Source organism: Coffea eugenioides, chromosome 2, assembly GCF_003713205.1.
Source record: "Coffea eugenioides isolate CCC68of chromosome 2, Ceug_1.0, whole genome shotgun sequence".
Classification (NCBI taxonomy): domain Eukaryota; kingdom Viridiplantae; phylum Streptophyta; class Magnoliopsida; order Gentianales; family Rubiaceae; genus Coffea; species Coffea eugenioides.
This window is the reverse complement of record NC_040036.1, coordinates 11,835,550-11,976,659: the sequence shown is the minus strand read 5'-3', so window position 1 is coordinate 11,976,659 and position 141,110 is coordinate 11,835,550. Positions and strand designations below refer to the sequence as shown.

General features: G+C 35.6%; 12 protein-coding genes across 33 annotated transcripts in view; 6 read left to right on the top strand and 6 right to left on the bottom strand.

Moving 5' to 3' along the window:
- Positions 1 to 1,420, top strand: part of LOC113760767 (sugar carrier protein C) — a 3,291-nt gene extending 1,871 nt beyond the window's left edge. Inside the window, exons 3-4 of the mRNA XM_027303484.1 lie at positions 1 to 611; positions 731 to 1,420. The exon at positions 1 to 611 is cut by the window's left edge and continues 19 nt beyond it. Coding sequence (XP_027159285.1) covers positions 1 to 611; positions 731 to 1,207 — 1,088 coding nt within the window. The 3' untranslated portion in view covers positions 1,208 to 1,420. The remainder of the gene's footprint in view (positions 612 to 730) is intronic.
- Positions 1,421 to 9,470: 8,050 nt separating this feature from the next.
- Positions 9,471 to 15,474, bottom strand: LOC113761720 (vesicle-associated protein 4-2). Of its 2 annotated transcripts, XM_027304826.1 has the most exons (8): positions 15,370 to 15,474; positions 12,719 to 13,080; positions 11,257 to 11,327; positions 10,976 to 11,057; positions 10,740 to 10,858; positions 10,158 to 10,235; positions 9,952 to 10,071; positions 9,471 to 9,818 (listed from the first exon to the last, which is right to left on the bottom strand). In XM_027304826.1, the coding sequence occupies exons 2-8, from the start codon at positions 12,969 to 12,971 to the stop codon at positions 9,759 to 9,761; spliced, it is 783 nt and encodes a 260-aa protein (XP_027160627.1). In that variant the 5' UTR covers positions 12,972 to 13,080; positions 15,370 to 15,474; the 3' UTR covers positions 9,471 to 9,758. The 2 variants fall into 2 exon arrangements, with proteins under 2 accessions (XP_027160627.1, XP_027160626.1); XM_027304825.1 differs by lacking the exon at positions 15,370 to 15,474 and having other exon boundaries at positions 12,719 to 13,197.
- Positions 15,475 to 16,052: 578 nt separating this feature from the next.
- On the bottom strand, positions 16,053 to 17,256 carry LOC113761930. Of its 2 annotated transcripts, XM_027305121.1 has the most exons (3): positions 16,841 to 17,256; positions 16,494 to 16,693; positions 16,053 to 16,381 (listed from the first exon to the last, which is right to left on the bottom strand). In XM_027305121.1, the coding sequence occupies exons 1-2, from the start codon at positions 17,141 to 17,143 to the stop codon at positions 16,517 to 16,519; spliced, it is 480 nt and encodes a 159-aa protein (XP_027160922.1). In that variant the 5' UTR covers positions 17,144 to 17,256; the 3' UTR covers positions 16,053 to 16,381; positions 16,494 to 16,516. The 2 variants fall into 2 exon arrangements, with proteins under 2 accessions (XP_027160922.1, XP_027160921.1); XM_027305120.1 differs by having other exon boundaries at positions 16,053 to 16,693; positions 16,841 to 17,255.
- Positions 17,257 to 37,269: 20,013 nt separating this feature from the next.
- Positions 37,270 to 43,036, top strand: LOC113763862 (putative PAP-specific phosphatase, mitochondrial). 2 transcript variants are annotated; one of them, XM_027307837.1, is made up of 9 exons: positions 37,270 to 37,519; positions 37,630 to 37,732; positions 38,443 to 38,545; positions 39,407 to 39,576; positions 40,080 to 40,139; positions 40,411 to 40,799; positions 41,691 to 41,769; positions 41,845 to 41,895; positions 42,487 to 43,036. In XM_027307837.1, the coding sequence occupies exons 1-9, from the start codon at positions 37,425 to 37,427 to the stop codon at positions 42,637 to 42,639; spliced, it is 1,203 nt and encodes a 400-aa protein (XP_027163638.1). In that variant the 5' UTR covers positions 37,270 to 37,424; the 3' UTR covers positions 42,640 to 43,036. The 2 variants fall into 2 exon arrangements, with proteins under 2 accessions (XP_027163638.1, XP_027163637.1); XM_027307836.1 differs by having other exon boundaries at positions 39,368 to 39,576.
- A 6,733-nt stretch (positions 43,037 to 49,769) lies between these two features.
- Positions 49,770 to 51,344, top strand: LOC113762610 (transcription factor MYB102). The gene is made up of 3 exons (XM_027306141.1): positions 49,770 to 49,985; positions 50,135 to 50,264; positions 50,354 to 51,344. The coding sequence occupies exons 1-3, from the start codon at positions 49,853 to 49,855 to the stop codon at positions 51,252 to 51,254; spliced, it is 1,164 nt and encodes a 387-aa protein (XP_027161942.1). The 5' UTR covers positions 49,770 to 49,852; the 3' UTR covers positions 51,255 to 51,344.
- Positions 51,345 to 61,415: 10,071 nt separating this feature from the next.
- Positions 61,416 to 62,781, top strand: LOC113763153 (protein MOTHER of FT and TFL1 homolog 1-like). The gene is made up of 4 exons (XM_027306884.1): positions 61,416 to 61,727; positions 61,969 to 62,030; positions 62,150 to 62,190; positions 62,325 to 62,781. Exons 1-4 carry the CDS (start codon positions 61,524 to 61,526, stop codon positions 62,549 to 62,551), a joined length of 534 nt encoding a protein of 177 aa, XP_027162685.1. The 5' UTR covers positions 61,416 to 61,523; the 3' UTR covers positions 62,552 to 62,781.
- Positions 62,782 to 66,803: 4,022 nt separating this feature from the next.
- LOC113761825 (probable serine/threonine-protein kinase abkC) lies at positions 66,804 to 71,804 on the top strand. 2 transcript variants are annotated; one of them, XM_027304974.1, is made up of 5 exons: positions 66,804 to 67,198; positions 67,699 to 69,037; positions 69,426 to 69,695; positions 70,214 to 70,369; positions 71,382 to 71,804. In XM_027304974.1, exons 1-5 carry the CDS (start codon positions 67,161 to 67,163, stop codon positions 71,499 to 71,501), a joined length of 1,923 nt encoding a protein of 640 aa, XP_027160775.1. In that variant the 5' UTR covers positions 66,804 to 67,160; the 3' UTR covers positions 71,502 to 71,804. The 2 variants fall into 2 exon arrangements, with proteins under 2 accessions (XP_027160775.1, XP_027160776.1); XM_027304975.1 differs by lacking the exons at positions 70,214 to 70,369; positions 71,382 to 71,804 and adding an exon at positions 69,832 to 70,183.
- A 262-nt stretch (positions 71,805 to 72,066) lies between these two features.
- Positions 72,067 to 81,408, bottom strand: LOC113754533 (lysine-specific demethylase JMJ25). 5 transcript variants are annotated; one of them, XM_027298999.1, is made up of 14 exons: positions 80,567 to 81,408; positions 80,289 to 80,419; positions 79,293 to 79,395; positions 79,068 to 79,200; positions 78,928 to 78,991; positions 78,091 to 78,829; positions 77,050 to 77,379; positions 74,727 to 75,308; positions 74,572 to 74,644; positions 74,345 to 74,430; positions 73,802 to 73,921; positions 73,641 to 73,708; positions 72,660 to 72,870; positions 72,067 to 72,541 (listed from the first exon to the last, which is right to left on the bottom strand). In XM_027298999.1, the coding sequence occupies exons 1-13, from the start codon at positions 81,209 to 81,211 to the stop codon at positions 72,843 to 72,845; spliced, it is 3,102 nt and encodes a 1,033-aa protein (XP_027154800.1). In that variant the 5' UTR covers positions 81,212 to 81,408; the 3' UTR covers positions 72,067 to 72,541; positions 72,660 to 72,842. The 5 variants fall into 5 exon arrangements, with proteins under 5 accessions (XP_027154800.1, XP_027154784.1, XP_027154801.1 ...); XM_027298983.1 differs by having other exon boundaries at positions 80,289 to 81,408; XM_027299000.1 differs by having other exon boundaries at positions 77,050 to 77,214; positions 80,289 to 81,408.
- A 6,394-nt stretch (positions 81,409 to 87,802) lies between these two features.
- Positions 87,803 to 96,194, top strand: LOC113761767 (pre-mRNA-splicing factor SYF1-like). 7 transcript variants are annotated; one of them, XM_027304889.1, is made up of 6 exons: positions 87,803 to 89,560; positions 90,710 to 90,894; positions 91,044 to 91,214; positions 91,953 to 92,405; positions 92,855 to 94,038; positions 94,369 to 96,194. In XM_027304889.1, exons 1-5 carry the CDS (start codon positions 88,036 to 88,038, stop codon positions 93,305 to 93,307), a joined length of 2,787 nt encoding a protein of 928 aa, XP_027160690.1. In that variant the 5' UTR covers positions 87,803 to 88,035; the 3' UTR covers positions 93,308 to 94,038; positions 94,369 to 96,194. The 7 variants fall into 7 exon arrangements, with proteins under 7 accessions (XP_027160690.1, XP_027160691.1, XP_027160693.1 ...); XM_027304890.1 differs by having other exon boundaries at positions 92,855 to 94,496; positions 95,026 to 96,194; XM_027304892.1 differs by having other exon boundaries at positions 92,855 to 95,090; positions 95,585 to 96,194.
- A 3,472-nt stretch (positions 96,195 to 99,666) lies between these two features.
- On the bottom strand, positions 99,667 to 103,275 carry LOC113761877 (equilibrative nucleotide transporter 3-like). 7 transcript variants are annotated; one of them, XM_027305043.1, is made up of 11 exons: positions 103,184 to 103,275; positions 102,928 to 103,004; positions 102,632 to 102,730; positions 102,441 to 102,545; positions 101,721 to 101,876; positions 101,496 to 101,639; positions 101,269 to 101,374; positions 100,998 to 101,173; positions 100,753 to 100,928; positions 100,085 to 100,343; positions 99,667 to 99,959 (listed from the first exon to the last, which is right to left on the bottom strand). In XM_027305043.1, the coding sequence occupies exons 3-11, from the start codon at positions 102,677 to 102,679 to the stop codon at positions 99,849 to 99,851; spliced, it is 1,281 nt and encodes a 426-aa protein (XP_027160844.1). In that variant the 5' UTR covers positions 102,680 to 102,730; positions 102,928 to 103,004; positions 103,184 to 103,275; the 3' UTR covers positions 99,667 to 99,848. The 7 variants fall into 7 exon arrangements, with proteins under 7 accessions (XP_027160844.1, XP_027160845.1, XP_027160841.1 ...); XM_027305044.1 differs by having other exon boundaries at positions 100,753 to 100,910; XM_027305040.1 differs by having other exon boundaries at positions 100,753 to 101,173; positions 102,885 to 103,004.
- Positions 103,276 to 105,685: 2,410 nt separating this feature from the next.
- On the bottom strand, positions 105,686 to 109,660 carry LOC113761880 (equilibrative nucleotide transporter 3-like). The gene is made up of 10 exons (XM_027305047.1): positions 109,515 to 109,660; positions 109,190 to 109,281; positions 108,976 to 109,080; positions 108,420 to 108,575; positions 108,175 to 108,318; positions 107,974 to 108,079; positions 107,175 to 107,338; positions 106,921 to 107,081; positions 106,146 to 106,404; positions 105,686 to 106,052 (listed from the first exon to the last, which is right to left on the bottom strand). Exons 2-10 carry the CDS (start codon positions 109,229 to 109,231, stop codon positions 105,942 to 105,944), a joined length of 1,248 nt encoding a protein of 415 aa, XP_027160848.1. The 5' UTR covers positions 109,232 to 109,281; positions 109,515 to 109,660; the 3' UTR covers positions 105,686 to 105,941.
- Positions 109,661 to 123,871: 14,211 nt separating this feature from the next.
- Positions 123,872 to 127,609, bottom strand: LOC113761879 (equilibrative nucleotide transporter 3-like). Of its 2 annotated transcripts, none has more exons than XM_027305045.1 (11): positions 127,523 to 127,609; positions 127,266 to 127,342; positions 126,962 to 127,054; positions 126,771 to 126,875; positions 126,051 to 126,206; positions 125,826 to 125,969; positions 125,599 to 125,704; positions 125,328 to 125,503; positions 125,083 to 125,258; positions 124,419 to 124,677; positions 123,872 to 124,282 (listed from the first exon to the last, which is right to left on the bottom strand). In XM_027305045.1, the coding sequence occupies exons 3-11, from the start codon at positions 127,007 to 127,009 to the stop codon at positions 124,172 to 124,174; spliced, it is 1,281 nt and encodes a 426-aa protein (XP_027160846.1). In that variant the 5' UTR covers positions 127,010 to 127,054; positions 127,266 to 127,342; positions 127,523 to 127,609; the 3' UTR covers positions 123,872 to 124,171. The 2 variants fall into 2 exon arrangements, with proteins under 2 accessions (XP_027160846.1, XP_027160847.1); XM_027305046.1 differs by having other exon boundaries at positions 125,083 to 125,240.
- Between the last annotated feature and the right edge of the window lie 13,501 nt (positions 127,610 to 141,110).

The following is a 141,110-nucleotide window of genomic DNA, read 5'->3' as shown; positions in this document are numbered from 1 at the left end:
CTGAAATGGCTCCCTACAAGTACAGAGGCGCATTGAACATTGGGTTTCAATTGTCCATCACGATTGGTATTCTGGTGGCAAATGTGTTGAATTACTTCTTTGCAAAAATTAAAGGCGGATGGGGTTGGCGACTGAGTTTGGGAGGTGCAATGGTGCCGGCCCTGATCATAACAGTTGGATCACTAATCCTTCCGGAGACACCTAACTCAATGATCGAACGCGGACAAACAAATGAAGCCAAAGCCAGGCTGATAAGAATCAGGGGTATTGACAACGTTGATGAAGAGTTCAATGACTTGGTTGCAGCCAGTGAGGCCTCCAAGATGGTGGAACACCCCTGGAGGAACATCTTGCAGAGGAAGTACAGGCCACAACTTACGATGGCCATCGCCATTCCATTCTTTCAACAGTTTACTGGGATTAACGTGATTATGTTCTATGCTCCTGTCCTTTTCCAAACAATTGGATTTAAAAGCAACGCTTCTCTTATGTCTGCTGTAATTACTGGAATTGTGAATGTTGTTGCAACTATGGTTTCGATTTACGGTGTGGATAAATGGGGTAGGAGAGCGCTTTTCCTTGAAGGTGGCGTACAAATGCTCATCTGCCAGGTACCCCCCGCCCCCCACCGAAAAAAAATCACCCAATTAATGCCTAATTCTCTTTTGGAATCGAAGAAAACGGTTCTGGTTCTGGTTTTAACACTTGAATAACTTTGCTTGATTCGCAGATCATCGTGTCAATTTGCATTGGTGTGAAGTTTGGTGTCAATGGAGTTCCTGGCGATTTACCAAAGTGGTATGCAGTTGTGGTGGTGCTGTTCATATGCATATACGTCGCTGGATTTGCTTGGTCTTGGGGACCCCTTGGATGGCTGGTGCCTAGTGAGATTTTCCCACTTGAGATCAGGTCTGCTGCTCAGAGTGTTAACGTTTCAGTGAACATGCTCTTCACTTTTCTGGTGGCCCAAGTGTTCTTGAATATGCTCTGTCACATGAAGTTTGGGCTGTTCCTCTTCTTTGGGGGATTTGTCCTGGTAATGACCATCTTCATATACTTCTTCTTGCCTGAGACTAAGAACATACCAATTGAAGAGATGCATATGGTCTGGAAGCAGCACTGGTTTTGGTCCAGGTACGTGACAGAAGGTGATTATCCCAATGGAGGTATCAAGGACGTTGAGCTGGGGCCGACCAAGCGAGTATAAAAAAGGGCCAGATGAATCATAAATTACTCAGTGAAGAGGACGCAGAAGCTGCATTGTTTTTATTCAGTTAGGAAGTATAAATTTGTCCCTTCTGCTGTTATAATTGATTGACAGTGATATATAGAAGTGTTTTCAAATTTAAATATGTTAGCATTAGACACTGTTGAATTCCAACATCAAAATGTTATATGTAAATTGTGTTATGTTTTACCAGCCCTCTTTGCTAGCTTTTTTATTTTATCGATTTTAATCCTCCATAGTGACTGTAATAATATGTTCTTGTCTATTGTATCCTCTCTGGAGAAAAAACACCAATCAACAAAAAGGAAGCAAGAAACCGTCCACATCTTTCATCGATCCACAAAATTCTGTTGCAATGCAAGCAATTATGCTTTCAAAAAATGAGCTCCAAACCAAACTATCAAAGATCGAACGGTAGGTTCCCCTTAGAGATAGAATTTAGCCAAATCAATTCGGTGCTAAAACCTTGCTTAAGCAAGGAAAGTGTTTCGAGGTGCAGAATGCATGTTTCCCGGTTTCAATCCTGTTGTATTTGCTTTTCTTGCGGGACATTCAAACAGCACTTTGCTAGGCTTTTCCCAACGGTTAGCTTAGCCCACTATTGAGGTCATATACTCAAATTGCCCCTTTTGTACCAACCAAAAACCCACCTTTTTTTCTTGGTTTTTTTTTTTTGGGGTGAAGAAGATAATTGTATTTATGGAGATAGAGGTGTCAAATAGCTACAAAACGTGGGGAAAATCCCACATTTTTCTATTGTTTGCATTTATGTTTCTACCAGAATACTGTAACACAGGAAAAGCGAGTACTTCCGCTCCTTACAAATGCAGGCCATGGGAAGGCATTATGGCACCGAAACTCACCACCATATTGAACTGGTCATGGCAGGGATAACATGACTGTTTTATTTTATCTTCCCCTCCGGGGAAAAAAAAAGGTCAAAAACTAGGCAGAAATAAGTACTTGGGTACACGAGTATGGCACTATTATAGTAAAGAAGATAGAAAATACAAGGCATCAGGCATTGAAGTTGCAGGCTTCCATGTCCCACTGCCCAACTGCTAGAAATTTTGATAGGTATTTGCAAAATTTAGGACACTTTCCAAAAAAGAAGAGAGAGAGAGAGAGAGAGAGATTATTTTTATTAGGAGATTGGAGTTAAGACTGTCAATGGGTCGGGTTTGGACCCGGATTCGATCCAGATCCGATAAGTTTTTTTGGGTTTGAGTTGAAAAATAATTCTGATACTCGAACCCGAATCTGAATCCATTTACTCTAACAAAAACGAATCGGATACGGAATATAAGATTTCGACCCGTATTCGATCCGGATCCGAACAATATATTAATAATTATAAAATATAAATATTTCTAAATACATTGTTTTACCAAATTAACAATTTAGTAATGACTTTGTAGAATGATTTGTGGTTAGTTTTAGATTAACTATTGCGAGTTATTTGTGATTTAGTTTTGTAATTTGATTTGTTTAAGTTTGGAGATTAGATTTGTGATTGGTTTTTTATTTAATTTTGAAATATTTATATTTGGACCTTTTAGACCCGGATGCAACCCGAACTCGTCGGACCCAGTTTCGAACTCTAAAGTCAAGGCCCGTCGAGTATATGGGTCGGGTTCAGATCTACTACATAAAAATGGGTCCGGATCCGAAACTATAAATTTTGATCCAAACTTGACCCGTTGACACCCTTAATTGGAGTCCACTAAAACAGTTTGATCAATTCTAATCAACTCGAGACACTTTAAAAAGTGGAAAGATGAGTTAGGTGGTACGAGAGACAAAGCATAGGCGAGAGGTTCCAAATTCGAGAATCAAGACCTCCCATTGATATTTAATTTTTTTTTTAAAAGCAAAGTAATGACATACAATTTGAATTCAAATTATTAACTGCTCAAGGTAGGAGGGAATATCTTTCTTCTTGTCAAAAACAAAATTACAAAAATCCAAGACTAAAGAATAGAAAAAGAAGGAAAAGTTGAAGAGGTCAACCTCCTCCATTTTGTTCCGTGCCGGCCCTCAGAATCTCGATAAATTACACTAGTCTTATTGATTTGCCATTGGCCGTTTGGTTTTCATTTCATCTGTTTTTGGTTACCACTAATTTTTCAATGGCTACTAATTTTGTTGTATACAAAAGGAATCATTAAAATACTTCTCCTAATGGCATCAAATATTTTTAGTGAACACTATATGGATGAGTGCTACGTCTTATACTAAACTAAAACTCTGCTCAATTCGATTGTCCGTTTTCTGTGAAAGTTCTTTTTGTTGCATTCTAAATACATTCTTCAATCATCATCTTATTTTTAATCAAATCTTTATTTCAAATACACCATATTACCCGAAAATAGAAAAGCTACGGTGCAGTATTCTATAGAATTTTTCTAAAAACTTTTTATCCAAACATTATCCATTAGAAACCGAACTTAAGGAAACTGCATTGTCAGGTAATGGACGACAGAGAACAGAAATTCCGAAAGTTGCTCTTTCTGATCATGATTCATGGAGGCCCTAAGGCCATGATATCCATTTCCGAACAATTTCACAATCTACAAGTGGAAACAAAAAGGGAAAGAAAAAAAAAACTCACGTTTCAGATTAGACTAACCGAGTCACCATCTTCTACTTTTTCCATGTAACAATAATTAGGCTAAAGTGCCCTTTTCGTGACAAAGAACAATAATGTTGATCTTCATTGCATTGGTGTTATATCTGGGAATCAAAGGACGGATGGCTAAATTAATTTGGTCACGATATTGTTCACATAACCACCCTTGCTGGTTTAAATGCCATTGGATAAAGAACGTAGGAAGTTGGAAACTCAGCCAAGTCACGGTTCTGCAAATACGGATTGAAAAGATGAATCACATGATTCCACGAACAGCTTTCCAATTGGACAACACCTTTGCATCTTGCAACCAAACTTTTGCAATTGATACTAATTTTTGGATAAGGATGATTTTTGAGAGGAGGCAGTTGTGTGGTTTGTTCTTGTTCGCCATTAATCAGCAAATATAGCATATTCTCACGACTGCAAGGAAGCAAGTAGGGATACATTAATGGCTCCTTTTCCTTTGGATCTTTTCTTCACTATATATGGTGAATTCTGATACAAACATGAATGAATACACGGTCTCTTTTCTTCTTGAAACGTACATACCAAGCTTCAATATAGCTTCTTCTTTTTTTTATCTTTTAGGCAAAATAACAAAATGACGAGCCTTTGATTTAGTGTTAAAAAAATACTAATAGATATGATTGAGATTGAGAATTTGAATATAGTTAAAGATGCATATAAATTGTATATATATATATATGCGGGCGGGGGGGTTTATTCCCGTGAAAAAGCATTGAAAGGCTAGACGAAAAGGAGACGCAAAGACGTAGTGCTTGGCCTTGGAAGCTGCTTTTCGTACGTAGTTATCTTCCAAGATTAAACTTTTTTCATAGAGGGAAGCATTCGGAACCACAATGTTGCTAGAATCTTGTTTCCCACTTTCGAGCCAAAGAAAAAAAAAAAAAGGTTAAGAAAAGGGAAAAAAAAGTCTCGTTATCGACTTTGTGCCTTTGTCCAAAGGAGATGTGGTTCAATGAGGAATTGATTCGTTATCTCATAATTGGTTGGGTTGATAATAACACACAGTTTCTATGAATGGTCTGCCCAGAAAATTCATAATGGAATTGTCTCTCTCTCATATATATATATATATATGATGATGATGCTGCATTATTATCGAATCATAATGGAATTGTCTCTCACATGATGGATTATTTAGCAAATAATCATAAGGGATGATTAGCATACTTTAGCTGGGGGCATGTGGATCATCATAAAGTAACAAGGCGTTCGATCGATGCAACGACGGATGAGGAGACTAGTGTAAAACTGCCATTTCTTTCTCCCCTTTTATTATTATTTTTTTTTTGTTTTGTTTTGTTTTGGAGAAAAGACTTATGTTATTGTACCCGTTAATTCATTCCAAATTTTAACCAAATTATAAGTATTGCTGTGATTAATTTTGAAACTCATTCCTTAGCATGAAACCCCCTCTGATTTCCTAAAACAATTAATGGATGCATATCTCCCACAAAACAAAAAAAAAAATTTAAATCTTTTTTCAATTGTAGGTGGTTGTAGCTACTGCTTTACTCCTGGACATGGGTCAATTTTGACGTCTTCGCTTGGACATAGGCTACAGCAGATCTGTTCGTAGCCCGTTAGAAAACGTTTCTCCTCGAAGGAAATGCATGAACCTCATGAAAGGCCCAGTTAGCCTATTTGATAACCGATTAAGGGCTTCCGGCATCTGCAGAAGTAGGAATTTATCTCAAGTAGGCCACATGTATTGGGCTCAATCTGAACGTCCATTAACGCCGGGCCACTGGCCTATAAAGAGTCTAGAACAATTGAGATTGGGGTTCTCTCGTTTTCTTTTTTTCTTTTTCGTCAACACTATAGATTCTATGTTACAATTACTTCTACTTTACATTAGGGGAAGGGGACCTAAATAGATCGAGGGGAACTTGGCGAACCACACCATTGGTCCAGAAGGGTTCCTATGTACACTGACAAAATATTTTCAAGAAAGTCTGGATATTAAAATGTAGACCAAAGGATTTGATCTCTTAACCTCCACTCAAATAGAGTTTTAAATTTGTCTTCATGGCTAACTATTGTAGGAGTAGTTGAGATTGGGATTCATTGCACCAAAGAATGCGATAGAGATAATGTGGAAATTCTGGGACACGGTGAAACAAACAAGTATCTCCACTTTTCACACCCATCGCTTGATCGCATTTTGGACTTGATTGTGCACTAACACTTCATTTCAACAGCAGAACGAACGATATAAAGAAAGTCTTGTCATATGAAATTCAAATCTGAAAATGTTAACAAGTGATTGGATATTTTTGCATCATTATGATGATCATTAGGGGACGGAAATACTGAAGGAGAAAACCACTAGGGATCGTGGATGGATTGTATATATGCCAAGACTTACCATGAATGGTCCTGTCCATCCAAATCCAATATCAGCCGACGTGATAATGAAAAGAAGCCAGATAAAAGCAGCCATGTTCACAAATTCGGTGGCTTTGGCCATCTTATACATCCACCTCCTTGATACAAAATTTCAAATTTTTTTCTACTTGCGCCATAAACACAATTTTTAACTACCTTTTTATCTCATATACATCACATCATAAAAAGTGCTATAATAATTATCTCAAATAAATATTTCAAATAACCTCCTATCCAAACAAACTCGTTGATATTTTCACTACAAGTTTATAGTACTACAAGTTTCATGAGCAGAGCCAACGCATGCCAAATTGCATTATTGTTATCTTGAATGAACCAGAAAACAAGGAAAAAAAAAATTGCATTGTTATCTAATCATTGGAGCCGGTGACAACAAAGAAACCATGTCAAGGTGGAGACAGGAGAAGTACAAGGAGGGATTTGAGAAATACTGTTGTCTGACATTATAACTGCAGAATCTAACTAATAGTAGTAATCTCTCATGATTTTCACCGCATGAGGAAATTTGGCCTCTATTGACTAGAATAGAAAAGGCCGCTGAGCGAATACTACTCTTATCACAGCAAATTTGGCCACATCATTTGTGGGCTTCACGTATAGACTATAGAGGAGATCAAACAGGGCGTGTCGCAAACTTGAGATGGCTCTGAAAACATGAGCTTTTTAAGGTATTTTGCAGCTATTATGTACTAGTTTAGAGTGGAATTGGTTGCCAAACATCTAAATAAATAATAATGCAGCAAAACATCAATGGTAATGAAATTGTCTTGAATCTCATTGCTGTAGTCACATTTATTCCTTTCGACACAATTGTAGTTGCTCGAATATTAAGTCTAAAAATGCTAGCTCTGTGACCAGCAATTCAAAAACATGACCTTCTGAAAAGACTCATCCACCAGCTTTTTCCTATCTTCTTCTTCTCCCTGACCACCTGCTCTCGAAATTCTTGCATCTTCTTGCACAATACTGCTGGCACGAGAGGCCCTTTTGCTACGCCAACTTGGAGGAAGACCGAAAAAGCTAGAGCTGCTGTATTTGGAGCATTGGTCCTCTTGGCCCTGGACAACTGTACCAGTTTCCCCCCTAGAAACTCTGCTTACATAACTCATTTATTTGATCAATTCAATCAACAATTCCCTTACAAATTCTTGTCCTTCATTCAATACTTAAGATCGAGTGACCAATTGTTGATATATAGGACTTCTAGGAAGATAATCAGTTGGCCAGGGACAGTGGTTTTAGAAATATCTAGTGGCTTGAAAACTGACCTATTTTGTCTGACTGTTGATTGTTGGATATCTACCTCACTTTTCGTAGTTGTACGGCGACATATCACCAATTTTGTCTCTGCTAGTTCTGTTTTTTAGTTGTACAGCGACATTCATATTTGTAGTTTAGATCATAATAATTACATATTGTTTTCCACTTCAATGGGATACACCCCGTCTATAAAATAGATGGATAGAATTTAGATAGGGTATCTAAATGAATTAGATTCTATTTCTTCATCTTCTTTTTTTTTCCTCTTGTTTGGTTAAAAAAGAATGTTAATGTTTAATTTAGTCAGTTGAGGTCGAATCTAGAGAAGTTGAAATATGCGAGAGATACAAATAAATAGAATTCAACATCTTTTAATTTTTTAGGGGGGCATAAATTGACATAAATAGGAACCTGAAGAATAAATAGAAATTATCAAAACAACCTATCTGCAAGCAAAAAAGCGATGGAAAATGTGACAAAAGTGCCGAAAATTTGGTGTTTCCATAAGATCCATTTATTTTCTAGCAGATATGTCACGAAATCTATTTAATTTTGCCTTATCAACACAAGTTGACTTAATGCCCCTCGGGGTCAGCTCGGCTGGTGAGCCTCGGGGGTAATCTTCGGGGTGGCACAGGTTCGAGTCTGACCTCACATACCGCCTGGGTGCTCTTGGGGGGCGGGGTACTTCAGGCGCAGGGGATTAGTCGGGCCGCCTTCGGGTCTTGACCCGGACACCCCTGTGTTGACAAAAAAAAAAAAAAAAAAAAAACACAAGTTGACTTAATTGATAAGAATATGTCACTTCCTTATAAAAGATAGTATGTTCAATTTCACTGCAAATGTGAAAATTGTGTTGGTGGCTATCTATAATTTGGAAGCATGTGTTGTAGGTGTGAGAATTGTACTATCCATGATTCGGAATCATGTCTTGTCCCATGGTGGTTACTAGAGCCAAATCCATCCTTTTTTTCACAAAAAATAAAAATCTAATGAGCCTAGCTTGCCGGTTCAACTCCACGATGAAGTTTTGCTTTCCCCTTAAAACAATTATCATGACTATTGAAACTATGAGGTGCCTTCCGTTCTTTCATTTTACGCCATTGCTTTTTTTTCCCTTTATTTTTTCCAATTCAGATGTCCTTTTACATCTTAAAATTATGATTTTTTATTTTCCCAAAAAAAAAAAAAACTGGGCTCACAAGCCACAGTTAGGTAGTCCATTTTTCTTTTTTTTTTTTACCCGAATTTTCTCTCATTGCATTAAAAAAGTAATTCAAAAGGACCACAAACCTGCAAAAATTCACTCCCGAGTCATCATGGGGCCTCTAGCTCTCTGTTAACACAGGTTGTCGACAGCCCACCCAATGCCCAAACTTAGTTAAATGGTCCAAATATGTTTCTGTGTGCTTGGACCGTCCCCCAATGCCTTTTTCGGCTACTACGTCGCAGTTCTTACTGAGGCTGAATTATTGCATTTTCCAGTGTGATTTCTATTTTCTAGGACATATGTATACAAATGTATAAAATTGAAGCAAAATTTTAAGACCCAAAGCATAACATTGCCATAATGGATTGATTTCGTAACAATGCATCACAAGTACATTGCTTATCGGGTTGATCAGGCTTTTCCCCTTGTAACTCTCTTGCATTTTTCTTTTTTCAAACACATGCACCTTGCACTGTCTCCTATTTTCTGATGATACAAAGAACCACAATTAGATGGAGCGATACATACTCATAAAAATAAGCTGTACCAGTTCAGAGTGACACCTAAGGACATCAAGGTGCACTCTTTCGATGCAGGCTCAACAATGAAACTTACAATTTCGGTCATAAGATTTGCAACTTATCCTTTTAGTTTCAAATAGGAAATAGCTTTTCACGAGAAAGGAAAAGCTAAGGAGGTCAAGGTCATAGTCTCAATAATTGAAAACCATAAATTCATTCATAAAATTTGCAACTCATGCCTTAACCCAAGAGAATTTGATTCTCTGAGGTTTGGATTACATTCGGCTGGATAGGCATTTTCGGCCTTCTACAAAACAAACCACGCTATCCACAAGAACCAAATGTTGTAGCGCCTCAAGTTACAGGACTGCACACTAGCATTTTTTACATTTGACTGTCCACTGATATCTTCAAACCAGTCACGGCAAATACAGGATGCTTTAACATAGTAAAACCAGATACACACTTCATAATTTACAAAGAGTCTACCCCTTCAACTTGCTGTCGAGCAAGGTATCTTTCTCTTCGCTCTTTCTGAAAGTAAATGCAAGCAAGAAAGCAAAAGTGAGTATTTATTTCACTAAAAACACAGTTGGCAGTAAATATTATAGAAGATGCGCAAACAAAGGGTCATATGATTATAGAAGAATGTTAGAAGATTGCTCACCCATTCATCAATAACCAGTCCTTCACCTATAATCTTTGGACCTGTGTCTTCTGGAGGCTTCTTGCGAGCCTCAAGCGCAGCCTCTGCCTCTGCCAACTGGCGTTTCAGTTTTTCTAGTGCCTAGCAAAATTAACAGATTTATTAAGTACTTATTATCGTCTATGTCATTAGAGTTGTTAATAAGGTCGGAATTAATATTGGCTTACAGGACTTGGACGTTCTACATCTAGAAAAACGACCCGCAGTATCTGCTCCACAGCCACTTGATCCTTCTGCTCATCAAACTGAGCCCACAAACACGAAAAATGACAAGAATGTATAGGAAAAATCCCAAAATGAGGCTTTTTTCTGTTTCATAAAAACCAAGGAAAACATACCGGTTACCACATCTTGCTGGTTACTAATATAAATGTGAACGAGATATTGCATACATGCATGCGTAAAAAGCTGGGTAGTGATCCACAAGTCACTTTTATAGTGAATGAAGTAAGCTGACTGCCAATTTCTTTTTTTTTTTTCCTCAAAATATCAGAACCTAATTATGGCTAAGGCCTAGCATATTAAAGTTACCATTAGTGATTATGGATTTAGAAGTCGACACTCAAAAATAATCTAAAGTAGATAGTGGCTTCAAAGAACGTTTTTCAGTTCGCCCACCAAGATAACATATCTCAATTGAAATAAACAAAAGCGTGGTTAACTGAAAGTCGCTCCATTTTTTTCACTTATAGCCAAACAGCAAAGCAAAGATAAAGGATAAAAGGCATAGAAAGAACGAATGTCGATACCAGCTCAGGTACGTAATCCATGGGTTCCTTCACCTTTAGGCTCATGATTTTAAACTTCACCCTGTTCCTCTGATCAGTAGGTTTTTCATTGTTTTCAGGTTGCTCTACGAACTTGAATACTGGAAACACCCAAAATAAGAAAGACAAATTTGTCAGATTCACAAGCACACTTATCAAAAAGGAAAAAAGCAATGTAGATAGCAAGCACAAATTGGTTAACATAATGATCAGGTTACCTGTTGCTATAATGCTCTCACCAGGAGCTAAAATAGCTCCAGGAGGTCGCATGAAACAGCTTTTTGGTGCAGTTGTTTGGAACTACAGGAAAATAGACAAATTCCACTAATCAGATAAAAGAAGCAACAAAAACAAATGGTTATAGAGCTCTGATCTAGATAGTTCGAACCAAACAAAAAGGAAGAGGCTGTTAAGCAATGCATTTGTCTACCATTTATCAGCAGTCTTTAAGCATTTACATATTCTGAAAGATTGCATCAGAAGTACTCATGGTACATACCTTGAAGGCAACATGAGATTTGCTGGTGTTTTTAATCCTAATAGCACTTCGTACTTGTTTACCAGGTTCATCTGGGAAAAGGCAGAAACAAATAAAAGACGCCTATCACTCAATACACAAAGATCAATCAAGAAAGGTAAATATTCCAAGTTACCAAATACTACATAAAAATGTAGGCAAAGCAAAAATGAACCTCCAAAACAATCTAAAGAGATTATTCAATATCAGTATTGGGAAAAAGGACTGGAGAACTATTTGCAGCCAGGAGGTCAATGTTTATTTGACACCAAAATGAACATGTGGTATCACAATGTTTATTTACAAAATTGTTTGATCATTAACATGATTAGTTGTTGTATACAACAATTTACATGTAAGGCACAAAAAGCAGAATGCTAACTAGTTAAAAACTTGTGCTGAACTAATAATTAAAGACCGATTCTTGACATTTGTAACCCTGTCCCAACTGAAGACACGATGTCACGACTCTTCACCCAAATGCGCCAGTTCCAAACAGAAGGCACATTGTCACGAATCTTCGCCTTCTTGCTATTTTTAGCTAGCGACAAAATACGACACAATTAATAATTGCTGCCAAAACAATCAGTGGAACAAATTCTGTCCTTTTGCTAGAATATCAGCAAACACCATGAAGCGGGCGCAGAAATAAAGTAATGATTAGCAAAAGGTAAAAAATTTATTTCCATTAGATTAGTTAAGCAATAGTAACACAGGCAAGGCATTCAATAAAAATTTATAATTCTGCGCATTCTCTAATTTGACTGCATTTTAAGAGAGAGATCGGTTGACCCAGTGAAGTTTTCTTCCTAGGGAATCAAGAGGCTTATACACACCCCACCCCAACCTTACCAGAGCATAAACTCCATTCCATCATAGCCATCCAAAGAAAAGGAATAACGGCACACTGCACACACATGAAACACCAGAGACAACAGTAACAGGAAATCTCACAATCATATACTTGACATTGGCTTTTTAACAATAACTAAGCCGAAGCCTACCTTAAAAGGCTACAATTATTCTCAAGAGAATCATACTACTTCTTTAGAACCATATACTTCCTCATTTCTCCTCAAAAGCTAAATCTACGTGAAAAACTTACTTAAGCTTTTACCATCTCTAAACCTTTGTTTAATTCCTGTTTTGACGAAATCTACAACAATCATTAATTAGTGAACCAATTTAGCACTTCATATCGAATACAATTAACTGAAAATTCATATTCAGGGGGAAAAATTCCAACAGCAACAGCTAAAGCAAGCACTTAGACATATGGACATTTATATGCGAAAATTACCAAAAAAAAAAAATTACAGCTAATAACTTTCTTACCTATTTGCACTGATAAACAGTACAACTTAAACTTTTACCAAATAGGCAAAGTAGGAAAACGTAAAAGAAATAGTTGACTTGAAGTAGTACGAAAAGGCGAGTAATTTACATGGAAAATAGAGCTTATTGGAAGGATCGAGTTTCAGACGACGTCGTGTACGGAGAAGAGATCTGGCGACAGAGGAGACGGAGCTGGAACTGTTACTCGCATTTGCATTCGATCCATCGGCGCGTGTGTTGTACTGCTGCTGCTGACTTGCATATTGCGAAGACGAAGCAGAAGAATTGGAACTTCGAAAGGGAAGTTTAAACAGGCCCCAGACTTTTCCATCAGAAGCCGACTTGTTGTCGGCGATTGCCATAACTCGCCGGAGGTATAAGCAACAATTTAGCTTGTTTACCGGTGAGTATGAAGTGGAGGCGACGGCGCTTTGGCAATCAGTTCTCTAACGGGAAAGTTTTCGGGAGAATCTGTAGGTAATATAACAGGTTGGATTTGAAGCAGATAAGAAAGAAGAATAAAGATAGAATCTTAATGGACGGATGAGTCTACGTACGAGCTGCCTAAGTAGGTTAAATACTTAACATTTCTCATGGGGATACCAACACAAGCGCAGTAATTTATTGCTTAACAAGGAAATTGATAGCAACGCGAAATGGGAAGAAAAAAGAGATTTTCTCGTGGAAAATTGGACATTGCTGAATAAAGAAAATCGGATATTGCTGAGTCAAGATATATTCTTTAAAATTTTGAGTAAATTTTATATACACTGACAATCTATTTATAGGAGGAAATTTTGACATTGTTGAATCAAGAAAATTGTATATTTTTTAGTCAAGAAATTTTTTAAGATGTTTGAATAAACTTATATACACTAATAATTTATACACTATCACCTTCTATAATATATATATATAAATTAAATTTTAAATTTTAAATTTAAATTTTACATAATTGTTATCTATTCAATGCTGATAATGTACATATTGTTTGAACGATTCTTAAAGTTTTTTGAAAAGTGCAAATAAAACATTTTCCTTTTCTTAGGGAAGAATTTTTTTTTCTTCTTTACGGATGCAACTGCAATTAAGCATCATATGTACCCAATAAAAAAAAAAAAGAAAAGAGAGAGAGAGAGAGAGAGGAAGATGAAATAGAATTAGGTATTAGTGGGGCTAAGAATGAAAATTTCACGCGGTTTTATCAATCTCACTTGGACTTTCTCCCCTTTTTTGTCTAAAATTTATGCGATCAATGGGTACCAGTTTTCAAATTTTAATATTTTATAGCACTGGAATTTCGGTATAATGGAGAGAGTGGGTCACCAAATAAAATGACTCCGCGTATTGACTTGAGAATTTTGACCGAATCCTATTAAATTTTTGGGAAATTTGCCAAATTGGTCCCTAACATTTACCAAAAACACTTTTTTAGTCCTTAACATAAAAAATCAGCCAAAATGATCATTCACATTTAAATTATGAGCCAATTTGATCCTATTGCTCGTTTTTACTCATTTCTCCGGCTAAAAATAGCACCCCCCCTCACGTGGTCATATTTTTAGGGGCAAAACCGGAAAACACATTTCATTACCGGTCAAAAGAAGCCATCTTTCCTTCATCTAATCACCGCCGGAGTTTGAATTAGGTACATAGGAGGAGGCTCGGTTCCCCCAACCCCAACTCCAACTCCAACTCCAACCCCAGCTGGAAAAGGCCCTTGTCTTTCCTGCCAATACGGCGCCGGAGTTGTCACCGGCGCAACCTGCTCCGCCTGAGGAGCCTGGGGTGGAGGTTTTTGCTGGTAAAACTCATCGACTTTCCTCCTGTACATATCTTGATCATGGCCTGAAATTTGCATCTTCTGCAACTCATGCATCTGCCGTTGAATCTCCGCCGCCGGAGGAACCACGGGCTCGCCTATCACCTGCCGAACCATAACCGTAGGGGCCACCGGCGGAGGATCCTGCAACTTCGCCGGCGTGGGATGACCCTTTTCCAAACCAAACAAAAAATCAGGGCTCCTCGCCGGCTCCTCCACCCCAGAAACCGCCACAGACTGCGGAGAAGAGCCCTCCAAATTCTGATTAATCTGCGCAGCATTCAACGCGTCAACAAACCACTGCCTCTCAGCCTTGGAATCATCCGACTCAAAACTACTCACGGACGGCGGTGGGTTGGCATTCAACAGAAATATAAACAGCCTCAGCCTCGTCGGCTTAGCTGAAGACCGATGAAGACGGTCATATTCAATGAAATGTGTTTTCCGGTTTTGCCCCTAAAAATATGACCACGTGAGGGGGGGTGCTATTTTTAGCCGGAGAAATGAGCAAAAACGAGCAATAGGACCAAATTGGCTCATAATTTAAATGTGAAGGATCATTTTGGCTGATTTTTTATGTTAAGGACTAAAAAAGTGTTTTTGGTAAATGTTAGGGACCAATTTGGCAAATTTCCCTAAATTTTTTTTATGTGGTCAGTGGAATCTACTATTCAAATAATAATGTCGATTTAGACATATGATTCTATAAAGGGAGGATTAGAGTTTGGTTTGCAAAAGATGATTTTACAAACAAGATCTAATTGAGATGAGGTAAATTTACACGTCGTAATAGTAATATTAACCCATTTGCAATTTCAGTTCAAATTCGAGATGTTTGAATGAATCCCACGGGTATAATTATCCTTAATTTAATTAATTTCTTCATGCATATAAAATTTGGTTACCTATTTAAAAATTTTTAAAAAAAACTTCCATACCTCGCAAGTTGCATTATTCTATTAGCTTGTTGGACTGCATTTGTTGGGAGCATCTGCTCCATCGTCTTCAAATCCTGCGGCCGCCTCCTTCCCTTCTGGCTCTATGGCGACTTCAAACTTTGATTCATTGATCCTGAATATTGATCCAGTCTAAAACCTCAAATTTTCAGTCTCAAATACTGGTTAACATGCACCATTTATCATACGGATGGACAAACCCATGTCTAGTAACTTCTCTTCTTGTTTTTAGTCATTTTTTTCGAGTTAATTATGATTAAAAAACAACAACCGTACAAACTATTAAAGTACTGAGAATAATTTTAACTTGGAACTAAAACACGAAACCAGTAAATTGAAACTATTTGAAAATTCAAAGGACTACAACTGTAATTCTCTTGTTGCTGTTGAACCAGTCTTCTATTTTAACACAAAAAATGTCCTCTGGGCTCTGGCTGCTGAAGGTAGACTTCAATACTTCTCTTGTTATTCTCGTGTGAGAATTGGAGATTTTTCTTTATTGTGGTTTGGTTTGGGATGTTGTTCTTAGTGGACATAGAACTGCATTGGTTTAATTATCACCTCTCGGAGCAAGTGACTTTGATGAAAATTACATGCTCTTTGGTGCAATACTTCTCACAAACATTTTTGGGGGGAAAATTAAAAATAAAATAAAATAAAAAATGGCAATCCAAGAAAGAATCCCATACCGAAGCTGTCCAGTGGACCAAAAACTACAAAAGCTATCAGTTGTGCAAGAAAATAAATGAATCTGCCAACTTAAACAGGTACTACCATTGATAATTAATATAACCAGATAGACGAATATCATCCCTTACCCCATTACACTTTTACGTGGACATGCAATTGGAGAACAAACAAAAAGCGACTCATGTATAGGATTAGGATTAAAACAGATCGTTGAGTACTTTTGAGCTGTCAGAATAGGAGCCTCCCCTAATTAATTGTCATCAACAGCTCAACGCATTAATATCCTCCTTTAGTCAATAATCACCTGCAGAAGTTGTTCAAGATTTATTTATGTCATTTCTTGGAGGAGCAATCAGTGAATATCAACTCAAATCATGAGAAAATTTTGGAATGACACATCTGTTTTTGGCAGGAACCTAGGAGTAGACGTGAATAAGGCTTAAAATTGGAAATCTGGACCATCATCATCATCCCATTGCAGGACCGCAGACTCCAAATTCTGCTCCCTCTTTAGCTTATCTTTTAAAAACCAATCACAAACTCTCCCCGCATTCAGCTCCTCAATCGCACACCCTTCCTGCTCTGCTATCACTTTTAGCAGATTCAGTGACGATACCTGCACCATTTCATTTGTAAACTAAATAAATTACTGCTAAAACTTAAACACTTAGAGCTCAGATTAAATCGCATGGGCACCCCTTTTTTTTTTTTTTTTTTTTGCTTTTTAACTTTTTGCGTAATTGTACCAAGAGAAGAAGCATACCGTTAATCGACATAGAAAACGCTCATGAGGGCTGAGGCCGGATACTTCCACTAAACCCGCTTCTTCTAGAGACAAGAAGCTACGCCTTGCAGTCTTTTTCTCTCCGCCGCTACTACTAGGACTGCATGCTTTTACTAATAGTTCTCTTCTCGAATAAGCAGCAGTGTTATAAGCGTAATTCGCTTGCCCTTTTTTGATGCTAGCTTTTGGAAGCTTGAAATGATTGGAAATACATGGTCTTTTACAAGGATATTTGAGTGCAGAATTCATTTTGGAGATGTTTGGACGAAGAGATATATGCATATGGGTTGAATGTAATTTTCCTGGCGCCCGGCTAAAGAATGGCAGAGGGGTCGAAGCTCAAAACTGAAGGGGTTTATCGAAGTGCTTTTATCGAGTTTGTGTTTGTGTGGCTGAAATGGAATCGAACATTTGCATCATTTCATGTTTATCATCATCTTTTTATTTATTTATTAGTTTTATTGGTACGAATGTTCATCATCTCTAGTCATTACACAAGTACGGCATTTTCATTTCTATCCTGAACAAAAGACCAAAGTATCACATTTATTTTAGATTAATTTTCTGTATATACTGACTATATATATATATTATTATTACTATTGGATGTATTATATTAATTAATTTTAATTTTAATTAGATATATATCATACATTTATATTATATATATATTGATAGCATATACCAAATTAGTGTTTTTTTTTTAGAAATTTAGGAGAAAAGTTGCAACATGGCCATGAAATTATGACATGTCCGATTTGCACAAACCATAGCAGGAAAACATTGGGGGACGGTCCAAGCACACAGAAACTGACTCCAACTTTATTACAAGTTTTGGTTATATGTTGGTTATGTACAGGAGCAAGCAACAATTTTAACGTTACTTGCTGTTTCATATTACGCTCTACTCCAGCAAAACAAAAACATGAAAAAAAAAGAAAAAAAAAACAAATAAATTCTAGAAGAAGAGAAATATGGTTAATTAGGACCCCAACAGCTTAAGAACATGACCGTCCGAAGAGATTCTTCAGCTTGTTTCAGCTTGTCAGTCTTGGCAGCAACCTTGTTAATAGTTGAAGAATCAAGAGCACTTGCAGAGACCTTGCTTGAGTAGTGCCTTGATGATGAACCACAAGTGGAATCCTTCAAAGTCTTGACAGCAGAATCGTACTTTGATGCCTGCTCTTTCATCCCCTGCACCGCCCTCATTCCTGCCTGGTACACCACCCTACTCAAAATATGAGCAAAACTCACCAAACTTCTCACAATTAATGGTTGTGCATGGAAGGGAATTTGACGACTCCTTTTGTTTCAGCCGTATTGAAGGGTTTATATATTGAGATGAGATGAATTCATATGGGATATGTGAAAGGCTGATTTATGTGATTTGATGGATTCTTGGAAACTGGTGTCCACTGAAGGAGGTTTATAGTCAAGCAACCGGCTCTGTGAGATGGGCAAACCGGGGGCTGCTGAGTCAGGCTTGAGCCTTGTATTTATCTTGGGCGGAGTTTCCTAGAGTAATCTGCACGCCCCAGCTGGTTGTTAATGTTTAGAAATATCTTTAATAGCAAGATAAATGATCTAGTCGTTTAATGAAAGTAGCATGATACCTATTTCGGTTTTAGTTTTTACTTTGTCAATACACCTTGCGGAATAGATCTTTTGGGGCGTAAGCGTAACATGAAGGTTATGGAGAACATATTCCAGCAACAGAAAACTCGACAAGCAAACACCGGGGTCTTGATGGGAAACAACCTCTTATTTTTAATAGTAACGAGATGTTAATAGAAAGCGTATTTGACATTTCCATGTCACACACACTTGGAAGGAGATTTGTTTCGAAACTTATCCACATGGATGGCAATTAATCAATGATTTGTCCAGGAAGTGGGCTCCTCAAGCATATCCGGATTTGATTTGATTGGTTCAAAGGATATCCATGTCGACACAAGATTGCTGGAAAAAGTTCAGCACCCGCTACCGGATATACCCCGCCCCGTGTAATAATCTGTCAATCACAAAGCACAAAGAGAGGTCAAGTAATTTGATTTTCATTTCTTACCAAAAGGGAACGGAGCATTTGCAAATTGATGATTTTTTTCCCGATATTGTAATTTTGATGCCAAATATTTGGAGCATGAGCACTCTTAGTTCTTAAAGTTTGAAAGAATGTAAATGAAGTTCCAAATGTTTTAATATCTAAATACATTTAGTATTATTGACTTATTTTTATCAATTGCTATCGAAATCTAATTACATGTTGTTATCGCACTAACTACTTTTCTTAAAATAATTAGGAAAGTTGAAAAAAAATTGTTGACCTTAATTTATAGTAAAAGAGGACTAATTACTCGCATAATAATGATGTGAATAATAAATCTTTAGCCCAAAAATGTAAAAATTCAGTCGATGAAAAACAAATTAGGTTAAAACTAGTCACTTACATGACTAGCATATGAGTAATTAGTCAATTTTTATTACAGATCATGACCAGCATTTTTTTATATTGATTTTTTAAAAATTTAGTTGCTGGCACATGATTAGATTCTTGTAGTAATTGATAAAAATCAATCATTAGGACTAAATGTGCCTAAAAATCGAAACATTTTGAATTACATTTGCTTTTATCCAAACTTTAGAAATTAAAAATGATCATATGCCAAATATTTGGTATCAAAACTGTAATTTCCTTTTTCACAACTAAGGCTAAATCTGTTGTAATGGATCTAGCCCACTTTGATGGTGTGTTTTTTTTTTAAGAGTTTGTATTAAATTTTATTGTAATTTATTATAGAAATTATAGATAAACTTCTATGTATTTAAGGATTTGGAGAAAACGTTTCTTTTTTTCCTTTTTCCCTTTTATTTTTTCTTTCTTTTTTTCTCCTTTATTTCCTCTCTTCTTATTCCTCCTTGCACCACCATTTCTCTTCCTCCTCACTCCTCTTTTTTTTTTTTACTTTCTCACCTCTCAACCTCCTCCTCCTCTCTCTTCCCTTCTCCTCATCTCCTCCTTTCCCTTTTTTCCCTCTCCTTTCCCTTTCCTCCTGTCCCCCTCCCCTGTCCCTTCTGAAAAAAAAAAGAGAAGAAGAGATGAGAGGAGAGGAAAAGAGAGGGACGAAGAATGAGAGGGAGGAAAAAAACAACGGGGAAAAGGTGGCGATGACGGCAACAATGGTTGTTCGTTAAGGGGAGTACAGAGGTGGGTTGAAGTGGAAATTATTAGAGAAGTTGGTGGTAGAAAAGGGAAATGAGTGTGTTTTTATATGACTTGAATGGTGTTTTTATAAGTTTTTCTCTTTTTTAACCTTCCACCTCTTTCCATGCTAGTCTCACCCCTAATTACAAGAGCTAAAATTAGAATCTTGAACTTAATAGTAGAGAGAACCTTAAAAGTCCTCCCTTGACCATTGGACCAAGCCAATAATTTGTTTTTACAAGATATTGTAGCAAAAATTGGAGAAAAACTTTGGTTGGATTGCACTTTTGTTTTTTCAAAAACTACTTTTGTTTGTAAAATTTACAGTAACAACTCAAAAAACACACACAATCTAAAATACAACTACAAAAATTAAAAAATAAAAATAAAAAACCTATCACATTTTTTCTTCCACTCACTACCACCCCTCGCCTCCTCTTTTCTTCGCGAACACCTCCGCCACCGCTTCTCCTCCCTCTCTTTCCTCAATCCTTCTCCTCTTTCTTCCTCTTCCTCCTCTTCCCTTAATTCCCTTTCCCCCAACAAATTTGAGATGGAGGGGGAGGGAGCGACTCTAGGGAGAGGGAGAAGGAGATGGGGTATGACTAGAGGAGAGGGGGAAGGGAAGGAGAGGAAGAAGAAAAAGGAAGGGAAGAGAGTAAGAGGAAAATGGAGGAGGAAAAAAGAAGGGAGAGAAAAAGGGGAGGGAAGAAGGAGAATGGTGGTGGTGATCATTGATAGTAGTGGTGGGTGATGTTATTTTTATTTTTTAAAAAATATTCCAAAAATTTTAATTTTAAAAGTATCATAATATACATTTCTAAAAAAACATCAAAAATATCTAATCATCTACTGTAAAAGTTTTTTACATACATAAATGCAAATTTTTTTAGAAATGCACTCAAAAACACCTAAGCAATACGGATCTTTTGTCTAAAATGGAAAAAACAAGGGTACAAAACACACCCCTGGTTTAAACTGTACACCGATCCAAACCATTGAATTACTCGAATGCAAAAGCCAAAAAAAGCTTTAGGTGGCGTTTGGTTCGCACATCGGTATTGGATTCGGATTCGGAATCGGATATCTTGGGTTTGGAATGAGGTCATTCATTCCAATACATTTGTTTGGTTCAAGTACCTGGAATGTGTATCATTATTATAGTTGATGTTTGGTTCGTCAACTCTTTCGGAATGGAATATAATAAATATATTATAAACCCCAACGTAAATGATAGTTATTGGCTCTTTGTAAATGGGATATAAGAAATCTTCACTAATTAAATATATTAGTATAAATGTATTAGTAAATTTAGTCTAAGTAATTAATAATTTCTATTAGTAAACATGTATAATTATTAGTATAATGGATAATATTAATTATATTACATAAATTAATATACATTATATAAACATATAAATAATAATATTATTATTATAAGTTTGTAACTAATTAAATTAAATATTATATATATAATTAAATATAAATATACAAATGTTATAATATAATTATATAATTATATAATATACACAAATATTAATTATAATAATATTTTATATAAATATAATATATATTACATATTAAATATAGTTATTATTATATATTATTATATTTAAAATAATAATTATTATAATTAAACAACTATAATATAAAAAGTCTTGTAAAAAAGGTTTAATATATTTCCAGTTTCTAATTGATAATTGTTCTAGTTTTCTTACCGATTCTATCTGTAGAACATCTGATTAACATTTAATTAATCACGTAAAAGACTTTAATTAGAGCCGTAAAAGTCCAACATAGTCCAACATAGTGTAGTCCAACATAGGTCTTTAATTGGAGCCGTAAAAGTCCAACCACTAGTGTGTTTTGGTATCAGAGCTTGCCTTCCCGGTGAGCCTGATTCCTTAAAGTCAAAGATAGATAAAAGATTAGAATACTTAGATCTAGAAATAAAAAATAGATCTAGAAACATAATAACTTTGGATAACCATAAGCATATTTGTTATTTTCAAAACACCTATAAACATATTTTACACAGCAAAGAAGATAAAAATTATAATAGCCTTATTGATCTAGTAATATCTTTAGGGGAGTCTTTAGAGAAACATAAAGAAAATAATTCTCGGATAGTAGAAAATTTATTAGAATCAATAAAGAATAAAAATAAAGTAATAAAGACGCTAGTAGAAAATCAGGATTACTTAAAGGAACAAAATAATAAAATAATAAAAAGAATAAAATATTTAGAAGAACTAAAACAATTAAAAATAGAACATAAAATTAATACAGAAAAAATAACTAAAGAAGTATTAGAAGAGATAAGACAAAAATCTATAGAATTAAAACAATCTTACAATCAAGTAGAAGTACTATTACATAAAATAGAAAAAATCATTTTAAGTTGATATATGAGTAGTAATAGTAATAAGCCACTTCCCTCACATTATGTCTTTTATCCAGATTATCTGAAAACATTAGAAGAATTAAAATATTATCATCAAGACTCGTTGGGATTAACAGATTATTCAGGAGCTAGTGCATCAGATAAAATATATCCTAAACAAAATAACTCTATAATAGCATTATTAATATCCTTACATAAAAAAGTAGATACAATAACAGAAAAGGTCAGAGTCTTACAAATAGATAAGTTTGAAAAAGATTTGGAAGAAATAACGGACCAGTTTAAAAAATTACCTGTAACAAAGAAAGAAAGTAAACCACATCTTAGTAATATATTTTCAGTAAATCCTAAACCACAAAAATTTTAAGATGGCTAGTAGAACATCATTTTCAGGACCTAGTAGAACAATCAACGAAAACACACAAGTAGGAACTAGTGTATTAAATATAGGGAGACAATTAAGAAGGAGTAGGAGCATGCATTTAGAAGAAGCAATAGACGTAGATAGAGACTTGGAGATATATAGGAATAATGAAATAAGTTTATTAAACCCAAGAACCTTGTACTCAGTAGGATTTCTTAGAAGTAATACAGGATTATTTAGACAAAGCAGAGAAGAACCAGTGAGCGCATTAAGTAACCCCGTAAATCTTAGAATGATAACACAACAAAGCATAAACCAAATTAGAAGACAGTATACATATATGCATATAGGATTAATAGTTATAGGAATTAAAGGACTAACAAGAAAAGGATTGGGGAAAAAAGTATTATTAGCAGTATTAGACAAGAGACATAAAAAAGTAGAAGATGCATTAATAGCCAGTATAGAAGTAGATATGAATCAGAATGGAGGAATATTTTATTGTAGCCCAGATTTTATGATAACCTTAGAAGATATAAAAAATTTAGAAATAGGAATACAAACTAAAGGATATGAAAATTTTCAAGGAGATAATTTAACAATAAGTATCGGATTTATAGGAAGATTAACAAATAGTAGTAAAACCAGATATAAGGTAGAAATAAAGCCAATAGTAGAAGCTATGGCAAGTAAAGGAATAAGATTAATAAAACCAATAGAAGTAAGTTCAGAAAATTTGGCAGGAGAAGAATGGGAGATTAGTAAATTTGTAGAAGAAAATAATCCAATAATACCAAAGGATAGTATAATATATAAAAATAGTCAAGGAAGAACAAGCCTTAGATTTTTTAATTATGAACCAACAACTTTAGGAACAGATAATGAAGAGATAGACAAATCTGACATAGAATCAGACCTTATCGAAATAAATTTATTAGAAGAAGAATTAATAGAAATAAATCATAGGATCCTTTATCCAAAAGAATTAAAAATGGACTTAACAGAGAAAGAACTATTTGATTTAGAAAGAAAATTAGAAGCAAATGGACAAATAGCATTAAACGAAGTATTATACTGTGATAACGTAGGAAATATTAGAGTTAAAGAAGAAGAAGAAAATTCTGAAGAAGAAAATTTAGAAGTAGCCAGCATAATGTCATATAGAGAATTAATGGACCAACAACAACAAAGTGGTGAAAGTAGTAATAGGTCAACAGATATGCAGACTGATCCTAGTCAAACAGGAAATGTTAGAACATATGAACCAGGACAACCACCCAGAATAGTCTATAATGAATATAGAGAGCCAGAGGAAAAATATAGTTCTAGGGGAAAAAGAAGACCATTAGAATTAGAAATAAAAGAGCATTCAGTAGATGAAGGAAAAACTTTAATGTTAACATCTTACGATCCACAAATGATAGAAGATGTAATAGGAAGCTGGAAAGCTAGAGTAGTAAGAAATTATATACAAAAAGGATTCGATCATAACGTAATAGAGATGTATACATATTTAGAAACATTTTTAGGAGGAGTAGCAAGAGCAGCATGGGAAGCATTTAAACAAAAATTTCCAGATAGGTTACAACAAGATCAGGCACATGGGGTCAATCCAATGAATTTTGTTAATCGAGTAGAAGAAATTCTATTAGCAACAAGTCCAAATAGAGGAGGAGTAATGACACAGATAGAATCGGTAAGAAAACTAGAACAATTATCAATTAGAAACTGGAAATATATTAAACCTTTTTTACAAGACTTTTTATATTATAGTTGTTTAGCAGGATGTTTTTATGATGAAGGAATTATAGAAAAATTATTTGCAAAATTACCAGACGACTTAGGAAAGAAAATATATACTTTATATAAAGCAACGCCCATGGAACCAACATTAAAAAATGTAAGTACGGCAGTAAGATTTATAATCAATAGACTAGTAGAAGAATGTACTTTTATAAAAATACAAAGACAATTAAAAGGAGAATATAGCTTTTGCTCAGAAATATACACACCACAAAAATATGGAGAAAAAGATAAAGATAAAAGAAAATATAGAAAGCCTTATAAAAATTATAAAAGATACCCTAGAAAACAATATTATCTTAGGAAAAGCAAAGCTAGAAAACCATTTCTCAAAAAAGAACACCATGTTAGAAGATATAGACCAGAAAGAACTTATGGAAATAGATTATCTTGTTTTATTTGTAAACAACCAAATCATTTAGCAACAAATTGTCCACAAAAACATAACTCTTTTAATAGAGAAGCTCACTTAATAGAATTATTTTCGGAAGATTTAATAGAAATAGATGATAATATACTAGAGACAGAAAGTATTTATAGTATAGTATCTGAAGACTTAAATTTAACAGATTTTATAGAACAAGAAGACACAAGTTTTATAGATGAAATTTTAGAAAAATCAGAAAACAAAACTATCATGGATAATATATATTTAGAAGAAATGAAAGAAGATTTTAAAATGTTAGAAGACTTAGAACTAGTTGAAGTAGAGTGTATCCATAAATGGGAACATAGAAAAGGAAATTATAGTAAACCATGTTATAACTGTAATAAATATCCGTCAATAGAATTAAGGTTTCAATGTCAGCTATGTTATATAGAAGGATGCAAATACTGTTTAGAAAAGTCTGCACAGGAATATGTTTTAATAGAAAATATTAAAAAAGAAAAAACTGAAGAAAATCTGCCTTTAGAACATTATTTAGAAAGAAGGATAAGAATTTTAGAAAATAAAGTTGAACATTTAGAGCAAAAAATAGAAAAATTAAATAAGGGAAAAATAATAGAAAGCGAAGTATCTATTGAAAACATAGATCTAGAAATCTTTCCAGAAATAGAAGAAATAAAACATAATTATGATTTAGAATTATTACAAGCAGGAACATCAAATATAACATCAATAGAAGTAAAAACTCGAATAAAAATAGGAGATTTTGAAACACAATTATTAGCAGTAATAGACACAGGAGCTAGTAATATAGTAATCCAACAAGAATTAATTCCAGAAAAATATTATGAAAAAGCATACCATATTAGAACGGCTAGACAAATGGATGGAAGTACATATACATATGACACAGCATTACATAATTCTTTATTATTTTTTGAAATAGATAGCATGCACTGTACACAACCATATCCGGTAACAGAAATATATATTAGGAGTTTTCCTTATCAAATGATATTAGGACTATCATTTATTTTACAGGCATACCATGGCATGATTCTTACTAGAACAGGATTAACATTCCTTAGAGAACATTTTTTACCATATAATACCTTTTTAACAAACAATAAATTTAAAGATAAATTTACAAATAAACAAATAAGACTTTTAGGATTAGAAGAAAAAGATAATTGTAAATGTGATATAAAAGGTAGCTGTAAGAATGATTCAACCCAGGAATATAGGGGGAAGAATCAGAAAATAAATTCTTTTGACAATATGGAGATGACTGGAGAAAGGCCTTTATATTCGTCACAAAGAATTCAAAACTGTTTAGAAGACAAAGAATTTGAAGAATATTTAGAGATAGAAAATTATGACATAATAGAAACTATTTTAAATAATGAAAAATTATATGATCTGTTAGAAACGGGACATAGAGATATAGACCAACTAATAAGTGAATTAGAAAAATTAGAAATTTTTGGAGAAAATCCAACTATTCATTGGGATAAGGACAAAACAGAATGTAAGTTAGATATTTTAAATCCAAATTTAAAAATTAGCACAGCAAAAATAGAAGCTAGTAATGATGATATAAAAGAATTCGAAATGCATATAGCTGACCTAAATAAGTTAAAAATAATTAGAAGAAGTACTAGTCCACACAGAAGTGCAGCATTTATAGTTAAAAAACATAGTGAAATAGTTCGAGGAAAAAGTAGAATGGTAATAAATTATAAAAGATTAAATGACAATACTAAAGAAGATAGCTATGATATACCAGATAAAAATGAGTTAATAAATAGAATCCAATATAGATATATTTTCAGTAAATTTGATTGTAAGTCAGGATTTTGGCAGGTAAAAATGCATAAAGAAAGTATAGAATGGACAGCTTTTACATGTCCTTTAGGACACTATGAGTGGTTAGTAATGCCTTTTGGGTTAAAAAATGCACCAGCCATATTTCAAAGAAAAATGGATTATATTTTTAATAAATATAAAGATTTTGTCATAGTATACATAGATGATATATTAGTATTTTCAAAAAACAAAGAAGAACATGTAAGCCATCTAAAATTAGTTTTCTCAGAATTTATTAAACACGGAATAATAATCAGTAATAAAAAAGCACAATTTTTTAGAAAAAATATAGAATTTTGAGGAACAGAAATAGGACAAGGAAAAATAAAATTACAACCACATATTTGTAAAAAGGTTTTAGAATTTCCAGATAAGATAGAAGAAACAAAGAAACTTCAACAATTCTTAGGATTATTAAATTATGCAAGACCTTTTATTAAAAATTTAAATAATCTAGTAGCACCATTGTATAATAAAACCTCTTTAAAAGGGCAAAAATTCTTTAATAAAGAAGATGTCAAACTAATACAAGAAATTAAACAAACAATAGGCAATTTACATGATCTAAAATTACCATTAGACACAGATTACTTGATAATAGAATGTGATGGCAGTAGTACCGGATGGGGAGCAGTTCTTTTTGCAAAACCAAACAAATATAGTAATAAAAACAATGAACAAATCTGTAGATACGCTAGTGGTAAATATAAGGAAAAAGGCAATAGAAGTAGCATAGATAATGAATTATTAGCAGTAAAATATAGTTTGGATAATTTTAGACTCTTTATAATCAACAAATCTGAAATAACTATTAGAACAGACTGTGAAGCAATAAAAAAGTTTTTTGATAAACATAATGAAAAAAGAAGTTCTACTAGAAGATGGTTAAATTTTGTAGATAGTATTATTGGTAATGGATATAAAGTAGTTTTCGAACACATTAAAGGTAAAGATAATAATTTAGCAGATTTTTTATCACGACTTTTTAACAATTCTTCTGATCTCTTAGCAGATGGCATATAACTTCCAGAAAGTCAAAATTGGCCAGTGGGAACTTACAAAGTACCCTAAAGGTACAAGTCTACATTTCCATAGCCAAGAGGAAGGTAATTTAGAAGACATCCAGCAGGATATCTTAAATAACCTCTGGAATAGCAGAAATAGCACTGATAAAGTTAGAAATCTTAATATCTTAGCATTTTATTTTAGTAATCTTCCAAAACAAAGTTTTTCATATTATGTAGTGGTAAAAGGAAAAATACCTGGAATCTATTCTAAATGGATTTCCGTTATAGAACAAATAAATCATTTTCATAATCCTTTATGGAAAGCATTTCATAGCATACATGAAGCATTAGAATTTGCTAGGCATAATATAGGAACAACATTTTATGTAGATCCTAAGGCTAGCATGGACAGCATGAGGGCTCCAGTATATCAAAATACAGATGCCCCTAGTAGCAGTAGAAATTATCAATATGCATTAGAAAAAGATAACACAAATAGAATAGAATTTTGTAGACATTGTAAGAGCATGGAGCAAGCTATTAGAAGTTTAAATTTAAAGTGTAGAAATTTTGAAGAAGAAGATCTTTCTCAAAAAGAAAAGATAAAATCTTTAACTGAACAACTGAAAGAAATGTATAAGATCTCAGGCTCACAAGGAGATACTATTCTCTCACAAATTTCTGAAATTGGGGAGCTCAAAGGAAGGCTGTCTCATACAGCATCTCAAATGGCCAGTTCTTCATCCGGCCCAATAAAACAGACAATTTTTATAAAAGAAAAGCCCATTTCAGAAAGACCATTTGAATTTCTTAAGCCCAGAATATCCTTTAAACCATATCACCTACTTAATTTCCTCCCTTTACATATCCAAGAAATTATTAGCCAAAAAGCCCAAGCCCAATATTATTCAAAATTAATGGCAGTCCAACAATACTTTTATGAAATAGCAAAAGACCCAATTAGAAATACAGCAGCCATTAGACTACATCCATCTTTCTTCATTAACCCAGAAAAACATTGCCCAAACAATCCAGAAGCCTGTGACCACCAGAAAATAAATAGCCATTGTATACATACACTCAGTCATTTTTTCCTCAGAGCAACTATTATCTTATCAAAATATTCATCCCCAAAGATACTAAGAGTGAATGGGGAACGAGTTATTTTAACACCACAATTTCTTATGGATGCCGGATTCCTGGAAAAAATTATTGTTACAAATCCAGAAGATACTCATTGTCTTGGAACTCATCTCGGATACTTCATCAGAAAAATGTTAGACTATGGACAGTGGGCAACTGTACATATCAAATCCGCGCCAGCAGAATGGATAGGACTTTTTGATATAGAACCAGCAATACATAGAATGATGATTACAGTTAGCAATATACCACCAGCAAGGAGAACGACAGAAGAACTAGAAAAAATCAGCAGCAGTCTAGTGGAATGTCCATTAGAATTAAAAGAACAATTGATAAATGCTAAAATGATCCAATTAGCTTACAGACATTTCATAGATCAATGGGAAAATGGGATTAGATTAGTATATGAAAATAAGATACAAAAGATATATGTCCCATATAGGTTTAAGTTAGAAAAATATTTCACTATAAGCACCAATTATCCAGAAGTTTTTGAAAAATATTTAGAAGGATATTATATGAGCTCAGGAGCAAGGCATTTGGATATCGAAGCAGATGAAGAATATAATGATGATCATTATTGGGAAACAATGGGACCAGAAGAAATGAGCAACATCGAGAATATGATGGAAGGATAATTCTTCGGCCATCTTGTCCAAAGCTATAATAGATCGGTCATAAAAGCTTTTATTGTATAGTTTGGCCAAATTACTTTTTGTATAGGACGGCCATAGAGCTTTTAGCTTTTATTCGCTGACAGCCACATTGTATAGATAGGCAATATTGATTTGATGTTTTTACGGATTTCAGTAGGTTTTAAGTCCGTAAAAGTTAACATGTCATATCCACGGACTTTTAGTCAAAAATTTTAAGTCCGCACAGTTTACACAAGAAGTCTATAAAGGCATACGTCCCAAACCAATGTTGGGTACGATGCACTTACATCCTGTAAATTAAAGCATCCAATAAAAACTCCAATTTCATACGTTCTTTAGCAGTTTTTTACAAGTCTTTAGCTCTCTCATATTTCTAAGCATAAGACGAAAGAGAAATAAGAAAGTAGAGATTTAGGCAGCCAACCCTAGATTAGATCCAAACAACCGGAAACTCTGAAAAAGATACCTTGTTTTTAGGATCCTAAAAGACCAAAAGACGGTGTAGTACCCATTAAAGCCTTTCAGTTGCAAAGCAGGCATCAGGGGAAGATCCGGTGAGGCACAACTTCTAAGCACAAGATTCCCATTTTCACAGCATCAGAAGGAAAATTTGGATTTAAAGCAAGGAAGGTAAAATCTCAGTTATCTTTCTTAAAGTATCTAGTAGTCATCAATTTCTTAAATTCCAGTTAATCATCCTGATATTTTATATGAATTTTGAACCGCCTTTTCAATTTACATCCACTCCAGAAAACGCATACAGATTAGCATTACAAAGCCTCAGACAACCAGATACCTATTATTATTTTGACAAAATTTTAGAGGAAATTGAAACAACAGACCAGTGTTTAGCACATATACAAATAGAAGAAGCTAGATTATCTAAAGTAGCACACCACCATCCCGCATCATTTCTAAAAAATTTAAGACAAGCAAAAGTAGATTTACTTTGGCATAAATACTCTGAATTAAAATCAATAGAAAGACAAAAATTAGAAAAACAAGAAAAATAAAAGGAATTTTTGTAATAAAGTTTGTAGAACATCTGATTAACATTTAATTAATCACGTAAAAGACTTTAATTAGAGCCGTAAAAGTCCAACATAGTCCAACATAGTGTAGTCCAACATAGGTCTTTAATTGGAGCCGTAAAAGTCCAAAAACACACTAGTGGTTGGACTTTTACGGCTCCAATTAAAGACCTATGTTGGACTACACTATGTTGGACTATGTTGGACTTTTACGGCTCTAATTAAAGTCTTTTACGTGATTAATTAAATGTTAATCAGATGTTCTACAAACTTTATTACAAAAATTCCTTTTATTTTTCTTGTTTTTCTAATTTTTGTCTTTCTATTGATTTTAATTCAGAGTATTTATGCCAAAGTAAATCTACTTTTGCTTGTCTTAAATTTTTTAGAAATGATGCGGGATGGTGGTGTGCTACTTTAGATAATCTAGCTTCTTCTATTTGTATATGTGCTAAACACTGGTCTGTTGTTTCAATTTCCTCTAAAATTTTGTCAAAATAATAATAGGTATCTGGTTGTCTGAGGCTTTGTAATGCTAATCTGTATGCGTTTTCTGGAGTGGATGTAAATTGAAAAGGCGGTTCAAAATTCATATAAAATATCAGGATGATTAACTGGAATTTAAGAAATTGATGACTACTAGATACTTTAAGAAAGATAACTGAGATTTTACCTTCCTTGCTTTAAATCCAAATTTTCCTTCTGATGCTGTGAAAATGGGAATCTTGTGCTTAGAAGTTGTGCCTCACCGGATCTTCCCCTGATGCCTGCTTTGCAACTGAAAGGCTTTAATGGGTACTACACCGTCTTTTGGTCTTTTAGGATCCTAAAAACAAGGTATCTTTTTCAGAGTTTCCGGTTGTTTGGATCTAATCTAGGGTTGGCTGCCTAAATCTCTACTTTCTTATTTCTCTTTCGTCTTATGCTTAGAAATATGAGAGAGCTAAAGACTTGTAAAAAACTGCTAAAGAACGTATGAAATTGGAGTTTTTATTGGATGCTTTAATTTACAGGATGTAAGTGCATCGTACCCAACATTGGTTTGGGACGTATGCCTTTATAGACTTCTTGTGTAAACTGTGCGGACTTAAAATTTTTGACTAAAAGTCCGTGGATATGACATGTTAACTTTTACGGACTTAAAACCTACTGAAATCCGTAAAAACATCAAATCAATATTGCCTATCTATACAATGTGGCTGTCAGCGAATAAAAGCTAAAAGCTCTATGGCCGTCCTATACAAAAAGTAATTTGGCCAAACTATACAATAAAAGCTTTTATGACCGATCTATTATAGCTTTGGACAAGATGGCCGAAGAATTATCCTTCCATCATATTCTCGATGTTGCTCATTTCTTCTGGTCCCATTGTTTCCCAATAATGATCATCATTATATTCTTCATCTGCTTCGATATCCAAATGCCTTGCTCCTGAGCTCATATAATATCCTTCTAAATATTTTTCAAAAACTTCTGGATAATTGGTGCTTATAGTGAAATATTTTTCTAACTTAAACCTATATGGGACATATATCTTTTGTATCTTATTTTCATATACTAATCTAATCCCATTTTCCCATTGATCTATGAAATGTCTGTAAGCTAATTGGATCATTTTAGCATTTATCAATTGTTCTTTTAATTCTAATGGACATTCCACTAGACTGCTGCTGATTTTTTCTAGTTCTTCTGTCGTTCTCCTTGCTGGTGGTATATTGCTAACTGTAATCATCATTCTATGTATTGCTGGTTCTATATCAAAAAGTCCTATCCATTCTGCTGGCGCGGATTTGATATGTACAGTTGCCCACTGTCCATAGTCTAACATTTTTCTGATGAAGTATCCGAGATGAGTTCCAAGACAATGAGTATCTTCTGGATTTGTAACAATAATTTTTTCCAGGAATCCGGCATCCATAAGAAATTGTGGTGTTAAAATAACTCGTTCCCCATTCACTCTTAGTATCTTTGGGGATGAATATTTTGATAAGATAATAGTTGCTCTGAGGAAAAAATGACTGAGTGTATGTATACAATGGCTATTTATTTTCTGGTGGTCACAGGCTTCTGGATTGTTTGGGCAATGTTTTTCTGGGTTATGAAGAAAGATGGATGTAGTCTAATGGCTGCTGTATTTCTAATTGGGTCTTTTGCTATTTCATAAAAGTATTGTTGGACTGCCATTAATTTTGAATAATATTGGGCTTGGGCTTTTTGGCTAATAATTTCTTGGATATGTAAAGGGAGGAAATTAAGTAGGTGATATGGTTTAAAGGATATTCTGGGCTTAAGAAATTCAAATGGTCTTTCTGAAATGGGCTTTTCTTTTATAAAAATTGTCTGTTTTATTGGGCCGGATGAAGAACTGGCCATTTGAGATGCTGTATGAGACAGCCTTCCTTTGAGCTCCCCAATTTCAGAAATTTGTGAGAGAATAGTATCTCCTTGTGAGCCTGAGATCTTATACATTTCTTTCAGTTGTTCAGTTAAAGATTTTATCTTTTCTTTTTGAGAAAGATCTTCTTCTTCAAAATTTCTACACTTTAAATTTAAACTTCTAATAGCTTGCTCCATGCTCTTACAATGTCTACAAAATTCTATTCTATTTGTGTTATCTTTTTCTAATGCATATTGATAATTTCTACTGCTACTAGGGGCATCTGTATTTTGATATACTGGAGCCCTCATGCTGTCCATGCTAGCCTTAGGATCTACATAAAATGTTGTTCCTATATTATGCCTAGCAAATTCTAATGCTTCATGTATGCTATGAAATGCTTTCCATAAAGGATTATGAAAATGATTTATTTGTTCTATAACGGAAATCCATTTAGAATAGATTCCAGGTATTTTTCCTTTTACCACTACATAATATGAAAAACTTTGTTTTGGAAGATTACTAAAATAAAATGCTAAGATATTAAGATTTCTAACTTTATCAGTGCTATTTCTGCTATTCCAGAGGTTATTTAAGATATCCTGCTGGATGTCTTCTAAATTACCTTCCTCTTGGCTATGGAAATGTAGACTTGTACCTTTAGGGTACTTTGTAAGTTCCCACTGGCCAATTTTGACTTTCTGGAAGTTATATGCCATCTGCTAAGAGATCAGAAGAATTGTTAAAAAGTCGTGATAAAAAATCTGCTAAATTATTATCTTTACCTTTAATGTGTTCGAAAACTACTTTATATCCATTACCAATAATACTATCTACAAAATTTAACCATCTTCTAGTAGAACTTCTTTTTTCATTATGTTTATCAAAAAACTTTTTTATTGCTTCACAGTCTGTTCTAATAGTTATTTCAGATTTGTTGATTATAAAGAGTCTAAAATTATCCAAACTATATTTTACTGCTAATAATTCATTATCTATGCTACTTCTATTGCCTTTTTCCTTATATTTACCACTAGCGTATCTACAGATTTGTTCATTGTTTTTATTACTATATTTGTTTGGTTTTGCAAAAAGAACTGCTCCCCATCCGGTACTACTGCCATCACATTCTATTATCAAGTAATCTGTGTCTAATGGTAATTTTAGATCATGTAAATTGCCTATTGTTTGTTTAATTTCTTGTATTAGTTTGACATCTTCTTTATTAAAGAATTTTTGCCCTTTTAAAGAGGTTTTATTATACAATGGTGCTACTAGATTATTTAAATTTTTAATAAAAGGTCTTGCATAATTTAATAATCCTAAGAATTGTTGAAGTTTCTTTGTTTCTTCTATCTTATATGGAAATTCTAAAACCTTTTTACAAATATGTGGTTGTAATTTTATTTTTCCTTGTCCTATTTCTGTTCCTAAAAATTCTATATTTTTTCTAAAAAATTGTGCTTTTTTATTACTGATTATTATTCCGTGTTTAATAAATTCTGAGAAAACTAATTTTAGATGGCTTACATGTTCTTCTTTGTTTTTTGAAAATACTAATATATCATCTATGTATACTATGACAAAATCTTTATATTTATTAAAAATATAATCCATTTTTCTTTGAAATATGGCTGGTGCATTTTTTAACCCAAAAGGCATTACTAACCACTCATAGTGTCCTAAAGGACATGTAAAAGCTGTCCATTCTATACTTTCTTTATGCATTTTTACCTGCCAAAATCCTGACTTACAATCAAATTTACTGAAAATATATCTATATTGGATTCTATTTATTAACTCATTTTTATCTGGTATATCATAGCTATCTTCTTTAGTATTGTCATTTAATCTTTTATAATTTATTACCATTCTACTTTTTCCTCGAACTATTTCACTATGTTTTTTAACTATAAATGCTGCACTTCTGTGTGGACTAGTACTTCTTCTAATTATTTTTAACTTATTTAGGTCAGCTATATGCATTTCGAATTCTTTTATATCATCATTACTAGCTTCTATTTTTGCTGTGCTAATTTTTAAATTTGGATTTAAAATATCTAACTTACATTCTGTTTTGTCCTTATCCCAATGAATAGTTGGATTTTCTCCAAAAATTTCTAATTTTTCTAATTCACTTATTAGTTGGTCTATATCTCTATGTCCCGTTTCTAACAGATCATATAATTTTTCATTATTTAAAATAGTTTCTATTATGTCATAATTTTCTATCTCTAAATATTCTTCAAATTCTTTGTCTTCTAAACAGTTTTGAATTCTTTGTGACGAATATAAAGGCCTTTCTCCAGTCATCTCCATATTTTTGTGGTGTGTATATTTCTGAGCAAAAGCTATATTCTCCTTTTAATTGTCTTTGTATTTTTATAAAAGTACATTCTTCTACTAGTCTATTGATTATAAATCTTACTGCCGTACTTACATTTTTTAATGTTGGTTCCATGGGCGTTGCTTTATATAAAGTATATATTTTCTTTCCTAAGTCGTCTGGTAATTTTGCAAATAATTTTTCTATAATTCCTTCATCATAAAAACATCCTGCTAAACAACTATAATATAAAAAGTCTTGTAAAAAAGGTTTAATATATTTCCAGTTTCTAATTGATAATTGTTCTAGTTTTCTTACCGATTCTATCTGTGTCATTACTCCTCCTCTATTTGGACTTGTTGCTAATAGAATTTCTTCTACTCGATTAACAAAATTCATTGGATTGACCCCATGTGTATCATTATTATAGTTGATGTTTGGTTCGTCAACTCTTTCGGAATGGAATATAATAAATATATTATAAACCCCAACGTAAATGATAGTTATTGGCTCTTTGTAAATGGGATATAAGAAATCTTCACTAATTAAATATATTAGTATAAATGTATTAGTAAATTTAGTCTAAGTAATTAATAATTTCTATTAGTAAACATGTATAATTATTAGTATAATGGATAATATTAATTATATTACATAAATTAATATACATTATATAAACATATAAATAATAATATTATTATTATAAGTTTGTAACTAATTAAATTAAATATTATATATATAATTAAATATAAATATACAAATGTTATAATATAATTATATAATTATATAATTATATAATATACACAAATATTAATTATAATAATATTTTATATAAATATAATATATATTACATATTAAATATAGTTATTATTATATATTATTATATTTAAAATAATAATTATTATAATTATATAACTTATTAATATTACATACATGTATATATTATAATTATATGCACATATAATATACATTTATAAATATACATATATATTATAAATATAATATTATATAATATTAATAAATTTATAATATATATTATATAATTATAATTATATTTAACTAAATAATTATAATATATAATTATATAATACAATAACATCATTATTATAAGTTTGTAACTAATTAAATTAAATATTATATATATAATTAATTATAATTATACAAACGCTATAAAATAAATACATAATTATAATTATATAATATATAAATATTAATTGTACTCATATTTTATATAAGTATAATGCATATTAATATTAGATATAGTAATTATTATATATTATTGTATTTAAAATAATAAATATAAATATAATTATAATTATATAATTTATTAATATTATATACATGTGTATATTATAATCATATGCACATATAATATGCATTTATAAATATACATATATATTATAAATATATTATTATATAATATTAATAAATTTATAATATATATTATATGAATATAATTATATTTAACTAAATAATTATAATATATATTTATATAATGTACTAATATTATAATTATAATATATTATATATATGTATATATTATAATATATAATATATATAATATATATAAATATTAATTATATCATTGTATAATTATAATATGTAATTGGATTTGTTTCTTGGAATCAAACTTGGGAATCGGACAAAACCCACCAAAATACTTGGGAATGGAGAAACACCAAATTTTTAGAAATCATTCCAAGATTTCAATTCTCATTCCAGTGAACCAAACACCATTTATGGGGTTCATTCCATTCCCCGAATCCGATACCCTCTAACCAAACGCCCTCTTAGATTTATTGAAGTCTGAAAAAGTCCGGACACCAACCAACACACACAAACTGGCCGTCCTCGCCCGCGCTGCGACTCCTATCCTGAGTAAACCTCCGCCAATAATTCAAGTAATGCGGGCACCAGGTGTTGTACATCACCGGCGGGGCACCAATTAAAGGCAAAATAAAATCCAAATCCATCTTTCTTGTAATCGAGGCACCTCATGGATCTCCTCGGCTACTCAATCTCCCGATTACCTACGGCTAATCCTCACCTTAACTTCCCTGCACCTCTTCGTCGACGCTCTTTCACAGTCAGGTTTAATATCACCACTCTCCTTTTCTCATTTCTGAAATTTGGCACATTTTCTAGATTTTCAGAGTTAATTCTGTGAATTAAATTACATATTGGAATTTTACCTTCATCAGGTCGAGCTTGAGTCTACCTTTCTCGGAGGAGAAAGCAGTGTACTACAAGCATCTTGAAGCTGCAGTCGACGTCGTCGAGAGAGCTTGTCGTCTCTGCGTCCATGTAATCTCTGCAACTCTTTTTTTTTTTTTTTTCAATTTTAATAACTATGGTCTTTATTTTATGGTAATATGACCTTTACTTTCCCTACCTTTCTTTAATTTTCGGATGCTTGTATATGATTACTGTTTTTCATTTTGCTAGCTGAGATATTCATATTCAATTTGTGAACCTATTTTTTCCAGGTATTTAATTTATTGAGACAAAATTAAGACTTCATTTTTGCTTTCGTAGCTTCATTGTTATTTATACTATGGATAGTGTAATTAAAGCTTAGGAGCAGAATATTAATTTTTTTCCCCAAAATTTAGGTTACTTTTGGAGGGCATTTCTTAGAAGAGTTTTACAAAAAAGTTTCACTGTTGCATTTCGGACACAAGCGTATTTGTGAGATAATAAAATAACTAGTTGAAGAAAGTGCATGGAAAATCATGTGTTCAATATCACAGTCAAATGGATCCTTCCGTAGAAAAAAATTTAGTTTCAAATCTTTTCTGGAAATATGCATCTCTTTTCAAACTAGTTTATCTATTTTATCATTTTATGATTTCTTGACATCATGAGCCCAGAAAAAAAATACAGTACTTATCTTGATTGTTTTTGTTATAAGTTCATTCGTCAAGTTAGCAGTTGGTTCTATTGGTGCAAAAAAAAAAAAAAATGATTTACATTTTTGTTTTATTGAGAACATGGGATTGTGTCAAATCGTTTAGGTGAAAAAATCTTTGTTCTCGAGTGATGGAAGTATCCTCGAGAAAAATGATCAAACCCCTGTGACAATTGCAGATTTTGGGGTGCAGGCTCTTGTTAGCTTAGGTAATAATGTCTTTTCCCCTGCCCTCCACCCATGGTGGTGAAATTATTGCATTTTACTAAGCTCCTTTGCATGAGTACCACATTCGTCTTTTTAACAGGATATTGCATCTATAGCAGATCTAAAGTTTTAGTTGTTATATAAAAGTTTGCGAGTTTTGGTGCAGTACTGCACTTCACAATTCTTGTGAGTTTGTGGTTCTGGTGCTGATTAGCAACAGATAAGTACAACAAATATGTACTCTATCCACATTAGAGTCATGAGATATATTGCAAGAAGATATGTACTTTACAACCTTCTGACCCGATTGAAAACTGTCTTCAGTACACATAGGAGTAATAGTTTTCCAAAGGCTGCATTCACGAATGGTGTACAAGATTACTCAGAGCTTCCTTTTGTTACTCATTGAAACTTCTTTAGCCCATTCTTTTAACATTTTAGTCCATGTTATAAATGCCTAGATGACTAATAAAGTGACTTTTGCCAAATTTCTTTTATCGGATACATCATTGTTACTGCACTGCATTGACAAGAGAATTGGGCGTAGTGCTACAGCTAATCATAGAATCACAAAGACTTGCATAGTGATGAATAACAGATTCCGTCTGCTTTATTGGGTTTAGCACTGTTTATGCTTCATGACTTGCTTCATTTAAAGTAAGATTTTCAGGGAGCCAGTTCTGGAAACTCATTTTTAAACAAATTTGTTGAGTTATACAATAAATCTTGAAACAGAAACTTCGTGTTTGTCCATGGAAAATGATTTACGTCAACTGCTCCTCTCTATCTGGTATTTATGACTTTTTATCCCCTTGCTTTTGTAGAAATGAGCAAATTATTTCCTTCTATTCCTCTGGTAGCAGAAGAGGACTCCATGTTTCTGTGTACGAACAATCTGGTTGATGCTGTGGTTGATGTGCTTGCTGATAGAGCAACTTCCAGAGATAAACTGACACAAGATGATGTTTTAGAGGCAATTGACCGAGGGGGCAAGGATGCCTATGCTTTTGGACCTAAGCCGGCCACTTATTGGGTGAGTTATTTTGACTTTTTAAACTCTTATTCAATGAACCCAGAACAGCTATGTTGATACTATAAATAGCTATTATGCTTTTCATTGTTTTGTTTTGCGGACGAGATTGTTCTCGAAAATGTGTATAACATATTTAAAACAAAAATCAGAACTGAGTGAAAACTTTTAGACAGAAGATAGAGGTAGTTATAAACAAGAGTTGGCTTGAGGAAGGAGAAAATTGGTATTTAAATAGTGTTTAAGGCTGAAATAATAGAATTGGCTGCCGAGCTTCTCTTTAGCTGTTAACCTGAGCCTTTAACTCCCTATATATCAGTTAATTTGTCCTTGTGTCTCTCTGCATGTGTGATTGATGGCGGATCCTCTGACAATGTTGAAATGTGTATAACATATCCAATTACTTCCCTGCACGTGAAAATGATATGAATGTCGTTTTACATTTGATGTTATAGTTTCTTTCTCATAGCCTTCTCCTAATGATTACTGTCAATGACATGATTTAGGTATTGGATCCCATAGATGGTACCAGAGGATTTGTAAGAGGTAGTGAGGCTCTTTATGTGGTAAGTTGTGCTTTGCTCGAGTGGTTCTCCATCTATGGAGACAACATCTTATAGATAATAGTAGGGTTGCTTACAATCTGCTAATGTATTTTCTGTGCAAGATATAAATAGTCAACTCTTTGACTTCACTTTCTTAGTAGCACCTGCCTTTATGCATTTTTCGTGCCAATTCGAATAGTTTATACGCTCGCAATCACTTGGAGTAGAATTTCCAATTATTTCAATTGTTCTCTTTTTCAAATTGAGGTAAGCACGTGAACTGAATTTTCAGGTAGGCTTGGCTCTTGTAGTTGATGGAGAGATTGTTTTAGGAGTCATGGGCTGCCCTAACTGGCAGGAGAGCCACCCTGACAAGTCTAGCTCAAAAAACCAGGAAAATGAAAATGCTGTCTCCATGTCTGGAATAATTATGATCTCACACATAGGGTGTGGAACATGGAGAAACACTTTGTGGGAAACAACCAATATGATGGGTGGATTACTAGATAATTGGATCAGATGCTTTGTTGATGATTGTCAGATAGTTCATGAAGCACGCTTTTGTATTCCTGATAGTCAAACATGGGAATCACTGCCATTATCGCTTTTATATAATGCAACAACTGAAGCTGAGTATGTTGGGAGTAAGGAGGTTCTCCTTCTACCTGCTTGCTGTGGAAGGTTTGATTTTATCTCATGGATTATTAGAATGGCATTCTTCAATTATTTGATTTACTTGAAATAGCTTAAAGCTGTCATTGGATGAGCAGGGAGCAAATTCGCATGTCTTCTTTTTGGATATCTTATAATTTTATTGGATGTATCAGAAGGTTCGGCATGTACTTTCATTTCAGATGCTACTTTGTAAGGATTCTTGTTAGTTTGCTAATGTTCCACTAAAATGCCTAGTTCTATGTCTACCTCGAAAGAACTCAGTGCATCAGATCTTGGAATTTTCCGTTGCCTAGTCAATCCTTGGTCTGATTGTTCTGCTGTGAGCTCCACTACACCATTTCCAACCTGAAGTAGCGTTTTTCTCAAGGATAATATGGATCTGTGATGTAACAAAAATTTTGCGCAGCATCATTTACTTGTGTTCCGTTATATCAAGTGCTATATATAATCTACCATCATTCTTTGTTCTTTGACCGTTTCATACATCTCACCATAGTCTTTTCCCTATTCCTTGGGGTTCTGTCAGATGTCACAATCAATCTCAAGCATGAGAATTTCACAATGGCACCACAAGATCTTTACTTCTTTGTCCAGTTTTCTAGTGTCAGACGTGTTTTTCTCTGTCCTCATCCGTCCAATGCATATTCCCCTGGTTTCTCTGTTTCTGTGGGCAATCTGGAGTTGTCAATAAAACATGGCACATAATCTAATTCAACCTCCTTTGTTGTCCCTATAGTGATCAAATAACCTCTAAACTTGTATATTCTCCTCAGTTCAGTGAGTTCTTCAAATCTATTCCAGAAAAATAAAAAGATGAGTAGAATGTGTAAACAATTTGATGAGATGTTAAATAATAATTTCATAGTTAAACAGATGGTCTTTATTTCCTGTGTACAGTTTGTGCAAGTATCTGATGGTGGCTTCAGGGAGGGCATCTGTTTTCATCCAAGGTGCAAAAGCTGGAAAAGTTATAAAGGTATTACAACAGCTTCAAGCCATTGTTAAGAGTGATTTCAGTAACATCATTGATGTCGTTACATTCAAAATGCAGGCTTGGGATCATGCAGTTGGTATTATTTGTGTCCATGAAGCAGGGGGAAAGGTACACTACCCAACTTCATTTCTTTGTCCGTGTGTACTAATTTACCCCATTGGATTGAATAGCTAATTCATGAAACTCTGCACCTGAAAGATTGTGAAATCTACATTGGTGATTGTATTTGAATGAATCTGTTGCAGCATATAGTGGAACAACGTTCTTATTTATTTATTTTTAAAAAAAAGGGGAAAATTTTGAAAAGATACAGAAGGGATTGAAACCTGAAACTTAGTTCTGCTGCATACATGCACCAGGAGAACGGACATGCAAATGCATGGCAAACATTTAAACCGAACTATCTTTTTATTTTCCATTAGCCTCAGTGTGGGCTGCTTTGTTGAGGTTGTACTTCAACTTTTCCTACCTTCTGCTGTTGTTTTATGCCAATATGTTAGTATCTTTGTCAATTAAGGTAGTCTACTTGTACGCTTGGAAAGAAGCTTTTATTCTCTTTCATTTGATTATGTGCTATACAGAAGAAAAGTTGGTTATTTTCCTGATGTAGAATTCATAGGTCCACAAGTATAAATCTGGATTTTATACAGTTCTACTTTATTGTTGGTGAAAGATGGAAAAGGATTGGCTTGTTAACAGGTGACTGACTGGAGAGGGAGTGAACTTGATTTTGCAGCAGATCAAGTCAAAAGGAGAATCATATTTCCGTCAGGTGGTGTTCTTGTGACAAACGACAGCTTACACCAAGCTATACTAGAGATCATATCATCAGGTTCATTGGTGGATTCATAGTACAAGGCACTTGAGACCTTTTTTGACATCCTTCATTCCCTTTTTTTTGTTTGGTGCCTGTTTCACATTGATTTCTACATTTATGTGCCCTTGATGGCTTCATTCTTTCAGATTCCTGCTATTGTACCAAATACCTTGTTTTACCATACTGAGGTTCATTGGTGCAGAGACAGATGTTATGAATCATCATCATGTAATAAAATTGTAGACCGCAGAGGAAGTTGTTGCAAGTAGTAAGGGTTCATCATTTGTAAGAGGTTCTGAAGCTACTCTCGTTCATATTATTCATCAGATATTTTTTGTTTGTATGATTTTCAGACACTTTTGAACTTGAGATAGCTCTCTCTCTCTGGATATTGATATGGTTTATTAAATGAGAATATTCGACTTGTCTTAAGCTACCAGGATTAGATGTCCGTTCCACTAGACTATCTTGAAGACTCATTTTCGTGCTGTTTGTGATATTCATTTGCCAGCATTTGTTGCTATTCTTAACCAGCTAGGCTGCTCTGAGTACATTATCAACTCCAAAAGTTTGCATTAATCTCATCCAAGTTTGTAGGCTCGTTGTCAATGTTTTCTCCCGTCGTACATAAGAGCCTTTTCTGGTAATCTGTACCTCTTTTCGTAGTAAGTACAAGCTCTTTGTCCCCTTTTTTCTTTTTGTGTGCGTTTAGTCGTCCAAGTTCTTGAAATTGAATCCCAAGAATTGGCTTTTAAGTCAATAACAAACTGCCTGGTGAACAGAAGAACTAGTATTTATTAGTTTGGTTTAGTGTTCTAATGTCAAAAGTCCTTTGTTTGAATTATTGTCTGTCGAAAGTCTAATGAGAGAGCAAGACGGTCTTGGAAAAAGAAAAGAAAAGAAAGAGCTTCAATTCCATCCAAGAGTAACAAATTAGTTTAAGTTGCTTGCAATTTCCGATGAAACAATCTATTACTGCAAAGCCTCTGCGGACTTTTTCCCGGGCTTTGCCTTTGTTATATAGATGGTATATTTCTCGTATACTTTGTTCATCAGACACAAGTTGTTGCTCCCCTAATCTTCGAGGCTCTCGTGTAAAAACGGTAAGTTTGCAATATTGCAATTGACAAAACAGCAAGGATCAAAATTGGCTTTTCATCCGCCACGTAAATGAAATACTAAAATTACATAAACTAAAATTTCCTCTTCCTAGAGTGCAAAATTAATCTAATTTTGTAATCTACTTGGGGTGTTATAAAAATTAAACAGTTCACTAGTCTTGTGGCCAATTAGATACTATGAGAAATCTTCCATTTGTCCCTTCTCATCAGAGTCTCCATTATTACTTACCACAAGAAGTTTAAAATTTGGGGTTCCTTTTGCTTCAGTTGAATTCAACCTAACATCGTAGCTTGTTCAAAATTAGCAGCTTTTTTTATATATATATATATAAAAAAAAAATTCATTGTGTAGATTAAGCATTCTTCCACGATAATCCTGTGATGACACGCTTTGCTCCCGTTTAATGTCGTCCATGAGATAATGATACCAGAGATTTTAATTATTTATCATCTTGCTTGGAGCTACCACGTATCCCTCCATTACTCCTTTAATTTAATCTTTGATCTTTTCTGGGAATGGTCTCGAATTTCAATTACAGCCAGGTAATCTTCTTCTTCCTTGTAATATATCACCACGTTCTGATCATCCCATTAGAGTATTCTCCATTAACACAGACTCCATCCACATGTAATGGTGACTGAATCCCAAGTCAAATGCATGAAAACGCCCGCCATCCACCCCTATAGCTTAAACAATATGCACGGGATTTCTTGAAATAGTATCCTTAAACTCCATATACCTCAAAATAGTTCTAAACAAATCATGAAGTCTCGCCCACAACTGGAGATATGGCAACAAATAGAAAATTACATGAGCTTGATTTAGAATTCAGGGTTTGTTGGGAGCAATTGAGCAGCTCAAAACAGAAACTAGTTGCATTTTTAGATGATGTATTTCCACCTAATATCTATGCTATGCGTAGGCCGGTCGATTTGGAAACTTACGCATAACATCGCGGAAGAAAATCCCGGATTTGGACAAATTGTTGTCTCTTCTGTTATAGAAAAGGTTGTAAGCATTTGCGACTCTTTTTATGGTGTGAGTGCCTAAATCATGACAGCAAGCACGGAGACATTAGCCCAAGGTTATGGAATTGTAATATGTGCGATATAGCGAGCTGCCATAGTTTGATTCGTTGAGGTCAATCTTCCATGAAAAAATAAAAAAAAAAACATAGAAGGGAGTGAAAATTTTCTAGATTTTATGTCAGCTTTCTCAATCAGAGAAAGAAGAGGAAGGGCATGGAAGCAAGCAAGCTGTATGGGGTTTGGTCAAAGTTGTACATAAGAAAAGAGCCTAAAGCATATCCGAGTAGACAAATAAAATAATATTTGACCATCTGAGCAATAAAGTCGGACGATAATGAGACACTTTTGCACATGATTTTCACTGTTTCTGCAAACTCAGCTTCACATGAATTTACTTTTGCACAGGAAAAAGGAAAAAAATAAAATGTAGAATCCGTATACGCGTCCAAACGTAACCAGTTAACTGCGAAGGCGTTTGACTTTCTTTTGCAAATGTTCTCTTTCCATCCTAATTTTCCAGGTTTCAATTAAATAATAAAGGATAAACGACTCTTGCCTCCTTAGGGCTCCTTTTTTCTTTCTTTCTTTTTTTTTTTTTTTTGTCTGTGTGTAAACTTTATAAGAGTCTCGACACCGTATTGGACCCTAATTAATTAATCCAGAATTGAGCACTGTTAAGCACTTTTCACGGCTGCTGATTCTCCCGACTTTATTTCCTCCGTTTATAAGAATTGAACCAAAATCTTGTTTTAGGGACATTAGCTTCTTTAATTATCACTTGACCTAACAACCGTAGATTTGTACCCTAGGATTACTACGCTTTCGTTTTAAAGAAAAAGGATCAAATGTCATATTTCCGTTGATCCAGACTTTTATTTTCTCAAGATCACTAATGGAAAATCTTCTTAACCTGAATCAATAATATCCAAGGTCCATGGGATCAAAACTTTCATTCTACGTATGGTGCGGTGGTGCATCCAGGATTTTTGTGTCTGCAACTTGACAGTAACAATTCAAAAGTATATATTGGTTATAAATTAATTCCAAATCAATTTGGTCAAAAAAAAAAGAAGATAAAATTAAGAATTTGAATATTCTTTTACTGAAATTAAGAAATCAAGCTAGAAATGAAAAAGTAAAGGCTATGACACGATGTCCACTAATCAAAGATTACCACACTGATAAGTGACAACTGCGTTTGTCAATGCAGTAGAATGATGGATCTTAATTTGGTCTAAATAACTCTTAATCAGACCTCAAAAAGTACGGCATTGATGTTACATCACTTGGTGTAGACGTGTCCCATTCTTGATGGGCTGAAGAGTCCCAGTTTTTCATGGTGCGGTCCCTCCAAGAAGGGGATTGTTAGGGTATTGCATAGAGCCACGTACCAGGTGTTTTAGGTTTTCATCATATAAGCATTCTCCTTAATGACAATAATAATTGGGTTTGTTTCCATTCCATCTTAAGCATTCATTAAATTAATAGGAACAATTAATCACAGATAAATTTGAAGGGTTGATGCTGGTCAGATTGAGTCGTCAGAAGGTTAATGCGCGCAATACTCATAATACTAGTGTTGAATTTGGCTTGGCTAGGCTAAAAGATGTCCTATCCTAACATGGCACAACAAAGCTACTGTTTCAGCCAAGAAGCCGATACAATCATCAACTCTAATCATGCCCATTTTTTTCTGTTTCCATGTCACGTCCCAAGATATCAATAATGTAAAATTCTTGCACTTTTTTTGATTATGAAGTGAACCCTTTGAAGAGTACTGATATCTCTGCTTCTAGGTGTGGGATGTTTCACCTACCATATCCTCTATATATATATATATATTTTTTATCAATCATGATAATTAATAATAAAATGGAAAAGGCTCCACATACGAAAATTGCAATAGTGCATGTATTATGTATAGGTGTCTGTACGCATACATTCAAGAAATGATCTTCATGAATTTCCAGCTCGTTCAAAAGTTCAAACCGCCAGTGCTTAATTTCACCTCTGAAATGAGACGGGAGAGGGTGGGAGATCAACACGAATGCAGAGAAGGTCATAGGGTACAAAAATTTGCGGAGGTGATTTATGGGATGTAGCTAGCATGCGGAGTTCGTTAATCATTGGCAGTCTACTCATACTTTGGATGCTGATTGCTATATAAAGTCAATAATCGAATTTGAAAATGTTTGACATTATAAATCACTAATAGCAAGCATCCAAGGTCATCCATCACTAACAAGTTCTACATTTTTCTTTCAAGACCATACTATACTGTTGAAGATTTAATCTTCTTCACATAGAGCCGTAGACTATACTGCAAGAAAAAAAGTACTCATATATGATAAGAAATTGCAGTTTTTTCTCCCTATATATGTACGGAGCCTGTGAAATTTTCATCATTTTAATTTACTAATTAGAAATGTTGACTACATGTTTAATTGATCTTATTTCTTCATGGATGATGCTAGATATGACGGCAATTCATTTGCTTTGGTCAATTCTCCATGTGGAAATGGAAGGCCCTTGCAAGAAACTGTTCATCTCTGAAAACAGACAAAGACATCAGTTGAATTAGTGGGTAATAGGCCTAACTTTGCTTGCATTTGTTCTGTATATCACCTCTTCTTTTCCCGTCCACAATTTCCATCAAATGTCACTTTCACTTCTTGATTTCTTTTCATATTTGACCAAGACTTAAATATAATCATCATTTCCTTATTTAATTTAAGCGGTTCTGGGGCCGCAAAACCACAAAAATGTATTTTTTTTTTTTTTTTGCCTTCTTTTTAGGGTTAACAACCAAGGATTCTTGATTTCTTACAGAAGGCAAAGGTAAAATTCTTCCCCTGTACCACTTTTTTTTTTTGGGGGTGTGAGATCCCTATGCATGAATATCACTCACGGGCATAAAATTGAAGGGGCTGATTAGACCCATTTTGTTTTTCCTTTAATCGCTGTTGTGTTTTTTTTTTTTTTTTTGGGACAGCGGTGGAGAAGATTCGGTGGTTAGAAAAAGCCTTGCCCTCCCATGAGTTTTTATGAACTTGTTTGGTCTCAACTCCCGTAATTAATCTCATGTTCAATAAATGCTCCTGCTTATATTTCGGCACATCCCAAACTCTATTATTGTCGCCTTGAATTGAATGCTCTCTCTTCAACGTTCAAACCCCTATCCAATTATTATTTCCCTTTTCGTTTTGTCTCAGTCTAAAATGATGAAATGAGCATTTATGAGTCCAACTAAACGCTAGACGGCCGCATGATTCCAAATCATATATTCTTGATTTTTTTTGAACAAGAAATTTTTTGATTAAAATAGGAATGCTAAACCTCCCCTGTATTTTTTTTAAGAGAATCAATGATAGTTTCCTACTTACCCTTTGATGATTCGAACTCGTAATTTATCGGTTACAAGTGAAGCGTTTTATCAACTAAACTATTTTATATAATAAACAATCCCCCTGTATGATAGAGCCAAAGCGTAATATAACATAACTTCGGGTACCAAGAGTAATTATAACAATCGTACCAAGGAATTAGATACAATGAAGCTCTATAGGCTATGGCATGAAAAATGTATGATTGAACTAACGAAGCCTTTCCATTTGGCTAAAAAAAAAAAAAAAAAAAAAAAAAACTTTTGCCACTAATTGTAAAAATGGTTGAGATTTATTAACATACAGTAATAATTACGTATGAAACACCTAGATTAATACGTTATGTCCTCTATATACAAACCCTACTCGCCTGACCAGCTCGGCTCTGCATTCCACATGGCTCAAGTCGGCTTGAATTCAAGCCATGCACAAAGACGAAACGCCGTGAAGTAGCAGGACTTTAGTCCGCTTTTGCGACACGAAGGTCCAGGTAAGGAGATCCCTGGGTTATACGTGTCCCTATTTCATGTCGATGACAGCTAATCTGATTCCAGGAAGCAAGATTGCTCACGCCCCAACTGGAAAATGACCTTAGGTTGTAGTTCCTTTATTTTTTTCCTTGGAAAATGGAAATGCCTGAGTTGTACTTTACATTTTACAAACAGATAATTATATGTGAGAGGAAACTATTTAAGAATTACCACGAGATTTTATGATTGATTAGTTTAATGTTTATTTGCACTTTTTATAAGATGAACGTGGATTAGTGGTAAACTAAACAAGTGCATGAGAATTCTTTCCTACTACTATGACGACAAGTCACTTTTCAAAGTTTTTTTTTTCCTTAATACTAATGGTATGTTTGATAAAATTGAAATCTGAAGTTTGAATCCGTTAAAATATATTGAATTATGAAGCACTAAATCTGATATATTCAAGTAAACGTATATCATATTAAGTGACAAGTGAATAGTTTATCACCTATTTCTAGAGCAAATTTTACTTGAAAAATTTAGTGTCATATAATTAATTTAGATGTCTTATTTTTTGCTATCAAATGCATCTAAATATGTTAAAATATGAATCCATTAAATAATTTAAGTTTAGAATTGAGTTATCAAACAATCCATAAAACAAGTGTATCATTTACTGTCAAAATATCGCTTTTCATAGTTTACCTCGATGCTTTTTCTTTGCTCCTTCCTCCTCCAATCTAAAATTTAAAGAACAATCCTTCTTTGTTCAATTGCTTACCTTTACTAAAACATCAGAGTTTGTTGTCCGCTGGTCCATCTTCCTTCATGGCTTTTTAACTGATTCTAGTAATTCAGCATCATGATTTAATCGTCTAAAGAGAAAAGAGAGGGAAAACACACACACACACGCACACACAGAAAAGAGGAAGGAGAAAGAGAGAGGGGGCGGGGGGGAGGGGGGGTTGGAGAGGGAGTTGAATTCACACTTTCTCGAAAAGAGGGGACACGTCGCGTTCGCGATAAAAAGAGGACGGCACCGAATCCCTTTGACTTGTCGTTAACCCTTCATCCCAGCTATATATATACCTTGGTATTTTCCTTACGGACCTTGCATCTCTTCTGTCTCTCTGTTCATTTTCTTCTGCTCCCAAAAGTTTCTCAGCGACCGGACTACTCCACCCAAATCAAACAAGGTTCACATCAGTGTCGATCATCTCACCATTGTACAACTATATTATCATGGGAAGATCACCATGTTGTGACAAAAATGGACTCAAAAAGGGGCCATGGACACCTGAAGAAGACCAGAAACTTATTGATTATATTCAGAAGCATGGCTATGGAAACTGGAGAACACTTCCAAAGAATGCTGGTAAGCTAGCTAATTCCGTTGTTCTTCGTAGCATGCATCTCGTTTAAACATATGTATTTGAATTAGATAAATAGTAGAAGTAGGAATTCTTGTGAGTATTAAAGCTTATGGGCGCCTATGCGGCCAATTTTCTTGACTTTTGTGTATAGGGCTTCAAAGATGTGGAAAAAGTTGTCGACTTCGTTGGACAAATTACTTGAGGCCTGACATCAAGAGAGGACGATTCTCATTTGAAGAAGAAGAGACAATTATTCAACTGCACAGCATACTAGGAAACAAGTAAGAAGTTGTTTATTTCTTTTCTTTCTCTTTTTCTCTATGGCCTGTGACTTTTGTGGTTTAAATTGAACTGATTTCTTGTGCCATAGGTGGTCTGCAATTGCTGCTCGGTTGCCAGGAAGAACTGACAATGAAATCAAGAACTATTGGAACACACACATTAGGAAAAGGCTTCTTCGAATGGGAATTGATCCGGTTACTCATAGTCCTCGACTTGATCTTCTTGATCTTTCCTCAATTCTAAACTCATCAATCTACTCTTCATCTCAGCAAATCAACCTTTCCAGGTTATTAGGGGTGCAACCCATGGTTAATCCAGAACTCCTAAGGCTAGCCACCTCTCTTTTCTCCTCCCAAAAGAAAAATCATCATGATATCCCGACCCAAAATGATGTTCAAGAAAATCAAGTAGTCTACACTGCCCCCCAAGTGCAAAACCAATTGCCCCCATTAATACAGCCTAGCGAACTTCAGACCTCAGTTCAAGATATCCCTACATCCGACAACCTGGGCACAAGCTTGAGGACAAGTACTTCCTGCGTTCCATTTTCTTGTGATCAAGCACAACTCATGCAACCCAATGCGGAGCAATTCTCATCAGCAAATCTCTCCGACTTCATTAATTCACAACAAAGTTGTGAACTTAACGAGTGGCAAAACAGCGAATTCTTGCCTCCCAATTTCTCAGAAGATTATTATGTACCTCTACAGCATTACGGTTGCTATGGCTCCGACAACCAATCCGTTTTGGACACGGCTCCATCTGAGACTACTTCAACTTTCCAATCCAACAACAGCAACAGTTTCAGCTTCCAATCCGTTTTGTCAACTTTATCGACGCCTTCGTCAAGCCCAACACCATTGCAATCAAATTCAACTTACATCAACAGCTGCAGTACTACCACTACTGAAGACGAAAGGGAAAGCTATTGCAGCAACATCTTGAAGTACGAAATCCCAGAGCTTTTGGATGTTAATCAATTCATGTAAAATTGTAAGGATCAGAGATTAATTAGAGAGGCCTTTTTAAGTGCTCTGGGGGGTTTGTCATACAGCTTGTTCTTTCTTGTATAATTTCCTACTACTAAGAATTTGTTGAAATTGTCTGATCAAGTTAACTGATCAATTTTCTCGTATAATGTCCTTTCGTGGTCTTTTTTCATCGTTGATAACATTATCGTATGGTTGTCTTTCCCTTATTGATGGACAAACACGAGTAATCCAAATCAAGAACTCTTTGGTCCGTTACCGAAATTATACGCTACTGGTATGTAATTATGTATCCTATAGGATTAACATAAAAAAAAAAAAAAAGCGTGTTACTTTATTTGCATACGTGTTACTACGACACACATTCACGTAAAATAAGGTTGTTCAGTTGACATAAGTAAGAAAAAATAATAATTGCATGGTTTAAAAAAACATTGAAACGTATGCCATCATCATACCAGAAGCTTTCCAATAATGATCCGACAACATATTAAAACCAATAGTTCTGTTTAGCAATAAAGCTCCCATGCAGACCTTTCCTTTTGCTGAAGTTAAGCAAAAAGGCCAATCATGATCTAAAAGTAGAAAGATAAAATCTAGCGGAAAGTGTTTCACAGATCCCAGCAGTCAGATTCCGGCGACACCGCCGCCGATACGGCCGGAGAATGGGAGCGTCGCAGGGCATGGCGCCACCTGTACGATAACTGTCAGTTCACGTAGTAATAAACTAAAGATTTTCATTTTCTTGCTTGGCTGGGCTATTGAAAGCGTTGACTAAATACTGCACGTGTCAAAGTGTCAGCGGTGGATAATGTAGTGGGGACCACTCAGGAAAAGGATTTTTAATTATTATAGATAGCTTTATTGCAAATCATGGCGTGCCGCTTGTGGTATTTTTTGTCCTTCCATGTAATTAATGCGGCTGTGTCAAACTATTGGTGACGTCATCATCTCGGACACGTGGAAACTCAATTATACGAAATCTAGATGGGCCCTTATCTACTTTTGTTCAGCATCGTCGTCCATGTAATTTTTTCCACCCCGCTCTAAAACGAAAGCATCCCTGTTAAGATATGCCAAAGGAAGAAGAAGTTTTACATATTTGTCTTCGACATCTTATTTGGTTTGAATTTATATTTGATTGAGGAGCAAGGATTTGAATATAAGCTCGTTGGTTGGCTTCCTAATTTAGAAATCGAGTCCCACAATGCAGTTTTAACTTTTCACCGAAGTTTATTGGTGGAACTGGTAGTACATCTGGAAACCTCTCGTGGTACGTAGGGAAAGTTCATTTTGTTAAGTTCCAAATTCAACTGCTTATGCCTTCTTTTTTCCCCCTAGCATATCCATCATTGTGCTTGCTTGCAACTTCAATCACTAAAAGTTAGTATAGGTTATGGTCAGTCCTGTTTTGAGTGTTATTTTCTGAACTTTTTTGTTAAAAAAAAACATTGTAACGATTCGATGCATGTAAAATAAAGAGACGATTAAAAAAATATATTCATAAAAAACGTAAATATTTTGAGAAAACATGGCAATCCAAACAATTGACAGATGTCTCGTATAAGTTCTCCAGTTTCGATAAAATGAGAGATCAAATACATAGATGATCCCTTCTTCTGTGTAAAATTGTTACCATAGAAAAAGAACTATCGACCCTAGGTAGATATAGTAAAAGATATCTATAGTTCATTCATATCGAAACATCCCACGATCGCACGTATGTTCAAGGCTAATTAATATGCATGCCGTGAAGATTTGAATCATCATTTCGTGCCATGTTATTAATCAGATACCATGACAGTATGGCCTCACGTAGGCCACAAACATATTATGTAGTAGCAGGACAATCAATTATTTTTCGTGACATGCATGCATGTGTTTACAAGCTACTTTTATCTGCTTAAGTTTCTTTTTTGTGGTTTAGGGTATAGCAACACTTATCAGTTGGGAAAACGTCGTATAATTGCACTAACCAATCGTGACTAGCAAGGCTATCTAATCGCCCAGCCTCTCATGACTAGTAATATAAGGCATGTATGGTTTCCAATCTGATTCTAGACGTTTCTTTTCTTGTGCGACTCTCGGGCAAGGAGCTGTTGAGAAAATGGACAAAGATGAAAACAATGGTGAGATTGATACACCAGAGAAGAGAACCCGATCATCCAAATGATTGGAGTGAAGCCAATTATTGTATCATACTGTAGAATGGACCCTAATGGTTTCTTCCGCCAATTTAATGAACCTAATTACTTTTCCAAAAATAACTTAATCCAGCTAGTTTCTACGCGAGGATCCAAAACATTGTGGCCCCAACATTTTTGCATGAAATGTGCGTACACATTGTAGTCAAGTCTACACACACAACACACAGTTGCCACAAAGAAGTGGCCTAGTTGATGAGTTATAAAGAGATTGAAGAACAACCACAAAATTGGAAATCCCACAATCCCAATCAATCATCTTCTAGTCGTACGATCCGGAGCTGCAAATGGTAAGTGCTACACTCTAAGTCAAACCCTTCTTGAGGATCAAAGTCTCCATGCACGTCCGTCAGCTGCACGTCATTTGTGCGTCAAATATATGCGGTGAAGATAAATACACAATCATGCAACTTTCTTCTTAGAACAAATGCTGTTGTTTTCATTGATGAAAAACCGAAAATGATGTGTATCTCTAAGGGATTAACGTGTCGAAGCATCTCAGGTTTTAATGTTAAGGTGATACGGCTGGTGTATGTTTGACCATCAACCGACCACGGGCACCGGGGCAAATGAGGGCAAAGGGGCAATCAGATACGCACCCTCTTTTTCAGTCCCTCTCTCCTCGACCGCCCAAAGAAAAAGCCTCAAATGTTTTGAAATCCTAGACTTCAAAAGTTGGTCTGTGTCTTTTCCCTTTCTCATGTTTTTTCTTTTTTTTTTAAAAAAAAAAAATTCCCCCTTCATGATTTCTCAACTTTCTTGAAAATTTGGGCTCCTTTGACAGTACATCACTAGACGAAAACTGTGTTCAGATCAAGGAAGTTGGTGTTCAAAAGAAACTGGGAAACGAGACATGGGGTTTGGGATTTGGTTTCTTTTTTTTTTTTTTTTTTTTGTTTGGTTGTTTTGGGGTAAATTAATCTTGGTAATGTATGACCATGACTGTGATTCACATTCGTTTCCTAGTGCCAAGAAGTGTACTAAATACAGATCGTATCATTACATTTTGTAGAAGTTTTTGGGTGATTAGACAGACGTACATGTTCAAGTTGATCACCTTTTTGGCTCAAAAGAGGAGCAGCATTTGATTATTGATTAATTCGTTTGTTGCCAATGTTGAGACTGTGGGATTAAAGTTAGGCAAGACTTTTGTTGGATTGTTGGCCAATTTTATATTTACATCTTACATTATTAAAGTTGGACATTGATAAACAAGTTTATCCTTGCAATCTCAGTCCAAAGTGGTCCAATACTGAAGAAAAACATCAGTGCAAAATTGTCATACAAATCTCCAGAGCCTGATATTACTGAATTTTATACAATGTATCAACAATGTCGTTGATGATAATAAGTGTATATATTTTTTTATTATATTTAAAATGAACTAATCTTGTCGTTCTCAGACAAGCTGTGTTGAAATCAGAACGTGGATCCCACACATTTCGACATTAGCCGAACTTTCAAGCCTATTATTGAGCAGCTTAGTCAATGGCAAATGTATGAAGTATGAATCAGCTCCTTCAATTTTCCTCCATGCATAGTAAACTCTTAACTGGAACGAAATAATGCCCCAAAAACAAAAAAAAACAAAAATCTTGTTGACTTACTAGTGGCATAATTTCAGGCCGAAGCGAAAGCTGCTTTCCTAACACTGAGTTAAATGCTTAGAGCCATATGCGATTTTCCAGCTTTCCGGCCCTAGTAAGTCCTCGGTGCCCTTCAAATTCTTGACATCTTTTTACCATCCTCGATTTTAAGCAATGTTTTGACTTCTTTGAAACTAAACTACTTGTGTTTTCACATGCCTATGAATTTTGCAGGAATTTCCTTTACATATATAATAAGTATCACTTTTTTTTTTCAACACAGGGAATATCTCAATTTTGTCAGATTAATCTCTCTGTACCTGTACACCCCGCCCCAAGGATACACAAGCGATAAAAGGTGACTCGAACACACGATTTCGAGACCTAATTAAGCTATCTCGAAACCATCCGAGCCAATCCAAGGGTTAATAAGTATCACTTATCCTTGAAGATAAATTGAGGGTCTGAATTTAACATCTCCAAACTGCAAAAAGGGTACACTTGTCGGTATACATGTGGCCCAAGAGCTAATGATCTTATCGGTTATCACCAACTCTATAGTCAAGGATGTCGGATTTAAAGGTCCTTTTTGAGCATAATTACCTCTCCATTCTGAGAATATACAGCATTCTTGTGTGATGACAAAGAAAAACGTTTATGCCACCACAGAAAATCTAGCAAGATCCGCCCAGGATCAAAAAAAGCACGTTAAGAAAGAGATGTAGATGCATGTGTATTGAATCACTCTCTGTAATTATGTCATAGCCGAAATACAAATTTGACTTGGTGGTGGATCGTGATAAACACCACAGTATTAGATCATATCTTTAATTCCTTTTTAATTCATTGTGCTGGCTAATGTGTGAAGTTGTCAATACAATACATCAGCAAGAGATTTCCAGCAATTCATGGAGCCATATTGTTATTTTAGTTTCCCTGCACACGCGATGAAATAAATGGCTAAATTCATTGAAAGCAAAGAAACTCGAAAGGGAGAAGGCATCTGTGTGGCTGCTTATGGATTTTGTTAATGCTCTACTATACATCAGCAACAAGATAGCTTTTCCATAGAGAATCAGAATTGGCCAAGTTTTTATCATCGAAGGAGAATTTCGTGATCAATCTTGAGGAATTTCGTGATCAATCGTGCCTAGTCGAAAGAAATAGTGCATACGTACACAAATAGATAACAATTCTCGTGCCTAGTGGAAAGGTACAGTGCATACGTACATAAGTAGATATTCTCCGTTTTTAAACATGGTTCTTCATTTCTTGAAATTTGACAACTGAGAAGAGAAAAGAACAGAAAAAGACAACTATTGTAGTGCTCCGTCCATGTAATAATTTGGCCTATTCCCCTGGATTGGTATCAAATTCCGGGCCATGAACGGAAGAAATGACAAAATTATTTTTATAGTAACAACAACGTATGTGTACCAATCAGACTAGCTAAATATATGTCATATGTGTAAAATTTAGAGTCGAAATTCAAGTTACGGGGATACAGAAATATAGGTACAGTGAAAGGATGCCCCAAGCTTTATGTTATAGGATTGTTACCTTTAGTTTTAAGTTGAAGATAATTACTAACTACATTTCTTCTTAGCAAAACCAGCGCATTTGGACCATAAAGGCATTTTTGGACCTTTAATTACGCGTACTTTTAGTGCCTGCACCCAAGGGGGCGAGCAGATTGCGAGTAACCCTAAAAAGATAACGCTAATACTAAGCATGCGTGGTGTACTGAGACAGGAATGAACGCACTAAAAAAAGATGTTCTTTGTATTTTTCCCGTGTAGAACTAGTTCACCCAGTGTAAAAGACACCATATTTATCATGTGGATACATGATCGAGGCTGCCCAATTATTTGGTGCTTTTGTGGGAAGGATAGATTGGTGAAAGACGCAATGACAAAGTTGAAAGGCGAAATCCATCGTGGACACGAAAATTGGGAATTGACTTAGGATTGCCACCATGCATCTACACCACCGACCTTTGGCCAAAATATTTTCGAACTCAGTCATGCAAAGGTAAAAGTGCTTCAAAATTTTTCATCTTCCACTTTGAATAAAAGAAATAGGAATTAGCACGAGCCACAAGTATGGGTGACTGATTCCGACAGAAATGGTTTGTTCTGATTTATCAAATTGGTTATCATGCATGTTGATTGCGTATAATAGTATACTTTGCACTTATTTCAATCAAATCCAATTCAAGAATCCAATCTAATTGCGTAAGGAAAAAAAAAAAAAAAAAAGAAGAATTCAACCTGATTTGTCAAAATATGTTGAAGACATTTTCATAGAAATAAACTTAAATAAATAAATAAAAGAGCACAAGTACATCTTTTTTTCGTAAACAAAGAAAGGTGATTAGGTGATTTATTACAAGAAACTTTTGGTAAAAATAAATGCTGAATAAATGTGTCGATGGGCCAAATTGACATGCATTCTTTTTACTGGTCATCTAACTATATGAAGCCAAGCAACAACTTCTTCGATGCTAAAATTTTCTTTCTCTTACTTTTTTGAGACACGACTATTACCCCATAATGAAGAACAAAATTATATAAATTTCTCAAACAACTTATTAACAAAAGCAGTAGCCTCTTTTAATATTTCAAAATAGCTTGAAGAATATCCATCATTTTTTCCTTTTTTGAGTTAAATAGACCTGAAGTGTGCCAGAACCATATTGATAATAGTAGTACCTCAAAGTTAATTGGAGGAAACCGACAACATAGTTAATAGGGTAAAACTCATAAAATTCCCATCATATCCGTCAAGTTTATGATATTTACATCGAACATATTATTTAAGACGTATATGAAGAACTGGGTGGGCAATCGGTGCTGCTGGACGGTGGGTGGAATTCATTGTGCATCTACGTTAACCAAAAGACATCTCTTATGAGGAAAAGTGAAGTAAAGTGACGTAAAGTAAAAAAAAAAAAAAAGAAAAAATCAATTTCCTGTGTATGTTTACTTAATCAGAAAAATTCTAAGAGAAAATGAGTGGTTAGAATCGTTAATAGAAATACTGTTAGTAACCAATAATTTTCCTCCAAAATCTTGGCGAAAATTAAGGAAAAGTACAGGAATAACAAACACTACTTTTTCTACTAAACAAACACAAGAAGAAGAAATGACTAGCTTTTCCTCTAGATGAGTGATGGGTTGGACGGTACAGAAAAGGGAATGTAAATGAGAGATTCAGGATACGAGACCTCCCACTTAAACTTAAAAAAAAAAAAAAAAAAAATTTCCCTCACTTTCTCTTGCAAACAAACAATACCTTATGGAGTTTTTTCTTTTTTTTTCCCCATTTTTCTTAAGAGTTTTTCAAGGTCACTGGTGGGCCTCAAGCCCATTCCCGTAGTTGCTACAGGTATTTCGGCTGCCATGCCCAAGAACGAGAAAGGTAATAGGACGACAGGCCGGCAAGGTCCATATATTCACCCAATGGATCTGGGTGTATTTGGATATTTGTTTAGAAAGCCTGGTAATTGGATTTGAATCGATCGTCCAATGTCCGTTTTCTTTTTCTTTTTTTTTTTAAAAAAAAATTTAAAAGAAAATTTTTTTAAGCCATTCGGAGTCCCAATTTAAATTGCTAGAGAAAGCCTTTCCTTTTATTTTTTATTTTCTTGGTGTGCACTCCCAATGTCTAGTGACTATATTGGACTCCGATTAGTCTAGAATCGAGCACTGTCGAAACCATTTCAAGAGATCACTCTCCTAACATTATTTTTACATTCACAAGACTCGTATTCGAGACCCTGCTTAAAGGCCAACAAGTCTCTTCCTATTTGATTCAATAACCATTGGTAGGGGTGTGCAAAATCGAAAAATTCCGATTTACCGACCGAATTCGAATTGAATTTGGAATTTCGAATTCAGTAATTCGGAATATCCGATTTCGAATTGGTCGAATTCGGTAATGAGATTTTTCAAATCGAAAATTCCGATTTCGAATTCACAATTCGAAATCGAAATCAAAATCGGAATTCAGAATTCCTATTTCGATTTCAAATCTGTTTTTCATATATATATATAATATAACATTTATATTATAATAATAATTTTTTTATTCATGAATTCGGTGAAATCTAAATTCCTATTTCGATTTCAATTTTGTTTTCACACATATATAATATTATATATATATATGTAATATAATAATAATAATAATTTTTATATTCATGAATTTGGTGAAATTAGAATTTACCGAATTCCAAATTGAATTTGGAACGAATTTGAATTCGGAATTGGTGAATTCGAAATCGAAATCGGTCAAAAATTCTAATACAAAAATTTTGAAAAATGCCGATTTCAAAGTTCCGAATTACCGATTTCGATTTTGATTCACATCCCTAACCGTTGGTGCCTTTTTGTTTTATTTGATGTCATTATTTTATTTTTTTAATGCTTTTGTGCATAGTTATTAAATCCAACATGGGAAGGAACTCAACGAAAAAATCGATGGACGAGACACTAGTTCAATCAATGAGTCACTAAAATAATCTTTTATAAATACATGTAATGTATTAATTATTTTAATAAATGTAGAATTTACAAGTAAATTACTTATAAATATTATCCAGTCTGTTTCAATGGCTGATTCACTGAATTGAGCGGTTTAACTGCTAGGCTGAGCTGAGCCGAGTTTAATAATGCTTTCTTGACTCCCTTGTCAGTTACCATTTTGAGGTTCCAAGGCTTAGATGTCTTGAGCTTGTAATTTCCCTTCTCTCTCTCTCTCTCTCCATTTCTTAAATCCCATTCATCTCTCATTAGAAAAGAAATTGTTTTTTTTTCTTTAAACAAAAAAGTTGGTGTTTCCTTTGACAACTTGCAAAGCTGACGAGTGCTGTCTTCAATTGACGTGGCAGCTTACAAGACATCCCTCTTTTTAGTGGTGGAGAGGCTTCCAAATTCCAAGAGAGGAACCCATCAAAAATTTTATCGGAAGTGGGTAAGCAAACGGCGTGAAAACAAAATACTTGCACTTTTTCAAATGAGACAGGCACTTTACATAGTGCATTGTACTAAAAAGCCCTCTACAATTCATTAATTTGTCATTCAATCAATCGTTTATCGAATATAATATATTAACTTTCCAGCTATTCGTCCAATTTAATTAAATCAAACTAAGCGGATCTTCTTCCATCAACTATTCATATCTGATTTGGTTTTTTCTTTTTGGTGCGAATCTGATACGGTCACAAAAGTTAAAAGCACTAACATTTTTCATTTTGGTGCGAATCTGACGTGGTCACAAAAGTTAAAAGGCACGAGGTCGGATGGGAGCCCGTCAAGACATCTATTACTATTTTTTTTTTCACTCGATTGAAATACCAATAGTGAGCAATGATGATGAAGGCCTAAGGCGTAGCTTTTTTCGAAGGAAAAGAAAGGCCTAGCTTTAATAGTACTCCAAAATAACCTGAAGTTACGTCTCAAAGCTAACAATAATGAGTAGAATGGCCTAGCCACCAGCCCAAATGCGGATGGCCACCACCAAAATATTAAAGTTTGGTGAAGTGGGAGGCAAGGTTTCGTTAAAATGGAATGAGAAATCTTGTCTTCCATCGATTGCCACATTAAAAGTGATTTTATTTAAAAAATTCAGACGGGTGTGTAATGTTCTCGTTTGATCCGGTGATGGTTCAATTCCTTTTGAGTTATTCCTGACCTTCCTTAGGCCCGCCCCCTTCCCTAATATAGAATATATTAGATTATACAAGAGTTATTGCCTCTGAGGAAAAAAAAAAAAGAGTAGAATGGCTCGATATCTTATTAGTTAGTTTTATTTGGTATTGACTAATTAACATGGGATTATGTTGTCTAACAGCTACATAATTAGATGAATTTATGTATTTTGGTACCTCAAAGTATCACTTTCATGTAGGATCGCACGTGTATATATATATATGTTGTTGGTTTGTTGCATAATTATTGAATAAAATATCGAATTTCCTAAAAAAAAAAAAATATTGAATTGAACTTGAGCTCTAATTTTAAACCATGTGAGATTCTATTTTGAGCCCAAAATCTTGAATTGAATTCAACCAGCCAAAAGATTGATTCGATTTGATCCGTTTACCTTTTTTCTTTTTGGATCCGTTTACAACTCATCGAATTTTCGTTTTCAGACTGTTTTGTGGATTTCAAGCCGAGGAACACTTACATGGTCAACACGTGTCCTCACGTTGGATTAATACAGATGGCGAGCCCACGTGTCAATCGTTTGAAACATTTTGCCACGCATCCAACTCAATTATATATTCTCTCGCCTGCTACTAGCACTACAACACTGAATTGATCTGAATTGATCCTGCTATCACTTTACACAAAAAAAAAAAAGATATTCCTCCTAATTAATTAGGCCCAAAAGGGCCAGGCGACAAGGGAATAGGATATAAAATCAGACCAGAGATCATATCAAATCATATTACTTGTTTGTTTCAAGCTTCAACAATGGCTAGGCCAGTTGAACCGCTGGTGGTGGGGAGGGTGATCGGAGATGTGCTCGACATGTTTGTACCAGCTGCTGAATTGATAGTACAATATGGGTCAAAACAGGTCGGAAATGGTTGTGAGATAAAGCCATCCCATTCTGCTCACAAGCCTGCGGTTCGCGTAAATGGCTCTCGTGCCCGTGCCGCCAGTCTCTTTACCCTTGTAAGTGTGCCATCTCATACATACTCATTAGTATATACTCACATACAAGCACATAAATTGAAAAAAAGAAAAAGAAAAAAAAAAAACCCTGCAAACTTTTGCATGAGTTCAATCAAGTACAATTTACGAAAAGTTTATGAGGATTCAAATGTTCTCTCTCTCTCATTTTTTTATCTTTTAGGTTGAAATTTTCAGTAGCATGCATTTAGAAATTGAAGGGTCGGTTCTTGTTCTGTTGCAGGTTATGGTCGATCCTGATGCGCCAAGTCCAAGTGATCCAACTTTCAGAGAGTGGCTTCATTGGTATACTTTTTCTTCTTTGTATATCAACTTATACATGTAAAATTGTCTGGCCTCGGATACGGTTACCTGAATTTTAACTTGGAATCGTTTTGGCATTTTTTTTTGTTTTGGCGTTGCAGGATTGTGGTGAACATCCCAGAGGGTGGGGATGCCTCCGAAGGTTAATTTTTTTTTTTTTAAATTTCACTTTATCATCAATCATTCCCTAACTTTAATAATCTGCATTCGAAGTATTTTGTGGTATATTTTTAGTTTGATCGAGTAATGTTATACTATTGATTTCTCTAATGGAAGGCAAAGAATTGGTAGCATACCAAGGACCTCAGCCACCAACGGGCATCCACCGCTACGTTTTTGCGCTTTTTAAGCAGAGAGGAAGAATGGAAAAGCCAAAAACGCTACCAGAACCCCGTCACAACTTCACCACTCGACAATTTGCAAGCCATAATGAACTCGGACTTCCTGTTGCTGCCGTATATTTCAACTCACAGAAGGAACCAGCTGGAAATAGGAAACGTTGATGCCTTGTCTGAAAGCGTGCTAGTTCCTGTTTTATCCTCCAACATGCATGGTATAGAACAGGGTATGTATAGGTGGTTGTATAATCTGTGTGCTGTTTTTGTTCGTTTTGGTCATTAAGAGCTTCTTAAGGGATGTGCAACCGTAGTCAAGTTTTTATTTTTAGTTTATCTTCTTGTACGTACGTGTCATTGTAGTATATAAATTGGGCAGTAAATATAATATAATTTGAGGCGCTATTTACTTTTAGCCTTTTACTTTTAAAAGTGGATTGGGAGGTCTTGAATTCAGAACCTTTTTTACATGTTTTGTTTTTAAGTGGATTGAGAGATCTTGAATTCAGAACCTTTTCTACATGTTTAGAAGATTCGCTCTAGGACACAAAACGTCTGTCCTCTCCAAACCAAAATACACTTTGCAATCCCAGATATGAACATGTATTGTAACATTGACGTGCTTATTTATATCACTTTCATAGTTTTACCTAGCTTAGTAGCTAGAAAAATAGCAGAATTAGCTCATCAAGCTGCACGTATGCCCTAGATGATAGTCTCAACTTGTCATTATGGTCCCTGAAATGTTAGAAAATTACACTGAAAATATGCATGCTCCGTTGACTCATTGCCTTAAGATAATCACAATTATAAGTTCGGGTACTGAAATTATCAAAGTATTTTTAGCTCCAAAATATCATCCTTGACGTTTTGACGGGTAGCTATCCCACAGTGCAGCTGGGATCTCACATGTTGATTTGAACACAAAGCATATCTGATCCTAATTCCTAAACCCCACCCCACCCGGGGCCCGGTGTTTTTTTCCTTGATGCTTAGCAAATCAAGGGATGCGAGTTTCGAGTCTTTTGACACATGATTAATGTTTTGAGAATTCTTGACTCATTTGCAGTCACAGTAGGTGAAAAACTCTCAATTCTTCGAGGAATAAGGCTTACTTGTCAGTGGAAGAGGATTGGGTTTGATTGTACGTTAGGAGGGATTATGAGTAAGAAATTCAAGAGGATTGAATTGGATAGTAAGTTAGGAGGAATTAGTAGCAAGAAGTTCTGAGTTGAAAATCTTTTATTTATTAAAAACAAAAGGAAAAAAAGGAGATTTATTTGTCAGTGGCAATAGCTACTATTTCTTCATTAATTCATATTATTTCCTTTTTTTTCTTTAACCTATTGACAAGGTCATATTTTCAAACTAATATGGTTTAAAAACTTTTAGCATCTATAAGAAAAGTTCTAAGAATATAACTAGACCGTAGTCTTGTCAAAAGATTACAGGAAAAAGAAAAAGAGGAAGTGTTAAAAGATTTGCAGATACTAATCTTTAGTGGTTTAACTGTATTGGGAGTTTTAAAGTGCTTGATTTGACTTGAATTTCCGTTTTCTAGTCCAAAAACTTTTAATGTTACAGATAACGTTTCACTTTTCTATGATTCAACTCGAACAGTCCATAACTCCATATAATGTTAGGGGAAAAAAAACTCCAATATTGAACTATCAATTTACATTTTTTTTTTCAAGCCAGTTGAATGACTTTTGTTAATTTACAAACCTAAACCCCGAGAAACCACAAAAGCCGGCAACTCTTATGGTTTCTCAGGAGACTTATAACCTAACCCAAATCCCCCCCCAAACTCGATGTGGGATAACTACCTAAGCAGAGTAGCTGCTACTAAGACCTAAAGAGACCTCACTAACCCCGGTACATGCAGTTGTCTTTTTTTCAAGCCAGTTGAATGACTTTTGTTAATTTACAAACCTAAACCACGAGAAAATCACAAAAGCCGGCAACTCTTATGATTCCTCAGGAGACTTATAACCTAACCCAAATCCCCCTCCCAAACTCGATGTGGGATAACTACCTAAGCAGAGCAGCTGCTACTAAGACCTAAAGAGACCTCACTAACCCCGGTACAGGCAATTGTCTTTTTTTCAAGCCAATTGAATGACTTTTGTTAATTTACAAACCTAAACCCCGAGAAAACCACAAAAGCCGGCAACTCTTATGGTTTCTCAGGAGACTTATAACCTAACCCAAATCCCCCCCCCCCCAAAATTCGATGTGGGATAACTACCTAAGCAGAGCAGCTGCTACTAAGATCTAAAGATACCTCACTAACCCCGGTACAGGCAGTTGTCTTTTTTTCAAGCCAGTTGAATGGTACTCCCACTTTTTGTAGTTTCCGAAATGGCCACATGACCGTAAATTTCTCTAACCAAAAGAAGGAAAAATAAAAATGGATTTCATAGTTTGGATTGTGATTTTTTTAAAAAAAAAATTATTTTTTACATTTTTCGTGAATACAATTTTCAATATCCATTTTACCTCATATGTATTAAATTGTTACAATACATTTTCCTACAAAAAGTTTTAAAAATAGTCATCTAAACAGGAAACATTTTTTCAAAAAATAAAAATATATTGCAACCGTAAAATATAATCAATGAAAAGCATAAATATATAGTGATATTAAACTCTAAAATTCAAGTTAACTCGGATACCACCAAGCACATCTTGAATATCAAAATGCTCTTCGAGATTAATTATACTTATATAAATAAATAGATAAATATAGTGCATAATTCATATCAACTCAAGTACGAATTCAAAAATTTGTTACAGCACTCATCTAGCCCAAAGAAGGACAAGTTACAATGGGAGCCAAGCCCAAATAATAAAGTGATTAATATAGTGATTGCACCCCTATTATGTAGACATCCTTTTCATTTTGTTTTATCGAGAGAAGTATTTGTTAGGATAGCTCATCATTTGACCAAAAAAAAAAAAATTATCACAATACATTTTTTATCATTTTTTTAAATTTTATATATATCACATCACAAAAATATTAAAATATTATTTAAAAATAATTTTCAAATAATCTCTTACCAAAGCACATACTTGGTCAACCGACCTAATCGATGTCCAAACTCCTGTCCCAGATCCAACCAACTGAAGTCCTAGCAAGGGATGCAACGCCCGACTCCAAAATTGCCCCGTTTTAGTGTTTTACAATACTCCTCTCCACCGCCCCGGCCCCCACTCTCGCTGTCCTGCACCGCCCTTACCGGGCTCCAATATTCTTGTGGGTGTACCTATCCCGCCTCACTATCATTATTATTATTTTTTACTTAATTTAATTTTTTCAATTTATATAGATCTATTAATAGTTTTATTAATCACTATTTTGAAATTTTAGCAAAAAAATTACATCATTTTATCATAATAACATAACATGTTATTTATTTCATACAATATATTTATATAATAATAATATTATAGCATTAAAATATAGGCAAGAGCGGGATGGGGGATAAGGTGGGGGGTATGCAGCCTTGCCTCCTACCCCATTTAATACAGGGGGAGGAAAATCCCCCCGTCACTACCTTTGCCTCACTCTAACTCCTACCTCATTCCTAGGTCCCTGAGGGTAGGAGTGTATACGAGTCGAGTCGAGTTCGAATAATGCTATATTCAGATTCGACTCGAACACTATTAGCATCTTATTTTACTCGAGCTCACCTTACTTGACTCGAGTTCGAGGTCGATCGAATTCAAAAATTGAAAATTGAACTCGACTCAATGAAATGATAAAAAAACCCGAACTCAACTCAATATGACTCGAGTAAAAAACGAGTCATATCGAGCTCGAGCACTTGATGCTGCTTTTAAGTGTAGAAGTTCGATTAGATCCCATTTTTGAGCATTTAAGCTCAAGACATGGAAAATGGAATTAGATTATATTTATTTCAAATTCTATTACCTTTTTGCCATAAAAATTTTTATTAAGTATACAAATCATCTTGTAAATTATTTGCAAGCATAAATCTTTAGTGGTAATTTCATATTTAAAAAGATATATATTATTTAAATTAAAAAATACACCACTACATCCCCGCTCAAGCTATTCAAGCTGGGGCTCGAAAATCGAGTTTGAACCTCGGTTGACCAAGCTGTCCGCTCGCAATCAGCCCTACCTAAGGATACTTGTCCTTGCTGCCATCCCCAATTCTAGCTCTAACTGAGCCGCGTCGGCCTAAATAGGAAGTCAATTTTAGAGCCTTAATTACAAATTGACCGTCAATTAAACCAGCACCGACCATGGGCTCGAATTTGGTCCAACCCTGACCCAACTAATATTTCATTTTTTATTTTTAATTTCACAAAAAAAAAATTGATTCTGTTCCTAGATTTACATTTACATTTTCTTTTGGGTTTCTTTCCTTCTAATTTCCAATGGCGTTGTTTCGCCGCCGCCCAGCTTGAATACTATTCTCGGCCTAGGTCTTACACCCAAAAAGAAGAAAGAACCATAGCTGAGTTGTCCGAGTCAAAAAGAAACTTTCTTTCAAGTATCAACGTAGACAAGAAGATATAGAAACTAAATAAATAAATAAATCCAGAGACCTAATAATAGAAGTAATACAGAAGTGGAATATTATTGGGCAGAAAATCCATATGTTTTTCCTTAATTCTGGGAGGGTTTAGTTTTTGTTTATGGTTCAAATATATCGTCCGCCGCCGATAATCCTCCGTAGAAAATGCTCGTCGCCGATCTTAGCCTCCTCTGCCGCCGCAGCTGTAGCCGCTCCTTAGACCTCTCATGTCTTCATTCGTTTACCGTCTCTTCGCCATGTCAAGGTTCGCCCCTCCTCTTTCGCCTCCGCCTTCCAATTGTCTTCCTTTTCCCCCACTTTCTGGTTTCGTATTTGATTATTCGTTGATTATAACTAATCGGATGTGATGGGCAAAATCATTAGTTTCTATTATTTCTGAATTTTGTTGTGGATATTGCTATTGGGCCCCCAAATTACTTCAAATTTATGCTTTGCTCATGTGGAAAGTAAGAGGGGTTCTAGCATTGTATGGTGAGGTGCTCTGGTTGGTTTCTGGCCATTAGAATATGGACCTTCTGATGAGATAGGCCTTCAGGGTTTAAATTAGTGTTTGTAGTTCTCTAGCTTAGAATATGGATTTGATTCACTACGTATTATTCTTTTTTTGTTCCTACTCTTTGGGACAAGGTTAGCAAACCATTCAACCCAGTAATTGTTTCTCATGCTTTTTATTATGTTATAGAGCAAAATGAGAGGAATCTGGATATATTACCGCCTTTTTAAACTCTGTTTGTGGGAATGCAGATTCTTGACGGTTAGAAGTGTTAAGAGAGTTGTGCAATCTGTACGTCAGAATCAGTCGACCATTATATACTCTGATGGGTTGCAATATGGACCACTTTTTAGACCAGGATTATATTCACATAATTATAGACTATATTCACAGTACGGGCTTCCTGCTAGGAGACCAGTTTCATCTTCATTGTGGGGAGCTAGAAATCAGACCCATAGCGGGTTTGTCAAGAAGTTTTCAGCAGTGTCACCTGGTAGGACACTAGCACAGCGTGCCCAACTTGCTTGGAAAAGTTTTGTCCGGAGACCTTCCTGCAATACAGGAACTCCACAGCCAATCAGTCGGATTGCTCAGGCAGTTAGCTTAGCATTGAGCCGCTCTTATGTGGTTATGCCTGGAATGTTCGCCTTGGCTTTTGGAAGAAATTTAGCATGGGCACAAGCCCCTGTAGACGTGGATTTCTTTCAGCCAAGGAATACAATATACATGCGGGCTCAGGATGGGCATATTTTTGTTGTCAAAGTGGTCCTTGCTGTATTACAAGGGATTGTTTTGTTGCTTCGCGCCCTGTATCTGGCGATTTTGTTTTCACCAAGCATTTCCATGGCTCCGTTTGTGGATTATTTTGGGCCTCGGTACAGGAAAGTGTGGCTTCAGCTTGTCCATCAAACGCTGGAAAGGGCAGGTCCTGCTTTCATAAAATGGGGTCAGTGGGCTGCTTCACGGCCAGATCTTTTTCCCAGAGATTTATGTGCTGAGCTTTCCAAGCTTCACACCAAAGCACCCGAACATAGCTTTGCATACACTAAAAAGACTATTGAAAGGGCTTTTGGCCGAAAGCTAACTGAAATCTTTGATGACTTTGAGGAAGTACCTGTAGCATCTGGAAGTATTGCTCAGGTGCACCGAGCTTCTTTGAAGTATCGGTATCGTGGTCGTCACAACAAGCCTATGATGGTAGCTGTGAAGGTGAGACATCCTGGAGTTGGTGAATCAATTAAAAGAGATTTTGAGATAATCAACAAAGTGGCAAAATTATCAAAATTCATTCCGGCACTAAATTGGTTGAGATTGGATGAGAGTGTTCAGCAATTTGCAGTTTTTATGATGTCTCAAGTTGATCTTGCAAGAGAAGCTGCCCATCTCAGCCGCTTCATTTATAATTTTCGCAGATGGAAGGATGTCTCTTTCCCAAAGCCTGTGTATCCACTGGTGCATCCTGCTGTGTTGGTGGAAACCTTTGAGCAAGGGGAATGTGTTTCACACTATGTTGACGAGATTGTGGGGCATGAACGACTTAAAAGTTCACTTGCTCACATCGGAACTCATGCACTACTGAAAATGCTTCTGGTAATTTTTTTTTTAATATTGTCCAATCCATGTATGTTGTCACTTTTTTCTTTGGGTTCCTGTGCCCCCCTTTTGGGGGGAGGGGGGGAAGGGAAGCAAAGCGGGCTTCAATATTTTGTTGACTTTGTTGCAAGTAAAGTTTAACCATGTTGATATAGTGGGCAACGTGGTATTTGATCTATTGTTTGAATTTGTTACAAATTTTGAATCCTATGTCACTTCCAAAAACACCCTCTTAAGTTGAATTTTAGTAAATAACACCAACCTTCCTAAAACAATGCTGAGATTGTCTGGTCACACATTTGGGGGAAGATACGAACATTTACTTAGTCTTTAACATTAAGTGTTAGTTCTCATGGCTGAGAATTTTTTCCCTTGTATTTAACAGGTAGACAACTTCATTCATGCTGACATGCATCCTGGAAACATCCTTGTTAGGGAGGCTCAGACCAAGCCTTCTCGGAAGCGCCTTTTCAAGTCAAAGCCTCATGTTATTTTCCTTGATGTAGGAATGACTGCTGAGCTTTCTAAAAGTGATCGAAGTAATCTATTAGAGTTTTTCAAGGCTGTTGCTCGTCGGGATGGTCAAACAGCAGCAGAGTGCACACTAAGATTATCAAAAAAACAGAATTGTCCCAGCCCACAGGACTTTATCCAGGTAATTCTCTTATTATATGCCATAGGAAGTAGTAGGCTGACCTGGCACGTCAATCATCACACTCAACACTGCTATATTATTTCTTTTAGTGTTTTCTACTATATATAGCTTTTGATACCGTTTAAAATTGTGCCAGCATCTACACTATTATGGAGAACCAAGGAGGGGTATGGACTAAAGGACCCTTCCACATTTTTCCGTCAGCATCTTACATATGATGTTTGATATTAGTGAACCTCCTTAAAGGATAGTTCCTAGTCCTGCTTTTGTGTTTCCATTTGCATTGGAAACAGACATAATCTTGGGGTTCTGGAATTCTTATCCTTTACACCTTTATCTGGTTTGTGTAGGATTATCTTCTGTAACTTTCAATTTCCTACTGGTTCATCAAATAGAAAATCAAGGAAAAGATTCTGTATTTTTGGGTCAAAGAATTGACTTTTATTGTGTAAAGCTTGTGATTAGTGATCCTCCTAATTTTAGCATAGTTATCATTCTAATCATCTGCTTTTTATTAGGAAGTGAAAGAGTCGTTTGATTTTTGGGGTACTCCAGAAGGTGATTTGGTTCATCCGGCTGATTGCATGCAGCATTTACTTGAGCAAGTTCGGCGTCATAGAGTAAACATCGATGGCAATGTGTGCACAGTCATGGTTACAACTTTGGTTCTTGAGGTATAGATTCCCTTCATGTTGGTGTGATTTATGACACATTTTGTGAAAAGATGCTTGATGGAGTGCATGCTCGTTCTTTGCTGATTGGTGTCTGACAGTTGTATGCATGTCATGCCCATGCCCTCAGGTGTTGGAAGTACTTATGCTGCTTTTTTACTGAAATGTGACTAGTTGCTTGAGCAAATTTGCTGTCCTTTCCTCCACTCCAAAAACACCATCTGCCCGAAAAGAAAATGAAAATAAATTAATAAATGCTTAGAGACTTTAAAGTTTAAGGTCTTAGAGAATAATTGTTTTCAATAAGACCACTAATGCTCCTATGCTCTTAAGCGTTTGAAATCCCCTTGTAAAGATATATTATTTCTGGAAGAATTATTTCATCAATTTGTACTTTCATGTTTTGAGGCTTCGAAGAAGTTCTGCTGCTCGTTAAACTAAGAGTTAGAATGGATAACTAGAACCGCCCTGGGTATTGGGGAAAAGGATAATGTGCTTTAGGCCTAACCATTTATCCCATACTCATTGTTGCAAGCACTGTAGTGGGCATTTTGATGATCCAGTTTGGGGCAATAAAAAAATTATATTATGGTAAAGTTGACTTTCAATAACCCTAGTAACCTGTGAGAGCTTGTATTTTAGTTTTAAACTTTCACCACGACCCCATAACTAGTCCATTCATATGATTATGGGCTTTTGATGTAATATCGGGTGCTGACAATGGTGTTCAGCATTCAGACAACACATTTTAAAAATGTTAGCATTAAATTTGTCTCTCTTTTGAAGCTTTTGTCATATTGCAGCATTCAAATGATAATGCAGAACTTCCCAATAATTATTCACTGGCTGATATTGGTTCTGGTTTTTCTTATGTCCCTTTTTCATTCGTTTGTCATTTTTATTATTGTTAAGGTTATTCTTGTGGTATGTTTCTTGCCACTGTTTTGGTGTTAGTATGAGCCTTGTAGTTTTGACCTTTTATTTTTCTTTTATGCCTTTGATTTTCTGTTTATAGGGTTGGCAGCGAAAGCTAGATCCTGATTATGATGTAATGCATACACTTCAGACGCTACTACTCAAAGCGGACTGGGCAAAGTCACTCTCTTACACGATTGAAGGACTCATGGCTCCTTAAGGAAATCTCTAACCGCTGCTATGGTTACATAGCAATTCTTTTGATCGCATAGAACTTCAGTAATGTATACCATCTCACAGCGTACTAGTATTCTTCTTGCGTGTATCTACTTAGACCTGTTCCAACTAGACTCCCCTTGCGCTGCGTCACAAATTTTGCAATTGGAAATTTTGTCTTTGTATTCATAAATTTTTGTTTTCAAAGATACTACCTCGAGAGGCAAAGCTTCAAGATTCCCTGCTCACGAGACGAGAGACGAGACACAAGATGTGAAGAAATAAATTGAATTCCTTTATTTTTTTAGCTTATCTCTTCATCTTTTTACATTCGGCAAAGATGATCATGAACTTACTTGTGTTCTTATAATTTCCATGCTCTTTTTTTTTTTTCTGTTCTCTAGTTTTTACGCAAGGATTTGCTCTTGAGTACACGTCTTCTCATTTTTCTTGGAATTATCCAGAATGGCCTGAAAGTTGAAACTACCTGCTGTACCTCAAAAAAACGATTTACAAGCTACGATTTACAAGCTTTATTTGGTTGCAGCCAATAAAATTGCGTAGGAAAATAAGCTAAATTTCATTTTGACTGAGTTTTCATTTATACTTCCAAAATTACATATTTTGAAAAAATAAAGGAAATAATCGTGGATTATGTACAATTCAATATCGGGTATTCCATGCATCAACTCGCGGTATATTAATTGAAGATGCGGATCATTTATCTCACTCAAAAGGAGATTTTGGGAAAGAGCGCAGAACAAATTAGTCTTCTCTCAATCAAAACCTCCTTTATCACCGATTAAGCTCTCTCTTGAGTTTTGCTTATCTGCACCCATATTAAGAACACAGGCACAATTATCCTGAACCATCAGGGAATCAAATCACAGCCTCCTTTAGAGAAACGGGGCAGCCAAATGTCAAACCAAGTCTCCGTGAAGCTCAAAGCTCTTGCTCTAATTGAATGTCAAATACCTCCCAGTTGATATGCAATCCACCTTTGCCTTATCAAGCTAGCGAAGCACCCCAAAAGGTTACACATAACTGCAAGTAATAAAGAAAAATTATCACGTATATACCAACTCAAAACAGATGAAAAGAAGTAAGAAATGTAAGGCAAAGACTCAGAGACGAAGTGTTTCGTTCAGCAAAGGACTACTACCACTTTACAATCTGAAAGTTTGGTGGCATAAGACCCTTGTTTAACTGTAGGCCATCAATTAACAGATGTGGTGACCTTCAGCGTTACAAGCTTTGTAGCAAGACAAGGCCATTAGTTATCAAAAAGAAAGCTCCTATCTCCGGACAAGAAGCTGCTTAAAGTATAGTTGCTACCCTTTGTACATCATCTCTCAGCAAGCTTGCCACCAGTCCTGGACTCAATAGGGTCAGCAAACAACTGGAGAAGAAAAACTATTCTTATCTAACTCCATTAGCCGTTTACATGAATTAATGCCATATTGTCCATCTAACATCTAGTAACTACAACAATGAAGATATCTCATAATTATTCTCAGAGTTCTTGCTTTGGACCCAAAAGCCTTACTAGTCTAGAAGAATCACAGCCAGTAACCTCAATGAATGATACGTCACAGTAAAGGATGAGAGATATTGACTAAATACTAGACTTCGACAAATTTGGTCAGAGAAGATGCACTTGTAATCCACTACATTGAACTACTTTAAGAGGACCATAATCTTCAATTAGACCATAATGTAGATCAATCTACTACTAAAGGAAGTAAATTAATAATTTTTCTCTTTGTCCAAATACTAATTACATAAATTCAGATAAGAATTTTCCAGTGAACAAGAAGCTAATATTTCCTTTCACACCTCATAACCACAGCCACCAGCCCTTTACATTCAATTCTTTTCTCTTTTTTTATATTTTATTTTTTGGGGGGTGGGGGGGTTGGGAGGAAGAGAAGGGTGAAGAATGTGTATTCACCACTCACCCAACTGAATTTAAGAACTTGAGATGGACCCCCACAATTGTCTTAATCGGACACTGAGTTGCTATCCAGTTGTTTTTTTTTTTTTTTGCATGTCAAATGAATGCTCAATAGCTAAGAGATAGAGGTAAAAACATAAAAGCATGACAAACTACTTGTCACGTTTTGATATTTCCAAGAAAACTTACTCTCTGCACATTAGCTTTTGGATTTCTTCAATTGCACTGCTGATTCCATATGCTGTCATCTTCCTAACCTGTAGATGTGATTCCACATTATTTTCTTTTTCTGTTAAATGCAGCTCAAATTCCGCAGAAGTAAATTAGTAGTGAGTTTGATCCAAAGTCACCTCCAACACTTTTCCTCTGGCTCTATGGCGCAGTGGGAGAAGACGGATTTCGTCAGTTAAGCGAATGCATTCAGTTGTATTTTCCGGTGAGATGAAGTCTAGGACTACATTGACACATGGCTGCAGTTTAGAGGATATAGAAAACCATTCAGTTAGCAACTATGATAGCGAACCCTTAAACATCCAGGTCCAAAAACTATTACTCGAGAAGTACAATGCTTAAATACAAATTTCAAGAAGCAAAACTCTCAGTAATAATGCAATTTGGTAGAAGATTTCACAATGGAGTAACAGAGACTGTCCTTCAATGAAGTCAAGCAAACATTTTTATAACAAAGGACAACCCTAAATGTAGAATATAGAAGTTTTGTGACAGTTTTGAGCTTAATACTGATATTCAATTTTTGCTACTTTTAGAGAATGTTCTACAGTAGACAACCTTCCATGCTGGTAAAAGCAATTAAATCACAAAGGAATTATGAGCAACCATAAAGTTTCACACTCAATCATATCTGCAACACTAGACTGAATGGTTTACGTCACCTTTAGTTTTCTAATTTGATATGGACATCCTGCTGGAATCATGATAGCTTCTCCTAGGTGTTGCTCAAAGGTCCATGGCTGAACACCTGGCAACAGTGAAAAGCAGCTCCATGATAAGGAATGTTCCATGTTTGAAGTACCATTAGTACGACTAAGAACTGCCTCGGTTACAATATTTCTTCTTCGTATGGATAGAGAGTAGCTAACAGAGAAGAAACTATGCTTACCAAATTCCTCCTTAAGCTTCATCTTGTGATATGCATCGAGGAAGAAACTTTGATCCAGAATTGGATGAACCACCTGCAATAGACACAAACAACTTAATCAAGATGCTCTTACATCCTCATCTTATTTGAGAAGCTTGAGTCTCAGAATATATTACGTGTCCGCCATAGCAGTATGCAGAACTTAATTCATCAGAATGCCGTCTGAGGTATTCTAGAAGTTTTGGGACGTCTTGTCTACGGAAAATGTCCCATTGAGCACCAGATGGATTGGCTGTTTGTTTCTCGCAGGAAGAACTAGAGCTCTCGATATCCCTAAAGAAAGTCTCATCATCTGAATCTTCCAATCCTTGAATGTTTCCAGAACAAAGCATTGAGGACTCAGAATCAAATTCAGACTCATTTTCAGAATCAAAGGGTATATTCCCATTTTCAAAGCATGATATTTGTCCTTTAATTGAATTGCCAGTGAAAAGAGGCACTTTCGCAATTCCATTAGGTAAGCTTAACCTTTCTTCCATCATATCTTGCAAGCCTGATTCTTGACTTTCTTCACTGTGTAAAGATGATTTTCCTTTTACTTCAGTAGAATTACTGCTGGAAAGCAAATGACCTCGATTATTGTTCTTTCTGCTTGATTGCAAATGGTCTTGACCCTTGTACTTCTTCATCAATGTTTGAATATTTTTGAACTGTTCTCTGGTGATTGGAACATCCGTAACACATGCAAGAACATTAACCTGAAATGCAGATAGAGTTAGTTGCAAATAATTTTACAACTTCAGAAGAATCCTAACTTTATGTGCAAGCTAGACTGAAAGTTGATGAGTCAAGGAGCAATTATAAGTCATATCTTGATTAGTTTCACATCCTCCTGCCAATTTATTGTGGACTGACCTAGAATTTGTTCTGACAATACCAGTACACAGCTGCAAAATTGAGGGGCACAATCTCATACATCATTTATTTGTTCCCCCCCCCCCCTCTCTCTCTCTCTCAAAAGATTAGATGAGAAAATTAAATACAAGCACCTCCATATATCAGTAGATGTGTCGCTTTAAATCTTCTATTAACGAAAAGCCTACTGAAACAGGATCTTTTCCTATGGCTATCCACACCAGATATCACATGCAAGTACATGAAGACCACCTTTTATCCAAAACAGTGTATGGTTCCTGGTGACTGTAAACTAAAAGTGACCGTAGAATGTTCAGTCTACTCATTTTACTGCTTAATAAAATAAGAAAACTGAAATTAAGTCTCAAGAGGTCAAACACAAATAGTCAATAGTAACAGAAAAATCAACAAAAAATTGCAGTGATAGCCAAAACATAGACATCAATCAAGGAAGTAACCAATATTCTGGATTTGAAAGTAATGATGATGCACAAAAGAAGTGCAGGATAACAGAAAAAAATCATGTATCCACGATTTAGCAACAAGTAAAGCTGCTATAGCCAAGATATTATTGCAAAAGGTGGGTCAATGTATATGCTTTCGTCTATGTGCACATGCAACAGATGGAGCAATGATGATCTCTTTATTGCAGTTGCAGGACAGCCCTCCTTTAATCCTTTATATGGTCAGACAGAGAGCTAGTAAGGCAGCAAAGCATAAAAAGACATTGGACACATTTCCTTTATTCAAGTGAAATGAACTCTTCCAATAATGAAGTTCAAAGAAGCCCAGATCCTCCTAGTAGAATATTTTCTCAACATATCCACCATAAGAACAATGTTAATCACACATTGTTTCTTAAACACTATAACAAAGCAATGAAATTTGAGATGGGAAGAATCATATTAGACAAGGCATGCACGAGTATTTCCGCATGTTATGCAACTACATAACACGGTCGAAATCCAGTTTAACATGCACAGCACACTATCAATTGCAATTTATTTTGAACCCCAAGTATTCAGCACCAGGGAATGTTCTGCTTCCAGCAACGACTGCCTTCCGCTGTATCAGCCTATAAGTGCGTGCACTCAAGTATGCTCAGTCACCGAGAGCATATAGAATGAAAGAGAGAAGCAGATGCAAAGGTCATTTCAACTGAAAGAAATTCTATTCATGGGTATTCTAGTGTTCGCAATAATGGTTATTGTTACTTAATATGCGAATATGGAAGGTCAGTCTGATTTCACAATTAGATAATAAAATGCTTGTAACTGAAGAAAACATGAACATGTAATAAACCAATAAATATTAGGTCACCTTATTGCAACATATAAAAAAGTGACAGAACTGCCATGACAAGTTTTCTTGAGCAGAAAATTATGACATGCACCTGGTCACAACTTTAAACGACCTGTCAAGCTGTAAGCTCAATTAAAATGCTCCACAAAAGAAAAGAGGTTCCCACAATGAAACCTAATTGCAGCAAGTTAAATTGCATACTCACAAGAATTGTACTGACCGTGAAGGCAAATAAATTCAAATGTAAAAGAACTTTGAACGTGCACAGAAATATTAATTTACCACATCATTTGAGTCAAAGCAGAGTTTTGTCAAAAAATCAGCATTCATGAAGTCCTCCAGACCACCACATGAAATATGAATACAAGGACCAATTTCAGGTTTCGCCGCTTCTTCTGGCAACTTGAGTGCTATATTCAGATGGCCAGAAATTGGATTTAGATACTCCTGAAGCGGTAAAACATGCAAGATCTCAGCATAATGAGAAGGGAATTGCTCTTGAAATACGCTAGAAGAAAGCCAGGCTTTAATTTTCAGGGTCTGATGCTGCACATTTAAATGTGTGCCATCCACCATTGACCCCATGAATATCTGTTTGGCAGAAGTTTCTACCTGGAAAAGAAAATATGACTGAGACAGAGATAGAAGAAGATTCAACTACAAAGATACAGTAACAGAAGAGATTCAACTAGCACCAGAAGAAAGTGGGATGCATGAGACAGACATAAGAAGATCCAAATGCATGCAATAGGTCTTTCTCCTACATAGTTTGACAGAATACTTTGGCAACAAACTTGAACATTTCTCATTTCTACTTGTCCAGCAGCTTGCTTTACAAACATCAAAGCAGCATAAGAAAACCTACCCTTGCAAGCCCAATTTTGCACAGAAACCAGAAGTGGAAAAGACAACGAAAAGAAAAAACAAAGAAATTAGAAGAAAGAACAACAGCAGTCCTCACCTAATAACATAGACAAATGTGATTGTGACATATGCAGTAATTTATGATATGAGCATTGTTTATCCTATGTGAAATGCCTCACTAGATCTAAGGACAATGGCAAATTGTCTAACATACAAAATTGACATGCTGGTAATCAGATCTTATATCTTTTCAAAATCATGCAGCCACAATTTATTTATAATTTATTTGGGCGTCACATAACTAGTTGTTCCACCTGCTGACAATCAATAACATCTTCACAGCATACTTAACTTTCAATGGTAAAACCGAAATGTAAATTATTGTTAAGCTGCAACAACAGTTGTAATGAAGTTCACTAGATGTCTGTTATGTAAAGAGGGAGAAACTCAAACACTGACCTCACACCAGTCCAAGCAAGTAGCTCCATCAATCACTTCCTTCTTATTTTGAGACTTAGAAATTGTTCTTTCAAGGTAAGTGGAGAACATCACAACTGGATCCCAGTTCAGAACTGATGTTCTTCGAATAACATTTCGCACTATAACAGGATGACCTTTAGCCCAGTGCAGCTGGAAATGTCCAAGTTTCTCTTTGTTTAAATCACTTAAAGTGGGATAATAGATGAAATTATCATTGGATTCTACTCTCTTAGCCAACTTTTGCAGTGGCTGAATTTCAACTTTGTCCTCAGTTCCCTTGCACAATGAGTCACAAGAACACACAACTACAGTTTCTGGAAAGTCATGGCACTGAAGCACCTCTTCTGCTCCTGCTTCCAGCTCTTTCATCCACCTTAAGGGAAAAATGCATCTTAAATCAAGGTTTCTCTCACCACATCCACCAAAATCCACTGGAGGACAAAATACGCTTCCATCAGAACAAGCTTTCAAGCTCTTCAGTGACATCGGAGACAAATGGGGCGCCTTGCAAGAACTTATGCAAGAAGTGCTAATGTGATTTATCTTCAATTGCAGCTCACCAGCAGACCGATGAATTTCCCTACCATTGCAACCTTTGGAACAAAATTTCTCATATAAATTTCCTCGACAAAATTCCCAGCAACAACTTAAGCAGAGATTATACGAGCAGTTCGCACAGCTTCTATGGTAATCCACAATTGAAGTTTTGCAATTGTTGCTGATCCAGGATTGAAAACACCACATAAAAAACACGCAGCAGGACAGTTGTATACATTCTTCAACAGCATTAAAACATTTCAGCATTTCAGAACTCACCAGCAACATAACTTCTTGTTTCCCATCTCTGACTGCTGAATCTTGATATTGGATGGTACTTCACCTGTTACATGTGAAACTTGAAACAGGGTGCTCGATGCCTCAATTACAACTTGATTTCTACCAATTACTGTATGTACCTGTAATCATGGCCTGCATCTCAAGCTCCATGTTCTGTTCTTGGTTAATTTGTTTGAGCACAGGAAGAAGCAAGGAAATGAGATAATGAAGTAGTTGGATTTTCGCAATTTTCCTTTTATCCCTATAAAACTCCTGCAAATAGATTGCAGAAAGGTAGAAGCTTGAGTAGTCAAAGTACATATATGGATGTGCTAATTCATGCTTTAAAATCTCATATGCCAAACCTTATGACTCATTTCCTTCCATCGACGTTTTAGGCAGATCATACAGCTACAAGTTTCACGACAAACAGGGCACGCCACCTTAATCTCTTTCTTCTCCAAGTATCTGATCACAGTCAGATGCCATAGCTTTCAGTTTGGCTCCGGTTTTAATTAGAAACATGTAGACTAATTTAAGAATGGAAAATGTACACCATTTAATATGAGAAATAAAATCCAGACCAGCATTACCTGTCCGGTTCAAATGTGATTATTAAACAGCTGTTCAAATCTAGAATAATACACATTCTCATGTATGCTTCTGGAACAGAATATATTGCAACTCTAAAAGAATGACACAGTTTAACCATCAGCAAACTTCTCACTAGACCAGACATCAGTTACTCCTCTTTCTGTCAGAAACAGAAGTCCATTTCTAACCACACAGTTCCAATTTTGAAAACTAATACTATTAATTGCTCCATATTTCTTTTTCCTAAATGCTGTTTACAATTGAGATTGAGTTAACAATAAAAAATGTAGGGACCAAAGAGCCCCTCATCTTTATTGTGAATTTGTTAGTTTAGCGATCATCGCATACTTGGGAAAGAGAACCCAGACAGGTTTAGATTTAGGATAAACAAGGTTCTAATTCTTTTAATATACTGGTTCGGTAATATCTAAATCTGATCACCTTCTTACACTCTATCCAATTATTCGTCCATTTTAATCCTAGCAAATGTACCAATTAAACATTACTTGCATCCAAATAGACACTTTTTTTTTTATGAATGGGCTATAATTTTTGCATTTTCTAAAGTAGCTTAACCAGTTAAATAAGGTAATCCATTAATTACACATCCAACTCCAAGTCACTCTGACTTTTATCCATAGAACTTCGATTTCAAGAACATGCATGCTGATCAACAAAAATGCAAGAGAAAACAAAATAACAATTACGTAAATATATCAACATAAACAACTGCAGTATGCAAATAAGGCAAGAGAGAAAATAAGTACCTTTCTTTAACACAATCCCAACAAAAGAGTTGCTTCCTACATTTCAAACACTTGATCAAATTACAACCAATACTCCTCCTACACCAATGGCATTTCTTCACTCTCCTCAAATAATTCACAGATGGTACAACCTTTTTCCACGGAGCCAAAAAGTTCCACAAGAAAATCAATAGCCATAAAAGAAGAATAGAAGTACACCAATTCAACTGAAAATGAACCAAAAACAAATGACTAAACAAGATAAGCGATTTAAGATCCTGAACTTCAACTGCAACAACCTGCATTGTACTCAATGGTACGGGTTCAATATTCTTGGACCGAAAACCCCTCTGTGTGTTCCATCCCGAGCACGAATTTTCTCCAATTTTCACATCAACAGCATCATGGCCACCAGCATTGTCGGAATTCTTCTGCGAAATCGCCATTATGCCATTTGGCAACTCGCGAGTCAACTCAGTCTCCCCACTCCACTCATTCTCCCTCTCCTCCTCCTCCTCATTCTTCTTCTTCAACCTTTTCTTCTCTACTTGCCTCTTCAAGAACTCCCTGATCAACTCCAAATGCAAATCACCTCTCTTCAATTTCATCCTCCTCAACGCCTCATCCAAAACCTCAGAAACGCACCGTTTCTTCTGCTTCTTCTTCACAGCCGCCGCCAACGCCATTTTCACTATCCTCCTGGACGATGATCTTGACGAACAAGCCCTGATTTTCTCCCCATCTTTCTTACTAATTTTCTTGCTTTTCCTCTCCAATTTCAGCGACTCCGGAACTTTCTGCTTCAGCTGCCTTCTCCGGCCCTGGAGATAGTGAATATGACAGAGCTTTTTCCCTTCTACTACTTTCCGAGTACACCTCCATTGCCGACCGTCCGTTCTCCGGCACCGGACTTCGTCCGGCGGAATATCCTCCTTTTTAGCCATTCACAGATAAAAAAATCAGAGCTTTCACAGAATTAGGGTTTTAGGTGGATTCTGTGGCTATCAGTGCGTGAAGTGCGTGTGGCAGTGGTAATTAATAGCGGGGAGAAGTGACGATGAGAGAGTCCTGCGGTGGGTTGGAGACTGTTTGGGGAAAAAACTTTTTCAGAGGTGGGAATCTAAGGGGGACTCGGCTCTGGACTCTGCTGCCACCAATCAATTAATTGGACTGTCAATCTTTATTATTCTCATCATTTTATCCGTATTTTTCTACACCAGCTTTATACTCCTGTATCTTTAATCTGGTATACAAGCATGAGTGGGGGCCATTGTGGGAGTTTTTAATACGACATTTTCTTGGAAATGTCATGTGTCATTTTGTGTCTGTTGAATTTTGATCCTTATCAGACAATGAATGCAGTACAGTGATTGAGAGAGAGGATTCAAGATTGTGATTGACACTAATTTTTTTGGCTGACGATCAATTTGGGTTTTTGGAGTTGTTTTGATGATTGGTGGTGGAATTGTTGGATGATCAAAAGAGGGATGATGGCTGATGATATGTGAAGGGTGAGTCTGGCCAGTAGTTCAAGAATTGGAAACAGACATGACATCTTGAAAAGTGGCAAAGAATGTGGTTCTCTTTTTTCAATAGAGTTCCTGTTTTCTAGGCATAGCATGGTTTTTGTCAAAAAGATGGATATTGTTTCTGAGAGTGGAAATCTGTTGAGAAAATTGGGGGCTTTTCTTTTCTGAAGGGAGGGAAGATTTCTAAGTCCTTTCAAAATGGCAGGTTTCTCAGTCATGATTTTCAGGATCAGATGAGGAAACTGCACAGAAGCTAGTAGATTGCTAGTAGTATGTCTGCTGCATTTTGCAGTAATTGTGCAAAGGTAGTAGATTGCTAGTAGTAGTTGGCTGGATTTTGCAGCAATTGTGCATTTTGGGCTGTGGCCAGTCTGCAAGATTTCGAAATGTCACTTTATGTGTCTGATAATGTGTATTTTGCTGTCAAATTTGCATGGTTGGTACTCTGCATTATGTCGTATGATGCTCATTATCAACATGATATGTAGTCTTCTGGATCATGACATGCGCCCGATGGATAAATAATTAATTAGCCTAATTTTTTGCCTCTGTTACATTCGATCAGCTTCCAATTTTAGTGTCTAGGCAGGAGTCTGTCTATCGCAAAAGCCAAATAAGCCTCTGGTACTCGTAATGGCTTGCCAGTGCAAGACACAGTATTTACAGGGAGGGCCTCAGGCATGCAAGAAAATGGATATTTCTGCTGAATGCTCTGAAATTAAAAAGGGAAGAAGCATAGAGTATATGAAAGATGGTCAATTTTAGGATTTAGTAGTTCTTTTCATGATTGATGGTGAAAAGCTTGGATTTGATCGAAAAAGGGATGATGAAATGTGGGAGCAACTTTGAATAGTAGTTAGTGAAAAGAGGAAAAAAACAGGATTTTGAGGTAAATGATTGTGTTTAGACAAGCATTCCTTGCTAGGAGTTTACTAGGAGGCATATCATATCAGTTCTATTTCTGAAAAGGTGATTTAGGTTCTTAAAGATAGATTGGATGGTAATTCGAAGGTGGCGTTGCACCTGTGAAAGTAGAAAAAAATACTACTACTTATCAAATATGGTGAAGTGTCAGTTGATTACTGAATCATGATTTTCGTTGCAAAGATCAGAAAGAAACTGCCCAAGAACTTTAAAAAATTGCATTTTGAGCTGGAGCAGTATCTTTAAAAAAAAAAAAAAAAAAAAGAGGCCTCTTGTGGGTACCGAGCTGTTATACTATTCAGTAATTTAGTGCCTCTTTGGTTTTCAATTGCAAAACTATTCAGCAGGTATACATGAATCTTCAAGCATGCGACTGTAAAGTCCTAGCTGAAAGTACTGATGTGATAAGATATATGGGCAGCACAGGCTTTTTGATGCAAATCCCATTTGGCTTTTGAATTGTTACGGATCCTGAAACCTAAATACACAACCTGATTGTGCAAGAGATTGGAGTCAGATCAAAATTATAAGCAGCACTAGAAGAATAATTCAAATTTTACAGGAGAAATGGTCCAATTAAGCTGTGACCCTATATTATGCTTTTATATAACTGATCCTCTTGCCTTCTTGTCTAAATTTAGGATTGGCCAAGCTGGCTTGGCTATTGAAGAAACCAGCAACTAGGCCAAGCTGGTTTGATGACGAGGTGCGTGTCTGAGATTACAAAAACACTTCCATCTAAAAACGTCAGTAAAAGATTTGCCAGCGATGGACTATATCATCAGTACTAAACAGATCAATTACTCCACCAATTAAATTGATCATGCATGTACTGAATATTGAATAAAGGAACAGATACAATTGAACAATCCATTCCATCCATCCATGCACGAGTATTGACTACCAGGATCTTCTAGTCTTAACTATATACCCCACCTGATGCCTCTTTTCCTTTTCAACTCCAGTGATAATTCATCAACTACATACATATTTGAATTTCTTGACATGCATGCATGCATAAATGCCCCGAAACTACAAACGGGGGTTGCCATGAACAGGTTTAGACATGCAAATTTCCGTCTGGCTAACCCTAGCTAGACCTGCATGAAGATTCAAATCCGATCACCTATATATTGTACTAGAGACAAAAAATTATGCTAGCCAATCTTCTTTTTTTTGTTTCCCTTTTAAGGCTAATTAATCTGGTAAATGCAAGAAGGACAATCCGAATTATGAGCCAAAAAAAAAAAAAAAGATGCCTGGATGATAAATTAGAATTCAGAATTTTATGTGTATAGTAGATGCTCGGGTTCATTCTACTTGCTTTTATCCCCCTGTATCAAGATAACTTGTACTACTATGTTTTGCTTACTGATCATCATCAGCTGAAAATGTAATTAGCTATCTACGAGGGGGAAAAAAAAATGGACAAAAGGCAAAAAGATAGGTTGAAAACTTGCAGTTATATATATAACCAGACAGACAAGTGTTCCACCCACAAAAACATGTAAAAGCAAGCTTCCACAGTTTCAGTAGGATCGTGGATGTTTTAAAGCTGGTTGCATGACGAGGTTAATATATGTATCTGAGATGACAAACTGAATCGACAGAAAATTCCATTCTTTAATTTCTTTCATCTCTTGTGTCAGCAATTTTCCAGTGTCGCGCTATTCTGGGTGTTTGCATTTATGAAAAACTAGGTCCAAATTACAGAAAAATGGACCCAAAAAAGCAATAATATCACATTAAATTAAACAAAGTAAAACCCAATATAAAAAAATGTTCAATGTTCGAAATCCGTGGCATATATATATATAGCATGGCCATCTTTGTAGGACATCTTGTTCCCATTATAGAGTACTACGCGGAAACCAGCACCATTGCTAGCCTACTATTATATATGTGATGAGCTGTTGAAGCTTGCGTTATAGCAAATACTTGCAGATTGCAACAGAAAAAGTCCTGAGGATGGAACAAATTAAATTGGTCCCCGAGGAAGCAAGCATTATTTATATGCAGTAAATTAAGAGAAAAAAAAAAGAAAAAAAGGTATGCGTACGTGAGGCTAGTTATCGATCTGTACAGTGACTGTCATATTGGATATTTAGCCGTAGAATATATAATAAATATCAAGAAAACAATCACTAGAATATAACAGTTCTGAAATAAAAACGAGCATTATTTCCTCCAGTTCCTTCAAAGCATGAAAGGGTAGCATCCATCAACTATACAGGGAGTATATTCTCTAGTAATTACTTTCTTATGCCAGATTTGAGAAAATTGTAGTATACAACTATAGACTGAGGCAAGGAAACCAGAAACCCTTACGATGGATGCTCATATGGAGGGTCTATTAATTGTGAAATTAATACTACATGGGAAAGACTCTGAGTAAAGGGACCCCGGAAACTGGAAAGTACAGGATAACATCGAGGTCGATGACTAAGAAACCCTAAAATGGATATGGCAGTCTATCAATGATGGAGCCAAGGGGCTTTGAAAATTTTAATTTATAATATGTAAATAGGTGTGTAAAATAAAATTGGCCCCCCCCTAAATTTTTAAAATTTTAGTTTATATTATGAGAGTTGACATATATATATGAATTAGTCATCTTTGAATTAATTTTTTTCTTTAAAAAAAGTTATTTATTTTTTATTGTACTAATTATTCAAAAATTAAACATATCATTTGATGTTCCATAGTAAATTGACCCAATGTGATGTATTAGAATAAAAAGACCCAATTCATAATTGTTAAAAGCAAGAACTAATACGTCTAAGAATAGAACTTCAACATTTTGAGCTTGACATTCCAAATCATCTTGAATTCCAAGAATTATTTGGTATTCATGAGTTATGTCAAGGCTTGGTGAAAACAAGAAAATCAGTGATATATTCTCTTATTGACATATTGATTAGACTTGTTCTTACTCTTCCTGTATCAACTGCAACTACAGAGCGGACATTTTTAATTATGAAAATAATCAAGACAAAACTCCGAAACAAGATGGAAGATAATTTCTTGAATTATTGTCTAACTGTGTATATAGAAAAGGAAGTTGCTAAAAAATTTAGCAGTGATTCAATCATAGATGAATTTAGTTCTATGAAAGAGCGTAGAGCTCAATTTACTTCTAAGAAAAGATGTTGAAATTTCAAATTATGTTAACATAACTTTTATCTTTTTTCAATTGAAAATAGTTACATTTATATTACATGGTTATATATATATTGCATAGGTGACATATTGGAGAGCATCTTCTCATAATGTGCAAATTGGATGGTTTGTAATGTTATAAGATATTTAATCAAAAGTTATCTTTTTTGTTAATTTTTGTTATGACTATACCGCATATTTATGAATAGACATACCTTTATAATTAAATTTAATATTTGATATTTTTAGATGTCATATATTTAAATAGAAGAAAATTATTTTGAACATAATATATTAAGATAATTTTATTAGGAAAAAATTTTAGCCCCCCTCAAAAAAAAATCCCGGCTCCGTCACTGCATGCATGCATGTATGTATATATATATAGACACAGAAACAAATACTCTATCATAAGCACAAATGTAAATTGAAGAGACATCCCTAAGTTCAATTGTAAACTCACGTTTATTCCATGGGGGCTAACAGGAAATAAGACTCTTCTCTCCATCATAAGCAAAGTCCTTACCAACTATAATTCAGTGTCATAGGTCTCCAGTACCGTTCTATATTCATCTCGTGAATGATCAAGGAATTTTTTTTTTTGTTAAACCTTGTAAAACTCATGCTTTGTTTATTTGCCAGCCGGTATGCAAATTATCAAAGGCAAGTCGAAAGATTATTGTGATTTTGAAAGTTACAAACTCTTGTGAATCGCTAATTTTCTCAACCCATTGTTAGTCTATCACCTTATCCTCAAAATATTGGTATTTCACTCTCTGAATTTTAAACATCCATACGAATATGCAAAATCTATTTACAACATTTGTAATGGTACTATATTCGAATTTCAATTACATAAATTTTATTATAGTACAAGTGGTTACTTTTTCTTAGACTAATAATTTTTAAATCCTTAATTTGCTAACAAAGAAATTGAAACGATATTATATACCATGTCATTGGTAAAGTAATTTAAGGATATGGGTATTAATTATTTGAACTAACTTTTTATGCATCAACAATCAGTGTAGTAATTTTTTACGCTAATAGCTTTGAATGTTTGACACATATGCATGATTTAAATTTCAAAATTGAATTCGTGTTATGTGGCATGATTTAAACTTGCTAATATTAAAAAAATATATACACTAATATCATATAAAATTTTATCTTATTTTTTTTACATAAACAAGCAATTAATATTTCAAAACTGAGTTAATGAATACCACCTTACACTCTACAGCCAAATGTTATAAAGGCTTTTATTCTTACCAATTTCAAAGGTCAAAATCGACACTAATTAGGTCCTGTTTGATAATCCAATTCCGCACTTAAATTTAATGAATTTAGATCTTAATATGTTTAGACGTGTCTGATAACCAAAAATTGAACATCTGAATTAATTAAATGGTACTGAATTTTTTAGGCAAAATTTACTCCCAAAAATAAGTGATAAGTTATTTACTTATCACTGAATGTAAAACACACTTAAATGTATCTGATTTAATACTTATCAATTCAATAATTTAATGGATTCAAACTTCATATTTCAGTTTCATCAAAACTGAATGGATTCAAATTTCAGATTTCAATTTTATGAAACGCACTTAAGTCTTCAACGTCCGACTCCAACAGTAACTTCTAAAGGTTGAAATTTGGATTTCATAAAAAGTCCACGCCTTCTAAAGGCATTCAGGATTTGTTAATAATTTTCCTTAAGTGGGAGGTATTAATAAGTTTAGGGACTTAAGTGTCCTATTTTGAAGTTTAGGGACTTAAGTGGATAATCGTCCAAAGTTTGGGGGGACAAAGTGGAATTAACCCTCTTATTTTTATTGTGTCAACTTCAATATATAATTGTTTTTACTCTTTATCATCTCTCTCATGTTGTAGCAACGCTTTTGGGGTTTACTGGATTGCAACAACAACTATCACCTGAAAAACGCTCCCACCTAATTCAGACGTCTGGCGTGGAGGTGCGGTAAAATATCCCACCCCAAAGCCACCCCCCAAATCCCCAACGCCAACCTCATCTCTTTTTCTCGCCAGTTTTCAGTTTTGTCCTATTCAAGCTTCCTTTCCAAAATCTTAAACCCTTCCCCCCCAATTCCACTTCTCTCTCCAAACCCTAAACCTCCAATTCCTAAATCCCTACCATGGCAGTGGTGGCGCCGGCGCCGGCGCCGTCGGCGATTATACCCCAGGAACTCTACCCGGCTGATGAGGATTTAGCCTACGAAGAAGAGCTGCTCCGCAACCCGTTCAGTTTGAAGCTTTGGTGGCGTTACTTGATAGCCAGATCCGAAGCCCCATTTCGAAAACGGGCCATAATTTATGAGCGAGCCCTAAAAGCCCTGCCCGGAAGCTACAAGCTATGGCATGCCTACCTTCGCGAACGGCTTGAGCTGGTTAGGAACCTTCCAATTACTCATTCTCAGTATCAATCTCTGAATAATACTTTCGAACGGGCCCTTGTTACAATGCATAAAATGCCTCGCATTTGGATTATGTACTTAGAGTCTTTAACTAATCAGAAGCTCGTGACCAAAACTCGTAGGGCTTTTGATCGGGCGCTTTGTGCATTGCCCGTTACTCAGCATGATCGAATATGGGCTCCTTATTTATTTTTCGTTAGCCAAAAGGGGATTCCGATTGAGACATCGCTTAGAGTTTATCGTAGGTATTTGAAGTATGATCCTGGCCATATTGAGGATTTTATAGAGTTTTTGTTGAATTCTGAGCTGTGGCAGGAGGCTGCAGAGAGGTTGGCTGGGGTTCTGAATGATGATCAGTTTTATTCGATAAAGGGCAAGACAAAACACAGGCTGTGGTTGGAGTTGTGTGATTTGTTGACTCAGCACGCTTTGGATATCTCTGGGTTGAATGTGGATGCAATCATTAGAGGTGGGATTAGGAAGTTTACGGATGAGGTTGGAAGGTTGTGGACATCGCTGGCTGATTATTATATTCGGAGGAAGTTGGTGGAGAAGGCGAGGGATATTTTTGAGGAAGGCATGACTACAGTGGTGACGGTTAGGGATTTTAGCGTGATTTTTGATGCTTATTCACAGTTTGAGGAGAGTATGCTTGCTTTAAAGATGGAGGAGATGAGTGACAGTGAGCTGGATGATGAGGAAGATAGTAATGAGACTATGGGTGGGGAGGAGGAAGAAGAAGAGGATGATCGTTTGGATATAAGAAAGTTGGAGAAGAAACTTAAAACGTTCTGGTTGAATGATGATAAGGATGTGGATTTGAGGTTGGCAAGGTTGGAGCACTTGATGGACAGAAGACCAGAACTGGCAAACAGTGTGCTGCTTAGACAGAATCCACATAATGTGGAGCAGTGGCATAGGAGGGTTAAGCTTTTTGAGGGTAATCCCACGAAGCAGATATTGACTTACACAGAAGCAGTTAGGACAGTTGACCCCATGAAGGCTGTAGGGAAGCCACATACTTTATGGGTTGCATTTGCGAAGCTTTATGAGACCCACAAGGATATTGCAAATGCCAGGGTGATTTTTGACAAGGCGGTGCAGGTTAATTACAAGAATGTAGATCATTTGGCTAGCGTCTGGTGTGAATGGGCGGAGATGGAACTCAGACACAAAAACTTTAAGGGTGCTTTGGACTTGATGAGGCGTGCAACTGCAGAGCCATCAGTTGAAGTCAAACGAAGAGGTAATCCATCCTTACTCTTTTTTTATATATTCAATTCCTGATAAAATGTATGGCTTCTTGTATTCTGAGTGCATATGATGTTGACTTCTGTATAGAATTGGCTATGGACTGACATAATTGAATATCAAAAGCAGAAAAGAAGTGGTACTTGAGTTAGAAATGTAACCAGAAATCAAAGTATCTTAGTGTTATTCTCTTGCTGTGAATTCAAGAAAGGTGTCAAGAGGACAATACTGTATTTTGAAGTCAGTCAGCATACTGTGTCATGTGAACTAGTTGTTATTTTTTTTTGAAAGAATGTATCCAGTTCTATTCTCTAGCATACCATAAATTTCAAGAAAATATTTTGCAAATAACTTCTAGATGCTAGTAGAGTAATGATTCTAATGGGCACCAATTCATATGCTGCATTAAGTGTGCATTTAATTTAGTCTTATAGCTTCTTTTTACCACTTTAGTGAGTTCTTCTTTGCTCCTCGTCCTAGTGCACATTATGCATCAGTATGATTTTATCAGGATTTGGTAGTTTCAAGCATGAAGCCAGTTATTTCTATGAATTTTGTGGTTTTTGCTGATTCAAACATTAGATCAATTTACCTTGCACTGTACTTTTGTCCTCTTGGAAAAAAATCACAGATTTGTGTTATAATTTGGAGATTTGTTGAACTTTGTGGTTGCAAATACATTATGTCTTCTTTTTCCATGGGAAACGAACTATTGTGGTTCACAAAATTTTTAAAAATGGGAGGTGAGAAAATAAAAAGAATCTGATTGGAATAAAAACTGACACTTCTTGTATTGCTTTCCTAGATGTCTAATGTTATTTTGGTTTGTATGCTTCTATTTTGGTTTGTATGCTTCTAGCTTGAGGGGTTGTATAAAATTCCTTACGGTAGATTAATGATCCCCATTTTCTAAAGATGATTTATTTACAAGATATGGTCAAAAGAGGGTTCTCAAAAACAGATATATAATTTTGAGATGTGCTAGTTTGGAAATTGTAAATAGACAAGGAAGAGCAAAAGGTCTCTGCAAAGCCAAAGGGCAATACTTTGTGTCTTTTGCTGGTTGTATTAGGATGCATTTTATTCTAATAATAATTGGGCATTAAGAGTACAATGGTGCCTAAACATTTGCTACATGTTACAGTGGCAGCTGATGGAAATGAACCAGTGCAGATGAAGATTCACAAATCCCTAAGACTTTGGACATTTTATGTTGACTTGGAGGAAAGCCTGGGAACCTTGGAGTCCACTCGTGCAGTTTATGAGAGGATATTGGATCTGAGGATAGCCACACCCCAAATCATAATAAACTATGCTATGCTGTTAGAGGTAGACCTTCTCTTCCAAAAGTTTATTTTTCTCCATCATCATCATCATCTTCTCCTTCATGTTGTCTGTTTCTTTTAAATGGAAAAGTAATCTTTGCCTTAATTTCTATTTGCTTTTGTTGATCTAAATTTCTGTAATTGAATTGTCAGGATCATAAGTACTTTGAGGATGCATTCAAAGTTTACGAGAGAGGTGTGAAGATTTTCAAATATCCACATGCAAAGGATATATGGGTTACTTACCTATCCAAATTTGTTAAGAGATATGGGAAGTCAAAACTAGAACGAGCTCGAGAATTGTTTGAGCATGCGGTTGAAGTGGTATGCAAGTATTTGTCTTATTCTCAAGAATCTTGCATTCTGGTGTATGCTTGATGCCTGTGATTACTTGTGTTGATCTTAATTCACTTTTCTTTCTTCTAGGGGCATTCTAATATAAAAGAAACAAGCTTTAGAAGAAAACAGAAGGCAAATTTTAAGAGTGTGTATGAAGATTATGTCCAAAACTAACACACAACATTTGTTTTTTAAATTTTCAGTTCTTTTTTTTTTGTCTATTAGTAGTGACATCCTGAAAAATAAAGTCTAGAACAGTTGGCTCTTTCTATTGTTTGCATGGGTTTCATTGTTGGTATTGGTTTTTGTTTTGTAGTTAATTTGATTAATCCAGTACTCAAATACCATTGGTAAGTCATTGCGCAAGTAGCATTCAGTAAAAGTCACTTGTATGATTTTAAGGATTCTTCCATTGAAGTATTTAGTGTAGGGATCCTTACTGGAAATATGGTGCTGCAAATTGTCCTATAGAAGATCATAATATTTTCTGCAGTGCTGACCACCTGAAACTTTCTTTATATCTATCCATATTAAGCAGCTGTCCATGAACATTGTACCAGCAAGAACTTCTACTTTTTGTGACTTGTCATACCAGTAGAGTATGCATTTAAATAGTTTATGGTTTATCTTTGATATGATTGCTTTATTGTCTCTTGTGGTTTTGATGATCTTGGGACTGCTGCTGAAGCATCAAGTGAAGATATTAATACTATTTTTATTTAGGCCCCTGCGGAGGTTGTAAAGCCATTATATCTACAATATGCCAAGTTGGAAGAGGACTGTGGTCTTGCAAAGAGAGCCATGAGGGTTTACGATCAAGCTACAAAGGCTGTTCCAGCAGCTGAGAAATTAAGCATGTATGAAATCTACATAGCTCGTGCAGCTGAAATTTTTGGTGTTCCGAAAACAAGGGAAATATATGAACAGGCAATTGAATCTGGTCTACCTGACAAGGATGTGAAGGTCATGTGCCTGAGGTATGCTGAGCTTGAGAAGAGCCTTGGAGAAGTTGATCGTGCTCGTGCACTATACAAGCATGCATCGCAGTTTGCTGACCCAAGATCTGACCCTGACTTCTGGTCGAAGTGGCATGAGTTTGAAGTGCAGCATGGTAACGAAGACACCTTCCGTGAGATGCTTCGTGTTAAAAGGAGCGTTTCTGCAAGCTATAGCCAGGTGTGTTTTGTCTTTGCTGATTTTTTTTTTCAAAGTTTGGTGAAACATTCTGTCCCTGCTGGTGAATCTCAAAGGAGTGCAACCTGTTCGAGTTATTTTCCTTTTCTTTAGATGCTATTGGGAAAATATTGCTTCTATAATTACTCATATCAACTACAACATAAGAACTTCTTATTTCCTGTTTTTGTGTTTGGCAACCATAAGACTTGGGAAGAGAAGTTACTTCCTTATTATGCTTCTCGGGAGATTCTGGTTTTTCTTTTCCTCTTCTAAGTCAGTTTTGGTTCTATTCTTTTGTACAAAAATTTTGGATCCTCTGAGATGTTGTGATGTTACATTTAAAGCCTTATGGTTTCTCTAGTATAAACTGCTGCACCCCAACAACCACCCCCCCCCTCCCCAAAAAAAAAAATCCATAGGTGCTAATCCACTTTGGTTCTTCTATCCAGACTCACTTTATTCTTCCTGAGTACTTGATGCAAAAGGATCAGATGCAGACTCTTGAGGAAGCAAAGGATGTGCTAAAGAAGGCTGGGGTTGCTGATGATCAAATGGCAGCTCTAGAAAAGAAGTTGTTGCCATCTGCTAATGACGCTGTAACTAAAGATTCCAATCGCGTGCTTGGCTTTGTAAGTGCTGGTGTACAGTCCGTGGGTGATGGAGCACCTAAGGATACAGAAAATAAGGAGGATATTGAACTACCCGAGGAAAGTGACTCTGAAGATGATGACAAGGTTGAGATAGCACAAAAAGATGTTCCTAATGCTGTATTTGGAGGTCTGATCCGGAAAAGAGAAGAGACTGATAACCCTGAAAACGGTGATGATGCAGCAGCAGGAAAAGATGAGGATGAAGGTCACCTTGGAGCCCTTGCAAGATTTAAAAGAAGTCGAAACGCTTAACGTTGGTTTGGTTTATGCCATTTGACTTGTCTATGAAGATTAAACAAAATTTTAGGTTTGCTTCACCAGTCAGTACCTGGTAAAGTGGATTTTTTTGTTGTATTCAGAAGCACTATCAAAAGTTCACTTGTACATTTTTCCCCTGCATGGAGGCTTTGTTTGTTTTTTGTTCTATGAAAGCAGAGTTGTGGACTAAAGAGCTGTTAAATAGTGAGCCTGATTTCTTTTACAATATAAACTGATGCCTACTTACAAACCCTAGAGGTTTTCTTGCCTGCATATTTTGGAATTTTTTCTTAATGGTTTTTCATTTAAGTGACTTGCAACTTTTTTCTCTTTCATTTAAGTGGACTTGCAATTTTTTTTTCCTCCTGCTTCCGGGATTAGCTTTCGAGTAATATGTGCATATTATATGGTTTGAGTTGCTTTGGTGCTAGACAACAGTTTGGTTTAAGATTGGGAAAAAGAAATGTTATATGTGCCAATTAACAAGGTTTTTGTCTGTTTACATTTGGTGGTTCTCTTAGTTGTGGAAGAAGCGGGTTCATCTTTGCTCTAGTCTTTGTGAAATATGTCCAACATAGTAAGTCAAGATCATGCTATTTCTTGTATCATGGGATGTTGATTGGTCTTTTCTTTCTTTTCTGAATGGTGAGGTTTTTGGATGTTTCTGTGCTTGTTTACAGTTTATTCTTTACTTGGCTAAAGAGAGAGAGCTGGAGATTATACTGGTGAGGTTTCACTCTTTATGGATCTGATTCTTTTGTATCTCTGTTGCATATTCAGAATGTTAGTTTTCTTCATATATCAAATGCTGCTTCATTATTTGTGGTGAAACAAGTAAGCTGATTTGCTGTTGCTTTCAGGCTTCACACCTTTGTTTCTCAATTTTTTGCTTGTAAACATAGGCGGACAGACATTTAGCATTCAGTTATGGGCTATTCTTTTGATAACTTGAACTTGAATACTAGAATTTTTCAGTCCTGGTTGTGTCTCCAGTTCTAAGGGAGCACTAATGTCCTTACATATGGTGTTTTCTTTGTTCGTCTTTGTGCTTGTAGTGGTATTAAATCTTCTTTGATTCATATGGCTGGACTGGAACCAGTAAAGCTAATTTTGGTTGTAATAGAGGTGCCTTTCTCCTCTGCTCCACGGTATCTGCACCATTCACCACTGTATTTATTTCCAGGTTAGTTGTTGGAGTATATCCTAATGCTAGTGTTTTTAAAAAAAGGGTTTAGTTATCAAATATGAAATGATATTTTACTTGCCATGTGCTTGTGCTTTGTACATCACAGTTGCATGCATATAAGTTCCAATGCAGCTGTACATGCATAAGTTCCATTTAAGTATTGCCTTATCCATTTAAAAGCACACACATAAAGTTGTTTGGGTGTGTGTTTACAGACATATCATGATGTATGTTATACTAAATGTTTATTAAATTGGATATTGTCGCATTCAATATGTAACCTGGTGCTTCTTTCCTAGAATTGTATTCTCCTGCTTGCTAACAATTCTGAAAGTTTGCTGCTTTTCAACCATATAATATGCACTTGAGTTGCACAACTGCAGCTATCATTTAATAGTTACGAGACTCTGCTGCTCGGCATTGCTGCCCCTCTATGCACGTTTTTATTTTTATTTTTTTTATTATTTAACTGCACACTTCATTTTTCACTGTATTTGGCATTTTCTGATTCTTTTACTGTTTTCAGTGTAATTATAGCAGGAGATTTTTGTGGACTTGGAAATAAATGCAGGATGAGTATTTTCGGTTCAGGTTGTGACACCATGTGTATGGTACATCTATGTCCTTGTGTAGTTTTTTCTGTGGTTCTTTCTCTGTGCTTGTTGTGGTTATTCATCTTGCTCGACTTATATGGCTGGAATTAGTTTGTTCTTTTCTGACATAGATTAGTATGTTAATCGATATTCCTTCACTTTTTCTTTGTGTTGCCTCTATCCAGTCACCAGTTCACTGCTTTTCTCGGTTATGTTCTGTGCTAATGCACTATTCCTTTATTTTCTTGTTTTAATTTTCAATGGAACAGATTTTCAAACTGAAATAAGTGAGTGCCTGCCAATTTTGCATGTTGGTGCAGGTTGTAGAGATAATACTCGTAAATCTAGTGCAACTAATGCATCATCTATTAATAACAGATATCTGCATATTCATGCTGCTTCTCATAGACATGCTATAGGTGTTCGAAGTTTGATATTGTTTGTATCCTCTGCATAACATGATTCCTAATTGGTGATTTTTGGTTTTGGTAGTATTTCAAAGGCAGTGAGTAAGTTACAGGCCAGTAAGCATTGTGTTGCATCCGGCAAGGCTGAGCTTTCAGATGTAGTAAGAGTTGTGCTCTTTGGATTTGTTGATTTGTTGGTTCTTAACAAGAATGCTGAAAAAGGGAAAGTAATGTGTGTCGAACTTGTCAACTTGCAAAATTATCTATCTTGTGGAGATGACTTTGAAAGAAACTTTGGAAAAAAAAAAAAATTGCGAGTCAAAAGAAAAGGTGATTTAGCAACATTGGCAATTATGTCTTCGATCATGTGGAAGTCAGATTTATCAGTTCTGATAATTTATACTGTCAAAGATCAGCTTTTAACACTGGTTGCAGTATTAATTTTTCCCAGTTAACCATTGGTTATATGCTATCTTTTGCATGTTGCGCGTGATGGATGGTTAGAGGGACGTGATCACTTGAACTCTTTGGCTTCTACATCTGAGGGAGGGAGGGAAGGCATCATCACCTTGACATGCTTCAGTCACGCCATCAGGGAGTTCTTTGTTCTATTCTTGTGCTTATCTATGTATTTGGATGAGAAGGATTTGAAATCTGGAATAAAAAATTCAGGTTTTCTATGAAAAAGATTGGGAGAGATTGGACCACCGTTACTTGCTGCCTGTGTAATGAGAGAGAATTTCTTCAGTAGTGAGAAATGCAACAATGTTACATTTCCTTTGAATTGAAAGACTTTACATTTCCTTTGTTTTTGTGGTATCCCTTTGCATACAGTGGTGATCACTTTCCACAGAGAGAAATTTAGATCACTTAAATCTAAATATTACTGACTAAGTGAAAATCTTCTGTACGAAAAGAAAGAAATTCTAGCATGTGAAATCCACTTCATCTTCTTCTTCTGATAAACTTCTTACCTTGCGCATCTTCCTGTACGATGCGCAGCACTTCCTTCGGAGGACTATGGCGCCAAACTTGAGGTTTTTTAAAATGATAGCCCATCTGGGCAAATTTATCAGCAGCCCTATTTCCTTCCCTATAAATATGTGTCAACATGCAATTATTGAGTGCTGGAATAATTGAGTTTATATGGCCAACGTGTTTTTGTACTTCCGCACAACTAACTCGTCGCTTTTTAGCAATGATGTCAACCAAGAACTTGGAGTCTCCTTCAACCCAAACATCGCTCCAACCATCCTCCAGGACAAGCTCCAGGCCTCTCTCAAGGGCGACCAATTCTGCAATCGTGCTGTTCTTTTGACCAATAAATTCAGAATATCCAAGCAAGAATTCAGCCTCATGGTTTCTGAGAACGCCTCCAATGCTTGCTTTCCCTGTCCTGCACTTGCAAGAACCATCAAAGTTTAACTTAGTCCAGCCAATCTCTGGTTTCTTCCATGCCACGAGAACTGGTTCTTTGTGCCAATTTCTGACTATAAGCCCAACCGGCCTCTGCAATGCTCTTCCACATCCGAATGATTTAGTAAAAATAAGCTTCATCTTCTACCCTCTATCTTTTTTTTTCTGGCTTAACGATTTGTAATTTCTTTATTAACTTCAAAAGAATGATGAAGAAAGAACTTGAGCGCTTAAAACTGTGAAAATGGCTAAGCTTGAAGACCATTTATGAAGAAGAATCTGCATTACATGCAAAAAGGGTCTTGAAAGGAAGGGAAGAAATATGTGACCTTAACCACATTACAAAAATGCAAGGAACACCTTTAAGAGATGCTTGCCCACGAGTAGACGTACAAAAGATGGTGAAGGACATGAACGGTTTAATTAAGTTATATGAAAATTCAACGTGAGCAACACTTGAACATTTTCGGACGCAACAGAAGTAAAAATTTCCGTAGGAACTGAGAAGACTAGCCCAGCAATTCACGCATTCTTGCAAAGAAAAGTTGGAGTATGGGGAAAGTAAGGTAGTTTAAGCATATTCCCATTAACAAAGCAAGGAAGTTGACGGAACTCAAAATCCAATTCAAGAATCTTTGTTCGTAGGGGAAAGCTTATAACATTTTATTGAAGTCGTTAATCTGCATTATGAATTTGTAAGTAGCAAAAGCGTGAAAGCCACGTACCAAAATTGAGCATGGGCATGCATGGATAACATTAGTGGACTAGTTTTTTATCAAATGGTGACCATGGTTTGCCAGCGCGGGTTGCAGTCTCGTTGCGGTCTCGGTTGTTCTACATTCGTCGCGGTATATCAGTTGAATATCGGATGATACGCACATTATAGCACATGAAAGTTTTCAAAAAATCTAAAAAAATTACTAAAATTAGAAAATACCAAAAAGACACAATTTAAAAAAATATTCGAGTCAACTCTAATATATCGGCTGATACCATGTATCACGGATTCAAATCGACCAATATCGGTTGAGTCAGAGCGAGTCGCCGCGAATATGATAATATCCGCGATTCGAGGTTCGGTATCGTACTGGTCCCCTCCGTTCCGGTTACGACTCAGGCTGATACATACCGATATCGGCCCATATTGCTAACCATGATGGTGACCATTGACCTTCAACTGTACCTGTTTCGGTCTTTCAACTTAGATCAAAGAAGACCACTAAGTTACTTTATTAACTAATTAGTAGTATAGCACAAAAAATGGAAATTAATTTGTCTATCCAAAAAGATTTTGAGTTTTTTTCTTTCACTGTTTCACGCAAAAATATTTGGGCTGTGATGTTACATTTTTGTTCAGGATGCAATATTTGGAGTCCGAAAAAAGGAATATTTCGTATTTCAACGTTCAGTGAAGACTTAATTGTGTTAGAGAAAATAACTTTCCGATTTTCTGAGTTTTAAACTCATTGCTGACATTTTAAATTTTTGTAAAACTACGTCTAAAGCTCTAAACAAGACGATGCTGGCCATTTGCGGTAAAATGCACTAAATCCTCCTCAATTATACCTCGGATTGTAATTTACCCTCCTAAAGTTTTTATATAGGCAATTTAGCCCCTTTATGACATTCTTAGACAAAATTATCTTTGCTACATTAATTGCTTTTCTCGTTCTTATTCACCTATTCGTTTTTTGTTTTCTCATCCTTCCTTTTTTTTCTTGTCTTTTAGTTTTCCCTTTTTCATTATTAACAATTAATAACAAAATCTATATCATAACATTATCTATGTTTCTTACGTTGCAAAGCCTATGTAGTCTAAGGTAGTGAATTATTTAAACAAATAAATACAAAGCACAACCTTTTTTTTTTTTCCTTGTAAGTGGTAGTGTTTGAATCCAAGATCTCCTACTTGCAATACTTCCTCCCTTATCAACCAAGCCAACCCTCTCCCAGATAGAAAGTTCAGCTTATAAACGATGAATAAATTACAATAAAAATTGTAAGCACACAAATCAGTTAGTACTGTTTTTGTTCATTTTTAATGCATTCAAAATTAATAATTTGTTAACAATTAATTCTTGCATGCGCTATTAATATGTTGGTTTTACTATTAATGATTGAGCAATTGTTTACTCTAATTAGTTTACGTGTAAATAAATTATTGAATAACTTGATTAAATGTGCTTATGATATGAACATATATTGTGCGGTAGAATAGAGCTTATGGTAAAGACTTCTTTTGTTTGGTAAGTGGGAGATCTTGAAGTCAAGATCTCGTATTTACAATTTCTCCCATCTTACCACCCAACCCAACCCAACCCTCCCCTATAGTAAATACTAAAAACAAATGAAGTTTAACAAATAAACAATCTATTCAATCATAATAAAGGAATGAGTAAAAGAAATTAAAAATTCTAGTGTAAGCACTCTAATAGTAGTAGAGGGAAAGAGGTGGCAAGTGGCATGAAAAAAAGGGGAAAAATAAGAAAAGAAAAAAATGAAAAAAATTGAAAGAGTAAAAGGAAAACTGAAAGAAATAGAATAGCACAGATAGTTTTATCTTTAACATATAAAAAAAAAAAGGGACTTAAGTGCCAATAAAAATCATCAAGGGGAGTAAAGTGCAATTTAGGTAATAGTTGAGTTGGTTCAGTGCAATTAACCGTACCATAATTCCAACTATAATCTTTTGGAGCAGGCACATTTTATTTCCTAGCCCAAAATAAACATATGTATGAAAGGCACGAAGAATTGAGTTTTGGTTTTTGATTTACAAAACACATAACAATTTCAGCTGTGAATTCAGCATATATAGCAATTTGTAAATACAATTTGACATCCCCTAACAGACATCCTGGCGACTATCCATGCATCAATATTCAACACTCACCTACAGATGCTTCGTGGTAAAATATCATCAAAATATTGCCTCCTCAGAATTTCCCATTGCCAATAAGCCATAACCAATCCAGGGCTACGCCAGAAAATATGCCACCAAGGAGAAATACGACTAACAAGTTTCCAAGTGCGTTCTGCTCCGGTCCCTGCAGTACCAGAAAATGGTAAAATTTTCTTGCTCAGAGGAAAACCAAAGCAATTAACTCAATGATAAAACCAAGCAATTAAGACGAAATTGAGACTCATTCATGATGATCTACATTTCACCAACCTTGTACCCTTTTGGAGCTGCAGTGAGGACGCATACTGTGAGATAACCATTGGTCAGTCCCAAGAAGGACGTGAGAAATATCATCCATCCCTGATCACCATATTTTGCAGTGAAATAGAAACAAGGGATGAGAAAGAAACGAGATAATGTTGCCAGCATGAGGCCCTTTCTTGATTTTAACTTGAGGCATTCCATGAGTGGAATGTATCTTGATACGAGATCCCACCCATTGTACATTGCGATCAAAACAACAGCATACCTGGGATGGGATGACCATCAATGAAGTGAATATCGTTACTACATCGGGCCGGGGCCACCCTATTCAAATCTTTCAAATAAATAAGGTTGATGGGAACTTAATTCAAGAAATGGCTAATTGGACAGCCTGTACATGGATTTGTATGAGCAGCATGCTAAAAATAGGGGACTAAGTGATAGTAAAATGAAAGCAATTAAACTTTTAGTAGTAATAATGGATAACCAAAAAATGGAGGTGTCTAAGTCGAAAAACTTATCAAAGCGATGAATAAATAGCATTTTTTTTAGTGTTTGATTGTATAGGATAGCTGTATTTGATTCTCCAAAACTATTGATCAGTTCATCCTACTTGACATAAGATAAAGGTAACCACCTAACAGGTTGAATCACGAAAGAATTTTATCACTTACCAGGAGCCTAACTTGTGGTGTCCAGTATTTTCATATAAGAAGCCAGGAAAGATAGATAAAGTTAGGACATAAATCAGATAGAGGTCCAAAGCATAATCAAAGTTCTGAAAGAGTAATTGTTTGGTGCTCAGGCGCTCAGGATATTTGTCATCATCGACCTGCATGGATGGCAAAAGCTGTCTTAAGGTGTCAAATGAACAGTTCATCAGAAACTTGGACATATAGATCAAAAGAAACTTTCGTACTGTTTCATTTGCCTCGGTCTGGATGCCAGCAGCGGCTAAATCAGCTGAGACAGTTTTTGATCCTTCTGAAGCTGCTTTTGCACGATAGTGCTTTACAATTGGCAGTTTAGGAAAGATGAATGCATACAGCAGAATGCATAGGAATTCGAAGAATATCGAGATGGCAAGAAATAGAACTGCAAATTGGAGAAACAGAATTCCATATCATTCAGGAACGAGACGACATGCAAGTGCCTGGAAGTTCACAAAGCACGAAGAGAAAATTACGTACTAACTCCCTTGCGAAGGCCATTATTAGAATTTTCAAAGGCTGCTTTTGTCATTAGCCGTAAAGCAGATGTGAGTGCCCCTGATGCAGCAAGACCAGCTAAGAAGGACTGCATAGTTACATATGATAAGATTAAAATGAAAACGCGTGTGCTATGAATAGTACTTCTAAACAATATGAAAGAAATACAATCTTAGAGAGTAAATGGAACATGTGATTTTAAGACTGACTTGGATGAACTCAGGGCACATCAGGGATAGGTCTCCAACCATTCCTCCTTGGACATGGGCATCAGCAACTCCAAAAGCAGCAACAAGTATACATATGCCAATATAATTTCCTAGTCCTCCTTTTCCTGATGTGCCTAAATCTAGCTGCGGAGTTTAACATCAAAATAAATGCATAATAAATAACTCAGACATTGAATACTAAAGATTGCTGAAATGAAAACTTACCAGTAGGAGCGCTAATGTGCTCAGAAAGAATAACGTATATCCTGCTAAATTTCTTTTTCTGGTATCAATTCTTGCCTCATTATATGCAAGTGTTGCAACTGTTCCAACGGCAAATGGTTGATAAACTAGGGTGAGTACCCTTGAAGGATGATAGTGCTTCAAACAGAAACGGAGAAAACCAATGTTAAGCTCTTCCAAATGCAACTCATTCTAGATGAACTAACTTGATGGCAAAATATTGAAGATATGATCAGTTCGCATTGAGGCCCAAAAAAATTGGGAATTAGAAATTGGTTATCATTGATGGGAAATTAAAGTGTTTGCCTATCAGTACAGATTAGATTATCATGAATGTTCTTTTATTAAGTATCCATCTGCAACAGTTTATGTGCCACAAGTTTTGCTAGCTAGTAGTAACTCAAGGCTGGCAGAGAGATTATTCATGGCAGGGCCAACATCCAGTACAGAAAAATCCATCAGCACAACAGTTTAGGCATTTCGTCATGTTGATGTCTCATTGCATCATCATTTTTCAACAAAAGTAGGCCAAGTTGTGCAACTTCTAAATTAAGTCACCTCAGAAAATTCAAATTGAAAGTCCACACAGAATTCCTAGCTCATTGATTTTGGAACTAAAGACTGCGCAGAATAACATACATGCCAGACCAAAAAGTGGTGTTTTGTATAAAAAAGGATTACAGAGCACATAGGAGTACTTACAGGAAACAAGGCATAATAGTAGTCTCCAATAGTCAGCATACTATTCCATGAGACCAGTGATCCCAGTCCAAGAAACCAACACACTACCATTGCAGCACGTTTTCCCTGATGTCAATCATTAAACAATTCCAGTCAAGAATTAATTGGCAATTAATACCATTCAGTTTCTAATGCACAATATTGGGATGAACCTCAAGCCTGCCTGGAGTGGGAGACCCACTTGAGCCAGCTTCAGTCATAGTTGTTCGTCTCTTAGCAGGCAGCTAACTTTCGAAGAATTCAGCCTGCATCTAGCATAACACTAAAAGTAAGACTCCTTATCTTCAATCCCTTTGAAGAAAAGGGCCGAATAAGAAATCCGAGATTCATAGTTGTGTGTCTAAATCAAGACATTTTGGCACCGCATTAAAGGACGTATTACAGAAAAGCTTCAGAGAGAAAAACCTTGACAAGTGATAATACTGGAAAGCTGAATCGTACTTCAAACCTGTTTATTGGTTCGATATATTAGAGAGACTATTGGAGCCTTTCTTGTTGGAAATGATGGTCCAGTAGAATTGGCAGCTTCAGAAAGCAATAACTAACATTAGTACTAATATCTAAAGGAAGAAAAACCAGGCAAAGGAAAAATGACCGTGAAGAAGACAGCAGGCCCAGCTCCACATGTAAGCAACACTACTGTAGCTCAAACATTTATACACTAAATATTATGAAAAATCAGAAAAAAAAATAAAAAGAGAAACCTTATCAATTGTTTGAAGATTAAAAGCCGGGAGCTACGTGACTCCTTAGTCTGGTCCTTTTCTGGTATTGCAAGTTGCAAATGATTGTTGGAAGTTTATTGTTGACTCCAATGCAAAATCTGAAAACACTGATAAAAGGTTGAATACTTTTAAAGGAGTGGCATTTTGTGAACTTTTAGGAAATCTTTTGTGACTGCATTCTTGGAAGGGCATGGGGGAGTCGAAATGCTAAAAATCTTTTTTAAGTGCTGTTCCCATGGAAAGAATCTTCAATCTTTTCCTTTCCGTAAAGGAAGGGAAGAATCTCTACTTATATATTGAAGTTTTCTTGTGTGGAATGTGACGTGTATCGGTTGACTGAAGGTGTTCGATGACTTTGTAGCGTGTAATTACTGAAGGCACGAAATTTAAGGACTGTTTTATTATTTGGATTCTACAATTATTACATATTACTACAAAGTGTGCAATGAAGTAGGAATAGATAATCTACCATTTGTCGAGAAAATCTTTGGTTAGTGAAAATCAAGAAAGTGGGTTGAGGGTCCTATTGCTGACACAAAATGGATAAAAACGACAATGATAGGGAGAGGATAACTTTCTACATTTTTTATTTTCTATTTAAACATTGTAGAATTGTTATTAGTACTCTTTTATATTTTTTTCTCTTTCTTTTGATTGAAATAGACCATCTTGCTTTTAAGATTATAAATAAAGAGATGAAAGCAACGTAGTTCGTCAGCAGCAATGTTGACCTTTGATTAAAAATGTATATGTTGGATGCATTTGCAATAATGAATAATTGTAGTATGTATTACCAATGTACATCTTGGATTTAAGAATCATATAATGTAGAGGCCACAGAATAATTAGCTTTATAATGTGTGTATCATGAGAGTTTTTTCCCGTAAGCAATGTAATCATATTCTAATTGTCTCTTTAGTTGTTACTGGACAGGTCAGGAATTGTACATATTTTCACACCCACATGCACTAATTACACAAAATGTTAACAGTTCATGCACGGCTTACCATCTTAGCTACTTTGAGCTTCTGAAAGTTTCTTAACACCATAAAGTGGCTATTTATCAGCATTTGGAACTAAAGCTGAATTTTTTTTTGAAGGTTTTTTTAGTGTGAATGGAAGGTTTTGAATTCGAAAACTTTCTCTTACACTCATTTTTTCGTACCATTCAATCATTCCCTCTCTAAATTTAAACTGAATTTGGATATTTGGTAGATGACGTTGTTAATCCAGCTCAAATAGTTTGAACTTTGGATGTTTTTATTCTGTTTTTTAGCCTTGTAGGTGTTATTTAAAATTTTACGTGTGTATCAAAATTCATTTGATTTATGTAGAGGTGGCAAAATGGGCGGGATGGGCGAGATTTGCTTGGGTTTGAGATGGAACCGAGTCATATGGGTTTGGGCCCAACCTTACCCATATGTGTTTTGGGACTAACTTGGGCGGGATCATTTTGGGATGGGTTTAGATTGATCCCGCCCAATACCCAAATCCATTTTCTACATATTTTTTTTCCTTTAATTCATTTTTTATTTTTATATAATTTTAATATTTTTGATTTATTAAATTTCTTTTAGTTTTATTAAATAAACATGCAAGTGCTTTATACTCAAGATTCCCACCAAAAATTGGATTAACAAATAAAGGAAAAGATAGATATACAGCCATATTCCAACATATATCAAGATGGCCAAGGTCCTTAGGATGTTGAATATTTATCCTTATCATTGTCCAAGGATGACAGGTCTAAACTAACTGAAATGCTGGAAATTCTTGTGGATAATGACTAGGAAGACTACTAGATTATATTCGCTGGTATGACTATAAAAATTGTTAAAGATAATTTTTGAATCTAAGATTCCGTTTGGATTGACTTTTTTTTCAAAAAATAAGTTTTTCAAATACAATGTTACAGTAATATACAATAACTCAAGAAACATCCCATCCATATTAATATATCAAATATTTCAAAAAAATTTTATAGTAAAAATTTTTCATATACACTGCTACAATAAAATATTTCAAAAACACCTACCAAAAACAGCTAATCCAAACGGAGCCCTTGCCATTTGAGCCCAATGGGTACCCAAGTATTTCCCATCCTTTCCCATTCATTAATGGGTATAGTTGGGATGTGTCCCAACTTAAACCCAATACCAAATTATAATACCCATCCCGTCCAAAGTTCCTTTGGGCATGGGTAGCCCATTGGGACTTGGGACAAATTGCCAGCTCTAGATTTATGCTGTTGAAAATTTTTGCGACTCTTTACTCATCCCTTGTTTCCTCATTCTCTCTCTGTCTCTATCCTCTTTTTTTTTTTGGTCTCTTCCTTTTAATCTTTGTAGTACAAATGTAAAGCATCAAGCTTAGCAAGTGAGAGAAGACCTAATCATCATAAAAAAGAAATTCTAATATTTTTGGAGCAAGTCGAATGAAAGAACAGAATGAACTAGTACTTCAATTCTATGTACAATTCTTCATTGGTAAAATATATTTATCAATGTACTAACTATCAGGGTTTTTTTTTTTTTCAAGAATTCAACCATGTGACGAAAAGAAATGATGCCTTTCCAAAACCTTGAACAACAGATTCTATAAATAAAACATCTATCATCTAACATTTGGTAACAATCGACTATCTTCATTCCACTTCCTATCTCAGTATCGTATGCATCATTATTCGAAATTGGGAAGTGTCACTTCGAATGCAGGGATGAATACAAGTGTTGCACCTTCAGAAACTTCCATTGCCAATAAGCCACAACCAATCCAGGGCTACACCTGCAAATATGCCTCCAAGAAGGAATAGTACTAGCAAGTTCCCTAATGCGTTTTGCTCTGGACCCTATATGAAACAACGAAGTTTATGCATTTTAAGCATGTTAGATGATAAACAGTATCAAAACGAATGAATTAATTCAGTTATAGTTGCACTAACCTTGTAACCTTTAGGGGCTGCTGTGAAGACACAGACTGTAAGATAGCCATTGGTTAATCCCAATAAGGATGTGAGCATTATCATCCATCCTTGATCACCATATTTTGCAGTGAAGTAGAATGCAGGGATGAACACCAAACGACATAGTATTGCCACCATAAGGCCTTTCCTTGATTCTATCTTGAGGCATTCAATTAGAGGAATATATCTAGCGATAAGATCCCACACATTGTACATTGCAATCAAAACGATAGCATACCTGCAGCAGAATAATTTTGGTCGAACTCGATGTTAGCAGATGATTAATCTGTCATAAGGGTTTTGTTTTCAGAAAGTATCCAAAAGTTACTTTTCCTTTCTTTTCCTTTTCCAAACTGATTTCAGTTTCTTTTCTCTGTAGGTGATTTCATTTTCTTTAGAAAAGGAAAGAGCATATAAATCTTCTGCTGATGTTGTTTTTCCTAAGCTTAAGTATTTTGCAGGCTTTATCTGCTCTAGATGAGTATTTCAAGAACTGTGGTGAATCTTCATGCGTTCAACTTCAATATAAATACAATTTTTGTATAGCAAAGAGACTCCTTATCTACAGAAAAACAACGCATCAAGCAACAAAATCCTAAGACCAACAAAAATGATAATGATAGTAACTACTACTGAGAGGTGAACACCTATAAGCAATGCCTATTCAATATTTGTACATAGCAATCTAACTCCATGGCTGGTTCAAAAACTTCATAGAACATAAATCATAGTTCATTGACAAATGAGCACTTACCATGATCCCAATTTGTGATTCCCGGTGTTTTCGTACAAAAATCCAGGGAAGATAGATAAAGTGAGGACATATATAAGAAACACGCCCAACGCGTAATCAATGTTTTGAAAAAATAACTGTTTGTTGCTCAGCCGGTTCAACTGTTTATCATCATTATCACCCTTCACAGACAACAAAAGATTTTCTCAGCATTACAAGCTAGACAGTAAAAGTTCAAGTATTAGATCCAAAAGTTACTTGTACTCCTGACTTGCCTGTGTCTGGATTCCAGCAGCTGCAAGATCAGCAGTAACTGTTTTTGATCCTTCTGATGCAGCTTTTGCACGGAAATGCTTCACAATAGGTAGTTTAGGAAAGACGAATGCATAGAGGAAAATACACAGAAGCTCAATGAATGTGGAGATGGCCAGAAATAGAACTGCACAAGCATTAAAGCCAGAATATTAGAAACATCAAATACACACACACACACACTGATATATATCTTAGAAATATGAAGAATTGTCCAGCAGATCTTGATCAAATTGAAGTTCTTGTGTACAAACAGGGACTAATGATTAGTATGCAAGTTTAATAAAGAATAAGCATAATCAGAGACTCGAAAAACTAGGCTAACTAAAGCTGATCATTTACAACTTCAGAAGGCCAACAGTTGTGCAGTGTCTTTTCAATTATAGGAACAGCAGAGCTTTGGAATCTGATTTGGCCTGTGATGTTGTACCTAATTATGCTAGGACCAACTCTGCAGAGAGACTGCCAAATCCACATAGTCTCCATCTATATTGATACTTACACGAATCATCCTGCGTTCGATAAGTTAATGTGACCATATCTGGGTATTATCTATCACTGAAATTTGCATGAATTATCCCATTTGGACTAACTTAATGTGAACATATATCCCTGTATTCTCAGTTCCCCCCCACCCTCCCAAATCCGAGAAAGGGAGAATTTAACTTAAATCCAGATAGTGGAAAAAGTAAGGAGGTCAAAAATACAAAAACACATGACAACATTTTCTAAATCTATGTAGTTTGAAAGAAGAGAACATACTGACGCCTTTGCGGAGACCATGATTTGTTTTATCAAAGGCTGCTTTTGTCATCATTCTTAATGCAGATGTTAAAGCCCCAGAGGCAGCTAGACCAGCAAAGAATGACTGCAAGGTGATTCCAAGAACAACGAATGATAGTTAACTTCATGAACATGTTTAGTAGAAAGGTAGAAGGAACTGGGTATGCAGCAATCTTTTACTTGGATGAACTCGGGACACATGAGGGAGAGATCTCCAACCATTCCACCTTCAATATGGGCATCTGCTATGCCAAAAACAGCAACAATGATGCATATACCAATGTAATTTCCGATTCCTCCTTTTCCTGAGGTGGCTAAATCCAGCTGCCAAAAGTGAAAACATTTAAAGCCAGGATTAAAGAGAAATAGCTGAGAAAAAGAAACGTGAAATAAGAACTGCAATTTTTGCAAAATGGCAAACTCACAATTAGGAGGGCGAATGTGCTCAGGAAGAAAAGAGTAAACCCTGCCAAGTTACGCTTCCTTGTATCAATCTTAGCTTCTTTATATGCAAGTATTGCAATCGTTCCAAGTGCAAATGGTTCATAAACAAGGGTAAGTACCCTTGCAGGATGATACCGCTGAAAATAAGGGAAAAAGAATAGTAAAATAAGGAAATCAGAAAGCAGTAGTAATTTTCAGCCTCCAGTGGCCATTTTTCCGTTCACGGGAGAATCAGTCATAGAAAATAAATACAGGAAAGTTTCATGATAATAGTGGCCATTTTTGTATTCATGTGTTCCTTGGAGAAGTTGAAAGGTCTCTGCTTAGGGTTCAATGGTTCATTAAGAAAGTTCGATCTGATCTACCCATAAACACAGTCCTCTGAAAGGCAAGGCCAGCATTGAAACTTAAAAGGCCGCAAAATTGCAGAAACATATATCAATTTGCTCGAGGAAGAAACCATGAATTCATCTCATAATCAAACCACGAATTTATATAGAATGATTCAAAAAAAACAATGCCGGAGATACTACTTACCGGGAATAATGCATAATAATAGTCTCCAATGGTCAGCATAGTATTCCAAGCAACAAGGGTTCCCAATCCAAGAACCCAACACACAACAATTGCAGTCAACTTCCCCTGAAATTAAAGCCAAATTTCAAGAAAATTGGCACTGTGAGAAAACATAATAAAATCTCAATGCCTGTTAAAAAAAATGCGGACGAAGAAGAAGATTAAGAGAACAAACCTCGAGCCTGGCAGGCGTTGGAGAGCCGTTCATATCCGCCATTGTTATGGCTGCTCTACTGCAGACGGTAACTTGATAACTTCAGTGTTTTTCTGACAATTATCATATTAAATAAAAACCATTGTCATGGAAGTATTGGGATTCTAAAATATGCAAGGAAACAGACACATCCATCGCATAAAACACGAAATCGCTTTCTTAAGACACTTTCACCACAAAGGGATATCGGTGTCCTTACACCAGACAAAAACAATCACCAAACAAAACTGACAAAAATAGTAACCAAAACCCATGAAAGAACTGACAATGCATGAAGTTTTGTCACCTGAAAGCTTACGAACAGAGCCAGAAGATGGTCAGCTGAGATTTTGCCTGCCTTTTGAGACTTGAGAGGAGAATGATGATGGCACACTATTTATCTTCTTCTCTCTATTGTATTGACTGCTGAGTATGAAAAGGGAATTCAGTACACACGCAAAAAAAAAAGATTCACTTCTTTCTTCAGAATCTGTTAGTATCTATTTGACCAATTAACGATGATCGAATGCCAGACAGAGCTATATATGAACGAATCTTTATTAGTTAAAAAAAAAAGGAATTTTGTTGCGTAAGACTCTTGGACTTCTCCGTGAGAAAAAATGGGAATCCAAATTTGTAAAGAAGTAACGTACGAAATAATAGATCCTGTTGCGTTGGAACAGGAGTAGTACACATTATATTATCATAAATATAAGTTAATTTGTGCCTACCATTGTATGCACAGAAAGAAAAATTACGCACCAAATTTATTTGGAGGAATCTACAATTATGATGCTTAACTAAGTCTTTTTTAAGTACAAGAGTGAAAGGGTTAGTGTAAGTGCTTACTGAAAATTCTATGACAGTAATGTAAAAGAATAAGGATTATCTTTTCAAAGCCATAGTCTAAGATATGATGCTAGGATCCTAATTTAATACTACTAACCATAGTCTCCTACCTATGACAGTGTTTTTCTTTCTCTGCTGTATCTTTCTTGGTGGGCTGTTTGTTAAGATGGAGGAAGTTGAACTTGTAATTGAGATACGTATTAGAAGTGTCCAAGAAGAGTTATTGTTCACGCAAGGAAGGAAAGTTGTTCATATTCTTTGTATCAAAATGAAATCATTCGCATCAGACTGACGGCTCTTATTTTGTTCACATGTTCCAATGCGGAATGGTAGTTTTTGTTTTCTCAAAATTGATATATAGTTAGCTAAGTAATTATTCTATTTATTGTTTAGTGCTTTGTCTCTCAAACATTTGCTTTTCTGCCTTTTTTTCTTTCCCTTTTTCTTTTTGGTGAACCAGACGACTTTCATTAAATTAGTTAAAAATGTTAAAAACAACGACAGGCCTCTAGTCTCATCTGGTACTCAGCAACGACAAGTCATTCTAATATTTGTTCTTCTAAAATCAATCCCTGAACACATACAGGATGTCCTATCTCCTTTTTTTTTTTTTCGGGTCAGCCGATAACAACCTACACCTACTTTAATATTATAAGGAAGAAGACAGGTTTAACGGAACCATAAGAAAATGGATAGAGTAAATCATCAGCGAACCAAAGTATTCTGCCCAATTTGGAATTAGATGGAAATTTCTCTATAGTGGTGTAATTGCACACAAGAGTCATTAGAATCACCTAACTTGTAGAGTTCAAAGTACTCTGCCATCCACTTTGCTTTTTTCCACTATAAGATTTAGAGTCTTTTTAAAACTAATTAAAAACAAATCACGCTTAGATTACTAATTAGTTTACTATTATGATCCTATTGATTTTGAGGACTTCAGCGCCAATGAAACTTGGATTTTGGATGATGAACCTTCACAGTTAACTTCAGCTGAATTAGAAAGTTTTAAGAATGAAATAACTACATTAGCTATCAGCCGACAAAGTGGTGAGTTATTCTATTTGAGCCATATGCTTGCTTATTCTTTGTTTTTCGTTTTTGGCTAAATATTATCTAAATTCAGTGAATGATTCATTGATTTTTGTATTTATGTAGATGAAACTCTAAATTTGGATGATTTGGACACTGGAGATGAAGATGAGACAAATAATGAAGAGAATGTTGAAAGAAATGATCTTAATGCAAGCTGTGATGTAAACGAACATGGTGGTACTGAATTTGGCAGAAGTTGGGAACCATGGGCATGAATAATAGATGGAGTGAACTACTCAAATGATAATTGTGGTATTGTTTATGTTTATGACTTTATGTTTGGTTGTATTGAATTGGTTGTTTATGACTTATGACTTTATGTTTGGTTGTATTGAATTGGTTATTTATCATTTATATTTGTGTGTAATTTATTGATTTTAGTTTGAATTCATGAATTGTGGATCACATATGATTATGGATTATGTGTGTGAAATGAACTATGAAGTTTGAACTACGAACATGTTATAACTTGTTAAGATTTAAGAATTTATGTACTTACATTATTATAATTTACATGTTTATTTAATTATATTTTATATATTTTTTATTATATATTGTGACCCGACGGTTCAATCAATGACCCACCGGTTGAACCATTGACCCATCAGCCCAGTTCTCTTGCCGGGTTGATTTTAATAACTATGCGCATATGAATGACACTAAGGGAGATTGAAATTGGGCCTTGTTCTGTTCAGGCACTAGATTTTGGCTCCACGGTAAAAGTAACTCACCAATATTCATAAACTTATGGACCTTAGGCATCGTAAACAAAACCTTGCTGGAACTTCCCCACCAAAGATCTTATCAACCGTTCAACAGTTCAACTCTTATGTGTCTAATCTGAACTATTTGTGACTTTACGCCCTTAAAACTTAAAATTAAGGCATATCTGACCAACTCAGTTAACAGAATTACCAGCTCCTTAGAGGGGATCAGATGGTCTTGCCCAACTCGGCCTAGTGATACTTTCTCCTGCAGGCCTGTGGTGGGACTAATTTTCTGTTGCTTTTATCCTCTGTAGTTTGTTAGCGGAGAATGGGGCCATGTCCTGTCTTTCTGCTGTTTATTCTTTTTCAAGGGGAAGGCCCATGACCACTTGTTTTAGCGAGAGTATATAACGGGGCCATTAGGCCCATTTTCGTTCTAATTATATTTTGTTTGGCCGGAGAAGAGCTATTGTTATTGTTAATAAGAGCAAAACTAGAGCAAAATTCCATTGAAGAGCTAAAATTTCCAAATGTTCTATTTGAAAAAGTTATTAGCACTTTTTTCTTAAAATTAATTTAACCAATAATAGGTCATAAAATTGATTCTCTATATAATGATGAAAAACAAATGAGGCTTGTAGAACCCGTTAATTTAGGTTTGCCACTTTATTGCAATTCTTTTTGAGCTTATAAATTGTCCCCTCTAAATTATGAAAAGATATTCATGACTTTAAACACTTATTCTTTTGATAGTTTTGACCTTTTGGCACCCAAAAACGAAATTCGTATATCAAATTCAACCCTTTGGCTCCAAAATTATGTTCATTTTTTACGAAGAATTTATGTCTTAATAGGGATAGAACCTTATGAACGATACAGTTAGATGCCAAAAACAGCTTATAGTTTTTTTATTTTGGAGACGTAAAGGGAAAAAAAGAAGGAAAGAGACGGAAAAACTAAAAGAAACATTTTCCAGTTAAAATTTTAAAATTTTGTAAATTTTGAGTTTTATTTTTTTTCAATGAATTTTCATGTTTTTTCTTGAGTTTCGAGTATGAGGAAGAAATAGACAATTTTTGTTAAGATTAAAACTAGATGCTTTATTTTTTTAACCAAAAAAACTATAAGCTATTTTTGACATTTAACTTAATCATTCGTGAAACTTTACCTCTGTTGATATAACAGTTTTTCTGTAAATGAAAAAATAGTACATCATTTTGGAGCCAAAATGTTAAATTTTATATAGAAATTTAGGTTTTTTTTTTGTGTTAAAAGGTTAAAACTGTCAAAAAAAAGTATATAAGGGCATGGCTATCTTTTCATAATTTAGAGGGGATATTTTGTGTAATTCGTGAACACAGAGGGTAATTTACTACTAAAATAACATTAGAGGGAGGTATTTGAGGATGAAATCTATTTTAAATTCACTCATCTTTTGTCCTGTCAAATACTTAGGAACATTATTCAATCTGAACTACATGTAAGTTCACAAAGAGCATTGATTGGTTCATGAGCTTCGAGTTTTTTGTCAAACTAACACTCTTTCTAAAAAATATTCCCAATTTGATTCACTTTCAAATTTTATTCTCAAATCAATGTTATTGTTGCCACCTAATTACCCTGATTGCCATGTAGGATAACAAGAAAGGAAAGCTTTAATCTAGTTTATAGTTTCCAATAAAAACTAAAAATTTAAACTGTTTTATTATAGAGGCACAAGAAAATTTCATAACTTTGATAATTTCCTTATAATTATTTAAAATAAATTTTACCATTATTGACCTTGCTATTATTGCTCTCTGCAATTTTTTAAATGTATCAAACTTATTGCATATATTTTTTCAAAAATAATTTTGCAAAATACAAAAATTGCAATGAACATTATAAGCAATAATAAGAAAAAATTAGAAAACTTCAAAGTTATCATATTTGTTTATGTTATGCTTTCTACTCCTTGAAAAGTACTTTTACAAAAAGTAATCAAACTATTGCAATTAAGATAATGCTAAAGTTTCTCAAAAGTAACACAAGCCATTAACTGATGTTGAATAAATGTGCAAAAATACTTCAAGTATACGAGATTATTTGATTATGTGATAGAGAGGCGCTACAAATGAACATGCTTATATTGAGCATGAATTTATGTTGTTATGTAGTTTTCCTCTTAGACATTTTATCAAGCACACGGTGTGAGAAATCATTTGTTAAAGCAATTAGTATTCAAAATTTTTTGAAGGCCATAGGAATGTTCCAAAAACTGCACAATAGAAAAGACAAGAGAATAATCTTTATTTACCTTGAAATTATCAATTCGAGGAGAATATTTTCATCTACAGATACAATATTAGGAATGATAATGAAGTTTTAGATGTTGTTAATATAAATATTGACTTTTAACAATTACATTTGACAAGGAAAAATAACGAAAGGACAAAAAATAATAAAGGAAAAAAAAAGTGGGTAGATTCAGAGAGAGAATCAGGGAAGATATTAATTGGGAAAGAGAGATAGTATGTGCATCTATCTCTATCCTACCACATATGCAACCTATGTGGAAAAAAAAGAATCATAAAGATAATAAATTTTAAAATTAGGTTACTTTGGGTATATGTTTCAAAAGAAGAGTTATTTTGGCAATAAACTCCATGAGCTTCTCTGCGATTCTCAACCTCGCCTTCTTGCCCTTGCTTTGCTTGGAAGTGATAGAAATAATGGCAACCAAGCTAGGTCCAGCTTAGAATAGCTAGCAACTGAGAGCTTAAAAAGGGTTTTCCTTTTCATCTTTAAGTCTAATCGAATCGAAATTCAAACTCAAAACTACCATTAAAAAAAAAAAAAAAAGCAAGCATAAAATAATGAACTACTAATTCTTTGGTGTCCGAGATCCACTAGTATTGCTTGACCCCCACAAGATGTGCATGATTGAAAATTGAAAATAATGCAAGGAAATTGGGTTAACAACCTTAGTCCTTAAATTGATTTCTTGGTCCTACAAATTTTCCTTGAACGTTTGTTTGCTTTGGTCTAGTTGTTCGTCTTTATTGCTGGAGCTGTGTCTTCAGCTGCTTGAGGTCATTTTCTTGATAGGGATTGTCACCGACCAAAACCGGGCATGAAAATGAAGGCCTTTTAACATTTATCCACTCAAAGTCCTAACTTAATTTCTGAACAATGTGATGATGACCTTCCAACCACCACCACAGTTTCACCTAGCAGCAGTCTTACAAATTCTTCCCCGTATGTAGGAAACTAGCCATTGAGACATATTCGATTCTATGCGTGTGCAATTTGTTAAAAATTATTTTTAATTGAAAGAGTCACAAAAACAGTGTAAGTGTATCGTACAAAAAATATGTACAATTGGAAGTAAAAGAACCGTTACGCGAGAATGGGAGGGAGATAATTTTGCTTCAGTAGATCTGTGTGTCAGTTGATAATAGAGATAAAAGGTTAATGGATAATAGAAGTAAGAGTTAATGAATAATGAAAATAAGGGTAAATTTGAAAACGATACACGGGTTTTATTATTGTAAAGATGTCAACGGAAGCCCATATCACAGAAATTATAGCCCAAAATTAAGCCTTAAATCTGGTTAAGTATGAAAAATTTCTACATATTTATATAAATAGTTTTGATATCATTAGTCTATTATTTTCGATTATACCTAAATCTGAATGATTTCATGAGTACCAACATACATATGTATCCCTGTATATGAAGAAAATCCAAGTTGGCATGATTGATCAGATGGGATTAATGTATCAAGAAAGAAGCAAAGATCCTGTGTCCATCCGCTGGTAACACTTTTAGGTACAGATTAGACGTTGGAAAATATAATGCATAACTGCCCTCAATAATTGAGAATTCAGCCTCTTTCTCCGTAACAAATTTAAAAAGTATAATGGTTTCTTTTTTCTAATTAAAATCTGGATAATGTTGCGCTGAAGTCGCAGCTCCCTATATGCCACAAGAAATAGTTTCTTGTATGACAATAGTTAATTCCTTGTGGAGTGCAAGCGAACACATACACATTTAAACAAGTGCTTAGAGCATCTTAATAATGATTAAGCTAGTCGAGAAGGTTTTAGGGTACGTTTGACAAAACTAAAATTGATATCTGAAATCTGAATTTATTATGTTATTGAATTGTTAAGTACAAAATGTGATACATTTTGAGTGTACATGTATCACATTAAGTGATAAGTTATTCACTTATCACTTATTTTTTAAAATAAATTTTGCCTAAAAAATTCAGTGTCACTTAATTTTAATTTAGTCCTGCCAATCGCTGGTTTCTTCCATGCCATGAGAACTGGTTCTTTGTGCCAATTTCTGACTATAAGCCCAACCGGCCTCTCCAATGCTCTTCCACATCCGAATGATTTAGTAAAAATAAGCATCATCTTCTAACTGCTATCTGTTTTTCTGGCTTAACGATTTGTAATTTCTTTATTAACTTCAAAAGAATGATGAAGAAAGAACTTGAGCGCTTAAAACTGTGAAAATGGCTAAGCTTGAAGACCATTTATGAAGAAGAATCTGCATTCCATGCAAAAAGGGTCTTGAAAGGAAGGGAAGAAATATGTGACCTTAACCACATTACAAAAATGCAAGGAGCACCTTTAAGAGATGCTTGTCCACGAGTAGACGTACAGAAGATGGTGAACGACATGAACGGTTTAATTAAGTTATATGAAAATTCAACGTGAGCAACACTTGAACATTTTCGGACGCAATAGAAGTAAAAATTTCCATAGGAACTGAGAAGACTAGCCCAACAATTCACGCATTCTTGCAAAGAAAAGTTGGAGTATGGGGAAAGTAAGGTAGTTTAAGCATATTCCCATTAACAAAGCAAGGAAGTTGACGGAACTCAAAATCCAATTCAAGAATCTTTGTTCGTAGGGGAAAGCTTATAAGATTTTATTGAAGTTGTTAATCTGCATTATGAATTTGTATGTAGCAAAAGCGTGAAAGCCATGTACCAAAATTGGGCATGGGCATGCATGGATAATATTAGTGGACTAGTTTTTTATCAAATGGTGACCATGGTTCGCCATCGCGGGTTGCAGTCTCGTTGCGGTCTCGGTTGTTCTACATTCATCGCGGCATATTGGTTGAATATCAGATAATACGCACATTATAGCACATGAAAGTTTTTAAAAAATTTGAAAAAATTACTAAAATTAGAAAATACCAAAAAGACACAATTTGAAAAAATATCCGAGTCGACTCCAATATATCGACTGATACCATGCATCATGGATTCAAATCGGTCAATATCGGTCGAGTCAGAGCGAGTTGTCGCGGATATGATAATATCCGCGATTCGGGGTTCGGTATCGTACTGGTCTCCTCCGTTCCGGTTACGACTCAGGCTGATACGTATCGGTGTCGGCCGATGTTGCTAACCATGATGGTGACCATTGTGTCAGGCAAGAGCTCCTGAGCGAGGTACGGTCAGTAGCAGAGTTGGGGAAGAATTTGGGAAGCAGAGAGAATTGAGAGAAAGGGGAAAAGGACGAGAGAGAATAACCGAGAAGAGAGAGAAAATATTTCTGGTATTATGCTTCAATGAATCTGTAACACAAAGGGAATGGAATCTTATACAATTCTGTTGTCTTCCCTAACTAACTAATCGCAACTCCTAACTAACTGAATTAGTCTAACTACGTTGTTTAAGCCATTATGCCATTGAGTCACCAAAACGCACAGCAATCATCATTAAACGACATCCCTTATTCCTTGGGGCTTGACATTCCCTCCATGATAAGGACTAAGCTTGTCCTCAAGCTGAAAAATCAGGAAACTGCTTATCAATGAACGTTTTGTCCTCCCAAGATGCTTCAGTTTCTGGCAAATGATTCCATTTGACCAAGTACTGAATGACGGGTTAAGAGTTACGCAGAACAACCCTCCTCTTCATTACCTTCTCCAGCTGTAAAATGCACTGGTCAGAAGCATCAAACTCAGGAAGGGTAGATTCAGTGCCTTGGCCTACCCCAATCCTCCTCTTCAACAGAGAAATGTGAAAAACTGGATGAACTCTGGCCCTCTCCGGAAGTTGTTGCGCCAATTCTCTTAATAATTTGGAAGGGTCCATAGTACTTAGGAGACAATTTTAAACTCTTTTTGATGGCCACTGTTTGCTGCCTATAAGGCTGCAGTTTCAGGAAGACCCAATCACCTATTTGGAAGGACCTCTCTGTCCTATTTTGATCAGCGAAGTGTTTCATTCGATTCTGAGCCTTGGCCAAATTTTCCTTGATGTTTGCTAGGACCTGGAGTCTCTCCTGTATCATATCAATGGCTGCAGGAATGACACTATCATGGAAGGGTCCTAAAGGCAGATGCAATGGTTTATACCCATATAGGGCTTCAAAAGGTGTCAGTTGCAGACTTGTGTGAAAATTAGTATTATACCACAGCTCAACTGCAGACAACCAAATACTCCAATGGGATGGATGTTCACTACACATGCACCTTAAGTAGCTTTCAAGGCACTGGTTGACCCTCTCACTTTGACCATCTGTTTGAGGGTGATAAGATGAACTATAATACAACCCAACTCCTATGGCACGAAACAGCTCCTGCCAGAATTTGCTAATGAAGACTTTGTCCCTGTCAGAGGTAAGAGACTCAGGTAGACCATGCAACTTATACACCTGATCAAGAAACAGCTGAGCTACCTGGTGTGCGGAATAAGGGTGAGACAGCTTCATGAAGTGACTGTACTTAGTAAAGCGATCCACCACTACTAGAATGGTATTATACCCATTAGATAGAGGCAGCTGCTCGATAATGTCCATAGTCAGATGTGTCCATGCCTGTTGAGGGACTGGAAGTGGTTGCAGAATTCCTGGTTGTAGACATGCTCTCTGACCAGAATGGCCCCCTACAGCTGAATCATGTAGAGCCTTGATCAAACTGTGCCTAATTCCATTAGCTGCTCCTACATACAGTTTCCCCTTGAATTTGAGCAATCCCTTCTCCGGCTGGTACCCTGAGCAAGCATTAGGGTCTAGCAGCAATTTAGACATGATATCCAGAGGCATAATATCACCATCATAACTCTCAACTAGCTCATTCATCCACACTGGTTGCACAGCTGAGAGGACACAAAGGTGTTTCCCTTCTTCTGGCTCCCCATTTCCTTCATCCCTCCTTCTCCTAGACAAGGCATCAGCTACCCCATTTCAATCCCTTTTTCATACTAGATCTCATAGTCCAGGCCAAGTAACTTGGTAAGCCATTTGTGCTGTAAAGGGTGGGTAAGTCTTTGCTCTAACAGATACTTAAAAACCCGATGATCAGTCTTGACGATAAAGTGGTGGCCATCTAGGTAATGCTTCCATTTAGTCACTGCTAACACTAAGGCCATCAGCTCCTTCTCATAAACAGACATCCCTAACTTCTGAGGAGAGAGGGCTTTGCTAAGAAAAGTTAGGGGGTGTCCCTGCTGCATTAACACTGCCCCAATACCCACACCACATGCATCAGTTTCTATCACAAAGGGAAGCTCAAAATTTGGCATTTTAAGAACTGGTGCAGTAGTCATGGCCCTTTTGAGATCTTCAAATGCTATCTGAGCATTATGACTCCACACAAAGCCATCCTTCTTCAACAACTGAGTTAATGGTTTGCAGATGATCCCATATCCCTTAATAAACCTTTTATAGTATCCAGTCAACCCCAAAAATCCCCTCAAGTCCTTAACTGTGCCAGGGGTAGGCCATGATTGGATACATTCCACCTTGCTCATGTCCATACTCACTCCCGTCTCAGAAATAATGTGTCCTAGATGCTCCACTGAAGTCTGAGCAAACGAGCATTTGGACTTTTTTGCAGTAAAGCTAATTGCCAGCTAAGATACCCAACACAATCTTCAAGTGCTGTGCATGTGCTTCTAGTGTAGGGCTGTAAACCATAATGTCATCAAAGAAAACCAATACGAACTTCCTCATGTAAGGTTGAAATATTTTGTTCATCAAAGATTGAAAGGTTGCTGGTGCATTAGTGAGGCCAAATGGCATTACCAAAAACTCAAAATAGCCATGTTGTGTCTGGAAAGCAGTCTTATGTATGTCTGCTGTCTTGACTCTCAACTGATGATATCCAACTCTGAGGTCAGTTTAGACATGTACTTTATCCCATGTAGTTCATTCAACAGCTTATCAATGTTTGGGATAGGGAACCTGTCCTTGATAGTAAGCTCATTTAGCTTTCTATAATCCACACATAACCTCCAAGTATTGTCCTTTTTCTTAACCAACAGCACAGGAGAAACAAAAGGACAACAACTGTGCTTAACAATCCCATTTGTAAGCATTTCAGCAACCTGTTTTTCAATCTTAGATTTGTGTGCGTGAGGGTACCTGTAAGGTTTGAGTTTGAATGGCTCTGCTCCTGGTTTCAAGGTAATCTGATGATCTAGTTCCCTCTCAGGGGGCAGTCCTTGAGGAGTTGTAAACACCTGAGGGTACTGCTGCAAAACTGAAGCCACTTGTTCTGGAATATCCTCCTCTTGATCACCCTGGAAGTCCACCTGCAGAGAGGCACGGCTCCTTTGCTTCTCTTGTATAAATGTCCTAAGATCCTTACCCCTTACTAGTTCCATCACAGGCTGGTTAATGAAGCCTTGGAGATGTAATAAGTCACCCTTACTGCTAAGAGCAATACTGAGTGCATGGAAATCAAAAGTGATAGGACTGAATTGACACATCCAGTCAACTCCTAAGCTGATATCCCAGTTCCCTAACTCCATTATCTTCAGATCGAATTGAAACTGATAGTTTTGTATTAACCATCTAACACCTGGACAGATTGTTCCACTAGTGATGTCAGTGCCATCTGCCAAGGTTACAATAAAAGGTCTGACTATCTAATAAGGAAGCTGAAGAGATTTAGCCAATCGATAGTGTATGAGGCTGTTAGAACTTCCAGTATCTACAAGGATCTTGACAGATATTCCCCCTAAGTTGCCTAGTAGCATAATAGATTTCCTCTGTATTGCTGCTGCTAGAGCATTCAGTGATACCTTAGCCATTTCATCTACCCTCCCAGTAAGCTCATCCTGTTCTCCTTCTGCATCTTCGAATTCAGTTTCATCCTCTTCCTTCATATCTATACAGTTCAATCCCCCAGATTTACACTGGTGACCTATTCCAAATTTATCCCCACATCTATAACATAAGTTGTGCTTACGCCTATACTGCATTTCTTCAACTGAGATCTTACTCACTTCTCTAGATCTAGTGTCAACCTTCCTGATATTAGGATCAATAGCTGGCAACTTATAGGAGCTGGAATTGTTTTGGCTATTACTGTGGTTTCTATACATTCCATACTTAGGTTCAACCGCAATCCTTCCTGAGGTTTTAGGCTGCTTGGACAAGGTTTCCAGTGAGCACTCCTGCAGTTCAGCAACCTCAAAAGCCTTAAGTATCATTCGTCCAGTCTAGGATTTTTGTTCAACATGAGCGCCTTCAATTCCTCAAACTTCTCTTCGTACTCCTCTATTGTCCCTTTTTGTTGTAATTTGTTGAATTCCTCAACCACATCACGTGACCACTTCCCCGCAAACCTTTCATATAATAGTTCACAAAATTCTGACCAAGTCAACCTAGGTTTTTCCAGTCTCACTCCCTGGAACCAATTGTCAGCTCTCCCCTCTAAAAACATTTCTACCATATCTACCCTTTGGTTCTGAGGTATTTGATAATTCAGAAAGTATTTATGACATTTCCTTAACCATTCCCTAGGATTACCAGATGCGAACATAGGCATTTCAAGTCTTGGCAGGTTGGGGGTAAAAGTCTTACCTTTAACCTCAGGTTGAGCTCCATGCACTTCTGCGGAAGTCATGAGCTTAAAATGTAGTGGAGGTGTCGGTAGGAGTGGTTCCGATGAGCCTGCTTCTATTTCCGGCATGCCTTTTTCTTTCATCATCACTTTCAGTAGCGCATTGAGTTTCATCTCCATCTTACTGAATTTCTGGTCCAAGTTGCCTACCATAACCTCTACCCTCGCGTTATTCTGCCCCAGCTCCTCCTGGAACTTCTGCTGCAAGCTGTTCTGGCAAGAGGTCTGAGCTGCGGCCATGGTCTCCATTACTTCCTGAAGTCGAGTCTCTTGTTTCTTGAGTTGCTCTTCCAGAGAACGATACCTAGTGTTTTCAGCCATGGGTGGTGCCTCAAGCAGCCAAGGATCGGCTGCTCTGATACCAATTATCAGGTAAGAGCTCCTGAGCGAGGTACGGTCAGTAGCAGAGTTGGGAAAGAATTTGGGGAAGAAGAGAGAATTGAGAAAAGGGGAAGAGGACGAGAGAGAATAACCGAGAAGAGAGAGAAAATATTTCTGATATTATGCTTCAATGAATCTGTAACAGAAAGGGAATGGAATCTTATACAATTCTGTTGTCTTCCCTAACTAACTAATCGCAACTCCTAACTAACTGAATTAGTCTAACAACGTCGTTTAAGCCATTATGCCATTGAGTCACCAAAACGCACAGCAATCATCATTAAACGACATCCCTTATTCCTTGGGGCCTGACACATTGACCTTCAACTGTACTTGTTTCGGTCTTTCAACTTAGATCAAAGAAGACCACTAAGTTACTTTATTATCTAATTAGTAATATAGCACAAAAAATGGAAATTAATCGGCCGACGTTGTCTATCCAAAAAGATTTTGAGTTTTTTCTTTCACTGTTCACGCAAAAATATTTGGGCTATGATGTTACATTTTTGTTCAGGATGCAATATTTGGAGTCTGAAAAAAGGAATATTTCGTATTTCAACGTTCAGTGAAGACTTAATTGTGTTAGAGAAAATAACTTTCCAATTTTTTGAGTTTTAAACTCATTGCTGACATTTTAAATTTTTGTAAAACTACGTCTAAAGCTCTACACAAGGCGATGCTGGCCATTTGCGGTAAAATGCACTCAATCCTCCTCAATTGTACCTCATAATGTAATTTACCCTCCTAAAGTTTTTGTATAGGCAATTTAGCCCCTTTATGACATTCTTAGACAAAATTATCTTTGCTACATTAATTACTTTTCTCGTTCTTATTCACCTATTCGTTTTTTGTTTTCTCCTCCTTCCTTTTTTTCTTGTCTATTAGTTTTCCCCTTTTCACTATTAACAATTAATAATAAAATCTATATTATAACACTATCTATGTTTCTTACATTGCAAAGCCTATTTAGTCTAAGATAGCAAATTATTTAAACACACACACATAAATACAAAGTACAGCTTCTTCTTTTTTTTTTTTCTTTTTTTGGTAAGTGGGAGTGCTTGAATCCAAGATCTCCTACTTGCAATTCTTCCTCCCTCCCTTATCATCCAACCCAGATACAAAGTTCAGCTTATAAACGATCAATTAATTACAATAAAAATTGCAAGCACACAAATCAGTTAGTACTGTTTTTGTTCATTTTTAATGTATTCAAAATTTATAATTTGTTGACAATTAATTCTTGCATGCGCTATTAATATGTTGGTTTTACTATTAATGACTAATCAATTGTTCACTCTAATTAGTTTACGTGTAAATAAATTATTGAATAACTTGATTAAATGTGCTTGTGATATGAACATATATTGTGTTGTAGAATAGACCTTATGGTAAAGACTTTTGTTTTTTGTTCGGTAAGTGGGAAATCTTGATGTCAAGATCTCGTATTTACAATTCTTCCCATCTTAGCACCCAACCCAACCTTCCCCTATGGTAAATACTAAAAATAATGAAGTTTAACAACTAAACAATCTATTCAATCATAATAAAGGAATGAGTAAAAGAAATTAAAAATTCTAGTGTAAGCACTCTAATAGTAGTAGAGGGAAAGAGATGGCAAGTGGCATGAAAAGAAGGGGAAAATAAGAAAAGAAAAAAATGAAAAAAAAATTTGAAAGAGTAAAAGGAAAACTGAAAGAAATAGAATAGCACAGATTGTTTTATCTTTAACATATATATAAAAAAAAGGGACTTAAGTGCCAACAAAAATCATCAAGGGGAGTAAAGTGCAATTTAGGTAATAGTTGAGTTGGTTCAGTGTAATTAACCGTACCATAATTCTAACCATAATCTTTTTGAGCAGGCACATTTAATTTCCTAGCCCAAAATGAACATATGTATGAAAGGCACTAAGAATTGAGTTTTGGTTTTTGATTTACAAAACACATAACAATTTCAGTTGTGAATTCAGCATATATAGCAATTTGTAAATACAATTTGACATCCCCTAACAGACATCTTGGCGACTATCCATGCATCAATATTCAACACTCAACTACAGATGCTGCCTCAGAATTTCCCATTGCCAATAAGCCATAACCAATTCAGGGCTACGCCAGAAAATACGCCACCAAGGAGAAATACGACTAACAAGTTTCCTAGTGCATTCTGCTCCGGTCCCTGCAGTACCAGAAAACGGTAAAATTTTCTTTCTCAGAGGAAAACCAAAGCAATTAACTCAATGATAAAACCAAGCAATTAAGACGAAATTGAGACTCAAAAGACTTTCATTCATGATGATCTACATTTCACCAACCTTGTGCCCTTTGGGAGCTGCAGTGAGGATACATACTGTGAGATAACCATTGGTCAGTCCCAAGAAGGACGTGAGAAATATCATCCATCCCTGGTCACCATATTTTGCAGTGAAATAGAAACAAGGGATGAGAAAGAAACGAGATAATGTTGCCAGCATGAGGCCCTTTCTTGATTTTAACTTGAGGCATTCGATGAGTGGAATGTATCTTGATACGAGATCCCACGCATTGTACATTGCGATCAAAACAACAGCATACCTGGGATGGGATGACCATCAATGAAGTGAATATAGTTACTACATCGGGGGCACCCTATTCACCTCTTTCAAATAAATAAGGTTGATGGGAACTTAATTCAAGAAAAGGCTAATTGGACAGCCTGTACATGGATTTATATGAGCAGCATGCTAAAAATAGGGGACTAAGTGATAGTAAAATGAAAGTTATTAAACTTTTAGGAGTAATAATGGATAACCAAAAAATGGAGGTGTCTAAGTCGACAAACTTATCAAAGCGATGAATAAATAGCATTTTTTTTTAGTGTTTGATTGTATAGGATAGCTGTATTTGATTCTCCAAAACAATTGATCAGTTCATCCTACTTGACATAAGATAAAGGTAACCACCTAACAGGTTGAATCACGAAAGAATTTTATCACTTACCAGGAGCCTAACTTGTGGTGTCCAGTGTTTTCATATAAGAAGCCAGGAAAGATAGATAAAGTTAGGACATAAATCAGATAGAGGTCCAAAGCATAATCAAAGTTCTGGAAGAGTAATTGTTTGGTGCTCAGGCGCTCAGGATATTTATCATCATCGACCTGCATGGATGGCAAAAGCTGTCTTAAGGTGTCAAATGAACAATTCATCAGAAACTTGGACGTATAGATCAAAAGAAACTTTCATACTGTTTCATTTGCCTCGGTCTGGATGCCAGCAGCGGCTAAATCAGCTGAGACAGTTTTTGATCCTTCTGAAGCTGCTTTTGCACGATAATGCTTTACAATTGGCAGTTTAGGAAAGATGAATGCATACAGCAGAATGCATAGGAATTCGAAGAATGTCGAGATGGCAAGAAATAGAACTGCAAATTGGAGAAACAGAATTCCATATCATTCAGGAGCGAGACGACATGTAAATGCCTGGAAGTTCACTAAGCATTAAGAGAAAATTACGTACTAACTCCCTTGCGAAGGCCTTTATTAGAATTTTCAAAGGCTGCTTTTGTCATTAGTCGTAAAGTAGATGTGAGTGCCCCTGATGCAGCATGACCAGCCAAGAAGGACTGCATAGTTACATATGATAAGATTAAAATGAAAACGCGTGTGCTATGAATAGTACTTCTAAACAATATTAAAGAAATACAATCTTAGAGAGTAAATGGAACATGTGATTTTAAGACTGACTTGGATGAACTCAGGGCACATCAAGGATAGGTCTCCAAACATTCCTCCTTGGACATGGGCATCAGCAACTCCAAAAGCAGCAACAAGTATACATATGCCAATATAATTTCCTAGTCCTCCTTTTCCTGATGTGCCTAAATCTAGCTGCGGAGTTTAACATCAAAATAAATGCATATGAAATAACTCAGACATTGAATGCTAAAGATTGCTGAAATGAAAACTTACCAGTAGGAGCGCTAATGTGCTCAGAAAGAATAATGTATATCCTGCTAAATTTCTCTTTCTGGTATCAATTCTTGCCTCATTATATGCAAGTGTTGCAACTGTTCCAACGGCAAATGGTTGATAAACTAGGGTGAGTACCCTTGAAGGATGATAGTGCTTCAAACAGAAACGGAGAAAATCAATGTTAAGTTCTTCCAAATGCAACTCATTCTAGAGGAACTAAGTTGATGGTAACATATTGAAGATATGATCAGTTGGCCTTGAGGCCCAGAAAAAATTGGGAATTAGAAATTTGTTATCATTGATGGGAAATTAAAGTGTTTGCCTATCAGTACAGATTAGATTATCATGAATGTTCTTTTATTATGTATCCATCTGCAACAGTTTATGTGCCACGAGTTTTGCTAACTAGTAGTAACTCAAGGCTGGCAGAGAGATTATTCATGGCAGGGCCAACATCCAGAACAGAAAAATCCATCAGCACAACAGTATAGACATTTCGTCATGTTGATGTCTCATTGCATCATCATTTTTCAACAAAAGTAGGCCAAGTTGTGCAACTTCTAAATTAAGTCACCTCAGAAAATTCAAATTGAAAGTCTACACAGAATTCCTAGCTCAGTGATTTTGGAACTAAAGACTGCACAGAATAACATACATGCCAGACCAAAAAGTGGTGTTTATATCAAAAAGGATTACAGAGCACATTGGAGTACTTACAGGAAACAAGGCATAATAGTAGTCTCCAATAGTCAGCATACTATTCCATGAGACCAGTGATCCCAGTCCAAGAAACCAACACACTACCATCGCAGCACGTTTTCCCTGATGTCAATCATCAAACAATTCCAGTCAAGAATTAATTGGCAATTAATACCATTCCATTTCTAATGCACAATATTGGGATGAACCTCAAGCCTGCCTGGAGTGGGAGACCCACTTGAGCCAACTTCAGTCATAGTTGTTCGTCTCTAAACCGGCAGCTAACTTTCGAAGAATTCAGCCTGCAACTAGTATAACACTAAAAGTAAGAGTCCTTATCTTCAATCCCTTTGAAGAAAAGGGCCGAATAAGAAATCCCAGATTCATAGTTGTGTGTCTAAATCAAGACATTTTGGCACTGCATTAAAGGGCATATTAGAACTGTACAGAAAAGCTTCAGAGAGAAAAACCTTGACAAGTGATAATACTGGAAAACTGAATCGTACTTCAAACCTGTTTATTGGTTCGATATATTAGAGAGAATATTGGAGCCTTTCTTGTTGGAAATGATGGTCCAGTAGAATTGGCAGCTTCAGAAAGCAATAACTACCATTAGTACTAATATCTAAAGGAAGAAAAACCAGGCATAGAAAAAATGACCGTGAAGAAGACAGCAGGCCCAGACGACATGTAAGCAACACTACTGTAGCTCAAACATTTATACACTAAATATTATGGAAAAATCAGAAAAAAAAACTAAAAAGAGAAACCTTATCAACTGTTTGAAGATTAAAAGCCGGGAGCTACGTGACTGCTTAGTCTAGTTCTTTTCTGGTATTGCAAGTTGCAAATGATTGTTGGAATTTTTTTGTTGACTCCAATGCAAAATCTGAAAACCCTGAAGTAGACTGATAAAAGATTGAATACTTTTAAGGGCAAATTACATTTTAATCCCCTGAGGTTTTCGTAAAAATCACATAACCCCCCATGATTCAAAAAGTTATACATAAACCCCGTGTGGTTTGGGTTGAACTGTCAAATAGACGGAAAGCACCCATCGTGACGATTCGTGGGCAAAATGTCCAAATTACCCTAATATAAATACAAAAAGGAAGCAGATGAAGTCAGATTCTCCCTTGCTTTGGTCTTTGTCGTGAGAAAGAGAGGGTTATCGGCTTTTACCTTCGGAATTTGGAGAGGGTTCGGTGACTGGTGGGTAGTGATAAGGGTGGTGGGGATCTTGGCTTGCGGAATTTGGCTGCTTTGGGGATTTCTTCTTACAACTCCTTTCCTTATTTTTGTATTATTTCACTTTTATTTTTTATTCCCTCCTTTTGAGTTTTGTGAAGGAGTTTGTTATTTATGGGTAGCGTGAAGAATTGTGTTGTGAAAAGAATCTATCAGCCACCGGGGAGATATGGTAGGACGCAGCCGGAGGACTTAGCAGCTTCTTTTGCTTCTTCTTCTGTGTCTTCTATTTTTTTCAAATATTTTTTTCCCCTGTACAAAAATTGGGTTACTTTACTTAGCAACTGCAGAGGAGGAGCACACAGGAGGGGAAGGAGTCCTCTTTGTGTTGGAAGATCTATATATTTTCTGACTTCTGTTTCTTGCTTGTTGTTTATGGTGAATAAGGCAATCTAGCCCACACCCACGCAAATCTTCATGACTCCTAAGCTTTCTTCAATGTTTTTCATTTTCCTCAAATATAAACCACCATCCATGTGCAAGCCTTCACCAACAAAGTACTTTCGGAAGCTGGAAAGAGATGAGGAGCACAGAGTTAGGCTTTATTGGGTGCGTTAAAATGGTCAGGGGTAATATGGAAATGTTTCTTACTGATACTAGTAGTACAAGCGTGTTTTGCCCACGAATCGTCACGATGGGTGCTTTCCGTCTATTTGACAGTTCAACCCAAACCACAAAAGATTTATATATAGCTTTTTGAATCATTTGGGGGGGGTTATGTGATTTTTGTGAAAATCACAGGGGGCTAAAATGTAATTTGCCCTACTTTTAAAGGAGTGGCATTTTGTGAACTTTTAGGAAATCTTTTGTGACTGCATTCTTGGAAGGACATGGGGGAGTCGAAATGCTAAAAATCTTTTTTTAAATGTTGTTCCCATGGAAAGAATCTTCAATCTTTTCCTTTCTGTAAAGGAAGGGAAGAATCTCTACTTATACTAGGTGAGCTATCCCGCGCAATGCGCGGGCGCCAGGTTGCTGTGTTTAAAAATCGGTGGATTATTTGATGTGTTAGTATGTTTTGGAGATTTTTGAAAAAGTTTGTTCATGGGATATGGTTCTCTTAGCATTATTTTATTTTTTACATTTTTTAATAAATTTTTTAAAGTTTCTTTTATTTGTTATTATGGTTTCTTTAGCATTATTTTATTTTTAATCTATTTATATATGGTTTTTTTTTATTTTTTCATCCGTTTTTTTTATTTTGAATTGTTTGGTATTTTGAATTTGTTGTTTGTTCAACGTTCGCATAGTATTTGTATTTGATATTATGTGATGGTAGAGTTTGTTTTTTGGTATTCACATGTGTATAGTTGGTGGTTGTTTGGAAGTCAAATATTATTTATGTTATATATATATATATATATATCATTTTTCCTGCATGTGTGACGCCCCCACTTCTCCTAAGGGCGAACCCAAGGGTATCCGAGGAACGCCTGCCCAACTCTTGCCAGGACTCGAGACTAATCCAATTCAAATCTAGTCTAATACTAACAATGAAAGTCGGAATAAAGGTACGAAATCATTTCCATACATAAATATCCAGTCTTACATCACAATTCAAATTTACAATCACTTTCCCCAAAATATACAACCTCCAAAATGTCTAGTCGATTACAATTACAACATTAATACAAAAGTGCCTCAAGTCGGCATTTGCTTAACTCCCTCCAATCGGGTTCCTGTTAAGGAAAACAAACTAATGGGATGAGTCAATACTCAGTGAGGCCAAGAAACACACATGCAAACATGTTATTCAAGTAGCCACAAATTACATAGTAAGTAAAGCTATAAGTTCGAATAATTCACATTTCGAATAGAAAAAAAAAATAAACAGAAACAATACAATGATACTGTAGCTCTCAGGAGTTAAATTCCACGTAGTCGAGTCGAAATCTTGATCACATCTCATGTTGACACTCCGTCAACCACATAAGTATAAAATCCGTAGATACACCACTTTATTTCGAATCCCGTCACCATTACACCCCCTTACCGGGCCCGCTCATTAAAGTTTTTGATAATACTCGAGTATATCATGGCAATACTGCGCGAGTAATGCCGAGCAAGATCTCTCCAATAGATCATGCTCTACGAATATCTCATGGTTTGCTAAGCTTATCGACCAAACCCATGCTGTCTCGATTCTCAAAGTTAGCCAACGAGTTTGGGCATCCCGAATATGAATACGAATACGAATACGAATATAAGTCGATCAGCAACGCTCAAATCGACGATTCCAAATACGAATCACATATACGAATCACAAATACGAATCACATTCACATTATTAAATACAAGTCGAATATGAATTCACATAACCAAATACGAATATAATTTCATTTGAAGGAGAACGAGTGCGGTAAAGTACACATTCGTCTCACAAAGTTCAAATTCGTATAACGGATAAGAAACAGTTAATCACTTAGCAACAAATTCATGCACTTGACACTCACTGTGAGTCAATAGCAAAAGTGTCACTTGGAGGTTCAAGCTTCCACCGTGGGATCCTCTTGAAGGTCCTCGTGTGCGCCTGAGCAAATAATAGTGAATTATCATTCATACATCCCAATTATCAAGGAAGATTTGCACTAGTACAATCTAGGAAAATTTCATGAAAATGAATCTCAATTACTCGTAAATCGAGGTTCAAGTGGAGTTTCTTAAAGTACAAGAGCAATTGAGTTTTTTTAAACTTGGAAATCAAGCATAAACGTTCCAGTACTATCGAAGGAATAAGGAATACTTGAAAAACTCCATTTCCTTGAAATTCGAAAAATTTCAGTTTTGATATGATATTTTGAAAAATCGTATCTCACATTCCACATGTCAAAAATTGGAAAACTTGGTACCGTTGGAAACCTCTTCCAAAGTACTAAAAGTTTCAAGAATACACTTTACTAAGATTCCAAATAGAGAACATTAAAAAATGAGCTCAAAGTCGCTATTTTGGTTCATAAGGCAGATTTAAGTTGGTTTTTAGCCAACTTTGAAAATTCGACAAAATTCACTTGATTGGAACTAGCCTTTGAAATTTGGAACTCTATTAGAGTTGCAATCCAAGTTTACAACAAAATAAGCAGAACGAGAAACGGAGTTTTGAGCACTAAGATATGGCAACTCAAAGTTACCAAAATTCCTTTGTGAAACAAGGGTTTTCCAAACTCGAGTCATGAACTTTGGTAATCTAGTCGAGCAGCGAAATGGACTCGGATTGGTACAAAATTTGGTAATATAATACTCCTATATAAAAGGTATCCTTCTATCAAATTTCATGGAAAAATACATTCGGGAAGGTAGTCAACCAAACAACCAAAGTTTCGAAAAATCCTAAGGTAAAACTGCCTTCAGATTCTTGTTTTCCATTACCAAACATTTGGCCGAGAAAAATCCTTCAAACATGGTTAATTTGTGTAGGCAAAGCCTAAAGAACATTCATGGTACATTTGGTAAGTGTTTTAACTCCAAGAAATTCAATTGGCAAGTCCACACCAAGTCTAGCATCAATTCTGCCCAAAATTTAGGGTTTTCAAGAACAGGGTAGGTTTCATATTTTGATCATAAATCACTCAATTCAACTCAGAATTGAGCATGGTTGATGGCGTTGGAAAATAAATTCATAGAACTATAATTTCACAGAAGAAATCGTTTCGAAATTCAGCACACAGCTAGCTCAAATTCGAGCCTCAAATTGCAACTTCTGAACTTCATTCCAGGAAAACAGAGAAACAGGACAGTCATCTTTAAACGGTTGGTACGGGATACTCGGGTGGAATTAGGGGGTGTATTTTATACCGTTAAAAATTTGGGAATGTCTAGTTTCAAATGCCACTAACGGTACTTGATTTCGAAGTTGAAGCACAGAGTTATGGATGAAACAAGAAAGCTGTCTGAGCATTACGGGGAAATTTTTCAGGTTTGCTAGCTTTGCGAGATTAATCCATTTGACCAACCAAACCTCAATATTTTTCGACAAAACTTTATACACCATCTATACAACATATAAACATCATATACAAGCCATTAAAACCTCAAAATTCTGCAAAAAGAGACACGATCATAACAGGGGCAGAATTGAAAATTTTACATCCATGCACTCCTTGAAATTTATACTAGCTATGCACCATTAATCTACCAATTTGAGCACTAAACCAACATTAGATCTATCATCAAGTATCACATCAGCCATCAATCCAAGAGTGGGAGTTCATAGAGCCTACATTCAAAATTTTTCCAACAATAGCAAGTCACCCACATGAATTTACAAGCTCATAAGTGCACTACTACTCCCATAAGTTAAGAATTTTAAGGTCGATCATCCATTACCTCAAGTGATGACTTAGGCAGAAATTTTTGTCCTCTTACAGCTCACAAAAACCATGAAAAGTAGCCCCCTTTTGTAGCTCAAGATGATCACCAAGTGTTTAGTTAAGTATGGGTGAATTTTGGAGTGATTTGGGTGAGAAATGAAGGTGAATTGAAGAAGAAACTTTGATTCTTTTCTCTTGGTGTTGGACGGCAGCTTTAAGGAGGAAGAAGAATGTTGTTGGCTGATAATGAGGCTTACGTGAGAGGCTTAAGAATTTGGCAAAAAGTTGTTTCAAAAGTCAACTAGAAATAGTGCGCGTACGCGCGCGTTTTGTGCTCGATTCCTCTTAAGTTTGTTGCACTAGTGCACTAAATTTCTAATGCACTTACATTCATATCATCTTTATTCACTCTTAGTAGTCCCAAAATAAAAATCTAAGATCCTTCAATTAATTGCGCACGTAAAAATGCGTACTTCCAATTTATACGCGATAGAGCGAAATCTATAAGAAATTCTTATAACGATAGTATTACTAACTAATAATTGAGCAGTTAAGCATAAAAATACCTATTTTGAGACTAATGTATAAGTCTCCAATTTTTCAAGTTTTTTGTATCCTCAATTTAATTATTTACTCCAATCGCGTATTCACTACTCTCACTTTACGAGCTTTCAAAAATTAAATTTTGAAACAAGTCATTTTAAAAATATAATTAAGCTATAGACTCATGTAATTAGGTCTAAATAGACTAGAAAATAATATTCGGAGTAAATGGATAATTAAATATTTAAATAAGCTCGAAATGGAATTTAAAATAATAAATTTTGCGAGTCCTCACATGAGTCGAGTATTAACTCCTCAAATTTCAAATTAACTTTTCTTAATCTACTATTGATCATTCTTACTTCTTCGAAATTAATATATTTTTTATTCAAATATAGTCTCGAAAAATGTGTACTCGTTGTTCCGAATTAAACGAGTTTTTGAAAAGTAAATTTTCTAACAAAACACTTTAAAAACATAAGAGAGTTATTTTTGCATATAAATGGATTTTAAATAGTCGAATTAATTAATTCAGAGAAATTGAGTGAATAACTATTTAAATAAACCAGTAATATATGACGAAAATAAGAAAATTTTCGGATCCTCACAGTATGCATATAAGAGGCACATGTGGGTTTTACTGTTGAGGAAACGTGTGGCTGCATGGTTTTGATTGTATGGCTTGTAGCTGGCAATGCGAGGCATTGTGCAGTGGTGAAGAGTGGATATATTCGAAGGGTGAAAATCAATTAATAACCTTCAGCACATGTAATCATTGTGAGAGTTATTTGGTATATAAGTGTGGGCTGGTTATTTTAATTTGATTTTGTGAGTGAGTGTTGCTCAGTCTTGATTGATTTGCAGGTGGATAAATGGCACATAATGATCGAGTATTTTCAACAGTCCAAGATCTATGTATAGAGTTGGAGGAGGAGCTCAGTAGGTTGAGCATTGGTTCTACTAGTGCTTACCCGATGCGAAACTCTTGTCGGAACCGTGCTACTGAACCTATTGCTCGGTCTCAAGTTACTCATCTGATGCTGAAGAACGAGATTTGTGATTTGTTTAGGGTTTTATATAGGGAGCGGGAATGGGGACTTGTGCTGGACAGCGGATTGGTTGGTGGGAGGAGGTTGCCGATGCTAGAACTTATAGCTTCGAGGATCAAGTTCGATGTAGCTGAGGAACTGCTGGTCTTGCCCCGTTCACCTTCTTTTGACAGCACCGGTAGTAACAATGACTGATAGAGTGTTGTTGAGTTTATGAGAACTGTTGGGTTTAGTAAGGTGTTTGGTAAGTTGAGCGTTGGTTTATGTGTTTGTTGGCGTTGTGTTATGTAATTTCACTTGGTTTGTCTCTATTTTTAGTGTAAGTAAATAAAGCAGTAGTGCTTTGTTTTTATGTATTATTAATTAAATTGAGTAATAAAACAGTGTGAATTTTTGTAAATAGGTGGGAATGAATTGTTTTATGATGCTGTTTTAATTTAGTTATTTTTTGTGTTCAATTTCTCCGACTGTGCTTCTAGGCGTTTGAAAGTTTTTGGAACGGTATGGATAAGGTTTGTTTCTGCGTGACGTGTGTGTAATGTGCAGTGAATTGGTTTGTTTTTTCTTTGTGGAATCTTTTTGGTCTTGTGTGCATGTGATTTTGCGCAGGAGTTTTGGAGCTTTGTGGTATTATATAGGTAATATTGTGCTTTATTGTCTGTAAGTAGAGTGTGTAGCTTTTTTTTATGCTTTAGCATTATCGTCTAGAAATGGATTATAGCCATAATCGTTTTGGAGTGTTACGGGATTTGCATTCGAATGTTGAACTTATGTTTAATAGATTATCATTAGCTGGTGTTGCGGGGAGTTTGGCTGGACGTGATGGACATAACGCTTCTTTGGCTGGTTCTGACAGGGCTTTGGCAAATAGTATTTTGCTGCGGAATGAGATATATGATTTGTTGAAGAAGTTTTATCGTAAATCTGCTAGGGTTACTGTGCTGGATGAAGTTTTGGGAGATATTGGCGAGTTTCTGTTTCTTCAAATAATTGCTCAACATATGGAGATTGAGGTCGAAGAGTAGAAGAAAGCTGTTAGAAGTGCTATGGTTTAGTGTGTTTATGTTTTTTTTGTTTTATGTATTTGTTGTGTTGCTTTTAGTTATTATTTTCTATAGATGCTGAGAATGTATTCTGTTGAAGTATTTGGGTTTTTGTATGGTGTTACTTAATGCACATATTTTCAAAAATAAAGATCGTGGATTTTTCAGCAGATTCCATCGTGATGATCCCAAGGTTGAGGCATGTCAAATAAGTAAACTACATGAAACAGAGAGAAAAGGGAAAAGGAAAAATAAAAGCAATTAACGTCAAACATTCCTGCTGTTGACAAAAATCATATGTTCATACTTCTGTAGGAATTCTGTTTTGCAATTCACCATTCAAACTAAACTTTGAATATTTTCATTTGTTTTTATTCAAGTTTTTCTCCAATAACCCAATGACGAAAGCCAATAAACAGTTATTCTTTCCTACACTCAAATAGTTTTATGGACAAATTTACAATGTGAAAAAAGAAGAGAAGAAAAATACAGAGGACATACCTGGGAGTTTACATGTTGGAGATCAGAAGAAAAAGATAGAAGTCTGCAGAGAAGGGGATTTTGTGAAGCTGAAGCATGCAGCCTAGATAGAAGTACATTTTATAAGCATAGCCTGGATGTAATTTACATAGTTGCAATTCTAAAAGCACAGTCTAGAGTTGTTTGTGATATACAAAATGTTCAAAAGCATAGGCAACATGAGTTAATGATCTGGTTTAGATCTTTAGCTATTTAGGTATATCAGCGTTATATACAATGATGGGGATTGCTGATGATTAGACGTTCAAAAGGTTTATCAAAAGTGTAAGTAGAGATATTACATTCTACTGCTCCATATCAATTACGTCAGTGTGCTGTCTCTTAGTTGGACTCTTTGTAATTGTCAATGCTGTGAACAAGTTGCTGTCGAAATTTGTGGCTTTTGGGATAGCTTCTGCATTTGATGGCCCTGAAGTCGAGGAAGGGCATGTAGAAGAAGTAGCAACTGATATTGGAGTTGTAGAAGTCTTTCATATGATTTCTGCAGCATTTGCTTTGTGCACTATTATGGCTGTATATTTTTCTGTGTCTCCAGATCCATAGTTTCCCACCATTTTTTTGACAAAGCAAGTGAGGATGGTGTTTTCGATTGCTTGTTCAATAGCAATGTAGTTGAGTAGGTGCTGTAATATTCATATTTCAGTATTAGTTGATACAATGTATGGCAGTTATTGTGTAAGTGGAGGTTAATAAGTTTTAGTGGTGGACATGTACTAACATTGTCTTCAAGTTCTTGGATTTCCAGTACAGTGAAGGGTAATAGTTGCTTTGCATCATTGTCGTATAAATCAAGTGTCAGCATTCCGGAGTAGTCAGCCAGCTCTATGGTTAGTCTGCATCTGCAATTGAGATTAGATATTAGTGCAATAATAAGTGATGGAATAGCCTGTGATAATGTTGTTGTCTTAGTTACCTTGGAACGACATTGACTTGCTTGTTGCAGGAAGTGCAAATAATTTTCCATAACGGTTTTGCTCTGAATGATTTGTGGCAGTTTGAGCATGCATTATACCATAGTCGTTGGCTTTTGCCAAGAAATCGTGGAGTTCCTTGGATCCAGTAAGCTTTTTTCTGCTAAGAAAATAGGTTATCAGTTGGTTAATTTTGTGCCAGATGTGATGAATGAAGAAGTTATGGTTTTGAAAATTAGAGAATCTTACCATTGGGAATTTTAGGAAGTCTGCGATTGTGCAGAGCTCATTTTCTGTGGGTTGTGGTAGGAGTTTTGCTCGATCACAGTATGCTCTTTGTGTGATGAGCTCAGTAATTTGTGACTTGTTTTCCAGAGCCCTTGTAAGCAGATGGTGATGATTAGTTGTTAAATTATTGTAAAGACAGTTGTATAACAACAGTTGGTTGGTTTGTATGGCAACAAGTGTTTACCATTGTTTCAGTGAAGCACCTTATTGTATTAGAGGGTTGACCAATGTACATAGAGTTATCAATTGATCAGTCATGGAAGTTACCTGTTATCTATTATCACAATTTCTCTGGTTGGGGTAGGTCCTCTGTGATTTCGAGGGTGGACTTGTGTAACAATGCCAAGGACATCTGTTCTTGTCATTTATGAAAGGTAAACTAAGTAGTGATGTATTCAGTATTATATAGTTGAATTTAAGGTCAGTGTATTACCTATGTCTGCGGTGTCATCAATATGTTGATAGAATCTTTTGAAAGGTGTAAATGTGAAAACAGGAGACATTTCTGGAGAGTTTGCTTCATCAATTGCTTGGACAACAGTAGAGTTGTCAATATACCAGGTGCATTGATTTTCATGTGCACGGTACTGCAGTGGAGTGTATTCAACTCTTGCATTGGATATCATGTAACACTTGTATAGGTTGAAGTGGTTGCAGAAGAACTCTATATCTGATTTGTATATTAGCTTCTACTGTTATGCCCTATACATAAAATTTGGTTTCGATTAGAATGTGAATGTGTATGCTGAGATATAATAACTCTGTGGAAGAATTTATTAGTGTGTTTACCTGGTGATCAATCAGAGTAAGCTTCTGATAACGATTTCCTACTTTTGATAGCAGGAGTTTCTGTTTGTCAAGAGCCTGAACTATCATTGTCCAGTGTTGAAGACCGGGAACGATCTCAGCAAATCCTATGACTTTTCTGTTTTCCTGTAATTCAGAAAGCAAGTAATGGGTAGTTTCTGAGCAGAAACATGAGAACAGAATAGTTAATCTATGTCATAAAATGATATGCGTATGAGTAGATAAGCAAGTTATTCATTTGCTAAATCTAATACTTCTCTATATACAACATTTTGTGTTATTGAGTCTTCTACAGTGCTGACTATAGATGGCTTGATAAGAATTTTTATTGAAGTCTTGTTCTTGGCTCTTGACATTGCTACATATAATTGGCCGTGTGAAAAAATCGGTTCGCGTAAATATATTCCCACAAAATCTAGGGTCTGCCCTTGAACTTTATTGATGGTCATCATAGAGCATGGTCGAATTGAAAACTGTATACTCTCAAAAGAAACCGGTGACTCTGGATTATTCTCTATTTTGAAATAGATTCTTGGAGAAAGACCTCTTTGCCAATGAATTCTCCACAACTTATTATTGCATGTATCACGTTGGAGTTTAAAGACTTGCAGATAAGCCTTGTTCCATTGCATAGTCCTTGGGGTGGATCAATGTTCCTGAGCAGCATAATTGGAGCGTTTGGCTTAAGAATCAATTTGTGAGATGGAAATCCGTTTGGTGTTAGGCCGTTTATGAAGTCCTCCATGATTGTCTGGTCAGAATCCTCAATACATTTGTCTCGGTTAATGTATTCTTGAATGCGACCAGGCATATGGTGTATCAGCTGCTGATTAATTTAATCAACAAACTTATTTTTTGTTGTATTTATAGCATGGTTTACAGCCAAGAGATCATGATGGCAGAATATTATCAAATCTAAGAATACTGTGGTAGTCAGCTCTCTGATTGAATCTTCGTTGTTTGTATATCTTATCAACATTGATAGAGGTATTTGGATACAGTCATTGTTGACAGTAGGTTCTGTTCCATTTCTGACACAGAGCAAATATTCAATGAACTCTGGATCATCCCTTGCTCTCATGTTTTCTGTGAGTTGAATCTTGTGAAGGTTTGGCCATATATATCACTTGACTATGCTAGCATCAATAAATTCTGATTTTGTTCCTTTAGTAACAACTGGTAACACCTGTTGAAAGTCTCCTCCAAAAATAATTACTTTTGATCCAAATAAGGTGTTTGAGTCCATTAAATCTTGGAGATCAACAACCTCTATTGAAGCTTTATTTGTCATTGGAGTTTTATCCCAAATTATAAGATTGGCTCTTTGCAGAAGTTCTGTTGATGAACTTTGTTTGCTAATTTTGCAGTTCTTATTTTTTGTTGTATCTAATGGTATGTTGAACCTTGAGTGAGCTGTTCTTCCACCAGGTAATATTGAAGCCGCTGCTCTGCAGGATGCTGTAGCAAGCACAATGAATCCTTTGGATCTTATCTCAGCTAATATTGCTCGATAGAGGAAGGTCTTTCCAGTTCCACCTGGACCATCAACAAAGAAACATCCATGTTTTTTCTGGAATACTGCATCAATGATTATGTCGAAGGCATTTTTCTAATCGTTGTTTAATTGATCAATCCTTTGGAGATCAGACTCTAGCACAGTGATTTTTCTTTCTGCTATTGTGTCCCTCGTATTCTTTTTCAAATCGTTAAAATTCAGAGCATATGGAACCAGGGCATATGAGTTGATATCTCTTCCCATTGATTGAAGGAAATTGTTTATCTGTTCTAGAACCTTGTATCGTGTTTGATCAGGTGATATTTCTGGTATTTTCATGAAATCTTCTTATAGACAATATTCAAATTTTTTTCATAGATGTCTAGCATTTGATGGAGGAAAATATACCAGCAGAGTTGCAAATAGCCTTCTCAATATGTATGACATTTGATATGAACTGGTTTCTTCGAGGCATACTTCTTGTGATGTATCTGATTCAAAATATTGTCTCAGAATAGCTGCATCACGGAATGTGTTGACGTATGTTCCATTAACGGTCTTAAGGTCGTCAAATGATCTGGGATCTTTAACATGTGTTAAGAGCAGTTGAAGAAAGTAACGTTCTCCTTCTTTTATGGTTGTTGTGACAATTCTGCCAATACAGTCCTTCTGCTTTCAATGTTCCCATTTCGTCCTTCCAGGGTACCAGACAAAGTGCTCTGGGAATTCTTTGTATGTGCAGTTAAGATGCTCAGCTAGTTTATCCACAGAATTCATGTAAAAGAATTCTATTAACATGGTTCTCTTTGTATACTTGTTTCTGACTACATCTCGCAAGTCTTGATCAGGTGTGAAGTTCATGGATTGGTAGTATTGTAAGTGGAGATAGAGATGAATTACAGAGGGGTGCATTTCACTGAGGTGAAATCTATATATTCTCCAAATTGCTTCAACTGCACATACCCATCGAGTTGATTGGAAGTCCTTTATTTCATCGATTGAAAAAGGTTGAAAATTATTATTGTCTTCACAGAGCCATCTGAGTTTACTCTGAAATGAATCCTATCATGACCCTTGTATATGTGTTTCACAACTTTCATAGTGGAGCAGATTTCGACGTTTATATGGCATTCAACCTTCGTCAATAAATATGTGTTGTGTGGAACTATCCATTTGTTATTAAGCTGATGGCCACAAACCATTATTTTTCGTCCATCATTTCTTCTTCGGTAAATAGGATACGCATTGTTTTCATGAAAGGTTGTCTGAGCAAATGTTTTTGGATAATTATTTCTGCATCTTTTCTTCTGATTTCCTTGTATACAAACTTTATCTGGATTTTGTGCTCCGCAAGGACCATGAATCATGTGCTTTCGAACCATACTGAATAAATGTCGATTTGTTGTTCTATCAGAAATTTCTGTACTGACAATTTATAATAGGATTCTGTGGAATAAAGCTTTAAAGCTGCCTCTAGGATTATGAGAAAATGACCATGAGGTAGACCACGCTTTTGGAACTCAACGACATAGGTATAAGCTGCGACTGCTCCAAATATTTGTTTTTTGAAGAGTTGGTCCTTCAGAAGATCAAGTTTAGCATGAAAAACTCGAGCTAACAAATCTGGTCTGTTATGACCTTCATCAGTAGGAAACATGTGTTTTTTTTTTACCTCAGGCCATGAAGGATTGCATGTCATAGTGATGAATAGATCAGGTTTGCCAAATTTTTGCACAAGAGCCATAGCATCAACATATCTTCTTCTCATGTCGCGAGGACCACCTATGAATGATGCTGGAAGGATAATTCGCTGACCTATTTTGGATCCTTGACAATGTCCTGCCATGTCACTGTCTATTATTTCTTGAAGTTCTTTTCTTCTTATTAACTCTTGTCGGCTTTTGTAATAGTCAAGCCTCTGAGATTCTATCTTGATGTACATATCGATGACATATTGTTGCAGTAGTCGGCCGGTGTTGAGTATGCCAGGAGTGTACTTTTCCCGCATCTGCAACTTGTATGCATAATACTCACGCATAGATACAAACTGTTTATTATTTTCAGGATTGTCACAAGCTGTAGAACATGTTATTGAGTGTCAATGCAGTGATATGGTAACTGTATATT

What these genes read in the sequence shown, in the direction of transcription:
- LOC113761880 (XM_027305047.1), bottom strand. Translation starts at nt 109,231, where the DNA reads ATGGCGGATATGAACGGCTCTCCAACGCCTGCCAGGCTCGAG. An exon ending in CAACGCCTGCCAGGCTCGAG is followed by an intron (nt 109,081 to 109,189) that starts GTTTGTTCTCTT and finishes CTTTAATTTCAG; the next exon opens with GGGAAGTTGACTGCAATTGT. An exon ending in TGTGTCCCGAGTTCATCCAA is followed by an intron (nt 108,080 to 108,174) that starts GTAAAAGATTGC and finishes ATCACCTTGCAG; the next exon opens with TCATTCTTTGCTGGTCTAGC.
- LOC113761720 (XM_027304826.1), bottom strand. Translation starts at nt 12,971, where the DNA reads ATGGCAATCGCCGACAACAAGTCGGCTTCTGATGGAAAAGTCTGGGGC. An exon ending in TGGATTACGTACCTGAGCTG is followed by an intron (nt 10,236 to 10,739) that starts GTATCGACATTC and finishes TTGTGGGCTCAG; the next exon opens with TTTGATGAGCAGAAGGATCA. An exon ending in GACTGGTTATTGATGAATGG is followed by an intron (nt 9,819 to 9,951) that starts GTGAGCAATCTT and finishes ATTTACTTTCAG; the next exon opens with AAAGAGCGAAGAGAAAGATA.
- LOC113761825 (XM_027304974.1), top strand. Translation starts at nt 67,161, where the DNA reads ATGTCTTCATTCGTTTACCGTCTCTTCGCCATGTCAAG. An exon ending in CGTCTCTTCGCCATGTCAAG is followed by an intron (nt 67,199 to 67,698) that starts GTTCGCCCCTCC and finishes GTGGGAATGCAG; the next exon opens with ATTCTTGACGGTTAGAAGTG. An exon ending in GCCCACAGGACTTTATCCAG is followed by an intron (nt 69,696 to 70,213) that starts GTAATTCTCTTA and finishes GCTTTTTATTAG; the next exon opens with GAAGTGAAAGAGTCGTTTGA.
- LOC113761877 (XM_027305040.1), bottom strand. Translation starts at nt 102,679, where the DNA reads ATGACTGAAGCTGGCTCAAGTGGGTCTCCCACTCCAGGCAGGCTTGAG. An exon ending in TGGCCTTCGCAAGGGAGTTA is followed by an intron (nt 101,174 to 101,268) that starts GTACGTAATTTT and finishes TCCAATTTGCAG; the next exon opens with TTCTATTTCTTGCCATCTCG. An exon ending in CACCACAAGTTAGGCTCCTG is followed by an intron (nt 100,344 to 100,752) that starts GTAAGTGATAAA and finishes ATCCCATCCCAG; the next exon opens with GTATGCTGTTGTTTTGATCG.
- LOC113761930 (XM_027305121.1), bottom strand. Translation starts at nt 17,143, where the DNA reads ATGCATATATCTCTTCGTCCAAACATCTCCAAAATGAATTCTGCACTC. An exon ending in GTTTTCTATGTCGATTAACG is followed by an intron (nt 16,694 to 16,840) that starts GTATGCTTCTTC and finishes GAAATGGTGCAG; the next exon opens with GTATCGTCACTGAATCTGCT.
- LOC113761767 (XM_027304889.1), top strand. Translation starts at nt 88,036, where the DNA reads ATGGCAGTGGTGGCGCCGGCGCCGGCGCCGTCGGCGATTATACCCCAG. An exon ending in AGTTGAAGTCAAACGAAGAG is followed by an intron (nt 89,561 to 90,709) that starts GTAATCCATCCT and finishes TACATGTTACAG; the next exon opens with TGGCAGCTGATGGAAATGAA. An exon ending in ACTATGCTATGCTGTTAGAG is followed by an intron (nt 90,895 to 91,043) that starts GTAGACCTTCTC and finishes TTGAATTGTCAG; the next exon opens with GATCATAAGTACTTTGAGGA.
- LOC113761879 (XM_027305045.1), bottom strand. Translation starts at nt 127,009, where the DNA reads ATGACTGAAGTTGGCTCAAGTGGGTCTCCCACTCCAGGCAGGCTTGAG. An exon ending in ACTATTATGCCTTGTTTCCT is followed by an intron (nt 126,207 to 126,770) that starts GTAAGTACTCCA and finishes TTCTGTTTGAAG; the next exon opens with CACTATCATCCTTCAAGGGT. An exon ending in TGTGCCCTGAGTTCATCCAA is followed by an intron (nt 125,705 to 125,825) that starts GTCAGTCTTAAA and finishes GTAACTATGCAG; the next exon opens with TCCTTCTTGGCTGGTCATGC.
- LOC113763862 (XM_027307836.1), top strand. Translation starts at nt 37,425, where the DNA reads ATGGATCTCCTCGGCTACTCAATCTCCCGATTACCTACGGCTAATCCT. An exon ending in GCAGGCTCTTGTTAGCTTAG is followed by an intron (nt 38,546 to 39,367) that starts GTAATAATGTCT and finishes TTGCTTTTGTAG; the next exon opens with AAATGAGCAAATTATTTCCT. An exon ending in TCCATGAAGCAGGGGGAAAG is followed by an intron (nt 41,896 to 42,486) that starts GTACACTACCCA and finishes GCTTGTTAACAG; the next exon opens with GTGACTGACTGGAGAGGGAG.
- LOC113763153 (XM_027306884.1), top strand. Translation starts at nt 61,524, where the DNA reads ATGGCTAGGCCAGTTGAACCGCTGGTGGTGGGGAGGGTGATCGGAGAT. An exon ending in CCGCCAGTCTCTTTACCCTT is followed by an intron (nt 61,728 to 61,968) that starts GTAAGTGTGCCA and finishes GTTCTGTTGCAG; the next exon opens with GTTATGGTCGATCCTGATGC. An exon ending in GGGTGGGGATGCCTCCGAAG is followed by an intron (nt 62,191 to 62,324) that starts GTTAATTTTTTT and finishes CTCTAATGGAAG; the next exon opens with GCAAAGAATTGGTAGCATAC.
- LOC113754533 (XM_027298991.1), bottom strand. Translation starts at nt 81,211, where the DNA reads ATGGCTAAAAAGGAGGATATTCCGCCGGACGAAGTCCGGTGCCGGAGA. An exon ending in GATGCAGGCCATGATTACAG is followed by an intron (nt 78,992 to 79,067) that starts GTACATACAGTA and finishes CACATGTAACAG; the next exon opens with GTGAAGTACCATCCAATATC. An exon ending in ATCAAATTAGAAAACTAAAG is followed by an intron (nt 73,922 to 74,344) that starts GTGACGTAAACC and finishes TCTAAACTGCAG; the next exon opens with CCATGTGTCAATGTAGTCCT.
- LOC113762610 (XM_027306141.1), top strand. Translation starts at nt 49,853, where the DNA reads ATGGGAAGATCACCATGTTGTGACAAAAATGGACTCAAAAAGGGGCCA. An exon ending in AACACTTCCAAAGAATGCTG is followed by an intron (nt 49,986 to 50,134) that starts GTAAGCTAGCTA and finishes TTTTGTGTATAG; the next exon opens with GGCTTCAAAGATGTGGAAAA. An exon ending in CACAGCATACTAGGAAACAA is followed by an intron (nt 50,265 to 50,353) that starts GTAAGAAGTTGT and finishes CTTGTGCCATAG; the next exon opens with GTGGTCTGCAATTGCTGCTC.